Genomic DNA, 143,428 nt, shown 5'->3' with positions numbered 1-143,428 from the left:
GCTTTCTTTTATGAATTGAGGCCTTCAGTTTCTCAAAAGGGAAAAGTTGTAGTCTTATCTCCTAGAAACGGGGCAGTTTCAATATGAGGAAATAATTTTATAATATAATGTGAGTCCATGTAAAGATTAAAAGGAAATTCAGACAATCTGTTAAAAGCCTCCAAGACAGCCATCAACTCTACCTTTTGAGCAGATGTTTCTGTGGTTTCCGTAACTATTTTCTCAGAGTCTATCATAGTCACAGCTGTGCCGTTAGAAGACCCGTCTATAAACACTAGCTTAGCTGGTCCTGGTAATGGCTGCTTCAGAGTACACTTTGGAAAAATGACTGGGTATAGTTTGAGAAAATGCAATTAGGGATTATTAGGAAGATGATGTAATATATTTCCAAAAAACTCTGTTAAGGCCACTAGCCAATCATCATCATTCTCCATTAGATAGGTTAATTGTTCAACTATGTAGGGGATGATAATATTAGTAACGTCCTTTCCAAAAATTTCCTTACTCCTTCTTCCCTTCTGGATTATTGTGACCACTAAAGAAGGGTCCCCTGGAACCATCCGCTTATGTGAAATCATCCAAACTCCCAGTTAACATAGCCAAAGTAGGTCAACTTCCAGTGGCAATACACAAAATTTGTGACGGTAAAAGAGCTTCAGCCTGATCTAAATAATCACATTTCCACAACAAGAATTGCCCAGGTGTTAAACAGGACTTAGCAGTCTGAAACCAGTCATCTGGTGTTAACCAATTACTCCCTATACTCCCCACTAACTGCATAGTATAAGTTTCTTTAACAACACTTTTCAATTCTTTAAGTACTTTTAAAGGCAGTGGTTCCCATTCAGGTTCCCCTTCATCAATAGCATCTGTAATGGGGAAACACCTCAGGAAATCATCCCCTTCTCTTCGAGCCTGTTGGGCAGCTCCTAAAAACCCTGCTTTAGTGGGAACCATGTTTGGAGCAGCCTTTTCCTTTTTAGCTTCTTCCAAACACGGGGCAGTAGCTTTTACAAACAGATCCCAATCCTCATTGGGATATTTGGCTGCCTCTTCTTCTTCTACCGCAAAAATCCCCTTGTGGTTAATGGTGGGATCTAAACTTTCTTTTAAAAGACTCCATAGTGATAAAGTTTCCATGGGGAAATCATCACCCCCGTGTTCATCATCATAATTCCTTATATCATCCACAGCTTTCTGCCAGGTTTCCAGATTCAAAGTGCCTTGTTCCGGAAACCATGGGGAGGTTCTTTGAATAAATTCTAAAAAATGTTTCAAGATCTGACTTGTTACTTTCACCCCTCTTTTTTAATGTATGCTTAATAATATCTATGAAAATCCTGATCTCTCAGTGGAGATTCCTTGTCCCATGATTACTCACCCTTTCGTACTTGACCTATTCCTGTCAAGGAGCCTGCAGCGCTCAATCGGTGAGAGTCTATCCTTACCGAAAATTCATATCATCGGACTTACCTAGCAGGGTCCCTGTTCAGGCGCCAGTTGCCACTGTCCAGGCGCAGTGGGTTTGGGTCCCCGGCTAGGTGGGTCACGGCGTCAACGAGTGGGAGACATAAATCACACAACTCAAAGGTTGCGGTGACTGTTCCAATTTTATTCATGCAAAGCTTCAACTTATATATTCTTTTTCTTGGCTTAGAGCTTATGGCCTGCGATCATACATTAGGAAATTCTCAGGCCTCAAGACCATAGCAAGTTACATCAATCACATCATGATTCTTGGTTAAAAATTAGTACATCTTGAAACGAAAACTTTCTCATACAAGGGTGATAGACGTAAACCTTCTAACAATAACTGAGCACACTTCATCCAACTAGGGTGCATTGTGCTAACTATGAAATCAGTAAAGCATTAACACATTTCATTATCAAAAATTACTTGACAGGCTTTGGCTGTTCTTTCTTAGGCTGTTCCTCTAGGTCTTTCATTTCTTGTTCTTACTCTTCCACTAAGTTCCCATAAATTAAACTCCCAAAAGTCTTTCTGTACCAAGGTGTGAGTTGCCTCACAATAGGTAGCTTTGCTTCAGTGGACTTCAAAGATCAGGGAGGCCCTCTTCTTGCTAACCGTTCCATAAAACTTCAACTACTAAAAGGAACTTGCACACCTTTCTTTGTTAACTATTCTTATGTAAGAATAGTTTTCATTGTAAGTCCCTGTATGAGGTAAATCAGGGCCAGGAACTCTGTTTCTCTTTGGGTTATTTCCTGGAAGGGGATGCCGTATTCTGCCCCCTATGCGGTAACCAAGATAAGGAAAGGGGAAAACCGTGGGAAGAGGATGATACACTTTTTTAGAATCTTGCCCAAAAGCACTCCAAATAATTATGGCAAGGCCAATCAAACAAGTCCAAATACATGTCGAGAGCGGGTTTGGGCAGCCAACTCCCACCGTCCAGCTTCTTTGAAGTTGGGCCAGGCGTCGTTTGACTCTGTCTTCGAGGTCACAAGGCAGGACTGGTCCCCTCACAGTTTTATCAAGAGTGAAACATTGTGAAATCACCAGGTTTCCATTAAATTATAATGAAAATTGTATAGCACCAAGTCCAAAATCCTTGTACCAGTACAATCATACCGCCTAACTGGAATGGCTGAAGGGAAGTGGCTTTCATGAGACAACCAACTGGCAACATTCCTTTTGATCCTTTCAGAAACACTTTAAACCAAACGGTAAGAGGATTTGGGCTCAGGTTCCTGGGTTCAGAATGTGATTCAACTGTGATCACCCTAATTAAGAACTGACCCCCTGCACCGTTATTGAAGGGATTTGGGATACTTAGGATACGCCTTTCACAGCCCTTCTCCTTGATGCCTTCAAAACACCACAGCTACCAACAGCGGCTGCTGTAGCCTTGACTCTGGGTGTCACAAAGAAAATGTATGTAAAACGCACAGCCCCTGGACCATGTAATTCAAATCAGAATTGCCTGGGCCAAAGGGTGTATATTCTAAGCTATAACCATATAACCCATATGTGACCCAACAGGACAGGGTAGAACTGCCCCTGTGGGCTTCTGACACCGTAACTCTAGATGAGGACAGAAAGCCTAGGATATACAGGATGGAAAGATTCAAGTCGACGAGCCAGTGCATGTCCCAGGTATCAATGCAGGTGATGAAATTATCTGTTGAGTGTTTTCATTGATTCTGCTACTCAGAAGTAATCGTTGTGCTGTGGGAAGGTGGGCATCCCTGGAGGTACAGGCGGTTAGTTCTCTCGCTGCTAATAGAGAGGTGTAGTGTTCCAGTCCGCTCCGAGGTGCCTCGGAAGAAGGCCTGGCCCCCTGTTTCTGAAAACTCAGCCATTGAAAGATTCAGGGAGCCCAGCTTGACTTGGACTTAGACCTGGGTCCCCAGAACTGACAAATGTCTTGGTGGTGATTGGTTATGAGAACAGGAGGAGGGTGTCAGGCAGGCTGGGGCATGAAGATGGCCTCAGTTAGATGGTTCATGACTGGGGGGGGGGGTAGGCAAAGGACCAGACCATAGCAAGGCATGCTGGGGGGATTGATTGTGGATGGGATTGAAGCTTCTTGGGTGACGACAGAAGCCAAAATAAGAGTTTGCTCGAAATAAGATTTAAAAGTAAGTAACAGCAAAATTGGGAAGACTTTTGAATGCCAATATTTTTAGGTTATTATTTTTAAGTATTAATGAAAGTCATTAGTGATTTGGGAGCAGCACTGAAATACCGTAATTTTGTAGAAAAACAACCCTCCTTGCATTGTGTACCCTGGATTGGAGAGATACATATGAAAGGGCAAGACACAAGTTATGGTGAGATTTCTGACTTGAATTTACTGCTAGGTACACTAACAGTAACTGGGCTGCTAGCTGCAAGGTCAGTGGTTCAAACCCACTAGCCACTCAGAGGGATAAATAAGAGGCTATCTGCTCGCATAAAGATTTACAAATCCAGAAACCCTATATAGAGACACTATGAGTTGGAATCAACTAGCTAGCAGAGGGTTTGGTTTACCATCAGTTTGTCATTAATTTCGGCTTTGGATCTCTAAAAACAGAATATCTATTTGTGTTTTGTTTGTTGTTAATTAGGCGCCATAGCATTGGTTTGGCTTATAGTGGCCCAGTGAACAACACAAAGAAACACCACCCTGCCCTGTGCCACCTTCACAATTGTTCATATGTTGGAGCACAGTCTTCTGAATTATTTGGTTAAAATTAATTATATATTATTATCTTATTCCACTGCTTTCTTTATTAAAATGTATTATCATTAAAATGCATTCTTTATTAAAAATTAGTAAGAGTGTGGCTTAGTTTTGTTTAAGCTTGGACGATGAATATGGAAAATTGAAGCAGCACGGGTGCTTTTGAACTCTGGTGTTGGTGAAGAATGTTGGCGGTATCACAACAGCCTGAGGAACCAACAACCTGTCTGAGAAGTACAGTCAGATGCTCCTGACAAGGTCCAGTCAATAGAGGGGATCTGTTGGGCCAGTTAAATTCAAGCCAGAGAGGTCAGCTCCGAAGGGATGGCCACTGGTTTGGGGATTCTAAAGGAGTGACATTGATGGATTTTCTGGAAGGACACAGAATGATTATGAGGCCTTATTGGGAAATAGTTTTAAGAAGATGGAAAGCTGCCCTGGTGAGAAAAGGGCCAGGAAAGCTGCACTGAGGAAAACTGTTTTCCCGTCACACCAATGGCCATGCTCATTCTCTGAGGGTAGCCAGGGCTGCGCTGCAGGAGTCTCACCGGGAAACCATATCCCATGCATCCCACAGGCTTGCCCTTGCCCTTCACACTTCTCTTTCTTCCCCACACTCAAGGAACATTTTTCAAAGAACACAATTCGAGTTCTTTGGGGAGGCCCAAACTGCCAGTTGGATGTCCTCTCAACTGAATGGGGCAGAATTCTTGGGGGGGGGGGAGGTTTGAGAGATGGAAAACCACCTTCAGAAGTGTACAGACCTAGACGGAGGCTATGTCATGAGAGAATGGCAGTTTTTGTTAGATAAAGGTGTCTGGGGCTTAGTAGCAAACCTTCCTAAATTCTCATCATAGAATAGGAAATATCGAGTTAAAAAGAAACATGAAATCTGAACATGGCAAAGAAGTAAAAATGAAAAAGCAGCAGAACCCACTGAGAAGGGGAAAAATATAACATACACATGTTTTTTTCTAGTGTGTTGTCCATGGGTCCCTATTGATAGCCCCTGCTCTGGGTTCATGGAAAATGGATGATTTTTTTCACAAGTCTACCAGTGAGGGGCCTTTGGGGACTTTGAGGGGGAATGAGTGCCCTTCCATATAAAAGAAAATTACAGTCAAGTGAAATGCCTCTTTGCCAGGTCTGATAGTATTGCACCTCCCTGGTTGAGATGTATTTAAAAGTTCATTTTTTTGTGAAATCTGGGACATGACCGTGGATAAGGGCTATCAGGCTGTTTCATGAATTTCACATAACTTGGGACAGACACACTCAGCCCACTAACGTGCATGGCTAGCGGAAGCACATCGTGGAATGGGGAGAGGCTGAGGCTGATACCGCATGGCACTATGAGGATGTGCTGTTTGGAGGTGTACAGGAACTGCTTGCTGAATATTGGTGGCGGATGTGGCCATGATTAGCTATGCGCCCAGGGTGCCCAGAGGTTGTGTGCTCAGCGGCTACCCCAGAGGTCAGTAGTTTCGACTCCCCAGTCGCTCCACAGGCGGAGGCGGCGGCTGCCTGCATCGAGAAAGGTTTATAACCTTGGACGCCAGGGAAAGCATTCGGCTCTGTCTGAGAGGAATGGTCCCTATGAGTTGGAATCAATTTGTCAACAGGGATTTTTGGGCTATTTTTAATGGTGCACAATAATAAACATTACATTGTGATAATATAGCCTAAGAATGTTTCCATGGGAAAGATGGTGAAAAGCAGTTCGTTTCCTCCAGAGTCCACATTCAGAGCAAAGGGAAGAGGTAGCATAATGGTTACATAGCAGGAGGCTAACTGCAAGGTCAGCAGTTCAAAAGCACCAAGCCTTCCAAGGGAGAAAGACAGGGCTTTCTACTCCCATATAGAGTTGCAGTCTCGGAAACCCACAGAGCCAGCTCGACCTGACCGATAGGGATGCTGTGAGCCAGCGGCAACTGGATGGCATTTTGTTTGACGGTCTTTTCTTTGGGAGCCTCTGAGTTTCTAAGGATGGCAACGATGGGGGTTGGGACCCTGTGGCAATCTTATTCCATCTGAATCCCTGTTATTCCACCTTACAACCTACAGGTAATCCAAGAGGATCTGTTCCTTCCCATCAACACTCTGCAATCAAGAGTCAGAACTCCGGCGTTAGACAGGCTCGGGCTCCACAGCTGCTCTGCCACTTGCTGGCCTGGGTAGTTTGGCTCAAGCCAGCTAACCTTTCCATGCCTCTGGCTCCTCGTCTGTAAAATGGAGAGGATTATCTCTCAGAGTTGTTTTGAGAATTAAATGAGTGAATTTATGTAGAGCAGGGTTTCTCAAGCTGAACACCATTGGCATTGGGGACCAGATCCTTCTTAGCTATAGGGGGCACTTGTATGCATGGTGGACAGTTGAGATGGATCTCTGGCCTCTATCCACTTTATGTCAGTAGCAACCTTCTCCCCCACCCCCCAGTTCCAACCAAACATCCAACCCCCCTGCCATTGATGGATTCCAACTCATAGTGACCCTATAGGAATGTCCCTCTGTGAGTTTCCAAGTCGATAACCCCATCCTTCTCTCAAAGAGCAGCCGGTGCTTTCAAACTGCTCACCTTGTGGTTAGCAACCCAAGGCATAACCCACCGCACCACCAGGGCTCCAGGTCTGCCCGTCAAGAAGTTCTCCATGCAGTGCCAATATCCCCTGGTAAACAAACATGTCTGCACTCCTCACCTAATGTTATAGACCTGTTACATCATTCAAACCAAAGCAAATCCATCGCCATAGAGTTGATCCCTGTGACCTTATATATGATTTCCAAGGTTGTGTAGATACTTATGTAAGCTCGGCAAACCAAAACGCACTGCCATTGAGGCGATTCTGATTCACCATGACTATTGGACAGGGTAGAACTGGCCCTGCAGGTTAATACGTGTAACACTTCATGGAAGCAGAAAGCCTTATCGTTCTCCTGAGAAGCAACTGGCGATTTTGAACTACTGACCTTGCAGTTAGCAGCCCAACTCATAAGTCACTAGGCCACCAGGGGTTATGGGGAACAGCTGGTGGGTTTAAGCCAGCCACCGTGTGGTTAGTAGACCCATGCTTACCTGAGAGCACCCGCAGGGCTTTGGCACATCATAGACCCAAATCCCACTGCTATTAAATGGATTATGATTATAGGACAGAGTGGAACTTGCCCCGTGGGTTTCTGAGGCTCTAACTCTTTATGGGAATAAAAATCCTCATCATTCTCCTGCAGAAGCACCGGTGGTTTTGAACTATTGACCTTTCTGTTAGCATCTCAGTGTATAATCTCCTATGCCACCAGGGCTCCTTAACACCCTTAAGAGGCTGTAAATTTTTATACAAGTGTGTAGTCTCATCTTTCTACAAAGGAGCCACTGGTGGATTAGAACAGTTGACCTTGGAATTGGCAGTCCAACCCTGACCAGAGCTCCCATTGGTGCGTGATAGAGCTTAATAAATACTGAGTGGTCAAAAGGCAGGAGGTAGCAGTCCACTCAGAGATACCTTGAAAGACAGACTCATCCATTTGCTGGTAGAAACCCAGTCATTGAAAACCCTAACACAAGTGGAGTCCCTACAGAGTCAGAACTGACTGGACAGATTAACCTTCCCCCCTCTTATTTGTATTGCTATGAAGGAGCAACAGCCTTGCATTTATAGGACGTCTTTGTTTCCCTCGCCTTCCTGGGAATGCACAGAAAATGACCCCACGCAAGGAGCAGGGCAAGGGAAGGGATGAGTCACAAGCTGTATAATCAGCTCCTGACAGTTTTGTTCAATTTAGTGGGTTTGGCTTTTTTTTTTCTTTCAGTGAGAGAAAGGAGGTGACCTGATCCCTGGATCCTCCAGATACTGTCCAATTTTTACGGGAGGTTGGAAGATGCCTGATTAAAGGGATGGCAGTCCCTGTCCCAAGCCTGCTCTCCGAGACAAGGGTGGAGGAGAAGATGGTTAAATGGCACGCATGCTATTCTACAAGTTTCGCTCTGGTGAGCCAAGCCCTCCCAATGTAATTTCCGTGTATTCCGTCACCTTTCACCTCCCGCCATCGCTATTACTTAACCCACTGACCCACATGGCTGCATATTAACATTTAATCTGTGTGGACGTGTTAGTGGGCTTTGAATGAAGCACGGAAGTTTCTGATTTGCTTTTAGCTCTTTGCCCTTGAACCATTACATGAGTAATTCTTTAAAGACTCTGTGTGGCTATGGCTATAAGGGTAGGATGTATTTTCTTAACTGAAGATACAAGTTCTTGGGAAATGTTTGTCCGCCGAAGCATGCAAGCTTTCGTTCATTTCACAACTGTCGATGAACTCTTATTAAGCTGGCCATTCTGTGCTAGGGAGGTTAAGGTGAACAGGCATGCAGTCTGCTTTCCAGCAGATTGTGTTAGGGCATTGTGGGGGAGGGGGAGACTAGCAGCCACAGACAAGTCAGTGGGGAATTAGAATACAGGTGTGTCAGGGGTCAGTGTAGCACCAATGAAACTCACAACTTTCCTCTAGTTCTTAAATGCTTCCTCCCTCCAACTGTCATGATCCCAATTCTACCTTGCAAAACTGCTTAGACCAGAGGATGCACAACGGTACAGATGGGATCTAGAAACACAGGGAATCTAGGACAGATGGACCCCTCAGGACCAATGTTGAGAGTGGTGATACCGGGAGGGAAGGCGGGGGTAGAAAGGGAGAATTGATCATGGGGATCTACATATAACCTCCTCTCTGGGGAATGGGCAACAGAAAAGTGGGTGAAGGGAGACGCCGGGCAGTATAAGATAAGATAATTTATGAATTATTAAGGGTTCATGAGGGAGTGGGGAGCAAAACTACCAGGCTGGGGAGAGAAGAGGCTGTTGCTCCCATAAAGAGTTACCGTCCGGGAAACCCTCAGGGGGAGTTCTACCCTTTTCTATGGGGGGGCTTTGGGGTGAGTTTGGTTGTGAGTTTTAATGAGAAGCTCTAAGACTCAGAGTATCAGTAGGTACATGGGGCCCCCCCTTAAATAATAGGAGAACCCCAACTCCGACACTCAGGGGTTAGAAATGTTTCCTCTATTTAACATCAAATTAAAAGAGCACTAGTCCTCATGCCCCTCCACTCCCAGCATAATCATAACGACTCATTTATAAAAATAAATATATTGCTACCCTGATTGAGGAAAATCAATTTTGAACTCTTATCTTCAACTTCAATTGAAGCAGGCGCCTAAAAGTTGTGACATCTGAAGTGTGTAGTATTGATTGACACAAAACGAAAAAGCATTTGAAAAGGGGAATACTTCCTTTGGCATAAATATTGATTAATTCATGAGTTCATTCCAAAACAATTGTTTTTGATGTAGCTGTATTTGTCAAATAGCAACTTTTGGAAAAATTTCATGAATGATCAATGACCATATTTGAAGCACAGCTCAAGTAGCACAGAAACAAATAGAGGAAGAAGTGAGGCCTCTCACCTACACTCCTCTTTCCCCAAAGCTGCTCCTTGACCAGGGCTAAGCACCATTAGCATATCGAGGAACAATTGTGAGGGCGGCACACACTGGGCAGTGTCGCCTCCGATACGAATGGGGTGGCAATGGGCCAGAACAGATTCAAAGGCACTTACCAGCAACACCACAGTCTGATGTACGTCCTTTTGGATGGCTCATGGCAGAGTCACAGCACCAAAGACACTGTGGCGGACTCAGTTCCAACTCACAGTGACCCTGTAAGATGTTTGCGAGGTGGTAAAATGCATATAGGAACAGTCAGCCTCAAGCTTCTCCCAGGTGCAATGGATGAACTTGAACCCACAGGCTTTCCAGTAGCTGTCCAATGCTTAACTCACAGCACCACCAGGTCTCCTTCTATTGCTACAATAGGTGGAAATAGCAATTACGAAAAATTAAACTAGACTAGTCTATATTATTACATGACTAAACAAGTCACATTCCATTGGAATATGGACTAAGGGAGCTCAAAAAAGAAAAAAAAGAGAGAAAATTAAAAAGAAAGAACAACAACAACAAAAAGAATCCATTCAATGCATTTGAATTAGGGAGCTAGAGAAGAACATTGAGAGTACTGTGGACTGCCCGAAGAACAAACCCATCTGTCTCGGAGGAAGGACGGCAGCCAGATTGCTCTTTAAAGGCCAGCATGGTGAGACTTGACCTCCCGTACTTTCTCACATACTCAGGGGGGACTTGGAAAAGGACATCATGTTGGTAAAGCAGAGGGGCAGCAAAGGAAAAAAGAGGCAGATCCCCTGGACCCTCCATGAGATCGCTTGACTCAGTGACTGCGACAGTGGGCTCAGCGGTGGGGATGGGCTGTGTTCCTTTCGGGTTGTTAGGACAGTCACCTAACAGCAATGTATTTTTTTAAATGCTGACTTTGGGTCGAATTATCAACAGCTTTAGATAAATCAACTTACTACTTAGAATACATTGAATCATTTTACAAATATTCTTCAGTGACTTCCCCTCCCCCTTCCAAATGAACTTCACACAATCCCATAGAGATTCCTCCGAACTCTTTGACATAGCATCTAAGATGCTGATGATGGTGGGCGGGTGAAGCTCCTGGCGAAACGGTTCAGAAGAAGCAACCAGTGGAGAATCACTCCTGGTCCATGGAGGTCAGCCCGCCCAGAATGCTCAGCTCTCTCTCTAAGGGGCCCAGTGGGCGTGGGTAAAGAGTGCTTCAGAATGTAAACCAACAGCAACAACAAAAACCACCCCTGTCCTGGTATTCCTGTTGAACTGACTGCAAGCTGGCGTCATTTAGCTTGAAGCCACCAGTACTGGGTAAGCCTCTGTGCCGGGCTCCAGGCTGTCTGGGCAAGAGGCAGGCTGGCTCCAGGATGAGAAGGCTGCAGTCTGTGACTCCGAACTAAGACTTTGTGTTAACAACAAATGTTAACTTAGTTTCTGATGACTGCCAGAACCTGGGGAGTTGTCTAGTATAATTTTCATGATTGCTATTTTTCATAATAATACTCTCAGAGGGCCACTTGAGTGGATGCACAACTGGATTTATGGGCAGAAAACTTGTGTTCGAATGGCCACTCCACTGCTTTATTAGCTGACAGACTTTGGCTAGATTATTTAACCTTGTTGAGTCGCCGTTAACTTCATTAGCTACTCAAGAGAGGAAGCAAAAGATACCGACGTCGTTTATCGGGTGCTGACTAGGTATCAGGCACGGAGTGCATCACATATGTTAACTCACAGCCTTTTGGGGTCATTATGACTCGGCTGTCACCCCACTTCACAGATGAAGAAGCCGAGGTGCGGGGATGGGGTGGGGTGGGGTGTTGAAGCACGTGCGCAGGGTCACATTAGGGAGAAATGCAATGTTGAAGAGGGGTGAACAGAGAAGTAGGAGTGGCTTTAGCATTTCTCAGCCTCAAGTGCTAACCAGGTTCAAGCCCATGGCTGTGCAGTCCTTGCGTCTCATAGCGACCTTATAGAACACAGGGGTTTGACACTGGAAGTGGTTACAGGAGCAGACAACTTCATCTTTCTCGTGGAGAGCAGCTAACACACTGCACCCACTAAGATTTGGAGATTTTTAAAATTCGCTCCTCCAACTGTTGTTAGCTGCTGTCCAGTCAGCTCCTACTCATAGCGACCCAATGTACAGCAGAATGAAACTCTCCCTGTTCCAGCCTCACAATGTTGCTATGTTTGAGTCTATTGTTGCAGCCGCTGTGTCAATCCATCCAGCTCATTCAGGACCCTGCCCTTCCACTTTACCAAGATTGTTATGGCAGTTAGATTGTAGGTCAACTTGAATTTGTGTGAACGTGTAGCACCTGGGCCCAACCTGTCAATCAACTTGATGACGCCTCCTTGGAGGTGTGGCCTTTTGTATAAGAGTAAGAAACCCTGGGCCTTGCTCTCCCTCTGCCACTTCTCCGAGTTCCTCACTGGGACTCTGTGTCTGCCTCCAGGGAAGGCCCCCTGCGCGCCTACCAAGACTCTGAGAGCTCTCGGCACCCCGCCATGTTCCCACTGACCTCAGATCCACACAAATCGGCACCTCTCAGCCAACGAGCCTCCTGCATCCTGCTTCACCTTTTTGTGTCATCAGCCCCGCAGTTCTGTGAGTCTGAAGAGGGCCCCCACGTACCTTGACCCATGGACCTTAATTGGACTGGGCTGGGGTACCTTCGTGACATAAGACTACTTCTATACCAAGCTCTGTCACTGGTTATGTTTCTCTAGACAACTCAACCTAACACATATGTTGTCCTTCTCCACTAATACCACCAAATTAGGGAATCATACAATTCAAGTGTTGACTGGGACCTCAGAGACTGTTGAGGGCCAAGCTCTCGTGTGGGCAGGGGTAGACTCTGGGCCCGGTGCCTGGCACTTGAGCAAGGCTCAGGTGTGTTGGTGAGAGCACTGATTGCAGTACCTGTTTTTTTCCTTCCTTCCTTTTTCTTGATACAGTTTTATTAGCACTTTATCCACATGTCATGCAATTCAATAATTCAACCATATCAAGAAGAGTTCTACAATCGCTGTCCAATTCACTTCTAGATAATTTCCTTCCTTGTAGGCATTGTTATTCATGTACTTATGGTTTTTTCTCTAATTGTGCCAAAAATATACACAACAGAACATTTTCTAATTCCGCAACTTCTACTTGTATAACTTAGTGTCATTGATTATGCTCTTCGTGTTGTACAACCCTTATTGAGACCCTTTTCCAAATGATTCTACCACCATGGACATAAACTCAATGCCCCCTACCCAACAACCCTTTCCCCACTCACCTATGGTAACCAATGGTCGTTTGATCACACCCCCATTGTTTTTTTATATAGAATTCACAAATACTTGCATGGTTAAATTGCTTTCAAAATGAGTTGTATAATCACAATCAGTTCTAGTGCTCCCTCCATCCTCCCACCTTCATTGTTTGCTCTCCCAATCCCCTCACCCTCCCTATCTCCCACCCCTACCCCCACACCCCTATAAACCAGTGCATCAGTTATTATCTCTACACATCGACTCCGTCTGTGATTCGCAAACTGGGAAACCCAAATGAAACAATAACAAACAAAACAAAGTGGTAAGGATAAAATGATAATAATATAAAAATAAAAAATACAAATGATGAGTCAGAAATAAAAGACCACCATCAATATTTTAAAAGCCAGGGTAGAAATTTTTGTCATGGAATAAGCAAGAAATACTTGAGCCTAGAACAAATTCAGTTTGGGTCAAGAAGGAGGTCAACTGACCAAGTAACAAGTTCAGTCCAGCATAATCAAGTTTACAATGATCTCTGTCTGATAGTAAAGCTATTTGAGAGGCTTGATCTGACTAGCTATTCTGCAGGTGGTTTGGGGGCTCCCACTGTCCTCCTTGGCCTTCTACAAATGGGCATCCCAATTTTTTCTTTTTTGTGTGTGATTAATACTATGCTTTAATTATGATCAATTTGTAACAATGAAAATACATCCTGCATATCAGATATTTACTAATTCATAACAGTAGCAAAATTAGTTATGAAGTAGCAATGAAAATAATTGTATGGTTGGGGGTCACCACAACATGAGGAACTGTATTAAAGGGTCGCAGCATTAGGAAGGTTGAGAAACACTGATTTAAACCATTAGTTCTTTATATCAAGGTATAGTCTTGTCATTCATTAATTTTATTCTTACTTTGAGATTCACATTTTTTAAAAAACATTTTATTAGGAGTTCATACAACTCTTATCACAATCCATACATATACATACATCAATTTATAAAGCACATCTGTACATTCTTTGCCCTAATCATTCTCAAAGCATTTGCTCTCCATTTAAGCCTTTTGCATCAGGTCCTCTTTTTCCCCCCTCCCTGCCTGCTCCCCCCTCCCTCATGAGCCCTTGATAATTTATCGATTATTATATTGTCACATCTTGCCCTATCCGGCGTCTCCCTTCACTCCCTTTTCTGTTGTCCGTCCCCTAGGGAGGAGGTCGCTTGCAGATCCTTGTAATCGGTTCCCCATTTCCAACCCACTCACCCTTCACTCTCCCATTATCGCCATCCCATGTTTTTCATCGTACTTTGCTGTCGACTGCTGTGAGCCTTTCTCATTTGGAGACTCACTGGAGATGGGCAGGCAACAACTCCTGGCCTTTGAGTTTGCACCATCAAGCATGGGGTTGAAAGCCTGTGACTAAAAGACACATCATAAGTCATTGTGGTGCAGAGGCAAGCCACATAGTGTTAGAGACTTGCTCGTTGACTGCCTGGGTTTGAATCCTACCGCCGCCACTTCCTATTAAGGTGACTGTCACTAAATGAGTCAGCCTAGGCCTACTATTCCTCTCCTAATCTGGAGGCTGGGGCTAATGACATACCTAGCTCAAGAGTTCCTGCGAAAAAGAAATGCAATAATACATGCAAATGTTTTGACCAACACAGGAAGCAGCGTAACGATTCAAGAACATTAGTCATTACTGTTGTATCTTGACATGGTTAGGACTCATTAATAAAGATTAAAGGCACTTTTATAGTAGGAAGGTGGGAGGTTCTGACCATTTCTGCCAAGAATAATCATAATCATTATGGTAATGATGATGATGGTGGTGATTTGGGTTGGGAATGCTATTGCTACTTTGGCAGTTTTATCTGAAAAGGGGCTTGCCCTCTCTCTCTGCACTTACACTCTACCCTGAGCTGGTGTCAGAAGAACTCAGTCACCGCAGCCCCCTCTCCAAGTTCTTCCCCAAAGGACCTCTGCTCGGCCCTCACTCGAAGGACGGCAGAGCTCTGATTCCCAACTGGAGCCGGGAACAGCTGAACCTACTCGCTGATCCGCGGCTCACCATGCCTCCCGAGCTGCCCGTTGTAAGCCTTCACTCCTCTCAAAAATGTCCCAGTTTCCACTGCAAGTGTTAAGACGCCTTGCCCACACCTATCTCCCACGTGGGGTGTGTTTCAACATACAAACATGAGTACAAGAGAGTGTTCTAAAATTGATAGTGGTGAGGATTGCACAGACCCGTTTAAAATGATTGAGCAATTGTAGTGCATAATATGTGAATTATATGCCACTAAAACTGTTTAAAAACAAAACACATGCATTTTGGAATTAAGCTTCCTCTTGCCGCCTCCTCCTCCTCCTGCAAAGTAATAATAATAATACAACTCATTGCCATCTATTCATCCCCTTCGAGACCTCCCAGGGCTGAGTAGAATTGCCCACATAGAATTTCCAAGCCTGAGAGTGGACAGGAGCTGAGAGCCATCTCTTTCTGCTGAGGAGCGGCTGGTAAGTTCTAACCACCAAGCTAACCACTTAGCTGCTGAGCCAACAGGCATCCCCTGCAGATTATGTCCCTGCCCCTCTGGAGATCTGGGGATAGCTATGACCAGAGAAACTTCTGTCTTTGGAGATGGGGCTCTCTAAATTGCTATTCTTCCCACGGTGGTACTAGTTTCTACAGATCTATAGACTGAAGGGTAGGCCCTCCACCTGAGGTCAATTCGTTGCAAAATTGTAGAAGTACAATGTAAATTAAGCTAGTCTGCCCCTTCCCTTCCCACCAATCAGGAGAGCTGGGTTATCTGTACTTCCTTTGATCTTAAACAAGATTTACTCTGTATATTTATACAACCGTTTACACTGTAGTTTTAAAGTGAGTTCTGCTTACCTACTTCTGGAGCAGACATTGATGCAATGTGGTGTTTCTTGAGCAGATCAGAAGGAAAGGGGGAAAATGCCGAGTAGGACACCAGCTAGTGGTTAAAGTAGACTAGAGTTGTATCAACTTAGGATAATAATGGCGCCCTGTAGCGTAGTGGTTACTTGTTGGGTTGAGATCTGCAAGGTTGGCAGTTTGAAACCACCAGCAGCTTTGTGGAAGAATGATGAGGCTTTCTGCTCTTGGAAACAGTTAGTTACAGTCAAAAATGCACAGGGGACAGACCGGCTCAGCCTGTCCTGTAGGGTCGCTGTAAATCAGTCTTGGTTCAATGGCAGTGAGAGTGAGATTTGAGATGATGATACTGAAAGAAGCCAGCGATCTCAGTGTCCAGAGAAAGCCTAGCCAAAGAAAAACGTAGGGAAAAAGATCCCAGAAGGTTTTAATGATTCCGTTTTGTGCACACGCATTGCTTATAGGATGTGCCGTCTTACTCTAGAGCCGGCCTTTCGGTGAGATTCAGAATTGAGTTATAGTGCATCCTTCAAGGGATTTATTATTTAGTGGAGAGGCTCTGACAAGGTTACAAATAACTCTAATATGAAGAAAAGAAAGAAATATGACTTAAGAGTTGTCTGACCTGCGTGCTGTGGGGATTTATGGAACATGAATGAGACTCTGGTTTAGCATGCCTCCTCGTCCTAATTCTGGGAAGCAAACTGGAGGGAGATAAGAAGCTCCCTAGCTATTACTCCTTGCTTCCGACCTTCCCACGCAGCCTCTCCCCTCACCCGCCCAAAGCTTTGTGCAACAGCCCTGTGCTAGGAGGTCCTCAGAGAAAGTGGTTGATCATTTTGACAATGTTGACTTAGCTGGTTGAAGCCAAGCATTGGGCTGCTAAGTGCAAGGTTGGAAGTCCAAGCCCACATCTCCCGCGCACTAGCTGTTCTACGGGAGACAGCCGGGGCGCTCTGCTCCGGTAAAGACTGGAAATTCACAGCGGCAGCTCTGCTTGCACCGTGGACTTGCTAGCAGCAAAGACAGGACCCTAGCCCAGGACGTCATGATCGGTAAAGGAGAGGGGCAGTGAGAAAGAGGAAGACCCTCCCTGAGAGGGACGGACAGAGAGGCTCCAACCATGGGCTCAAACCTAAGAATGCTTCTGAGGATGACGGAGGACCAATTTTGTACATCGGTCACCGTGAGTCAGAAGGACTCAATGGCGTTTAACCACAACCCCTGACCTGCATTGCCAAGATTCCAGCGGGCTGCAATCAGCCTTACATTTTTTTGAGTCCTTTCGAGTAACACCTGAAGAGTTCCAAAAGTTCATGGGAAAACTCCTCTATCTCTTAAGTCCCCCCTTTTTTTTTCCTTTTCTTTTTTTTTAAATTTTAACAATTTATTGGGGCTCATACAATTCTTTTCACAGTTCATATATATACATACATCAATTGTATAAAGCACATCTGTACAGTCTTTGCCCTAATCATTTTTTCTCTTTTCTTCTTTTACATTTTATTAGGGACTCATACAACTCTTACCACAATCCATACATATACATACATCAATTGTATAAAGCACATCCATACATTCCCTGCCCCAATCATTCTCAAGGCATTTGCTCTCCACTTAAGCCCCTTGCATCAGGTCCTCTTTTTTTTCCCCTCCTCCCTCCCCATTCCCCCCTCCCTCATATGCCCTTGGTAATTTATACATCGTTGTTTTGTCATATCTTGCCCTATCCGGAGTCTCCCTTCCCCCCTTCTCTGCTGTCCCTCTCCCAGGGAAGAGGTCACATGTGGATCCTTGTAATCAGTTCCCCCTTTCCAACCCACTCACCCTCCACTCTCCCAGCATCGTCCCTCACACCCTTGGTCCTGAAGGTATCATCCACCCTGGATTCCCTGTACCTCCAACCCTCATATGCACCAGTGTACAGCCTCTGTCCTATCCAGCCCTGCAAGGTAGAATTCGGATCATGGTAGTTGGGGGGAGGAAGCATCCAGGATCCGGGTGAAAGCTGTGTTCTTCACCGATACTACCTCACACCGTAATTAACCCATCTCCTCTCCTAAACCCCTCTATGAGGGGATCTCCATTGGTCGACACTTGGGCCTTGGGTCTCCACTCTGCACTTCCCCCTTCCAAGGGGAGGGTATTGTTTATATCTCCACAGGGAAAGTGGGACCAGACTTCAACCCAGTGTCGCAAGGTGTGAACGCAATATCCCGGTGTGGAGGAGGGAACCGGTGGAGAGGTCTTAAGTCCCCCTTTCCTTGAATTTTTGGAAGCCCCTTCGTTTTTAAGGGCTACACAACACAGAGAGTCTAGGGACTATAAGCTGGCGAGCCCTTGACTCCGCGTACAACTCCTTCGCTTGCTAGCCTGGACCTTTTTGTTGTCTAAGGTTTATTCCTCCATCAAGGCTTTGGGTTCTATCCCCAACCTCCCACTTCCCCAACTCCCACGGGCCTGTGTCTGTCAGCCTTTGTTTCGTTCCGATCAGAAAGATCTTTCTCTCCTGGACTCCCGCCTCAGCCTCTACCTCCCCTGGATCTCTAGTCCTTATACCACCAAACCTGTTGGAAACTTATCAAGGAGTTGACTTCCTCAGGCCCACCTCTTCATTTTTCATGATCAGCTTAGACCCGCTGAGGCCGGCATGGGGGTTTCTCCAGCTCTGTGTATTTAAAGTCTCCAAAGATCTGTAGATTGTTAACTAGAGACTTGCGATGGACCGGTACTGAAGCACTCGTCTTTCAATACCATTCTGTCCCATGGCACCCTGTGGGTGTCTGAGACTGTAAGTCTTTACCGGAGCATGGCACCTCTTCTTTATCCCCAAAATTAGGTGTTTCCAACCTATGTAGACTGCCCATCCCGCTTAGCAGTTCATGCAAGTGACCACTTCCTTGTGTCTCAGCTCCGTCGCCTGTAAAACTGGGTAGAATAAGAGTATGCTGCCAGGTTGTTCGGTGCCGTGGAGTCAGTTCTGACCCAAAGCAACCCTGTGCACCACAGAACAAGACATCGCCCGGTCCTGTGTCATCCTCACCATTGTTCCTCTGCGGAAGCCCGTGGTCACAGCCACTGTGTCCTTCCATTTGGTTGAGTCCTGCCTCTTTGTTTGCTGCCCCTCTACTTTATCAAGCATGGCATCCTTCTCCAAGGACTGATCCGGGTGAAATGAAGGATGACAGACCAAGGAACATGGGGGTTGGGGTGGTGGTGGTGGTGGTGGCAGGGGAGGTTGGGGGCAGCATCCAAAGCCAAGATGGAGATAAATCTTAGACAACAAAAAGGGCAAGGCTGGTGGAAGATCAGGGACGGAGTCGAATGCAGGAGTCAAATGCTGGCCTAGAGTCTCTTTAGTATTTAATACTTCTAATATGTGGGGGCTTCAAAAAGTTTAGGGAAAGGGGAATTAATTGCAATTGTTTCTATACTTAAGCCTATTGTTGGAGCCACCATGTCAATGCATCTCACTGAGGGCTGTCCTTTCTTTCACTGCCCGTTACCTTCCCGGACATGGTGTTCTTCTCCAGGAACTGGTCTCTGCTGACAACATGTCCAAAGTATGAAAGTCAAAGGCTCATCATCCTTGTCCCTAAGGAGCACTCTGACTGTATTTCTGCCCTTTAGGGTCTGTACTCTATCCTATAGGTTCAGTATCATGGGGATCGCCTCCCTGGCAGTAGGTTTGGCTTTTCATTGGATTTAGAGTTGCTAGAGCCATGGAGGGTAGGTGAATCCCTGAAACTTTGGCCTTGAGTTAACCTTTGAATCCCAGACTGAGAATACCCACTGAAGTCTTAAAACAACCATTGTTTAGCTTAACTAGTAAAATAAAGAAGAAGAAGAAACACAAAGGCTGTCTTGAGTATTATACTCTTTGAAGAACTAGCTATATGGGATACAATCGACACCGGCAATCCGAAAGATGCAGCAGGCAGTGAGTTGTGTTAGTGAGGGAGGACCAGCTGACCCGGGAAAGGAAGCGAGAATGACTGGACAGCTCACTGAATGTCATGGATGTCACCAAATGGCATGGGTGGCAGTGGTGAGCTGGTGCATGTTTTGCTGCTGTGTATGTTCTCAACAACACTCAAAATGAATAAAATGTAGAGGGGGAAAAAACCCAAACAACCCCACGGCATCTTTCTGTCCTTCTCGTCTTCTTTCATTTTCCCGAGCGAGAAGACATCAGTGAACAGTCCCACTTTTCTATCCGTTCTCCGTACTACCTTTGGTTATCAAGCTGTCTCCCCACTCCCTTTTTAAAACTCATGGTTAAAGTGATCTATTTGGAGTACCATCTCTATGGCTTTGCCAAGGTGTGCGGACTTGTGCCTTCTGCTTCTCTTGTAATCTACTCTCTAACGGAAGGAAGTGACAGGATCCAAAACCCAGGCTTCTGCCCACTGGCTTGAGCTCCCAGTTTGAAAGCCCAGGTTTTGCGAGCTGCCCACAGGAACCTTCGAGCCAATAGGTTTAAGTCGTCATCGTCCATCTTCCAATTCTTCTCATCTTTCCTACTTCCAGGTCTTGTTGATGGGAAGCACCGGCTACTCACACCGGAAAGGGGGCCACCATCCTGGAGTCCTGTCTCCTACTCACCTTCCACAATCCAGCCAGTCCTGCGGAGTCAACCACTTTCTTATTCACCCCAGTGTTAGGCCAGGTTGTCCAGGGAAACACATGCAGTGGCATTCATATGTGTATAAGAAAGAATTACATATATCAAGAAATAATGCTTTACCAAGAAGGCATCTCAGCCTAGTGCAGCTTAAGTCCATGTGTCCAAGGTTAGCTGGAGCCCATTTCAGATGATTGTAGCTGCAGGTCGATCCTGCAGAAAGGTGACATGGGATCCAAGAAGGTCACAGGCTGGTGGAAGCCAAGCCTTGTGGATCCGAGGTCGGTAGAGAGAATGGCAGGACTCTGAGAACTTTCAGGGCCAAGTAGCAGGCACAAGGTCCCAGCAAGCAGGAAAGGTGAAAGAACAGAGTGAGAGGATGTGTCTGCAGTATCGCTCCTATGAAAACACCACGACTTCCAAGAGTCATCATCAAGCTGTGACTCGATTGATACTTTGATACAAATTCAAGTTGACATAAAATCTAATCACCACATACCCTTCTCACCATGTTCACCTCTCCAGGCTTAGCTCAGATCACCATCTCTCCTCTAGATCCCTGCATTAGGCTTTTTGCTATCTCCTTCCTGCATCTGGTTTTGTCTCCTTTCAGCCTACCGCTCCCAGAGCCCCACTACCTCCCCCAAATGCCAATGTCATCACATCAGCCCCCAGCTTGAGGTCCCTTCATGATTATATGGTTGGAAGGTGACGTCCACATTGGTTGGCATGCACACATTTGTTTATCTCTGTGGTCTCAGAGCTCACTCTCTCCAAGCCCCCTTTCCTGAACTCTGTTGCACTTCTTGTAGTTTCTTATTTCTCACGCGAGGTCATGCCTCTAGGCTGTTGCCGGGAGCCTGCCTGGCGCAGTGGTTGGGTGCATGGCTGCTGGCTGTGAGGGCCAGGGTGGAACACACCAGGCTGTCTGAGGAGAAACATGTGGCGATTTGCTTCTGTAAAGGTCACAGACTCAGAGATGTTACAGGCACGTCTATTCCACCCTGCCGGGGGCTAGGAATTAATATCCACTGGAAGGTAAGGGATTCGGCCCTTTGCTTGTGTGCTATCCACCACTTGTGCGTTCCCTTCTCGCTCTTCCCCCTTCCTTATCAAAGTCTTCAAGATCAACTCACCGTCTCTTTGGGGAAACCTCAGGAGGTCATTCCACTTATGATTTAGGTGCCTGTGCATAGTTCTGTGGAGGGATTCAGGATCATTTCATATGTTCCAACCTCCGTTTCCCTCTGTCCCTGAAGCCCTGAGAGGGCAGGGCCTGTGCCTTGTCTAACTGTGTTCCTGGCACCGAATGTAGCGCATCAGGGAATTATTCCATAAATACTGAAATGAAGAGATTTAAAGCCATTTGTTATCTCCTTTCAGCCTCACAAGCTGCATGGTGATTATTGTTAGCATAAACCAGTTGCTACTGAGTTGATTCCGACTCACGGAGACCGCCGTGTGTATCAGAGTAAAACTGTGCTCTATACAGCTTCCAATGGCATTTAGCAAACACTCTTTCTTTTGAGATGGCCTCGGACTTCCAGCCTTTTGGTTAGTAGCCCTGGGCGGTAACCTTCAGGGTCTCCATGCTTAGAGCTTCACGAAATGAGGACCATGCACTCCCCTCTCCATCTTTCTTGACAAAAGACATGGCTACTAGAACACTAAGGGCTGTCTCATGGTGTGCAACGATGCAGCCGTTATACCTCCAAAATCCGTTCTACATAAAGATCAGAGTCAGGGAATTGTCTTCACTAAGGTTTTCATCACCAAGTGATTGAGGATAGTAAAAAAAGAAAACCCGGATAAAAACAGTGAAACGATTGGTCACCCGACACCAGGACATATCCATACAACTGCCACTATAAAAATTATTGTAAATGATTGTAAGACAAATACAATGATCTGGGATAATGTCCCTGTCAAAATTAGTGGGGGGAGGGGGAACTGGATAGAAGACTGGTGAATATCATAAGATCATAATTATATAAAGAAAAAAGTTCCCATACAAAGAATAAAATAAAACAGAAACATACTAGAATGGGACTCTTTGGTGATTATACTTTGAGTGATATTTGTTTTGTTTTGTTCTTGATAATTTTTGGCATTCCCCACATGTTCTACAATAAACATCTTTGCTTTTTACAATGAGAAATGTATTGATCTTCACGTTGGAGATGTTTGCTGTGAGAATAAAGCGAACAAGGTGTTCTGTTGGGCACCGTCATCACTCCTCTTTTTTGTTCACTATAATCTCACACAGCAAACACCGCCAACGTGAAGATGACTATGTTGGAGAATGCCAAAATTATCAAGAACAAAACAAAACAAAAATCATAATTTATCCTGGAGGATACCTTGCTGCCTTATTCTTTTTTTTTACCCCCACACAATCTCATCCCCTTTTTATTATTTTCATGTTTTTAAAAATCATTTTATTAGGGGCTCATACAACTCTTATCACAATCCATACATACATCAAATGTGTAAAGTACATTTATATATTCATTGCCCTCATCGTTCTCACAACATGTGCTCTCCACCTAACACTGCCTTATTCTTAAATGGATCCTTGTGGGTGAAGTAGATCCCTGGTTCCAGGAGTAGTCATGTGACCTGAGCCTGGCTAGCCATTATAGTCCATCTCTTTGGCTTCCTTCTGAGTCTTGGCATAGTAGGTTATGTGTTGGGTGACGAACAGCAAGGTCAGCAGTTCAAAACCACCAGCGGTCTGCAAGAGAAAGATGAAGCTTTCCATTCCCATAAAGATTTACAGCCTCAGAATCCCACAGGGGGAGTTTTACTCTGTCCTGTAGGGTGACTATGAATGGGAATCAACTTGATGGCAGTGGGGTTTCTGTTGTGTTTGACTTTTAATTTTGTCTCTGGCTTTGTTAACTGGTTTCTGCTGTGCATGTTGACTTAAGCTAAGTCAAAAGATTCCGTTTCAGTCTCTACTTGAACAACAACAACAACAACAACTCACTGCCATAAGGTTGATGATGACTCATACTCTATGGGAGACTGGACCCGGTGGGTTTCTGAGACTGTAACTTTTTATGGGAGTAGAGAATCTCATCTTTTTTTACCGTGGGATGGTTGGTGGTTTCAAACTGGTAAATTTGGCGTCTGCAGCCCAATGTATAACCCACTACACCACCAGGGCTGCTCTGCCAATTTATAGGAGCTGTTTATGGGGCAGACAAACTCTGCTTCCATTTGGTGTTAATGAGCAATAAGCTTAGGGCTGCCTGAGTGCACAGGAGGCAATAAAACAGTACAGAGGAAAGTACTACTGAAAGATGGAGATAGAGAAACGTGTGTATTTACACACACACACACACACACACACGCCTCAAGTCCTGATGGCTTTAAGTCTCCAGCTCTAGAGCTGTCTAAGTGTAGCACGATACTTGGACTTTCGAGGTTTAAGAACCAGTAGACGTAAGCCCCTTTGTTTGCTTAAGTCAACTTGGGCTGGGTTTCTACCAGCTGCAATCAAATCTCCTCAGTGATACAATTGTGAAAACCATAAACTACATAAAGCAGAATTCACGAGAGGGTCTGGACCGATCCCAAAATAGAGTACAGAACTAGTTAGGGAAATAAACACCGACGGAGCTTCCTTTGTGAGATGTAGGACATTTACATCTTCACAGTCAACTGGACAGTGCTGATCGAAAAGATAGCTCATCCCTACATTGCTCATGCACAGTATCTTACACGTGTCTGACTTCAGTACGCAGTAGATTACCTTCCCCCAGCTTCTCATTCACAGCAGAACCCTGTCCGTATCCTCTCCCATTTTCTCTTACCTCCTCTTTTCCTTCTGGTGAAAGACTCTTGGTGGGAGTAGCAGAGCCTATGCGTAGAAGCGCCACATTAGATGACTGCATGCCCTGCAGGTACAGAGTGAGGAGTGGTTGGCTTATTTCTAGTTTCTTGAGAAAGTGCCATATCATCTTCCATAGTGGTTGCAACATTTGGCAGTCCTAGAACAATGGCTAAAGGTTCTAATCTCCACATCCTCACCCAGGTTCCTTTGTTGATTTTTAATTAGTGCTGTTGTAGCCCAGGGGGTGGTATCTCATTGTAGGTTTGATTTGCATGGCTCCAGTGGTTAATTGGATGTCCTCTTGGGTGGGGGCTCCATTCCCGCCATCACTTATTTTGTGATTGGGCTATTTGTCTTTTTGTTGTGTTGTAGTTTTCTCAAGATTTTAGAGATTATACCCTTATTGAATAAATCATATCTAAAGACCCTTCCCCTAATCCATAGGCTATTTCCTTTTCAATAAAGTCATTTGATGAGCTTAACTTTTTGATGGGATCCCATCTATCTACTTTGTCTTCTATTTACGAGTTTGTTGCAATGCTTGTTATCCGAGTTTTACCCAAGCCTAGGTCCATAGGTTTCTGCCAGGAGTTGTGTGGTGTGGGGTTTCACATGTTAGTTTTTGTATATGGAAGGGGGTATGGATCCTGCTTGATTTTTCTGCAAGCACATCTCCAATGTTGCCAGCACCATTTATTAGAAATGGTTTCTGTCCCACTGAGTCCATGCTGGCCCCTTGGGGAAAATCACTTGTCATAGATGGCGAGATTAAATTCTGAGTTCCCAATCTATGCCACTGTTCGATAAGTCTATCACTGAACCAAATCAAGTCTTTCATTGCAATATCTCATAAGATTTGAGACTTTCCAGGTGAGATCTAGGTGTGAGGGGACACTTTGGAAATTCTTCCCTCACCCCCAATTTTCCAACCACCAATAGAGTCAACAGATGTGCAGTGGAGCAGTACGAGCTCTGTCAGCGAATAGGATCGTTTCTTATTTTGGTTCTTTGTTTTCCCTGTTGGGCTGTGAAGTAGGTAGAAACTTTGTCTTATTAATTTTTTGACCTTGTGCTTTCCCAAGGGAGCCTTGGGGGTATAATCATTACAAGTTGGTCAGTAAGGTCAGAAGTTCAAAACTACCAGCTGTTCTCCAGGAGCAAGGTGAGGCTTTCTACTCCCATAAAGAGTTACAATCTTAAAAACCCACAGGGGCAGTGCTACCCTGTCCTTCAAGGTCGCTGAGAGTTGGAAATGACCCCCTTGCTGGGAGTCTGAGAGTGCCTTCCTGGTGCTCAAATGTTTGCTGAACAGAAAAGCACCAAAAAGAAAAAAAATGCAATTCTAGCACCGCATACTCCCCTTGTTCTTATTCTTAATTTGTAATAGAATTTTCCTTCCTAGAATTGAATTGCAATATGGTGTCTTTTCACCCACTCTCCTGAAAACTTGTTATCCTCCCCAGTATCAGATGATTGAAGGAGAAAATTGTAAATTTTCTCTCTCGGGCATAATGTTGATATTTTAACTCATAGTGACTTATTTTCTCTTATAAAACAGATTTGAGAAATCAATCAAGATCCTAGAAACTTAAGATTGCTTCGAGTGGTATCTTTGAGCTGTCATCTTCAGTGGGGGGAGGGAGGTGGTTTGCTGGGCCAGGGCATAGACAAAGACCTTTTGCATTTCCCTACTCCCACAGCTGTGTGACTGGGACCATTTTTTCAGGGACTGGGCTATGGATTCCATCCCATGACTGGAAGGACTGGGAGGCCAGGGACTACACCTGTGTCATCATTAGTGGACTCCTGGTACTTAAAAAGAGCGTTGTGACATAGTGGTGAAGACTTCCAGTAACAAGTAACCGGGCTCCATCTGAGAAAGCTGAATGAGGTATCTGACTCCATAAAGACTCACAACTTCGGAAAGCCTATGAAGTCGTTCTGCTCGGCCCTGTGGGATCACGATGAATTATTATAATCTCTATAGCATTTGGTTTGGGCTTTGCTGGACTCCTGTTATCTAGGTTTACCCTGCTTCACAGGTGCTGGTGCCAGGTGCTGTCTAGCAGGTTTTGACTCCTGGGCTGCTAACCTCAAGGTCAACAATTGGAAACCACCAGGTGGTCCTTAGGAGAAAGAGGAGGCTTTCAACTATAAAGAATTACAGTTTCAGAAACCCACAGGGACAGTTCTACCTTGTCCTATAGGGTCACCATGAGCTGGCATCAACTCATAGTTGAGTGAGCAGTAAGTTTGGTTTGGTTTGAGCTCATGTGACAGAGCAGAATTGCCCCCATAGGGTTAGGCTAAAATTTTTATGAAAGCTGATCAGAAAATCTTTTCCCAACTGAGCTACTAGGTGGATTCAAACCTCTCAGTTTTTGGATTTGCAGTTGAGTGCTTAACCGTGGAGCCACCAAGTCTTCTTTTTTGCAGTTGTATGTGTTGGGCATTTAATTGATTATGACTCATTGAGATCCTATATCGCAAACAATTGTCCATATCATTTCTTAGACTCTCTGGCTGTGCTGTTGGACAAGCATTGGACTGCTAACTGCAAGGTCAGCAGATCAAAATCACCAGTCTCTGCAGAAGAAAGATGAGGCTTTCTAATCCTGTAAAGATTTACAGTCTCAGAAATCCAAAAGGGGAAGCTCTACTCTGTCATCAACTTGAAGGCAGTGAGTTTTTGGTTTCATGTCTTTGAAGTAGTTTTGGTGAAGAAAGTGCCATCAATTGCGAAGAGAACAAACACATCGGGCATGGAAGAAATACAGTCAGTGTTCCTTAGGAGCAAGGATTGGGGAGACTTGGTCTTATGTACTTTGGACAGGTGGACCCAGTCCTTGGAGAAGGACATAGAAAACAGGAAGACTCTCAAAGAGGTGACTTGACACAATGGCTATCCCAAGGAGCTCAAACATAGGAAGGATTGTGAGGATGACACAGGACTGAGTAGTATTTTGTTGTTGTTGTTGCTGCTGTACATGGGATCCCTAATAGCACCTAACAACAAGAAGGATCTCTAGGAGCAGACTTTCAGGTCTTTTTTTCTAAGGATCCATCGGTGGGTTCAAAATGTTAACTTTTTTGGTTAGCAGCCCAGTGCTTAACCAATGATTTACCGTAATTATTGTTAGCTGTTGCTGGCCAGTTCTGACTCAATCCACCGAGCAACAGAACATTCCCCAGTCCTGCACCATCTTCACAATTGTTCTTATGTTGAGCCCATTGGGGCAGTCACTGCGTCGGTCCATCTTGGCAAGGGCCCTCCTTTTTTCCACTGCCCCTCTACTTTCCTAAGTATGACGTCCTTCTCCAGGGACTGGTCTCTCCTGATGGCATGTCCAAAATAGGTGAGACAAAGTCTCACCACCCTTGCCTCTAAGGAGCATCGGGCTGCACTTCTTCCAAGTTAGATCTATCTGTTTGATCTCTTGGCAGTGCATGGTACTTTTAAGATTCTTGCCACCCACACAACTCAAATGCATTGGTTCTTCTTCAAGCTTTCTTATTCAATATCCAACTTCCACATGCATATGAGGCCATTGAGCCAGCCCCCATTGGTTCTCAAAGTGACATCCTTGTTCTTCAGCTCTTTAAAGAGGTCTTGCTCATGCAGCAGAATTATCCAGTGCAATGTGTCCTTTCATCTGTTGACCGCTGCTTCCACTGATTGTGGATCCAAGCGAGATAAAATTCATGACAACCTCAGTTTTTTCTCAGTTTATCATGATGTTACCTATTGGTTCAGTTGGGAGGACGGTTGTTTACATAAGATCCAGACGACTGGTAATTAACTGGGTGACAGTGAGAGAGTTTGCTTTGCAGTTCCTCAAATTCACTGCCATCAACTTCCCTCCAACTCACAGGGACCCTGAAGGGGACACTTTGCAAGCCACAAAGTCAAGCTCCCTCCCGTCGGTGGTCTGATACCAACTCACAGCAACGGTGGGTTTTATTTACACAAGTGGAAAGCCTGTCTTTCCCGTGCTCTGCAAAAGACAGCAATAAATGTTTGTTGAACGGATACTCGTCCGTGAGTAACTTTAACCCCAAATCCAAGTCCATTGCCATCGAGTTGGTTCTGACCCAGAGTACCTTCAGGTAGATTTCCAAGACTGCAAATCAGTATAGAAGTAGATGGTCTTGTCTTTCTCCCTTGATGCAGCTGCTGGCTTTGAAGCAGCAACCTTGTGGCTAGCAGCCCAGTGTATAACCCACAGTGCCATGAGGGCTTCTTAAATACATTCAAAGATAGGCAATTATATATATTGGTCTTTTAATCATTAATAGTGATAACTTTTAAGCGATTAATTTAGGTAAATGGTGGTCCTGTCATTATGAAACAAGAGAGCATTCACCATCAAATGAAGTGAGGAGAATTGTAAATGAGAATATATATAGAGTGAGTCTGGGCAATTATAAATTTTGGATGCTACTTTAGAGGTGTCTGGAGGTATCTAAATTATTCTACTGCTTTTTTCCCCGTGGATAGACATCTCTCTCATTTATTTTCCATTCTTAAATGCTCTGGGAGTGGTGGGCAGGTATTTTAGAAGGCCTAGGGAAAGCCCATCACCTGGAATCTCTTTTTTAAGGTGAAGGTTCAAATCCTGGCTTCCCCCTTATTAGCTCTGGGAGTGCCGCCACTTTGGTTATTAAGAGAGTAAATACAACTAGCTATCTGCTTGAGCTACCTTATAAAGCTGTTGCATGGACTTGCTCTCAGCCTGGGAAAGACAACTCTATACAGTTACTGTTACATTTTATTCAGGAGCGCCGCCATACGCAGGTGGGTGAAGTACCTTCCGTGCTTTGGGACCCGGCTTAATAGTATCATTTTACTGTTCTTTTGAGCTTTGGCACGGCTGCAGCAGTTAGGAGGAACGCGGCGAACGCCCGCTTTTGTAACTGTCATGATTCAGAGGCTGAGAAACTGCTGGAAGGTGGGGGTGGGGTGGGGGATGGGGAAGAGGCGCCCAGAGGGCTTTGCATAACAATTGGCGCAACTAGGTTTTAAAAAACCAGGTTGCAGGAGCAAACTTCACCAGGCGCCCCTCCCCGCTCCAATGCCTTCTCTCCAGAAAAGTCTCGGCAGAGCGTTGTGGGGTGGAGGCAATGCCGACCAATAGGAATCCACCTGTGTTCGCACCCGTAACGGCGCAGGTGGAGAAACTGAGCATAAAGAATTACCTAAATCCCCCTTTAGCCTTTTACTGCGACGCCTGGCGCCATGCTGAGGGGCCCCCTCAACTAGCAGGAACGGAGATGATTGTCGGGGCCCCTTTACTAATCGCTATTCATTCCCCTGGTCCGCCCGCTACTGCTACCCCCAGCGGCGTCCGTCTGTCCGTCCTTCCACCCAGCTCCTCCAGAACGGGGCCGGTGGGGCCACCCTGTATTGTGTGCCTGGGAAACACCTGCCAGGTGGCGGACTCCGGTGCTAAAGGACGCGTGCTGGTGCCCAGCTTCACAAAGCGCACAGCCTGGCCGGGCACTGCCTCCAGGGGAGGAGCGGTGGGGACGTGGAGGGCTCCCGAGTGCAGACCTGGGCGCTGGGTGCCAGCGCGCCCCACCTCCCTGGGGTCGCAGCCCCCGGGGACTAGCCCGTCGAAAGAGCCCCGGGCAGCGACGCCAGAAGGGAGAGGGAGCCCGGCGAGGGGGCGGGAGCGGGAGGAGGGCGGCGAGGGGCGTGGCCCGCGCGCAGAGGGAGGGCCCTGGGAGGAGGGGCTGCTCGGCGGCGCTCGGACTGGGGGCTCGGCTTTGCCGCGCTCGCCGCACTTGGGCGAAAGCAGGAACGTGGAACAGAGCTCGGATCCCAGCGAGGCCAGCGCGATGAGAGGCGCTCGCGGCGCCTGGGATTTTCTCAGCGTCCTGCTCCTTCTGTGCGGCGCCCAGACAGGTGGGAGAGAGCGGCGGACGCCCCGGGCCGCGCCCCCCGGGCGCAGCGTCCGTCCTCCCCGAGGGGCTGAACACGCTGGGGTGTGTCCGGAGAGGTGGCTGCGGTCCCTTCAGGTCCCTGCGGATTCAGACTGCGGGAAGATTCGAGACGTCCCTGGGGACTCTCCTGCGCCCTGCTTCGCTCACCTGCTCGAGGAGCCAGTCCCTCGGCCGCTGGAGCTGGGGACAGCTAAGCTGGGAGGTCGCCGGGGAGCCCGGGCAGTCGGGGGCTGAGGGGGAGCGAGGCCGCAGGCTAAGGGCAGCCTTGCTGCGGGCGAATTTGGGATTTCTTTTGTGCCGAGGGGACGCGGGTGATAGTGGCGGGCGGGTCAGGGATTTGCACCGGGCGCGCTGCCTCCGCCGTCCGAGGCGCCGCTGCAGCGTCCTTTTGTTAAAAGTTGCCTGTGTGTGGCCGCTGCCCCCGAGGGCCGGACGGCAGGTTCTTCGCAAAGTTTGAGAGCCGCCTGCGCCTGCTCAGCCGCTCTTTGTGCCCAGAGATGGGGACCGACGCTCTGCCGCCTCTGCTCGCGCCGCGAGTGGCGGAGACGAGTCGCGGCCGGAGGCGCTTCCCGGCTCCCGGGTTATGCTTTTTGCAAAGGAGGCGCGCGCGGCATGCAGCCGGACCCCGGGAGCCTGGAGGTGGCGGCCCCTGGGCAACGTGGGCAGGGCGTGTGAAAAGCAGCCACTAGGTTGCAGCCTTTTTGGCTTTTGTAAATCCAGTGCCTGGGGCTTTCTGCCTAATCGGCCCCGGGCATTCCTGCCGCTCGCGGCGGAACGGCTGGAGGCTGCTCTTGCCTCCTGCTCCAGGGGGAGCCAGGGCCAGCGCGCAGGGACCCTGCGGTCCCCGACCCCGGTGAACGTGCGCGGCCGGGTCAGAGTGTCCGACCAGGCTGCGTAGAACCTTCTTGTCTCGGTGGGTGTCTTGCAACCTGCCCTCTCAGCCCCCAGTTTCCTTCGAGAATATTGAGATTCGCTATCAGCTCTTGCACGTGATACTTCTTCCCAGGGCCCCGAGTTCGGGGGCGGCAGAGGGGAGGTGGAATGCAACTTTCGGGGCATTTTTTCCACGGTTCCTAGAACGGTTATGGAAATCCAGTTATACCAGCACGGAAACTTGGATTTGGAAGTGAAGGATTTGTAGATTCCTGGACACCTTCAGCCAGACTTTGATCCTCCGTGTCGCTGGAACTAACCGCGATTGCTGGGGTTAGTGGGGTGTCTCCCGTGGCAAGTTCCTGAAAAACTGTTTTTCTCCAGGTCATACAAAATTTCAATCCTTAAGGTGACCCTTTTAAGGTGCTGTATGGAAAGAGCCAGTCTGAACTGGAATCGAAGGGCGGGGAAAGACACCTCGCAATGAACTATTGCGGCCTCTGTGGACTACCGGTCATTCCCAGTCAAGTCTGCAATCGCTGTCCCCCCTCCTGCCAGTACGGGCATTGTGGAGGTTTTCCTGCCCCGCGTGGGAGGCCTCTCGTCTGAACCCCAGTGAAGTAGGCGGGATCCTGAGCCCAGTGTCCGGATTCCTTGGGGGTTTGTTTGCCTGGCTGGAGTTATGACATGTGTGTGGTGGTCGTTATATCCCTGAGCCTTTTTTCCACCTACCCAGGGGTGTCGGGGTGGGGTTTCCTGCTCTCTCTCCAGGTAAGGTATGTGAACTAGACTCCAGTCGGATTTCAAAAAAGACCACATCGAATATTCCCCTTAAAAACAACCCCCCCCAAAAAACCACCCCAAAATGAATCCAGTATTTCCTTCTTCCTCATAATTTGCCTCCTCCATCCAATAGGGGCCAAGGGAATTTTAAAGACTGCCTCCTGGGGAGGCAGCCTGGGGGAGTGACAAAGGCTTGAACCAGCAATCTGGTTGGTTTTCTCTGCCATTCATTGGCTCCCTGCCCTTGGACAGGATTCTGAAATTCTGGGCATCCCAGATTCCTCTTCAAGTGCAGCGAGGCATCTGAATCGGAAGATATCACTTTGGTTCCAAAATTCTTCTCCACTTTCTTGGGGGTGGGGAGGCTGGTGATGACGTTTTGATCTGATACACACCTTTCCTTATAGCACCTAGGTCGTGTCCCAGGCTTTGTAAATATTTGAGGCTCCTTGACCCTGTCCCACCACCCCCTGGTGTGACTGAACCTGTCTGCTCGTGGCTAAAGCAGGCGAATGCTTCCCAGCCCAAGCCTAAGTCTCCACATATTCTCCCAGGGCTTCCCTTTGAGGGCTGGGAGAGGTACCATCCCTATCACGTGTCCCCCCCAGCCCCGCACCGGATCGGCAGGCAGGATGAACGGAGAAGGAATGGTGAATCATACCTTCCTCTTGTTTGTGCAGATGTGAGACATGTCATTCCCAGCAGCTGAGAATGCTGAGTTATTAACCTGCTGGAAACAATAGGAAGGTTTTATCAAGAGACCCCTGATAACATCTTCAACAGTGCTTACAGGTTGGGCTGCTCTCCACAAGGTCCACAGTTGGAAACTGTGAAGGCGAAGCTGAAGAAGAGGGAGGAAGATGGACATGACAGGACAAGGGAGAGCAGAAACAGACATAGCTTTATTGGGTGCTGGGGAACTCTGGATGAGGTTCCCTGACCTAGGCCAACAGGTCAGGGAAGCCTTGCTCAGCATCTGGGGGGACAAGTGTTTTAAAGGGGTGATGAGGAATGTAGGGCAATTAGCATATGGGATGTGGAAACCCAGGAGAATTGCTTGTGACTCCTTGCTGCTTTCTCTGAGCCAGTAACATCTGGTTTCACTGGTTATCTTATCTGGCGCTGGCTGCTGCTGACCTTTGGGATGCGCAGGGAAGCAAGTGCAGGGCCTGGACCTGCTTCAGCTTAGTCCAAACAAGGGCTGCCTAGTTCGGACCTGACCCAAACATTCCAAACTTCTTAATATTGGAGATTGGGCGACGTTTTCTCTCTTAACTACTTCCTGCTGAGATACAGGGCGAAGAAGGGGATCAAGAGTAAGGTTCGGGGCCGCGTCGCTCAACAGTGGACTGTAAGGGTGAAGAAGCTGATTGAAGGTCAGGTTGGAGCTATCTTTCATCCGTTCCTGCGAGATTCTAAACACACAAAGAGCTAAAAGCAAAAGTACACAGATTATTATCAGAGGCCCGGAGAGGGGCATAACCCAGGCCATGGCAGGATTTTGAAACCATGAGAAACTGGTGGTGCTCCACTGACGTTTCCTGATTTTATTGGCCATGGTGCGGAGTGCCTTCACATGTTGTTTAACTATGCCCGATTCATTAATACAATAACAAGTCTTTATTTAGAAAAATGCATGTTCCTCTTCTATCTGCTGTTCCTAAGTCTAGAGCTTCAGTGATATTGTAGGTTGACTCATGCTAAGGATATTAACTGCCTTTGGAGGGACACAAGAGTTACCAGTTTGATTTTTTTTTGCAATGGATGAGGGCTACTTTTGCTGGCGGCTGAAGAGCCTGTAAGAGATGAACTATTAAGTTACCGTTCACTATGGGGGGACCCTTTGGTAGTCAGAAAATCCCCACTCCTTCCAGAGAGTGGCATGACAGTGAGCTATAAGGAACGCATACTTAGAGTCAGAATATAGATTAGCCGTCTTTTCCTTTAGCTAGATGGAGCGTTCAAGTGAGAGCAACAAGTTTGGCTTTTTGAGAAGTAGTTTTTATTGGGAGGCATGCCGCTTTCCAGACTTGGTCAAGTGAGAGGACAGCATACGCAGCCTTCCGCCGTTGCCCTGGGCATCTGGGTTAGGATAAGGTTGACCAGAGAGTCTGGGTCGGGGCAGTGGTAGTGCCTCAACTGCCAGGCGGCAGGAGTGACCACTAAGTTCCAGCCAGTCTAGGAGCTGAGGCAAGGGGGTTTCTGGGTTTAAAGAGGGAGCCTGGCACAGGGTTATGTTAGGGTTTTCAATAAACATGCCATAGATTTTCTGCAAGTGGCTTGGAGACAGCAAAGACAGGGCTCGGTGTGAGAGGAGGTCTTGCAGCCTGTGGGGACAGACTTTTTTTGGGTTAACTTTTGGGCTCTTTGGGTGAGGGTGGCAGCTGCTGCCAGGGCCTAGAGGCAGGGTTGCCAACCCTGACTGTCATATCTAGTTGCTTAGACAGACAAGCTATAGGGGATAGAGCGGGCCCCAGGGGCTGAGCCAGGACTTCGACTGCTATACCTTGGTTTTTGCCTGTGTAGAGTAAAAAAGATTTGGCAGGTTTTGGAAGACACGGGTCGGGGTGAAGGAGGTTGTATTGGAGTTTGTTAAAGGCAGCTTTACTTAGAGTTAAACTCTGAGTGGTGGGGGTGGGGCACAGGCTTAAACAGATAGCAGCAGAATGAGATAGGTGTGTCTTGAGAGAGAGAGAAGTTAAGGGAGTTGGGCTGTGTCTGCTTTAGAACTGCTAGGAGGGGCTGCAGGTAAAGGCAAAGGAATGTTGACAAGCTGGGTTAAGGGGGATGGTGAAAAAGTATAGTGGAAGGGGGAATGTGGGATAAAAGAATATAGGAGTTGGGAGCTACAGGGTGTATGGGGATAACAGCTTCGTTAATGAGGCACAGGTCCTGGACCAAGCGATAAGTACCATTTGTTTTTTTACTGGTAAGATTGGAGTGTTGCAGGGAGAGTGGGTAGGAATAATGAGGTGGTTAGAAACATCGGGGTCTGTTGGGCCAGTTCTTCCAGGTCGGGTGAAAGAAGGAGCAGAGGTGCTGTAAGCCCAAAAGTAAGGTGTAAGGAGGTTCCTAACTAACTTAAATTGTTTCTTCCCAACAGAGGGACCGGGCACAAAGGGATTTTAAGGAGGAATGAGTAAAGGGCCAGTACACCTGGGGCAGGTAGGCTTGCCATCAATATCCATGACCGAGAATGAGGAAGGATTGCTTAGCCCAGAAAATGAGGGCAGGTCAGAAAAGATTGCTTTTCCAAGGACAGTCGGACTTCCAGCGTCCGCTTTGACTGCAAGCCGGGCAGGGTTTGGTTGGAGCTCCAGGTCTGGGGCACTTCTGTGACCAGTGCCCTTCTCTGCACTTGAAGCAGGCACCAGGTGGTGGTCGTTGTTCCACACACCCTTGCCCCACGCTGCCCTTCTGAGGCCTGGGGAGATCGCCAGCCACAGGGCTAAGGCTTGGGTTGAAAATTTACCTTCTGTCAGAACCAGGCTTCACAGGCTGACTGCCTGCTCCTCACAGCTGTTAAAACCTTAAATGCCATATTCGCTAAATCTCAGGCCAGGGCTTGAGGGCCATTCTCCTGCCTTTTTAAGCTTTTAATGTAAAGCATCAGTTAAGCAGCTTAAAAAGGTGGCTGGATTCTTGTCAGGCTTTTGAGTGATTTTAAGATTTTAAAAATTGACTCCTATATGGGAAATGGCCTGAAGCCAAGCCAGGACACACTGAAACATTTTATTACAGTGGGCATGTCTGTCCCTACCTGCTTGATTGTTAATTTGATAACTCTAACCAGGTTTTTGTTGGTTAAATGAGCTTGGGGGGGGGGGGCGGCTCTGGTTGTGGCCAGAATAGGGGGAACGGTGAGTAGGAGGGGAGGGGAGACAAGGTGTTCAGGCAGGTCTGAAAAGGCAGACACCAGAGGGGTCCAGAAGCAGAAGGAAAGGAGGAATTTTCTTTAGTCAAGAGGACTTGGGAAGGGGTGCAGGACATACAGAGAAAGGGACGGGAGCTCAGGAAAGGCAGCCTGGACGTACAGAATCTCAGACTCTTTGTGAGTTTACTGGCAGAATTGTGGAGATTTCCGAGGACATTGAAATCAAAAGTGCAGTGATAAAAGCTGTTACTTACCGGAGCTTTCTGACCCCTCCCTCTTGCCCATCTCAAGGTGGAGACCATGGATTTGTGCTTTGGTTCCCTATCTGGGAGAGGTCTGTCAGAGGCTGAGGGCATTGGCTCAGAGGAGGCTGAGCAGGGAGGGAGCCGAGAAGGGGAGAGAGGACAAGACTCCAGGGAGCTTGAGAGGTCTGGCTCTGGGGATGGGACGGATGTTGGAGGCACAGTGCCTCAGCCTTTGGGAGTTGAAGTTGAGGGGTAGCGGGGGAGGTGATGGCGAGGGGTATCCAGAATATGGAGGAAGCCTTTCCAGGGGTGCAGATTAGGAGTCAGGGGGTCCGGAGAAAGACGGAAGGGGAGTACTGTCTGGGTCTGATTGAGAGTATTTGGCTAAGAGACCTTGAGCAGGGTAACAGGTAGTAGAGAGGGGCGGGAGTGAAGAAAGAAAAAGACCTGACCATATAGGACTTCTGATTATTTGTGGGTTTGTTGACAAAAATTGCTGAGGTTGCGGAGAATGTTAAAATTGAAAATGCTATTTTCTGGCTAGCGCAACTTATTGTCCAATTGGTATTGAGGCCAAACTTGTTTACAGAAAAAGACCAGGCAATTACGGCAGAGATCAGGAGCCAAACCCAATTCAGCAAGGTTGGCAGTAGGCACCCCAAAGGACTGTCCTTAGGGGGTTGGGACAGAAGACTTCCCATTGTGTCTCAAACTGCAGGGGGTACGGACAGAGAAGGGCGTCCCCTAGTCCCCGTTGGCACCCGTGGTCCGGTAATCCTGAGTAGTGTTCCGGTCAGAGTTAGGGGCCCAGTGGGAGAGTCCTGGACTCTCCGGAACAGGAAGGTTCCCTGGCACAGACCTGCAGCTTTAACAGGCAAACAGGGACCTCGGATCAGAGAGAGACATAATGGAAGCCGAGGAGGGGGAGGGGTATCTGGCTTAATGGTAGGTAAAAATGGAGGTTGGTCAGGCCTATGTATGTTCAGGGTGAGAATAAGGGGAAGCAGATGTTTTAGAGAAAGCACTGCAGAGCTGCAAACACAAAACACACAAACAGGTAAAAAGGGCTCAGACACACCCTCTGCATTCCAGTGACTGCTCGGCCTAGTGCTAGGAGTCCTGTTACCAGCAGGAGTTCCAGGAGGTGAGCGCAGAGACAAAAGACTGGAGGCCATGTGAGTGAAGGTAGATGTCCAGAGCAACAAGACAAATGAGACAGAACAAGGATACATAGAGAGATACTGACCAGAAGTCGCTTGTTCAGACAGGCTCCAGAGGTTGGAGAGGAGGGATGGGCTGTGTCCCAGCCGAATCAGGGTCAGGACAGCACTGAGCCCATGTCCCTACCTCTCCCGGGTTTCTGCACCAATGTAAAGGCGAAACTGAGGAACAGGGAGGGAGACGGACATGCCAGGAAAAGGGAGAGCAGAAACAAAAAACTTTATTAGGTGCGTGGGGGGGCGGAGCTCCTGGATGAGGTTCCGTGACCTAGGCCAACAGGTCAGGGAAACCGTGCTCAGTAGCTAGGAGCGAGGGTTTTAAAGGGGTGAGGAGGAATGTAGGGCAATTAGCATGTGGGTGTCCTTGCTGCTTTCTTTGAGCCAGTAACACCTGGTTTCACTGGCTATCTTATCTGGTGCTGGCTGCTGCTGACCTTTGGGATGTGCAGGGAAGCAAGTGCAGGGCCCGGATCTGCTTCAGCTTAGTCCAAACGGGGGCTGCCTAGTTCAGACCGGACCCAAACAGAAACTACCAGTTGCTCCTGGGGAGAAAGATGAGGCTTTCAACTCCTGTAGAGTCCAGGGGCAGTTCCACTCTGTCCTATTGGGCCGCCATCAGTCAGAATTAACTTGATGACAGTGAGCTGGGTTTTGATATTCTTCTCTAATCATTCGCTCCATTTTTTTTTACCCCTCCTCTGAGTTTAAACCAGAGAAGGGGGCTCAAAAAAGTTGATGGGAAAATTCCATTTTCTGCAAACTTTTTAAAGCCTATTTCTGTGTGTGCCTTAAGTTTCCTAGTGTATAAAACACACAGCCATTGAGTTGATTCTGACTCAGCAATCCTAGGTGTGTCCGAAGCTTTGTAAATCTTTGTGGGAGTGTTCAGTCTCATCTTGATCTGTGAATGTTTATGGGAGCATTCAGTCTCATCTTGCTTTCTCAGAGTGGTTGATGGTTCTGAACTATTGACCTTTCTGGTTAGCAGCCCAATGCTTACCTGCCATGCCACCAGGGCTTCTTTCATATGTGGTACATCACCTCGCTGCCATCGAGTTGATGCGGACTCATGGACCTTTTAGGACCAGGTAGAACTGCTCCAGCTGGTTTCAGTGACTAACCCTTGACGGGAGTAGAATGCCTCGTCTTTGTGTCCTGGAGGTAGTGCTTTTTACTCCTCCCACCACTTTACAGTTTGAGAACCTGCCTGAGAAACGTGACCCACAGACTCTGTTCAAGCTGAGGTCCTCCATTACAGTGAGGGTTGGCCTTCACTCCAAATATGTATAGAAATAATAGGGAATAAAAGAGTGGAGAACAGGTCTGCCAAGAACTTTCCCGGTTTGGGTGCAAAAAGACTTGTCTTATTTTTGGATAGGAATCGTGGTGTCGTAGTGTCGAATTCCGCTGCTCGTCTGGAGGTTAGCAGTTTGAAACCACCGGCTGGCTGATCCTTGGTAGGGGGTGGGGGCGGAGCTTTCCCACTCCTGTAAAGAGTTCCAGTCTCAGAAATCCACAGGGGCAGTTCAAGCCTGTCCTGTAGGGCCAGTCACTTTGAGTCAGAATTGACTCGATGGCACCGAGTTTGGAAGTTTTGAGTTAGTGTTCTGTGGCACAGTCGTCTAAGCCCTTGAGTCAGCGCCCCTCCAGCTGCTCCGAGGGAGGAAGAGTTGGAGAACTGTTCAGGGCCGCCCCGCAGTCCGACTCTGGTGTCTGAGCCGGCAGCGACATGACACCGTGCCACCACGGTCAGTAGCATTCTCTGAGGGAGAATTGGTCATATTACAGCCTTTGATCCTGGAAGCATTGCACAGAGCAACTTTTCGGTGGGATTTGTTGTTCCAGTTATGGGAATGAAGATAAGCTGTCTCTAAAGTGGTCGTGTGCACATGTCTGTCACACACACACCTCCCAAACAAACAACAAAGCGGGTCTTTGCTGTGCATTCTGTGATCTCAGGAAAGAAAACCCCCGTCATAGTTACTAGACAGTCCCACCTTAGGCGATTGACACTCAAGCCCCATGAGATGAGCTACTGTGCTGGCTGCCGGCTGCCACTCAGCCTTGCTTCTCCCCAAAGCGATTCTCCTGAGAAATGCGCTAACTCTCTGTGGGCTTCCCCTGCTGTAGCCAGGGACCGTGCAGCTGCCAGCGTGGTGATGGGTTTTGCTGCTGCTGTTGACGGCTGCGCCAACTTACTCTTAGGATTGTGACTCATTTCCTCACAGCTCCTTCCAGCTGATTACGGAGGGACATGAGGAAATGAGCCAAGGTGTCCTGAGCGGAATTCTCAGAGCTGGGCTGTCTGTGGGGACCCGGTGGCCAAGGCAGCAGCCGCCTTTTCCTCATGTGAGAACTGGCCGCCACGGGAGCGGAAAGGACTTCATTTCGCAGCTCTGTCCTATGAGGTTCGGAGACAGTTGGAGGGGTGCTCATCAACAGGGTTCCTCAAGTAGCTATAATAACTTGAGTAATTTTCATGGCCACACATTTAACGTGGGAGGGCTTTCAAAGCATGCTATGCACCCAACCCAGCTTGATAGAGTTGAGTCCTGGCAATACCACGTGTCAAAAAGCAGGACCCGCCCCATAGGGTTTTCTCGACTGTAATCCCTATTAAAGCTGATTTTTAGGCCTTTCAGTGAAGGTGCTGCTGAGTGGATCTGAACTGTCCAGTGGATCCAAATTGTCCATCCTTATCGATTGGTAGCTGGTCACAAACTGCTTGTGCCACAGAGGTTCCACTGGAACGGGGCTGCTGGTGGCTCAGCTTTGATGCTAGGCAAATCCAAGGGGTATCTGCTCTTTGGGGGTGAACAGCACTTTTGAGTAAGCCTAAACCAGCTGCTGTGCTTTCTGACCTGAGAGTGTTTAGTTTGACGTTCCCAACCCTGTAGCCAGCAACTCCTAACCCCCCTAGAGGACAGAGGGAACTGCCCCCTTGGGGTTCGGAGGCTGGAAGTCTTTATGGGAGCGAGCAGGCAGTCTTGTTTTTCTCCCCAGGAGCGGCTGGTGGCTTTGAGCAACCCACTTTGTGGTTAGCCTAACTTCCAGTGCCATGGGGTCCTTTCGTTTAACTTAAGACTTAATGAATACTCCTTGTGAATTGACAAGCGTGTGGTCCTGTTAACTTGGCTCACATATTACTCAGAAACTATGGAGACAGCATTTGAAAATCTGGACAGTTTCTGTCAAGGGTGATCTTCTCTCAGAAGTACTGGCCCTTCTGTAGGAGATGTATCCTCTAGGCCCTACTGCTCCCCACTGCTAGCTTTTGAGGTGGGGACCAGGGGGGGTGCGTCGCGCAGTGGAAGAACAAGTTGAAGGACTCCAGACATCCCATCAGTCAGTTGGCTCCACAGCGAACAAGCCTGTAGCCTTGGAAGAAGTTGCGCAATCTATCTGAACTTCAGCTTCTCATCTGAGCATTGTTGATTGATAACTGTAGCTTTGGGCAAATTATTTAGCCTCTCTGTGCTGCACTGGTGGCGTAGTGGTTATGCATTGGGATGGTAATCACAAGGTCAGCAGTACGAAACCATCAGCAGCTCTGCTGGAGATAGGGCTTTCTACGCCCTTAAGGATTTACAGTCGTGGAAACCCCTGACAGGTAGTTCTACTCCCTCCTATAGGGTTGCTATGAGATGTCATAGACATGGTGACAGTGAGTGAGAGGGTGCTGCACAAAGAGGCCCTGGTGGTGTAGTGGGTTAAATGTTAGGCTGCTAACTGCAGATCAGTGGTTGGAAACCAACAGTTTCTCTGGAGGGGAGGACAGTGAGGCTTTCTGCTCTAGAAAAGAGTCTTCATCTTGGAAAACCCACAGGGGCAGTTCTACCTTGTCCTGTTAGGCCTGCTATTCGTTGGAATCGATTTGATAGGGTGAAGTTGTGTTTTTTCAAAGTTTCTTTGCTGCCCAGTAGGAGTCCTGGTGGGTAGTGGGTTATGCTGTGTGCTGTTAACCACAAGACTGGCTGTTCACATCCCCAGCAAGCACCTCCTGGGGAGAAATAGGAGGCCATCCTCTCCAGTAAAAAAAATTTACAGCCAATGGAATTCCTAGGGAGCCAGTTCCAGTCTATCCTATAGGGTCTCTGGCTTGGAATTGACTAGATGGCAGTGGGGTGGATGAGGCATAGTATGGAGCCCCTGACTATTGACCACAAGGTTGTCTGTTCTAATCCACCAGCCACTCTGAGAGAGGAAGATGATGCTGTCTGCTCCCGTAATGGAGCTCTGAGTCAGAATCCACTCTAGGGGGCTGAGTTTGTTTGGTTCGGAGTTGTTGCTGCAAAGAGGTTAAATGCTTCTGTTTACTGAAAGGTTAGTGATTTGAACCCACCATCCATTCCAGATGGTTTTCTAGCCTCGTAAAGATTCATAGTTTGGGAAACCCACAGGGCCAGTTCTGCCCTGCCCTACAGGGTCACCCTGAGTGGGCAGCCAGTAAAGTGAGACTAATGCCTACCCAGCATGCAAGCCCTGTAGTGCTTGGCACAAGGTCCGCAATGGAGTGACAGCTAAGGAATGATCTCTTTGAATAGATAGTCTTTAACTTTCCCTTCCTGTTCCTGGCACTCGAGTACCAATAAGTCCTAACTTGACAGTTTTAGAAGATGAGATCAAGTACATTTTGCATTGTGTTTTATATATAGCGTTTGATATGTTACAGTTAAGCATCAGTGGTCTTAGAGATAGAACAGATCTTGGATTTTTTTTTTCTATCCAGAGGCAGAGCTGGAAAAAAAAACTTCAACAGAACACAGGTCTCAAGAGATTTCTTCTACGAAATCATTCATGCTAACTAATTTTTCCATTCATTGTAGGCTTTCAGCCCTCATGCTTACATTTGCTCATGACACATATACTTTTGCTAGATTTGTTCAAGTACCTCCTTTTCTGACAGCTAGAGTTCCAACATTTCTGTAAAATTTAAAGTGTAAGCTCAATTCTTATTTCCAGAGCGCTGTGGCCTCCGCTAAGAACTGGGGTTTTGGAATGGGGACTCTTTTATCCCAAGCCCACCTGTTACCAGCTAAGTGATCTTGGGCAAGAGACCTCCCTGCATTGGTGAAGCTTCCTTTCCTCGTCTGTAAGGGGGTATGATGGCCCAGGTGGCTGTGAATTCATGTCCTTGGTGCATATACCGTGCTTAGCACAGTACCCTCTGTGCGCAGGAGGCTGCTTCCAAAGCAGTTTCACTTTCAGCCGGACTTATGAAAAGTTTTGAAAACCCTTCAAAACCAGATGACTGCCTTTTTAAAGTCAAATCATGTCTGGCTTTTATACGATTAACCTAGCATCTCCCTCCCATGTGTTCTCTGTGCATCGTATATATGCATGAGTTTTATTTACATGAATGTCTTATTTGCAAATAATAATGAAATTAGGAATGTAGGGTTTTCCCTCTCCTTTCTGGGCTTGGTGGTGTAGTAAGATGAAGTTTTCTGAACTGACAATTCATTTCTAGTTTTAGACCATAGCTAATGGTAAGGTGTACTTCTCCCTGTCTCATTAATCTTATTCCTTTTGCTTAGGCAATTTTTTTCTAGCAAAGTGCACTGTCACTGAGTTCATACCGACACAGAGGTCCTCTAGGACGGAGTAGAACTGCCCTTGTGGGGGTCTGAGTCTGTGCATCTTTCTGGGAGTAGAAAGCCTCATCTTTCTCCCCTGGAGTGGCTCAATGAATAAGTGTAAGTTACCTAGGGTCCATGAACCCTATTACTTTTAAAAGTCGCATTGAAAAGTCCTTGAGAGTAAGGTGGAAGGCACAATTCTTTTACTCGGGAGCCCTGATAGTGGGCTATGCATTGAGCTATTAACCTAAAGGTCAACAATTCAAAGCCACCAGCCACTTCAGGGAAGAAAGGTGAGGCTGTCTGCACCTATGCAGATTTAAAGACCTGGAAACCCAAAGGGACAGTTCTACTCTGTCCTTGAGCCAGAATTGACTCAATAGCAGTGAGTTGTAGTTCATTCTTTTTGACCAGGGGGCAGTGCAGGGCCCAAGCCCAGTCTGTCCATTGCCCTGGGCTTGGCCTTTTAGGGTGTATAGTAAATAGTGGTTTTTAATGTCTCTTCTGCCCTCCAGTATTTTATTTGCACACTGTGCTATTGAAGGTAATACCTGCTCAATTAACGCTTTTGTTTCTGTTTAACAGCCCTATTGTCTGGCTTCCTGTGGGGACTACAGATAGAGCCTGGGGGTGAGGATGAGGCCACCGCACAGTGCATTCAGAGTAGATTTTGATGTCAAAAATAGGAGAAGTGTTCTTTTTAGGTAAGATTTTATTGGGAGGGAGATAAACTCTTGGAGGGTGGATGAGTGAGATTGGTAATCAGTCAAAAAGTCCCTGTGGGAGATAGTATTGAGACTATTGGAGATTAATTTCTGCCAGAAACTTGAGGCTGTCTTAAACTAAAACGTGTCCTCTCCAGAGCCATCTAGTAGGTTGCAATCAGTTGATCAGAAGACAGTGGCTGCGAGTCTATTCAGTGGAGCCCTGGTGGTGTAATGGTTGAGCGATGGGCTTCTGCCCGCAAGGTCGGCAGTAAGAAACTACCAGCTGCTCTTCGGAAGAAAGATGAGGCTTTCAACTCCTGCAAAGACTTCCTGTCTTAGAATCCTACAGGGCAGGCAGTTCCACCTCGTCCTCGAGGGTCACTCTGAGGTGGAATCCCTTTGATGGCAGTGAGTTTTGGTTCTGTTTAACTGCAGCAGCAAGGAAGGGCTGAGGGCCTAGGTGTTGGCGCATGTGCCCTGGAAGGAAGGGAGAATTCGGACTTAGACACACAGGGAAGTGCAAGCATACTTTGTTTTATGGTGCTCTAAAGTCACTGCTTTTAGAATAATTTTTAATAATTTGCTTTTGGTTTTTTGTTTTTGTTTTTTTTTTTTTTTTTTACAAAATCAAGGTTTTTGGCAGCCCTGTCAGCCAGCTGCTTCTCCTTGGGAGCAAGATAGGGCTGTCTGCTGCTCCCATGAAGGTGAACAACCTTGAGGTCTCTTTGTAAGCCTTACAGTAGAAGGTCACTGGTAGTCAGAACCGGCAGAGTGGCAGGGTTTGGTTTTGGGTATCCCATACTTACTAACCCCAAAGCAAACTCACATCCACCAAGTCATAGTGACCCTAGAGGACAGGGTAGATCTGCCCCTGTGAGTCTCTGAGACGGGAACTCTTTACACCAGTAGACAGCCCCGTCTTTCTCCCAAGGAGCAGCTGGTGCTTTTAAACTGCTGACCTTGCAGTTAGTCCAAACCCAGTGCCATCAAGCCATTCTGACGCATAAAGGACCAAGTTGGAACCATAGGGTTGTAAGATCTCTGAGCATGTGCAGTGTGCTGCCCTTTGTTCTCGTGCTTGGCTCTCTGGGCACGCGTCAATGGACACCCCATCCCTGCCTATCTGCCTAACAGGGTCACCATGAGCGGGGATGGATTTGATGGCAGTGGGTTGGGGCTTTGGGCCTCCCTGTGTCCGCTCCTGATGAGGGGAAGGGGGAAGGGCAACAAGGGCTATGGAGGTGTAGGGAACTGGGAGGAATGGTGATAGGAAAAGCATGGAATTCACAGAAAGAAAGTTAAGTGGCCGAAGCCCATTCGAGGGAGGGAAGATGGTGTTGGACTTATTGACTGTTTACAGGCTACAGTTACTTGAAATTAAGTTTCAGAGAAAGGATGGCAGATGTTAATGACATTTCAAGGGGCCAATCTATTCAAGCCATCAAACGAAACCCCAGAGGACATGGCACCTGCTCCGATAGGCTGGTAGGACATCCGGATTCTGATGAACTCCGGTTTGCCCTCGTTTCCCGTCATCGAATGAAACACAAAGTTGGATCTGTGAGAAGTCATTTTAGCACAAAGAAGACCAAACATGAGGACCTTTTGAAGACATGTTTGGTTTTTTCGGAAAATAAAATGGACACTTTGGGGTAGCAGGCATGGGGTTGATTAAGACGTTGGGAAATAAGTCTTTTGAAGGCAGTCCAGAAAAATTGGTTGATTAAGCCTGGGGCAAGATGAGATGAGGGCATGTTTTCATGAATGATAGTCTTCAAATATTTGTAATGTGCGAGTGAAAAATGAAACAAAATGAGAATAATTTAAATTGTTCCTGAAGGAAATTGAGTATTTTGTTTTGAAACTTCTTTGACTAGGAGGCTTGGAAAGGATTTTATTTTTTTTGCATTGCCAGTTAGTTGTAGGGTCTGTGTGGAGGTCTGAGGGAAGATAGCCCGTCGTCATTTTGAAATGTTTAGGTCCTGCCCCACTCGATTGGTTTGCTGTCCCTTTAAAACCTGTCTTGACTTTTTTCCTAAGGAATCGAGTCAGGGGATGGAAAGGTAGCTGCTATGTCCTCTTCCTTTCCTGCCTGGGCTCTTGGGGAGAGTGGTTCTCATAAATGTCAGAGATTCTAACATGATCCTCCACTGTGTTCACACATTTTGGCTAGAGTGGAAACAGTCAATAAAGAAACAACAGCCTAGAAATGGATTATTGATCTGTTTGGGGTAAGGGTGGGAGTGTAGGGGTGGGGCGTAGGGGTGGGAGTTAGGGTGGATCTAGCCACAGAACAAATTGTGCCGCGTGGGCGCATAAGCTGAGTGTCAAAATAAGAAAGAACAAGCAGATTCGAGGTCCAGAAGGAAAAAAAAATCTATCATTGATTGATTAGCGCTCGTCTCTGTGATCTGTGATCACCCGATTGATGGATGATTTTGAGGTGCAGCCACCCTGCCTCTAGGCTAAAACATCTGTGGGAAAGAAGGAACGGCCACCGACGTCCTGGATAGCTCAAGGTTGTTTGTTCACCTGTGGCTTGCCCACCACCCTCCTGCCCTCCCACCTCTCCTTTCCCTGGGGCCATTCCATCCTCATGGCTCCGCGGGACCCATACATCCATGGGTTCCGAGCAGGACGAAATGGCAATGCCACAATGGCTTGGCCACTTACCTGTCATGTGTGATGATGTCCGGAGATGCGGTCTGCCCTTAAGGAGCCAAGGTTCAGTGGGAAGGTAAGACCCATTTGTGAAACGGCATTAAGACTTAGAAAACAATCTCAGTCCAGAAGCTCAGACACACACACACTCCGTACCATTGGGTTGGAAAGGCACCCTGGGGGCTTTGTGGGGTAAGCTAACGGAAGGGGTGGCCCACCAGCTACTCCAGGGGACAAAGAAGAAAAGGTCTATAATTGTGGCCACCCTGTTGAGCAATCGCATAGGGCCGCTGGGAGTAGAAATGCCTCCCCCCACCCCCCACTCCCCACCCCCTCTAGTGGGAGTCCATTCCTACCCATAGCAGCCTCGTGAACTACAAAAGGAAACAGCCTGCTAGTCCTTCACCATCCTCACAGTGGGCTCTTCTGCTGAGCCCATGGTTGCAACCCCCAGTCAGCCCCCCTCAATGAGGGCCTTCCTCTCTCACTGCCCCTCTACTTGACCAAGCAGGTTGCTTCTGGTTCTAGTGATTGCAGGAAGGAGCCCTCGTGGCATTATGGGTTACACGTTGGGCTGCGGAACCACAAGGTCAGCAGCTCGGATCCTCTAGCAGCTCCTAAGGAGAAAGATGAGGTTTTCTGCTCCCGTAAAGAACTGCAGTGGTGTAAACTCAAAGGGACAGTTTGACTTTGCCTTAGAGCAGCGGTTCTCAACCTGTGGGTCGCGACCTTGCCTGATTCATAACACTAGCAAAATTACAGTTATGAAGTGGCAACGGAAATAATGTTCTGGTTGGGGGTCACTACAACATGAACTCTGTGAAAGGGTCGCGGTGTGAGGAAGGTGGAGAAGCACTGGCCTAGGAGCTCACTGTGGATGAGCATCCGTTTGTCTTGGCTTTGGTTCCCAGGGTGCTGCGGGGCAGGCGATGGACTGGTGGGCCAGCTGCAGGGCCGGTGGTGCAGACCCACCAGCCACCCCACAGGCTGTTTGCCAGGAAGACCTAGAGGGATCGACCAGTGGTTTCCAACCATTAATCTGTAGCTACAGCACTCTTTGAAGCAACTTAAACCAAAGACCAAATATACAAACCCTGCTGCCCTTGAGTAGATTCTGACTCAGGGATACTAGAACTTCCCCTTTGGGCTTCAAAGCTGGAAATCTTTACTGAAGCAGACAGTCTTTCTTGTGGGTTTAAACTGCTGAGCTTGCAGTTGGCAGCTCTATGTCTAAGTGTGCCTTCCCATGATTCCTGCTGAAAAACCTCTCTGCCCTAAAGATACCCTAAATACCACCTAGCCATCCCCACCCCACCCACCCCACCAGGGAACACCAAAGCTCCTTTTAAGTTCTGTAGGGAGACCTAAATATTGAACTTCATATGGCCTTGCCCCAGGTGATGCAGGTTGTTTCTGTGGGGTGTTAAAACTTCAAAACAATGCCTCGGCTCCCTGTTATTTAAGTATAATAGTCTTTGTAACCCTCTATAAAGGAACTGCTTGGCAGGGTTGAAACAAAGTGTAAGGAATTATCTCAGAATCTGGGAAGTTACTTGGTGTCTCAGATTTTTTTTTCCGTTTCCTTAATTGGAATGAAGTCTTTCTAGAAAGGGATCCAGTATCAATATTAGCTTCTGAGAAAGACCCGTTGTCATTGGAAAACTACCCATGGGACCCAGCATTAGAATAAGCAGTTGGGAGTGGTTAACTGAGATGCCTAAATATTTTTCTATTTATTTTTATGTAATCTCGGTATTTGCTACCAGGGAGTATAGTAGATAAATTCCTGGTTTAATCAAAGCGCATCACTTTCATAAGAAAAGATTCCCTTCTCTCTGCTTCTAAAAATAGATCAGCATATGTAGGAGGGTTTATGAGGGTGTTTTTTTTTCTTTTTTAAAAGTAGAGTGGAATGTGTAACCTAATTTACACGCCAGCATTTTCCAGGGATGTTTATTGCAAACAATCACTGTCATTTCAGAACCACTGCCTCCTCAAGTGCGAGACTGGCGAATAGGGTGAAGGCTAGCAAGTGAGGCGTCCACAGCAGGGGGAAGGAGGGGGACACAGGCTTCCCGCCATAGGGCATATTTGGCACAAGTAGATCAGACCATGGACTAGGGTTAGCGATTATAGCTTCATTCCATTGGTCCCCTGTGGTTATTCTCCCAAGGAACTTGGCAGCGTGGTTATGCATTGGACTGCTCACTGCAAGGGCAGCAGTTCGAAACCACCAAACTGCTCCTTGAGAGAACGATGAGGCTTTCTACTCTCATCAAGAATTAGTCTTGGAAACACACAGGGCAGCTCTACCCTGTCCCTGACCCTATGGGGTTGCTCTGAGTCAGAATTGACTCAATAGCAGTGAGTTTGGTCTTGGAGAATGTGAATATTCTCTAAATTGACTATATTAGTTCCCAGGGCTGTGATAACCACGTCCCACAATCCGGGTGGCTTAAAATACCAGCCCAGCTGTCTCACAGTTGTGGATGCCACACAAACTGGGAGTCACAATTCAGGTGGTTGGCACCCAGGCCTTTTCTGAAGATTCTAAGCAGGGAATGTCCTCACTTGCCTCTTGGGAGCCTTCTGGTGGTTCCTGCCAATTCATAATAATCTGCAAGGACTCTGTTTCCAAGCAAGGTCATGTGCAAAGGTACTAGGGATTAAGTAAGAGTGAAATAGGCCTTTCCAAAAACCAACCAACCAATCAACTAACCAACCAGGACCAATAATCAGAGTGACAATACCAGGAGGGGAAGGGGAAGGTGGGGGAGAAAGGGGGAACCAATCATAATGATCAACATATAATCTCTTTCCAGGGGGATGGACAACAGAAACGTGGGTGAAGGGAGACAGCGGTCAGTGTAAGACATGAAAAAAAAATAAACAATAGTTTATACATGATCAAGGATTCATGAGTGAGGGAGGGTGGGGGACCCGGGGAAATGAGCTGATACCAAGGCCTCAAGTAGAAAGAAATGTTTTGAGGATGATGATGATGATGACATATATACAAATGTGCTTACACAATGGATGGATGTATGGATTGTGATAAGAGCTGTAAGAACCCCCAATAAAATGATTAAGAAAATAACCAACCAACAAAAATAACACCAAACTCTGCCATGGAGTTAGAATCTTACTGTCCCTGAAGGACAGAGAAGCACTATCTCATATGCTGTGCAAGGCTGAAGCTGTCTACTCTCAAAGATTTAAAGTCTAGGAACCCTAAAGGGACGGCTCTACTCTGGCTTACAGCGTCACTCTGAGTTGGCCAGTACGCAGCATCATGGTAAATGGAGTAAAGACTGATGTTGTCAAGAATTTCCTCTTGCTTGGATCCACAGTCAATGCTCATGGAAGCAGCAGTCAAGAAACCAAACAACACATCGCAGGGGGTAAATCTGCTGTACAAAATCTGTTGGCAGGCCAGGATGTTACATTGAGGACGAAAGTGCACCGTGACACCCAAGCCGTGATATTTTCAGTGGCCTCCTCTGCATGGGAAAGTCAAACATTGAAGAAGGACGACTGAAGAAGAATCAGTGCACTTGAACTACGTGCTGGAGAAGAACATGGAAAGTACCATGGACGGACAAAAGCACAGACACGTCTGTCTTGGGAGAGGTGCAGCCAGAATGCTCCTTCGAGGCCAGGATGACGAGACTTCCTCGCAAGTGCTTTGGGCTTGTTGTCCGGAGAAACCAATCCCTGGAGGAGGGCATCATGCTGGTAGAGGGACAACGAACAAGTGGAAGGCCTTCGACAGGTGGTTTCACACAGTGGTGCCATGGTGGGCTCAAAGATGAACGGTTGTGAGGCTGGTACATGACTGGGCAGTGTTTCCTTCTGCGTGCAGAGGGCTGCTATGAGTGAACCCATTTGATCGCACCCCAAAACAATCAGGCAAGCGGTTTACTGTAGACATAAGTGGCATGCAGGAGTCAAATACAATTGGATGCAACATGGATGTTTCACCAATGGCATTTTTGCACCTTCCCAAAGCACCTTTAAAACACCTTCAGTCGTCCCATGCTTCATGTTAACGCCCTAGTTAGTGTAGCGGGTCTGCGTGGGATACCAGCACACAAGTGACCGCAGAAGGGTGACATTTAGCTGACGGCGTCTGATACTTTGCATTTTACCTGTGAGGTGGTCTGACAGAGGCCCATGCAGGCTAAGAGGCTAAAGTTTCAAATCTAGAACCTCCTGCAAAGGAAAGAGTGGACACTGGAATAATCACTCAGGACTGAGCATGTCCTTCTCGCCAAGGCTTGGGCATTAGAGTAGGGCTCTTCCTGCCAATGGCCTTGCTACTTCTGACTCCCATGAAGTGCTCTGACACAGTGCTTGTCGTGACACAGTGAGTGGGGTCCTCTTGAGCTATAAGCAAGGACTTGAATGTCCTTGGTGACAGCCCGAGCTGAAGTTACAAAGGAAGAATCTTTAGTGACCATTACGAAGAAACAATCAGTGTTGTGTTTACCTGTGTGTGGGGATGACGGAAGGTTATTTTGGAGTAGTTTGCGTTAATGTGCTAACTAGATGGCTAGTGAATGGAGCATACCCAGGGGCAATTCAGAAGAAATGCCTGGTGAACCCCTGAAAAATGAAAAAAACAGCAACTCAAATTCCCTGCCATTGAGTTGACTCATAGTGACCCTCCAGGACACCGTAGAACTGACCCCGTGGCTTTCCAAAACTGCAACTCTTGATAGGAGGAGAAAGCCTCACTTTTCTCCCTCTGAGTGACTGGTTGTTTCGAACGACTGACCTTGCAGTTAGCAGCCAATCCTATTAAACAAGGTTCTGCTCTGGCACACAGATTTAACGTGCATTAGCACCTGGTTAGTGTTTCAGGTTCCAGAGAATTTTTTTTCCATGTAAACATTATGTATTAACACCTAATGTGGGTGAGAATTTCAATCGAACTAAGTTGAAATTTAAATCGAACTTGGTTGAAATGTACTATCATTTGACCCAGGAAAGGTATAAATGCAAACAAAAGTTTGTAGGGGCTGTGAACTTTTAGCCTCCCCGCTTGTCTGGTCTGAAACCCATTCAGCTGCCATTTTATTTTGAGATCGGAGAATCGAGCCGCACGTTGACTTTGAAAATAATCTCTTTGTGATGGGGACTTTTCCAGCACAGACAATCAAGCAGTGAGCTCTCGTGCACTCCTGGCCTACTTCTCAGCCATTACAACCACTGTCCATCTGGTTCCCCTGCCGATTTGAGGCAAACCTCAAGCCACCGGCATAGCCGTTCACACGTCCCTGTTTCAGGGGGTGGCTCTTCCACATAGCACTACCCTTCTGAATCAACATCATTTCATCCTGCCGTTGGCTGTCCAGCCAGCGTTTACATCTCCCCAATGAAAAGCAGTATGGGAATTTGTCCACCTATAGGCGCATCTGATGGAATCTCCTTCTCACTGGTGGATAGGTTATTTATTATCTACAGGTTCTTGCTCCTACTTTTTGTTGAGGAAGCTGGGTCTTTGCCCTGCATTCCTGCAGATTGGTGGATGTAGAGGCGTGTGTTCAGGCTTGCATGTGTGTAAACTAGACTACTTCATAAACAGTGCATTCTTCGTTATTGTACTTTTTGTTACACCTTTTGGTTTATGTGGAAAGATTGGTATTTTCGTTCTCACATTTACCTTTTTATTTTTGCCTTAATAATAATATCCTTGGGTGTAGTAATATCAGCCTCTGTTTAGGGGCTACTTTCTCTTCGTTTCTACTGTGAGCAACATTTAAATTAGCTAGTAGCGCACCCTTTCCTTTCCCTTGACCCCTCCTCCTAGCACGGCAGTTGAAGTAATCAGCAGCCAGGCAGCAATCAGCAAACGCATTCTAGTTTGCATGTATTGCGACCCCCGCCCCTCCATTTTTCTGATGACGTTACTAGAACTCATAGTGATGCTGTAGGACAGGGTAGAACTGCCCTTGTGGGTTTCCCAGACTGTAACTTTTGATGGGAGTAGAAAGCCCGGTCTTTCTCCTGAGGAGCAGCTGGTGGTTTCAAACTGCTGACCTTGGGGTTAAGCATTCCAACATGCAATTCACTATGAGTTGGAACTGACCCAATGACATTGAGTTGTTTAATTTAAAATTACAATTTTGTCCTTTGTTGTTATTGTTCTGTTATATATACATATATATCTTATATTCTGTCTTTCCTGATACCTTAGTTTTCTGGAGCTTATTCTAATAGCTGCCCCAGGAAGGTTCTCGGAAAGTATTTCTTGAACTATATGTTCACAATTGTTTGTCTGTGACGTTGAAGGGTAGATTGGCTGATATAACATCTTTGGCCCGTTTTTTCCCTTTACTTGAATATCTTTATGATTTGATTGTATTGCCTTTTAACATAAAGTGTTGTCAAAGTCTGAAGACAGTCGGATTTTCTTGGCTTCACATTTGATTTGGTCTCTTTCCCCAGATACCCAAAGGAATATTCTTTCTACTTTTTTCTTTGAAGTTCCAGAGATGGATTGCTTTGGGACGATTTCTCCAGAGACTCTGTGCGGTTTATTTATAACTTCAGCAGGTTTTTTTAGTAATGTTTTCTTGAAGTGTGTTTTTTAAACTTTGTTCTTCTCTTCTTCCTTGGCTTAAGGAATGCCTACGAAGTGCCTCGCTCCTGTGTCTGTCACTCTCTCTCACACTCTGACGCCTTTCACAGCTCATTGGAGTTTCCCTTCTTTTGAAGGCATTCCTCATTTTTATTTCCACCTGCCTGTGTTCTTTCTAACTGCCCTTTGTTACTGAAATGATGTTTTTCATTTATCTCTAATTCTTTTCATAGTTCTTTCACCTGTATTTTCCAAGTCTTCCTTTTCTGCAGTCAATTCCGAGACTTAAAAATTCTGATCACCTTTTCTTTGATAACTTCTCTCATTTACTTAATTTCTTTGAGCTCATTTTGAAATAGTAGGTTTTAGTGTGCATTTGCTTGGTCTCTGTGGAGTGATCTTATTGTCTATGTTAGGATGCTATTCGACTCCTTGTTTCTTTTTTTCTGCAATAACCCTTGGAATGCAGCCGTGATAGAGTTTCTGTTGTTTACTGTGGATTTTCCCAATACTGGCGGAATAGCCAGAATCACCTTTGTTGCCCCACAGCCTGAGGGTGGCCTTGTGTTGTTTTTATTAAGTAGTTAATATATATGGATTCTATTTTCCTTTTTCCTAAGGTCTTGCTTAAAAAAAATTCCCCACTCTCAACTGTCCTCCTTTGTGGACCTTGTCTTTGTCTCCACTGACCTTGTTTTACTCATTTTTTATTCTACCCTCAGCTCCTCCTCCCCTCCCACCGTCCGCCAGCCCAGCATATTGCACATACGTGGCTCACGACCCCCTTGGCCTTACCTCTTTGACACTGGAGCCTGCACAAAGCCCTCTCCGTTTCTGTGCCTGTCCTCAGAATACCCCCTGAGTTTTCCAGAAAGGACCTGTGGGCAATTCATGTAGCTGTTGGTGATTTGTCCCCACTTTCTTGCATCTAGGGGTAATGGGGGCACCTTGTCACCTAGCTTTATTGTAAGCTGCTTCTGCTCTTTTGTGTCTTTTTGTGGTTGGAGAGAGCTGTGTTGTGGAGTCTCAATAATTACACGGTCACTACCATCTTCCCAAAATCTTTAGTTGTTTATTTTTAAATTTTGGTTAAAAATATATGGAAAGCATTGGCCAGTTTGACTGTTCTGAAGTGTGCCATTCAGTGACAGTCATTACATCCACCACATGTGCAGCCACCTCCACTGTGGCTTCTCAAGTGCTTCCATCCCTCTAAGCAGAAACTCCGTGCCCTTTATGCCTTAGCTACCGCATTACCACCTTGACTTTTTAACTTTTTAACCTCTGGGTCTTCCAAATCTGGAGTAGCCAAAGTCTTGAACTATGAAGTCTTTGATAGTTTCTCCCTCCGACTTACTGCCGTGGAGTCAATACTGACCCGCAGGGAACCTGTGGGACAAGGTAGAACTGCCCTGGTGGGGAGGGGTTCCGAGACTGTTAACTCTTTGCTATGGGAGTGAGACAGCCTCCTCCAAGTGAAGTTTTTGGAAACATGGCTAGTGGTTGATGAGTGTAGAACCGGTCACTTCATGGCCCTACCCATCCTTAGCTTCTGAGCTGTGGTTCATAACAGAACAGCGGTAGCTGAACTCAGCTCGGCACCAGGAAGCTCATTTCTTGAGCTGTGGTTTCTAAGGAATATTTCTAGAGAGGGCACACATTATTTGTTTGGGGTAATGCTCCTTGGGTTCTGGGGGAGAAAATACTGTTGTATAGTTTTAAAAGCATGAAAGCACCTTTATACTTTTAATACCATCTAATAAAGATAACATCATGACTTAATTAGGTGCATTTTTCTCGCTCAGATTCTCCCCACCCCAGTGAAAGATTTGCATATCTCTAATTATAGTCATTTGATTAAAATACTGCCAGGGCTTGACATAATATTAATTTAGATTTCTAAAAATAAAAAATTTCCTTCCTCCAACTGGCCATTGATTTAAATTACATACTACAAGATTACAATTTTAGAATTGGCCTCCTTTGGCCCCCTGACCCCACTTCCCCTTCTTTTGGGGATGGCCTTTATTCTAAAGCCATATAAGGGAGAGTAAAACTTTCTCAATGGATATATTGGAACCTATTTTTTTTCCTTTTAATTCTGGGGGAGCGGAACAAAATCACTTTCCTATATTTCCTGTTCTCAACAAAGAGACTGGGGAAGGGATCATTTCAAACCCAGAATCATCATTAAGAGTTCTATGCAAGCGGGAAGCAGGCTTAATGTATTGTTCTAAGCGAATGTCACCCGAGAAAAGTGAACAACTCATTAAGCAAATTGACCAGCAAGCGTTGAATGTTGAATGAAATTTGAATAAACTCATTTTGTCCATTAGCGTGTGCTTTTAAACCAATGTTTTGGGCTAATTATTTTCTATTTTGTGTATTCAAATGTAGAATGGATGCAGAATTAATTGTTGCAGCAATTATCTGATTAGCAATTTAGAACATGGGGGAGTGGTATCCGAAGTCCACGCACCAAGCGACATCGGGGATTTGAGAAGGCTGCATGGGAGAGCACTTCGGCCAGGCGAAGGAGCGGCCCTGGGCGGGTGATGGTGCTCATCTGCCCCCGTGGGGCCGGGCGCTGGCACCTTGACCGCATCAGGCTTGGGCTCCAGACTGGGCTCGGGCTTTTACATACAGTGCACCAGATTGAGCATGACGTGTCGCAGAAGTTGTCTTTGCCACCCAGTGTCACTGTTGTGGAGTCCTCTAGCCGAGACTGGTGAATGCTGCCACATTTCCCACTTGTGAAGCTTAGGGACTCATGAAATCTGTACTCAACTGCCTGCCAAAGCTTGTCGGGGGGACCCAGTGCTAGGCTGACTTCTAGGTGTAAAAGCCAAGCAGATTTGCTCACTCAAGAAAATCTGTTTGGGCAGGTTTGCTTTAAGTTCCAGATCCTGGCAGCGTCTGGTTGCCCCAAGGCCCTGGGTTTCTTCCGGGCAGGGTAGGGGCCGCTCCATTTCTGGTTCTGGGTTCAGGGGTCTGTGGGTGGCACAAACAGGTAAAGTGCAGGGCTGCCAATTGAAAGGTTGGTTCAGAACCACCCAAGGGCTCCCTGGGAAGAAGCCTGGCTGTCTGTGTCTGAAAAGTCCCGCTTTGGGAACCCTGTCCCCCTGTGGAGCACAGTTCTACTCTGCGGCACCTGGCTGCCACCACCCCCCCCCCACTCCCACCCCCTCTTGGGTCTGAGTGGCCTCCAGAGCCACCGGTTCTGTTTGGGTTTGGGCCCTGGATCCGTTGCAAGGAACACTGCTATAAATGCAAACGCTTCAGCCCTTACTACTCCAGACCAATTGGGTCTGAAACTCTGAGAGCAGGACCGACACCCCCTGCCCCACTCCCGCCCCCCAAACTGTGCTTAAACCAAGCATCCAGGAGACTGATGCAGGTCCAAGTTGAAGAACCCCTGGGCCAGACTGAAAAGGATTGAACTTAGTAACACGACATGGTGTGTGATGGTTAAAAGCAAAGCCTCTGTGGCCTCTTGAATTCCCTTCACGGCAGCCTGCAGCGCAGTTCTCAGTTCTCCTTCTGTCGGACTCAGAAAGACAGATAGGAGTTTCAGTTAGTGCAGACAGGAAAACGGACCACTGCAGTACCGTGGGGCTGAGCTGCGGTGGAGGCTGCAAGGGGCGTTTGGAAGCTCAGAGAGCTTGCGTTGGACCCAGGTCAGAAGGAGATTGGCAGGCTCTTCCAGAGATGGGGTTTTTAAGTCCCCCTGTGCTGGTGTCTTCTGAGAAAACCCCTTGACTGCCCAGTGCTCTTAGAGTATTCGCCCGTGCAATACAGCTCTCTCTCCAAGCCCACTGCAGTCTCCCTGTGGTCCGTCCTTCTCTGCTCACAGCACCCCCTCATCCTTTGCACCCTGTGCATCCGCTGTCTGTTTCCTGTGCCCTGCCCCTTCCCACCAGGGTGTCTGTAGGGGTGGACCTCAGCTCTTCTCTCCGTCCTAAAACCCCACACCCCTCCCGGTGCTGCTGAGCCCACCTTGGCTAGCTCAGGTGTGTCACAGTAGATCTGGGCTCCAGAGGGCTTTTAGTGGCTCCAGTTAGGGGATTAAATCTCCAGGCCTGCTTCTGAGACACCTCTGAGTGGACTTCAGCCTTTCGATTGGCAGCTGGGTTGGTCCCACCCAGGACACCCCTTGCCCCCACCCCCTCCCCCCCCACTGCACCTCCCATAGCAACTTCTGTGTTTGCGGTGGAATTCTCTCTGACCTCCCTGGGCAGGCGAAGCCCACGCCGAGCTTGCAGTGCTCTTCATTCTCATCGCATTGTAATTATGTAATTATATAATGGCGGACCGTTCACCCTGCAGCTAAGTACGAACTCCGGGAGTGGGGAGGGAGCCTTGCCTTGCTCTCTGCTGTCCCAAGCCAAAGCACACACAAAACCCACAAACAGGCTGCCATCAAGTTGATTCCGACTCATAGCGACTCTCCAAGACAGTAGGGGTGCCTCTTAGGGGTTCTGGGGTTACCATTCATTTTCCCATGGAGTGGCTGGTGAGGTCAAATCCCTGTCTTTTGCAGGGGGGTGGGTTGGGGGTGGAGGGGTTAGCAGCCTGACATTTTAACCAGAGCTATCTACTACTGCCCAAGGATGATGAATGAGTAGGGGGCTGGGGGGGGGGCAGCCCCAGTTCATCCGTAGGTTCTATTGCTGTGGTTGTTTTAGGCGCTGTGCCCTGTATGTCCGTCTGAACTGAAAACGCTGCCTCGCACGGTGCCATTGTCTCAATGGTTCTTAGAGCCCCCTTGTAGCCACGGTGCCCATCCGTCTTTCTGAGCGCCTTCCTCTTTTTCACTGTCTTTCTGCTCTATCAAGCATGATGTCTTCTTCCAGGGACTGGTCCCTCACGATAACAAGTCCAGCGTACGGGAGGGAGACGAAGTCTCGCCGTCCTTGCTTCTCAGGAGCATGGTGGCTCTTCTTTGAAAACAGCTCTCTGCCCTGCTGGCAGCCCAGGGCTCTTTCAACATCCTTCCCGAGCACCATCCTTCCAGTGTGGCCAGTCTTCCCTATGCAGTGTCCGACTTCCACATGCCTATGAGGCCATTGAAAGTATGGCTTGGTTGGATCAGGCCCACCTCAATCCTTAGAGAGTAACCTTGTTTTTCAATACTTTAAAGAGGTTTTGGGCAGCAGATTTACCCAACGCAATGCGTCATTTAATCTCTTGACCGCTGATTCCGTGAGCATTGATTGTGGATCCAAGCAAGACGATACGCTGGATAACTTCAGTCTTTTCTCTGTTTATCCTGATGTTGTCTATTGGTCCAGTTGTGAGGATTTGGGTTTCTTTACATGAGTTGTGATCCACACTGAAGTGCATAGAGGACTGCTACTTTTGATGGGAGCCGGGGCAGTTCCGTTGACACTTTGTAACTTTGTTGGTGGCAATTATTACTAGTAGTTTTTAGATGGAGGGCTCCGTGTATGTTCATCGCTGTGATGAAAGCTCTTGTTTGGTTACAGTGAGTGTAATAAACCATGGCGCTTAAGAACAAACGTCCTAAACCATTTCTCACGTGCAGTTAGCATAGGTGGGTGGTTGGAACCCGTTTAGCGACACAATAGCAGAGAAGACTTGTACATCTGCTTCCATAAAGATCACAACCTAGTTGTGGAGTTGTGCTGTGCACACACCCAGAAGTCAGAACCAACTGTGAGGATGGGTTTTGGTTGTGGTTTGAGGACAGAGTACTTGCTGTCTGCTGGGTGGGCCAGAGGTATTGGGAGCACTAAGGATCATGACTGTGATTTCCTGCCTACATCCTTTAAGATCTGTTTGTCATTAACATATAACAATTTGAATGATAACTACAGTACACGGCCTCCCTACCCTCGCCCTCCACATATTTCAGTGTGGGCTGTTTCACAGACTCTTCCTGGTGGCGTAGTGATTCAGCATGGGGCTGCTAACCATAGGCCAGCAGTTTAAAACCACCAGCGACTCTACAGGGAAGAAGATGAGGCTTTCTAGTCCTGTAAAAAGTTACCTTCTTGGAAAACTGCAGGGGCAGTTCTACCCTGTCTGTTAGGGTCCCTATGAGTCAGAATCAATTCAATGGCAGTTATTTTGAGAGAGGGCAAAGTAACTTCTTGAACCCTCCTTCAGCTTGGGAGGGAGTCATTGCTTGTCTGGCTCCAAATCTCCCTCCCTTTCTCATTCTCTATTGATGGGACCACCTCGCCTCTGATCCTGCTAACAGACTTTCATAGAGAGCCAAGCCAAAGAAGTTTTCAAAATCCCTGTTTCTTGGTGTGGGGGGTGGTTGGCACAGAGCGTGCCTTTACCTAGATTCATTTCGCCATCTTCGCTCCATCCGTCTCTCGATGTGTCCATCTTGCTTTTTCTCTGAGCCCTTTGAGAGTTAGTTGCTAATAAGCTCACACCCTCCCCTTTTCCAAACCCTCCCCCTCCTGGTCTGAAGGAGCCCACCCAGCCATCCACTTTCTGAGAAAAGAAGACCACCCACTGAGTTCTTTCTTTTGCCCTCCTCCCAAGTACCTTCCCAAACTCCAAACCAAAGTCCATTCCAGCAGTCCCCCTTTCTCCTACAGCTGGGGGCCTGGGATGCCAGGAGGGGACACTAGGAGCTTCTTGATTGTGCCCACTACCTGAGTCCTTAAGTCCCACTTAGACCTCCACCCGCAGTCCTGAAAATTGGCCCTTTCAAGCACTGACCAGGGAGTCCCAGAGAGAGGTGCAAGCTGTTAATGCCCTTGGCTGCTAGCCGAAAGTTTGGAGCGCTACCTTGGAAGAAAGGCCTGGCAATCGATTTCTGAAAATCTGAAAAATCAGCTATGGAAAAGTCTATGGGGCACAGTTTTACTCTGACCCACAGGTGATGGATACGGACGGTGTGTTCCTGAGCGCCTAGGACATAGCAACACAAAAATACCTCAAACTGCCATCAAGTGGATTCGGCTCCTAGCGACCTCTGTGCTCCCCAAGATTGTCCTCCATGCCCTTGGAGGAGTAGCTCATGATTACAGCCCAGGGGGTCGGTAACCCACTGCGCTCCCAGAGCTCCCACACAAAACACTGCCATTGAGTTGATGCTGACTCATAGTAGCCCTGTAAGACAGGCTGGAACTAACTCTGAGTTTCTGAGAATGTAACTTTTTATGGGAGTATAAAGCCCTGTCTTTCTCCCGAGAAGCAGCTGGTGGTTTTGAACTGCTGACCTTGCAGTTAGCAGCCCAGTGTTCAACCCACTATGATACCAGGGCCCCAAAGGCAAGTATAAAGAGGCTCTCCGAATATTTTAACTGTCTGGAAAAAGTAGAGAAAGAGGATTTGCTTCCGCTTGTTTATCTAGAATTTACGGTAATCTGGTTTTTGCTCCTGCTAATTCAACTCTTGTCTGCAAGACCATTATCAATGCCTGTAACCTTTTCTCTCATGCTGCCTCAAATAAAATACCTTTAAAAAAAGAGAGAGAAAGAAAAAGAAAGCAATAATGAGAAGAAATGGATACAGTTGTTGTTACTTCTTTGGCCTAAATACCAGCCCTGTGGCTGAACAGGAGCATTTTGCAGGTGGAAACTGGACGCCACCCCCCAACCCCCACCACCCTGTCAACTCCCCAACGCCCTGCTGCCCACTGTGTGGGGGTGGAGTGGAAGGTACAGTTCCCCTATCTGTCAGGCCTATTAGAGCATGTTCACTAGGAAAGGGTATTGATCTACCCATGATGGGAAAAATTCGCTTAAAAACCTATTTAAGCCAAGTACTCTCCCTAGCACTTTTTAAAGCTAGAAAATCAGAGAGGCCTTTGTGAAATGCAAATAACAGGTGGATACAGGGTTTCCAAAAAACGTCTGTGGGCATTTGATGTATACTATTGTTGGATGCCCTTGAGTCAGTTGTGACTCACAGCGATGCTCCGCACCGCAGATCAAAACACTGCCCAGTCTTGCGCAGCCTCACCCCGGCTTCTGAGCTTGAGCACATTGCTGCAGCCACTGTCATTCCGTCCTGTCTAGGGCCTCCTCTTTGTCTCTGCCCCTCTACTTTACCAAGCAGCACGTCCTTCTCCAGGGACCGGCCTCTCCCGATACCTTGTCCAAGCTGCATGAGCTGGTCTTGCCATTCTTGCCTGTAGGGAGTATCCTGGCTGCACTTCTTCCAAGACGGACTGGTGTATTCTTTCGGCAGTCCATGCTGGCTTCAGTGTTCTTTGTATTCCAGTGTTCTCATAATTCAAATGCATCAGCTGTTCCCCTGTCTTCCTTATTTATTGTCCAGCTTTCCCATGCTTTGGAGGGGATGGAGAACACCACTCTTAGGTCCACCAAGCCCATTGCCGCCCAGTTGATTCCAGTTCATTGTGATGCTGCACTGGGTTTCTGAGACTGCACATCTGTAGAGGAGAAGACAGTCTCAGCTGCCTCTGGAGGAGCACCTGGTGGGTTTGATCCACACACGTCACACTTAGCAGCCGGATGCCCTGTCAATGGTAGCCCGCTCCCCACCCCCCTCGGTTGATTGATGTTTCATTTGAGGTGGAGGTTGGAGTCCACTCCGGGCACCTTGGGAGAAAGATCTGGCCAGCCATGGAAAACGCTGTGCAGCACCGTTCTCCTCCGGCACCCGTAAGGTTGAAGTAATCCACCTGGTGACGAATGGAGTTATCGTAAAACTGAAAAACACCACTCACTGCCATCAAGTCGACACCAACTCACAGCATCCCTAAAAGGCAAGGTACAGAACACCGTCCCTGTGACTTTCCCAGACTCTGATTCTGTACAGGAGGAGAAAGCCCCATTTTTCTCCCAAGGAGCGGCTGGTGGTCGTGAACTGCTCACCTTGCAGCTAGCAGCCCAGCTCCTAACCACCATGCCACCAGGAATAATAGTAGAATACAGAATGACAACTTGCGGCGTCCAACCCTTTATAAAATTTCACTTTAAGTTCTTTCCGTTACCATCACAACCTCATTTCTCCCTCCTGAACCTTCAGGAAGTGGCATTTTGTTGGATCCTGGGAGAACGCTGCTATGGTGACAAATTTAGGATTGGAGCCCTCTGCCACGCATGCTTAGGGACGGCGTGAACTCAATGTCAGTCCACACTGCATGGGTCCTCCCGAATGCTTTGGCCAATCCTGGCCATGCTCAGCCAGGATCTGCTTGCGGCCCAGACAGGTTCACACAGGACTCTTCCTTTGTACGTGGGATCGGCCTCCAACATCCGTCACGAAGCTGGACTTCTGCCAGTTTGGCCACAGCAGCCGACCTTTGTCATTGCTCCCAGTGACCTATTCCTTTTGACTTTGTTCTTCGGTTCTTTAGGTCGAGGAAGTGAGTGTTGAAAGAAGCCAAGAGTCCATCCGCCCCCCCCCCCATCCCAGATGGTGAGGTCCTAAGTGTGTATTGAAAAGGGCTGCTTGTGTTGCTTGTCTCTGGTTCCACTGCAGTAGCACTTTCCAGAAATGCAAACACGGAAATGTGCATATTTACAACAGCATCTGGACTGGACGGTTGGAAAAGCCCACTGGAAATGAGAAAGTTCCTCCTTTTCGCGGCAGGGATGGACCCTAATATATTGTGCTTGTCAACTCCAGACCTTATCTGACTCCCCCAAAGAGCAACTTCGTAATGACAGAGAAAGGTTTCCCCCTGCCAAACAGATCTTCCTCTGAGATCCAAAAGAGGAAGTCCTGCTTCCTTAAACATCGGGTTGGGCTGTATTTTCCTTCGGAAGAGTGAGTAGGAATCCGTACCCTTGCCCCTGAAGGCTTTGACTGCCCTTGGTTTACGGGTTGCCTAGAAGACATGCTGAAATACAGTCAGTGGAGAAGAGTCTTCGCTGTCAGTGTTAAAGATTCCATCTTCACAGCGGTCGGCAATCTGCTAAGAGGTTAGATTAGCGCAAAGGTGGAGACTCCTTGTTCAGACCTGTATTCTAATTTGTGTTCACACAGCATTTTAAGAAATAAAGTAGACGATTGATTACATTACTTTTCTCTTTAAGAGAGCTACCGCTGTTTATTCTTAAAAAAAATGTTGAAGTGGATCTTTATAACTGAACCTCTATCTACTCGATAGCGATGCACAGTGACCCTGGGGGCCAGGTCAAACTGCCCCTGTGGGTTTCTAAGACTGTCACTGTTTACTGGAGCAGACAGCCCGGCCTTTCTCTTGGCTCTTTATAAGTGAGTTCCTTTTATCTGGTTGGAGTCTCTGGGTGCTACCAACACAAAGGAAGGTTTGGAGTCCATGTAGAGGTGGGGAAGACTCGGTGATCTGTTCCCATAAAATCAGCCACTGAAGCCCAGTTCCACTCTGAAACGAGGTCAGATTAAGTTGTGACCACTGACTGCTTGCTTTTACTCATGTTGTCCTAAGTTACAGATCTTAGAAAGTTAGGGTGACTGGTTGCTTTCCATGACCCCCTGCTCCTTTTGTAAAAACCATGGTGAGGAGACAGGCCTACCAAAGATCGCAACCCAGAACATCTAATGTCTCCATCAGTGGCTTCCGCTTCACATCACTACACGAACTACACATTGGAGAACAAAAATAGATAGATACGCATTTTACCTGAAATGTACACCTGTTAACTATCTTGGCAGATACCAAGAATTGAGTAATTCCACCTGTCTTCTCCAGTTCTGAGGAGGAAGTTTTGACAGACGAGGTATCCTGGGAACTATGTTCCCTGGACGCTTAGGTGCTCTTGTGACACTGTTGGGGAAGCATTGGACTGCTGATCCCAAGGTCGGTGGTTCAAACCCATCAGCCACCCCATGATAGAAAGGTGAGGCTGTTGTCTCCTATAAAAGTTTTACAGCTTCAGCAACCTTGTATGGGGCCGTGATGAGTCAGAATCAACTCGATGGCAGTGGATTTGACTGATCATTGGTCACTGGGAGGTTGAATCTGTTGCTACCAAGTTCTCCTGGGAAGATTCCTCTCGGACAGTGGCCCTCAACCTTCCTAAACTAATGCCGCCACTCTTTAGAACAGTTCCTCATGTGATGACCGCCCCTCTCCCCAAACCATATAGTTATTTTCATTGCTGCTTCATCACTGTCACTTTGCTAGTGTTCTGAATCGGGCGACCCCTGTGAAAGGGTCATGCGACCCACAGGTGAGAACCGCTGCGTTAGAAGCACACAGTATTAGCATCTCCCTAATCTTCAGTCAAGGAGACCTGTGGCTAGTGTGGGTTCCATAATGGGCTGCTAACTACAAGGTCCGCAGTTTGAAACCACCAGCGGCTCTGCAGGAGATAGAGGAGACTTTCTGTACCTGTCAGGATTTACATGCTCCAGAACCACACCAGGGCAGTTCTACTTGGTACTGTAGGATGGCTGTGAGTTGGTATCACCCCATGGTTGTGTGTGTGATCTCCGGCAGCCCAAGGGCTTCTCTTGCCACCAGATGGCAGCTTGTGAGTCGAGAACCGGTGGGAGAAAGGGTTAGAGGTCCAACTTCCATGGAGCTTCCAGCTGGCCAATGTGGAGGAGCCTCCTTGGGGATAGATACGCCTTCTCGGAGAGCTGGAGTCTGCACTTTGCCAGGGCATCACAGTGCTGACAACTAGCAAAGCAGAAGATGCAAAGGCCGCAGGAAAGGTCTGCCGGGCCCAGGTGATTTATGGTCTGTAGGGCTGGGCTTGTCCATGTGGTTAAGGCAGAAAATAGAGGGGCCCACTCAGGGCCCAGGAGGAAACGGCTCTTGGTAGCAGAGGCAGGAAGTGCCCAAACCACAGGTGAATCCACCCGAGCTGAGAGCCCACAGAAGGTGGGCGGGCAGGGAGGTGGGGCGGATTGGGGTGGTGCAGCGCGAGCCTGCCCCTTCAGGAAGGGTCACCCCTGCTATTCGTGGTAGGACATTCCCTCTATCACCAGGCGACTTATCCTTTGACCCCTGCGGAATGTAGAACCCACGTGCAGTACCGACCTCCTTGGTGCCCTGGCTGTTTTCCTGAAGACAGGCCCGGTTAGAGATGCTGCTGTCTCGTTGCTAGGTGCCGTCGAGTTGATTCTGGCCCACGCACAACAGAAGGAAACACTGCATGGTCCTGCTCCAGCCCCACAATTGTTCCCATGCCTGAGCCATGAGTGTAGTCCCCACGCCGGTTCATCTCCTCGACGGCCTTCCTCTTTTCCACCGCCCTTCTGTCTTTACCCAGCATGATGTCCTTCTCCAGGACCTGGCCTCTCCTGACACCATGTCCAAAGTACGTGAGAAGTCTCGCCATCCTTGCCTCTAAGGAGCTCTCTGGCCCTACTACTTCCAAGACAGATCGGTTTACCCTTTCAGCAGTCGTTGCCTCTTTCATAGTTGTCTCTAGCACCACAATTCAAAAGCCTGGATTCTTCAGCCTTCCTCATTCAGTGTCCAACTTTCACATGGCTTTGAGGCAATGGAAAACACCATGGCTTGGGACATGGACACCTTAGTCCTCAAAGTAGTATCTCTGTTTTCCAGTCTTGTACAGCAGATTTACCCAGTGCACCACTAAAGCACTAAGGTTAGAAATAATGCCTGCCCCCCTCCCCCCCAATTGGGGCCTTCAAGCTCAGAAGGGGCTCTTGCATCTTTTGGGTGTAGATAGGCTCCAGCCCTGAGGTCGGTGAGCCCCAGGTGTGCCTGCTTAAGTGGCCATGACCTTGCCCTTCTGCCTTCTGCCCAGTTTGCTTTTCTTCTTATTCCCCTTGGCCAACTCTTTCTTCTGAACCATTTATGGAACCTCCGGTATCTTCATTTTACCCACTCCTCATTCAGGCACTGAGTCCCAAGAACCCTGCCCAGACAGAGGTGGGGCATCATCTGGCCGGAGTCGGCCGATCTGGTTTCCTCTCTGTCCACACCCCACTTCCATTAACCACACTAGGGACCACGCCGCACCTCTAGAGATGCTGGGTTAATTCCAGTACCATGGGCCTGAATGGGATTTTTGTTTATTTCTTTTTAATTCTTCGAATCAGTGATTAGAGTACCATGACTCTTTATCCAGTACCAGAATTAAATGCAGCCTACAAAATATGGGGTCTTCCACTCCTGTAAAATACATCCAAAGTATGTAAGATGTTGTCTTGCCGTCCTTGCGCCTAAGGAGACTCTGGCCCTGCTGCGTCTAAGACAGATTTGCTTGTCCTCTCAGCAGTCCATGGTGCTTTGAATCTTCTTCTCCAGCACCACAATTCAAATGCCTCCATTCTTTGGATTGACATACTGGCTGGGCCAAGGGGTTCTAACAAGATAATGCTGGTGAGCTCACTAGAGCTCGGGATCGGGCTGTGTTTTGTTCTGTTGTCCTCAGGGGTCACTATCTTAACCGACTAGCCTGTGCTGCACAACAAACAGCCCCAGCCCCTGCATAGTGCCCCAGCTCAGTTCTGGTAAGACCCTGCCCTGTGGTTTTGCCTGTGCTGTTTCTTTGTGTGATAATTATCTGTGTGAGACTGTCTCCCCCTCCTCCCCTCCCTGTGGAGCCTTTGCCGGGGAGGCCCTCCCAGTCTTCTTTGTATTCCTGATCCGCAGAGCTCCCCCTGCCAAAGGGTGGGGGCTCAGTTACCATGTAATCTTTGAAGGCCCACTTTTCTGTTGTCCTTGTTTTGTGACTTATCGGTTTTTGTTTGCTACTGATTACTAGTTCTCCCAGTTTTAATTTTCAGCCTTTGTGTGTAAGGAGGGGGCCCACGAAGTCAAGATCTGTTGGCTCACATTTAACTAGGTTTAAGGAGCTGCTTTTTAAACGGAAGCTCAGTGGATTTTTGTTATTTTGTGACTGTAAACTTTCATTGGCTGGGCATTTTGAAATCCTGTATTACTGTTGCTCAGAACCTTAAACTGTCAGAACTATTGGGACATCCTTAGTATAATCACTAAATATCCTGTGATTAATGTACTTTGTTTTACCTACTTTGGACATGTCAGGAGAGACTGGTGCCTGGAGAAGGACATTATGCTTGGTAAAGTGGAGGGGCAGCAAAAAAGAGACAGGCCCTCAACAAGATGGACTGACACAGTGGCTGCAACAATGGACTCAATCAAGCATGGGAACAACAGTGGGGATGGCACAGGACTGGACAGTTTTTCCTTGTGTTGCGCACAGATCACTGTGGGTCAGAACCAACTGGATGGCACCACCACCACCAACAACCACGTACAGCCAAGACCTCAGAGGCAGCACGTTTTGAAAGCTACACGGAAATTTGTATTGCACCAAGAGTCTGTCCCCCCCAGACCCTGGGACCTTGGAGTACTGTATTCTAAGACTTAAGATAGTAAGGAGGTCAGGTCAGCATGAGGTACAGAAGCCCAGGTGGTGTCGTGGGTTATGTATCTGGCTGCTAACTGCAAGGTCAGCAGTTCTAAACCACAGCCTTTCTGTGAGAGAAAGATGAGGCTTTCTACTTCCTTAACAAGCTGCAGTCTTAGAAACAGGGCCGCTCCCACCCTGTTCTATAGGGTCACTATGAGGTGGAATCGACTCAGAGGCAGCTTATTTGTCTGGTACTGAGAAAAGGATCCCCGTGGCATAATGGTTAAGTACAGAACTGCTTCACAGAAAGGTTTGGTATTTGAACCCAGAGAAGACCTGGCGATCGGTTCCCAGAAGGATTCCAAAGTCCAAACCAAACCCCTTGCCGTGGCTCCGGGCTGACACATTGCACCCGGATGAGATAGGACAGCTTCATAGGATTCCGTGCTGTGATCTCTATTGACACTGATGGCCACGTCCTTTCTCCCGAGGGGAAGCTGGTAGCTTCGAACAGCTAACTTTTTCTTCAGCAACCTCTGGGCCACCAGGCTTCCCTCTGCCTCCTGTCCGGCAAAGGAGGATCCTCATAGGAAATCGGTGGGGCAGTCCTGTTTGGTTCTATCAGGTCACTACAAGTGAGAATGGGCTCAGTGGTACACGCTCACATTCCACCCGGAAAATCGCCTCTTGATCACCCACACAAACCGAAGGAAGCCACGCCACGGAGCAGGCTCCAGGATTGTCCAGCGTTCTACCAGGTGCCATTGCTCACGATGGAGATGTTTCATCTCGCCACACAGTTGTTGCCTGGCTAGTTGTTGCTGTGAGACTGGGCGATGAGCTGGTGCCCGGAACTTACAGTGTTCCGTGGGAGACAGACTCCAGGCCCTAAAATAACGGCAGCAATCCTTTCAGAGAAAACCAGCTTCGGAATGTGTGTGGCTTCCGTTTCGGAGAGTCCGACATGTGCACGGAGCTTCGGTGCCGCTGCCTCTGTCTCCCTTTACCATGCAGCAAGGGGCATCTCACTTCCAGAGAGTCCTTTCCAGAAAGACCTGCCCCTGTGGGTTTCGGAAGCGAACTCTTTGCAGGAGCAGAAAGCCTCATTGTCTCCGAAAGAGTGGCTTTGGTTTTGAACTGCTGACCTTTCAGATAGCTGCCAGATGTGGAACTCACGACGTGACCAGGGCTCCTTCATAGAGACAGACACACTTAGACATACGGTCAATGCCTTCTTGGCTCAGCTCTCACAGCCCCTTCCCCTGGGCCCTTTTATGGTCCTAGGCAGACGAATGGCCATCACCTCTGTGTCCTATTATTTTAGGGCCTGGAGTCTGTCTCCCACGGAACACTGTAAGTTCCCCGCACCAGCTCATCGCTCAGTCTCACAGCAACAACTAGCCAGGCAACAACTGTGTGGAGCGATGAACCATCTCCATCGTGAGCAATGGCACCTGGTAGAACGCTGGACAATCCTGGAGCCTGCTCCGTGGCGTGGCTTCCTTCGGTTTGTGTGGGTGATCAAGAGGTGATATACAGCCTTGGTGACATTGGGCAAGAGCATTTTTTCACCATTTGTGCAGTTTTCCAGTGAGCTCATTTACCCTACCCCCATTTGTCTTATTCTATTTCCAGTATCATCTCCTTGTTTCTAAAGCCCCCAGGGTGTTGTGGGCAATTACTAGGATCTTTCCATCTTGATTTTCATCCAGTGTATTCCTATGGGGATGGAAAAGTATGTCAGAACCCTATGATATACAAATCTTTAGCTTCTTTATTACCAATTGTGGTTAAACAGGACGGGAACCCAAGAGCAGTGGAACTAAGCATGTGGGGACTCAACCTTCATCGTGGCTTTTCCTGCTTGACTTCCCTGGGCTGGGAACCAGGCCTCTCTCTCCCAGGGCTTTCTCTCCTGCTCTTATTTCACCTGGTTCCTTCTGCCAAGCGGGTGGAGGATGGGCTGGAGGGTGGTGCTTCAAAAACTTTGGTGGACAAGTGGAAGGAGAGGCTAAAAGAACGTAATTTTATGTGGGTACAAAGGAGAAAAGCTTGTGACTTGACTTTTTGGTATAAATCCAGTTCGAAATCTTCACAGGTTTCCGTAGTTGGGAAAGGTGTGAAGATCTCTGGATTGGCATGGTTCTGTCCCAGGGGATTGTGATTGTGCAGATTGTGCCCATGTGCCCCGTCCAGATGCTTGAGAACCTCTTCAGTGGAAGACCTAGGTCAGTAGCCTGTTATTTGACACATCATAGACAAATACCACGAAGACTGGGTCCCTGGCTGGTGCAAAGGGGGTTATGCATTTAACCACTAACAAAAAGGTTGGCCTTTCCAACCTACCCACCTGGAAGCACCTCAGAGAGCAATCCTGGCAATCTGCTTCCGCAAGGTGCCAGCCTTGGAGAACCCTCTGGAGCAGATGCCGCCATAAGTCCGAATTGTCTTTGCAGCAACTAACAGTTGGAGCATTGTACTTTTTAAAAAAGAACAAGGAAGGAAGGAAGGAAGATTTGCCTATATTTTGAGGGCCCACGTCTATTCTTTGAGTTCGGTGGAGACACAAAGAAGCCCCTCAGCGCTGGATTGAGTGGGCGCAAACACAGCACCCCCTACGCTGACGGCGGGAGACCTGACAGTACCTCATCCTGTGGCGGCCACCGGGCCTCTGAGGGTGGCCGCCTCCAGGGCCGCTGACAACAAGCAGTAGAATTCTCTGTGCAGCCCTTGTCATACACTACCCCCCAAATGCCTAACTCCGGCTTTGAGTGTCCTCTTTGTGAAACAATCTTGAATGCAGTCTTACCAAGCTTGGGGGTGCCACATTTAGGCAGCCAACAACATAAGACGAGAAGTGCCGTCCTGCTCTCAGCTTAGAAACCCTTCAGGTACCCGCGTGGGGTACTCCTTTGACCCGTGTTCCGGTGACGGAATTATTCTTCAAGACCTCATGGACTCCTAAAGCCAGTGGTTCTCCACCTTCCCAATGCCGAGACCCTTTCAAACAGTTCCTCGTGTTGTGGTGACCCTTCAACCATAAAATTATTTTCATTGCTACGTCATAACTAATTTTGCTACAGTTATGAATTAGGCAACCCCTGTGAAAGGGTCCTTCAACCCTCAAAGGGGTCACGACCCACAGGGTGAGAACCACGGTTCTAAGCCCTTAAAAAAAATATATATATATATATATATACACACACATATATATTTATACCAATAATGTAAATATATACTTAAAATTATGTGCCTTTGATCTTAAGTATATAATAAAATATAAATTTATATATGTTAATGTAAATTTTTGTACTGTATACTTAAGATCAAAGGCATACCACTTTATAATATAACAACACAGCCTTTTATGTGTTAAATATAAATTTATACATATACATAAATATTAAGTATATAGTTATATGTATCTAAAACAGTATAACTTGGAGAGCAAGGATTGTCTTCTGGGTTTAGCACCTCGCTAGGAGCCTGAGAGAAATGCACGCTCAGTCAGTGGTTCTCAGCCAGAGTTGTCCTTCATTGACCAGTTGGTCCCCAGAGGGGTGGTTTTTGCCATCAATCTTCCCCTCTCAGCTCCTTAATTAACATACATGTTCAGGGAACAGAAAATAACTTGCCATATTCGCTTTAGCCAAGCATAATTCTGCCTGCTGCCGGTCAGTAGGTCTGACTCAAAACATCCCTGTCACACACAGTGGTGGCCACACTGTTTTTGTGGCTGTAGCGTTTATAGGAGAATGGCGGGGCTGTTGGTTCTGAGTCTTAGAAGTTCTACCCTGTCCTGTGGGGTGGCTGTGAGTGCCTTCGACTTGATGGCAGTGACTGTGCTGCTCTGCTTTGGAGTGCTCGTGGAAGCAGGCTGCCATCTCTTTCTTCCACAGGGTCCCAACAGCGGATGGCCTCTAGTTACCGTTACCACTGCGTCACCAGGGCTCCTTCAAATCTAATTTCAAAAAGCACAAAACAAAACCTGACTGGGCCGGGGAGCAGATTCAAAGACCCAGGGACTCTGTACTGCAGCTTAGAACTGCTCCTGGGCGGTCGTGAAGGCCCTGCCCCAGCCTCGGCTTCCTGCAAAGCAGCTGGTGGTTTTGAACTGCTGACCTTGAGACCTACTCAGCTCTCAGGGCTCCTTTTAATCCTAATTAAGCAAAACAAAGTAAAACTGCCTGGGAGGCCGTTCTGACTCATAGCAACCCTGTTCCCAGTAAGACCGAGTAGCCCTGGTCCTGTGAGTTTCTGACAATAACTCTTCACAGAAGTAGAAACATTTCATTTTTTTCCTGGTGTTTTCAAACTGCTTGACCTTCTGGTTAGCCACCCATCCTTTAACCCACTATGATAGGGAAGCTCATTTGCTGATCCAGAAGGTTCTGATGTCCATGAAACACCAACACACACAGGTTGAGAACTTGCTATGTATCCGACACATTTTAGATTGTGTAATTTCATAACTCAGCGAACATTTGGAATACCTTTTGGAGTGTATAAGATTTTTAACATGAATCTCTACTTATTTTTATTACGAGTATTATTGTGATAAAATTATAACAAACAGTAAGGACAGTTTGGGAAAAAGAATAAACCCAGTTTCTCCCTAATGTGACGTCTGTTTTCAAGTTTTAATGAGAGTTTGAGGGTTGAACTGATAAATGATTTATTTTGAAAACCCTAAGTGCTTCTAGTGGTAGTTATTTTTTTCAGAAACTAGAGATTAAGCAAGGTTCATTCACTGCCATCCAGTTGATGCCAACTCATAGCAACCCTCTAGGGTGGGTAGCACTGCCCTTGCAGGTTTCTGAGGCTGTAACTCTTTATGGGAGTAGACAGCCTCATCTTTTTCCCATGGAGCAGCTGGTGATTTCAAACTGCTGACCTTGTGACTTAGCACAGATGCATCGTCACACCTAAGCCATCAGGAATCCCCAGCTAAAAGGTCAATGATCTCAAATTCGGAGGCACGCTTTGAGGAAGTAGCCACAGGAGTCCCCGGGTAGAGCAAACGGTTAGGCGGTAAGCACAAAAGGTTGATGGTTCAAACCCACCTAGCTCCCACTGCCATTGCCTCAATGCTTCCTCACTGTGGGTTTCTGAGACTGTGACTGTTTAGGGGGAGGAGAAAGACCAGTATTTCTCCCGAGGAGCTACTGGTGGTTTTGAAGTGCCGACCCTGCGGGTCACAGCCCGGTGCATAACTACCCCACCAAGGCTCCTAAACCCACCTTGAGAGACCACAGCCTGGAAAGCTCTCTGCAGCCATCCTGCTCTGCACACCCGGCTGCCCTGAATCAGGATGGGCCCGCAGCAGTGGACAGCAATCCCAGAGCATCTGCAGTGAATGCAGTCCACCACCCACTCTTTGTGGAGCAATCGGACACTCTTGGCGGTGCTTGGCGGATCTCCAATGTAGGATGAGTTGACTCACCGTATGGTCCGTTCACTGCCGACCACTTTCTTGAGGCTTGGGTGGTAGGACGCTGCCTTTCCTTCTATCTTTTCAGATGTTCAGGGATTGTAGGAAATGTTGCTATGCTTATTCTACGTGGAAAAAAGTACAATTGGGATTGTGTAGTCTTTGGGTTCTAAGACTACAGAGAAGGAGTCCTGGTTGCCTAAGGGACTCTAAACATCGAGCTGCTAACCCCGCCAGGTCAGTGGTTCAAGCCCACCGACAGCTACTCGGGAGAGAGATGAGACTATCTACGCCTGTAAAGATTTAAGTTTCGGAAACCCACAGGGGCAGTTACACCCCTTCCTTCAGGGTCATTAAGAGTTGAAATTGACCCTCCGGCAGTGAACGAGAAGACCCCCAGTGGGTAGGCGGTCGTAGACCAGCGCCGAACAACAACATAAGCCGAGTGAATATGTCAGAGGGACTTACTGAGCACAGGTCACTGTGACCTGGATTGGCTGGTGAACTGCTCTCATGGGAAGACTGGTTTGACGTCAGTGTGCCTGAGGACAGGGCGGTGAACTGATGTGGTTGTTGTATCTGGTGGAGCAAAGAGATGGGTTTAGTAAGGAAGGGAGAACGGGGTGGGATTCTGAGCTAGCTTGAAGGTTGGAAAGACAGGTTATGCTCAGAGGAAATAGCTGCAGATTAAACCTATGAAAGTACTTTGCCATTTTAACATTTTATTGGGAGCTCGTACAACTACCACAACCCATCCATCCATCCATTGTGTCAAACACATTTGTTGCCATCATTTTCAAAACATTTTCTTTCTACTTGAGCCCTTGGTATCAGCTCCTCAGTTTTTCACTCCCCTCCCCACTCCTTCCCTTATGAAGCCTTGATAATTTATAAATTATTATTTTTTTCCTGTCTCATACTGACTGATGTCTCCCCTCACTCACATTCATGTTGTCCACCCCCCTGGGAGGGGGTTTTATGTAGCTCATTGTGATTGGCTGCCCCCTTTCTTCCCCCACCTTCCCCTTCCCCTCCTGGCATTTCTATTCTCATTATCGGTCCTGAGGGGTTTATCTGTCATAGATTCCCAGTGTTTCCACTTCTTATCTGTACCCGTGTACATGCTCTGGTCTAGCCAGATTTGTAAGGTAGAACTGGGGTCCTGACAGTGGGAGGAGGAAGCACTACAGAACTAAAGGAGAGTTGTATGTTTCGTCGGTGCTATGCTGCACCCTGGCTGGCTCAATCCTTCCTCATGACCCTTCTGTAAGGGATGTCCAACTGTCTACAGATAGGTTTTGGGTCTCCACTCTGCATTTCCCCTAATTCACAATGATAGGATTTTTGTTCTGGGTCTTTGATGACTGGTACCTGATCCCATTGACACCACATGATCACAGACTGGGCTGTTTCTTCCATGTGGGCTTTGTTAAGACCCCAGATGCTATATCTTTTAATAGCCGGCACCATCAGTTTTCTTTACCACATTTGCTTATGCACCCATTTGTCTTCAGCGATCATGTCAGGAAGGTGAGCATCATAGAATGCCAGCTTATTATGGAAGTACTATTCGAATGGTACCCACTGGCAGTGTTAATTGCTGCCACAATGGCTGTGGTTTTTGAGGCTGGGGAAGAAAGGGCTATTAGAAGGTAGTGTTTGCGGCTGATAGACCTGATAGGGTGATGAGATGGGGTACATTGGTTGGGTGGGCAGAGAAGCAGCAGCAAGGAGGTTATGTAGGAGGGGTATTACCTTTCTCACGTGGGGGAGCAAGGTGACTGGATTGTGAGGAAGAACATAGGGCCCACCGCTGGAGGGGAAAGGCTTAAAAGGATGTGAGTTAGGGGCCCGGAAAGAAGGATTGCTGGAAACGTTGCTGGGGAGGGATACGTCAGACAAGGAACTTCACGTCCGTCGGTAGCTCAGAACTGATTCAGACGGACGGTAGAGTTTTTGTGTGTGTCATCACATCATGTGCTTTCTTCGCGCTAAGAGGAGCCTTGGTGACGTTGTGGGTGATGCATTGGGCTACTAACCTGGTGGTGGTAGTGGGTGATGCATTGGGCTACTAACCTGGTGACGTTGTGGGTGATGCATTGGGCTACTAACCTGGTGGTGGTAGTGGGTGATGTAAACATTTCCAGCATTGGAAACCCACGGGGGAGATCCACCCTTGTTTAGCATTAGTATGAGTCAGCATGGACTTGATGGCAATAGCAGCGATGACTTGATGGCTGTGGTTGGGTAGAGATGCCTCCTAAGAAAGACCTTCTGAAAGAAGCAGCCACTGCAAACCGTGTGCAGCATGATTCTCCTGTTTATAACCACTCAGACCTGGCTTGAGGTCTGATGGATAAGGAATCTGCAGGGTTTAAAAGGCTGTGACCTCTCTCTAAACAAACAAAATGTTTATAAACAATGTATTTTATAAACAACAACAATTTGTTTATTTATGTCAATATAAACAATACATATCAATAATAACAATACTTCATGTATAAATCATGACCATAATAAAATTATAAAATAAACAGTTTTATTAGTGTTAGTTTTTGTTTTATTTGTGGAATGTAACACAGGTAAGAAAACATACTGTGTGTAGTTGTGTAGCACGTTACCTCCAAGTGCTCCAGTAACACCCTGCCCGTAGGCTGCTCCTCCTCCTCCTCCTCCTCCACCACCTCCACCACCTCCACCTCTTCCACCTCCACCTCCTCCTCTTCCTCCTCCTCCTCCTCCACCACCTCCTCCTCTTTCTCCTCCTCCTCCTCCTCCACCACCACCACCTCCTCCTCCTCCTCCTCTTCCACACTCACCCCCGCCCTTGAGCTCATCATAGTTTTCAAGCCTTGTCCTTTGGTGTGAGAACCATCCCCCCATCCCCCTTGTCATCATGGTGTCATGAATTACTTATCTTCATGAGATTGGCTAATTTTCCTGAGCATAATGTCCCCCAATTTTATCCGTGCCATGAGGTGTTTGACAGACTAGTACAAGTGTATTTCATTGCCAGGGGAACGCGGCGTGATTTTCCTATCTGAAAAAGGAGGCTGTAGGCCAACTAAGTGTGGAGACCTAGGGACTCGACCATCTTCAGTCCGCCCCATCCATGGATGGACTCCCTTCCTTTTGCCTTCAAATGTGAACCAAACCAAATCCCTGTCTGTCAAGTTGATTCCAATGTGTGTTAGGGTTTTTCTTTTCTTTTTCATGTCTGTCTATATACGATAGGTAGGATAAACAATTCTGAGGAGAAAACAGTGGGACCTACGGTTCCTGGGGGGCATGGGAGAGGGGAGATGGGGGAAAGGAAAGGGGAGACAACAAACAGAGGGATACAGGAACACCAAGTGACCTAAAATGGATGGTGATGAGGGCGCACATAGGGTGCCTGGTGTGGCTTGATCAACTGGAAGGTAGCTGAGAGGAAGTACCGAGAGCTGAATGAAGGTCAAACATGATAGTGGATTGGGAGAAAAGTAAAAGGAAATCGAGGAAAGAACTAGGAGGCAAGAAATATTTATAGGAGTATAAATATAGGCATGTACTTATGTAAACATTTATAACAATAGGGATATAAGTCTGTTGTACATATTTATATGTTAAGTATTAAAGTAGCAGGTGGACATTGAGCCTCTACTTAGGTACTCCCACAATGCAAGAACTCTTTATTCTAATAGCCTGGCATTCTGTAATGCTCACCTACCTGACAGTATTGCTGAAGACAAAATGGGTGCATAAGCAAGTATGGTGACGAAAACTGATGGTGCCCAGCTATTAAAAGATAAAGTGGCTGGGGTCTTAAGGGCTTGAAGATAAATAAGTGACCATCTAGCTAATAAGCAATAAAATTCACATGGAGGAAGCACACCAGCCTGTGATCATGAGGTGTCAATGGGATCAGGTACCAGTCCATCAAAGACCCAGAACAAAAAAATCATATTGTGAATGTGGGGGAGTGCAGAGTGGAGACCCAAAGCCTATCTGTAGACAGATGGACATCCCCTTACAGAAGGGTCATGAGGAAGGATTGAGCCAGCCAGGGTGCAGCATAGCACTGATGAAACATACAACTCTCCTTTAGTTCTGTAGTGCTTCCTCCTCCCACTGTCAGGACCCCAGTTCTACCTTACAAATCCGGCTAGACAAGAGCATGTACACAGGTACAGATCAGAGCTCTCGATACATGGAATCCAGGACAGAACCCTTCGGGGACAGAATTGGGAGAAACGATACCATGAGGGTAGGGGGAAGTGGGGGGAACTGATTACAAATGTATAACACCCCTAGCCTCCCCACCGCAGGGTGACAAACAACAAATATGGGTGAAGGGAGTCAATGGATGGTTTAAGACATGAAAATTAATTTATAATTCATCAAGAATTCATGGAGCTGGAGGGCAGAGGAGGGAGGGGAAAATGAGCTGATACCAAGGGCTCAAGTAGAAAGAAAATATTGTGAGAAGGATGATGGCAACATATGTACAAATATGCTTGATACAATGGATGTATGGATTGTTACAAGAGTTGTAATAGCCCACAATTAAATGATTTATTATAATAAAATTAAAAAGAAGAGTTGAATTGGCCTCTGGCGTGTGTTTAAGGCTCAAGATTGGGTTTGAACTGCCCATCTTTGTTAATAGCCTGGCACTTAATTATTTTTGGCGCCTAGCGAATTTGTCTTTTCTTCCTTTGAACATTCAGTCCCATTTGGTCACAGTTTTACTTTTCTGCCATTTCCTGCCATTATTCTCTAAGGACAGAATCAACTCTACCAACCATTGGCTTAAGAGCCGAGGGAAATTCCCACTCCATTGAAATTGTCTTCCTGCGTGGCCATTGGACTCTCTCTCATCCAGTGCAGGACCTCTGTGTATTCCCTTGATTTTGTTGCTGAAGCATCTGCCCAGCACCCAGTCAGCCTTCTCTGAAACATTCTCATTCCTGTCTTCCTTGCCACTTCACTTCAGCCCCGCCTTCTTTCCTTCTGGGGGTGCTTTGGTCATCTCTCAATAGGGTGTCCCCCCCACTCTTGGCTTGGAAGGACCCTCTGAGATGGATTCCTTGTTCACCTCCTCCTTTTCTTCACTTCCTTTTATGCCCAACACCAGGGCTCCTCAGAAACAGCCTCAAACTCAAAGTCAATGCCTTTGACTTGATGCTGACTCATAGCAACCCTGTAGCACAGTCGAATTGCCCTAGTGGGTTTCTGAGACTAACTACAGAAGTAGAAAGCCTCATCTTTCTTTCATGGAGCGTATGGTGGATTACAACTGCTGACCATGAGATTTGCAGCCCAACTAGTCACCTCTACACCAGGGCACCAAGAGCAGCCTTACTGTGCCTTCACCATACCTGAGATAGTTAAGGTTTATTCTGCCAACCTGGCCGATAAACACATGTGGGATGAGTTGAAGGGCAGAGTTAAATGGCTCTGTGAGCCTTACCTTTCTTGTTCTCTGGTATCTTGTTTTCTCTGATTGACAGATCAGGGTGCTGCTGACTTAGCTAGTTCCCTGCTTCAGCTGGCAAGGCTCACTTCCTGTGAGGCAGCCCTGGGTGCTGGAGAAGCCGCATGGAGACCCTGGCCAGCGCTAAGATGTTTACATGTTCACTCATTCGGCTTTCCTCCTGCAGTCGGCGTCATTGTGTGTGTTTTCTGAGATTAGGAGGATTTTGTAGATTAGTGTCAGACATATGGGCTCATGTTGGATTTACGGGGTTGGATAGCACTGGGTTGGGATGCTTTCTTAATGTACACTTGCCCTTTTTATAAAACTCTCTCTCTCTCTCTCTCTCTCTCTCTCTCTCTCTCTCTCTATATATATATATATATATATATATATATATATATATATATATATATATATGAATTTGTGTGGATTTGTTTATCTTGTTTACCCAGAGTAACACAATACCCTTAGCACCATCTAGTCACCCCTCCCTCTATCCCTCCTTCCTCTTGTATCCCTGGCAACTGCTGATCTTTCCGTCTCTCAGCTTTCTGGGACCATCTTATTTCAATCACCCCTTCCTTGTATTTCGACACGAGGCTAAGTGCTGGAGCCGGTTCCACTTGCGCTGGCACTCAGGGCGGTGGCTCCTGAAACTGCTAGAATGGTTATCAGGCCGCACTTAGCGCGAAGCCCGTTGCCTTTGTATCCTGGTGGTTGGGTCCACAGATGGTTGGGTCAGTACATGTGTGGAGCGATGAACGAAGTGGCCACTGTTCATTTTCTGAGGCTCAGCTTTCGTGCTCGGCACCTCCCGTTGGCCGCTTTAAACGTGCTTCCTCATCGAGACCCGGGGGTCTGGCCATGGTGATGTGGCTGAGGGGCAGCCTGTGCTGCTGCTGCTTTGAAAGACCTCGTGGTCAGAGCTTCACGGTGGCCTCGTTTGTAAACCTTGTTGTTTGGAGATTCCCAGATCTTCTCCTAAATGGACACTGCCCCGTGAGGAGAGCAGACAGAAGTAGCAGATTCCCAGAGCTAAAAAGCTAAGGCCAAACAAAACAAACCCAAGCCGTGTCACGAGCATGCTTTGACGAGTGACAAGACCATGGGTTTGTTTTGTTCTGCCTGTTCCTTCCCATAAGGTGAGGTTTTCTTTCTGCTGTTTCTAAGCTGGGCTCCAGCATGCAGGTACCATGGCAGTGGCCCATATTCAGGGCGGAAACTTGACCCTGTTGCCCCGTTTAACCCCTTCAAAGGCCGCCACATCCACCAAGTGTTGACCTGTGCACCGAATGGGACCCGTGGGTTTGACTTACATAGAAGCAGTCCTTTACTGGGTGACGTTAAGAACGCTCTCCCCAGCCAGAAATAGTAGGACAGCTTGGTCCTATTTTTACTGCCGAGGTACCCAGACGATGGAAGTCAATATTGGAAGAAAAGCTTGGTTTCCGCCAAGGAAGAGAAGCGCTCACTCAATGCCATTCTCCCATTTCTTGGCAGGCTCTTCTCAACCATCTGCGAGTCCGGAGCTTCCGTCCCTGCCATCCATCCACCCTGCACAATCGCAGCTCACCATCAACGCAGGCGACGAGCTCCGGCTGCTGTGCACAGACCCAGCCCCGGTCCAGTGGACTTTGAAGTCCAGTGACTTCGGTCGAGTGAGTGAGAGCAAGCACAATGAGTGGGTCGTGGAGAAGGCAGCCGCCGGCAACACAGGCACCTACACGTGCACCAACGCAGGCGGCTCCAGCAGCTCCATTTATGTGTTTGTTAGAGGTAAATGCTCAGCCTCCTTTGATGGCTTCGGAGAACTCAATATCCTGTTCTTAATGCTGAGTGGCATAGAGAGGGCTGAGTCACAGGGGAGAAAAGTAATCACCAGTTGGGGACTGATGGACCTGAAACAAATTGTTCTTTGTTCCTCTTCGCCTGCTTTTGATGTACACTGGTCTGGGGTCTGACCCCTCAGCCGGAAGGTCTTGTCAGAGGGCGACCCTCTCCCTCATGCTGTTGCAGACTAGGGTTAGGCTCTGTGTCCTGGTGCTCAGAGCGAACCCTAAGAATAAGTGAAGATCCCTGGGAAAGCTGCCTTTAATGCCTCGAGGTACTCCCACTTAGTGAGAACAGTTCAGGGAACCTGGTGACTCTCTTGAGGCCTGAACGGAGCGGCACTGGGGAAGAGTTGCCTCACTCTGAGACTCCATCCCCGAAAAAGGTTGGCCAGCTGAGCAGCACATGTCCCTTGTAGGCTCTTACTAGGTTTCAGTTCATTTGTTTCGCAGATTGTGACCTGAGAGAGACAGAAGAAAAAGAAATAGGGTCTTAAAAATTTGGTGGAAAAATGGAATGAAAAGATACGAAAAGATAGTGGGATGTTCCCATGAACTTTTGGAAGCGCTTTTTATTTTGTTTTAATTGCTTTGTTTATTTTTAATAATTTCACCGACATACAATTCTCACACAGTATACATTTCAGTTGTTCAGTCACATGCCCAACAGTTGTGCAGTCACCAGTACAGTCAATTGCAGGACATTCATTCTCGCTTCTTTCTGCTCGTTGTTGCCAGCTCCCCATTTCCTGCCCGCCTCCCCAGATCGCTCCCTTTGACTCGGTTAACGCGGCAGTTGTCTCCAGCACTGCCATAGAGTCCGTTCCAACGCAGACCGGCCCCGAAGGCCAGGGGAGAGCTGCCCTCGGCAGCTTCGGAGACTGTAACTGGTGACTGGAGTAGAAAGCTCCATCTTTATCCTGAAGGGCAGCTGGTGGTTTCAAACTGCTGACCTTGAGGATCACAGCCCAATTCATAAACACCATGCCACCAGGGCTTCTGATGGTCTCTAAAAGTTCACCTAATAGGGGTTTCACATAAAATGATTTTCACCGAAAATCATGCAGATTCATGGCAGAATACAAACGACAAACAAACAGTTTAGCAACCGCGACACAATGAGACAAGCCCTCAACAGCACATGTTAAAAACCAGAGTGACTGTACATCGGGCCCACGGGAGGTCAATGGCAGGGTGTGACCTGTTGAAGCCCGCTCATGGTTTACGGTCCCTGCACTGCAGCAGGGGCCTTGATGGCCTCGTGGGCTTTAAACCGCAGGCCCGGGAGGGGAAGATGAGGTCTCCCGCTCCTGTAAAGATGTGCAGCCTCAGAAACTTGCACGAAGCTGTTTCTTTCTGCCCCGTGGGGCAGCTGCGGGTCAGCATCGACTCGATGGCAGTGAGTGTGTTGTGGTTTTTGGAGTTTTTCCTGTAATGAGTTTGTATTTGTGTATTTAATATCATTGACAAGCGTAGATACCTGGGGGTATCTTTATACTGACGACAACACCGAAGCACTCTCCGGAGCAGAAGAGCTATGCGATCAGTCCCTAAGTCTTGCTGACTGATTCCAGTTCATGCTCGTGCCTGGGTATCCCGATCAAGACTTGGGTGGGTACATGTCTCTGCGCTCGGTGGCTGGCTGCAGACACATTCTTTCAGTGTCACATGGGTCGTGGTCCCCTACAGGTGCCGCCCAAAATAGGACCAGTCCAAACACCGCTGTGGAGGGATCAGCTGGACTAATGGAGGCGGCTCAAAAGGTTACACTCCAAACTAGACTCACTGCCATCAAGTCAATTCTGTCTCATAGCGACCCAGAGGATTGAGCACAGCGGCCTCTGTGGGTTTTTGAGGCTGCGACGTTTTACGAGGCTAGAAAGCCTCATCTCTTGGGGAGCAAGTTGTGGTTTTGAACTGCTTACCTCACATTTAGCAGCCCAATGTGTAACCCAGTAACTGCCTTTTGAACGGGACTTCAGAGGCTTAGTGTCTTGATATATTTTTCTCAAAGAACACAGGATGTTCAAAGGGGCTTATTAGAAAGAAGCCTGAAGAAAATTGAAAAGTTTATTGATGAGACACAGGCCAGAAAAACCACACCAGAGGGATTTCCCCCGTCCTAAAAACAAGGTGCTGCTCGTTTTCCCAAGGTCAGTGAGGGACATCCCACAAGAATTTCACTTGGAAACTTTCCTCCGCGCACCCGGTATCCCTGCTACAACTCGTCTCTCCCATCTTTTGGTTCCCCCAACCAAGGATTATTGAACAACGTTGCCCAAACGCCACTTTTGACGCGCTCTCAGCTGAAGGGCGCAGCTTCGTCGCTTGGGGGGCGGTTGGGGCCGGAAACACTGCCTTCCCCAGCGCAGACCCGTGGAGGACATGCGGGGCGATGGTAGCTGCACATGTTGATATTTGTGTCTAATCAAGGTTTCTCTGAGCTCTTTGCTGAAATAGTCCCGGGTCTAGCCCCGGGTTGGTCCCTAGATCGGCAGGGCCTCATCACTGTTGTGGAAGAACGATGGGTAGACTAATCCGACATTGGAGATTTGCCAAGCACTCCCAAGAGTGTCAGTTTTATCACCACAACGTTTGGATAAGCTTGCCGGCCCCATTCTTGCTTTCTCTACGGTGGACAGCTGAAAAGAAATATCTGCTTTTAAGTGACAGTTGAACCTCTGGGTGTGGTTCATAATGACTGAGCCTGCCAGCTTCTCTTCATATTCAGGAAGGTGAAGGGACACTGGAATTTTCAATGGGTAATGGATTAAGTATCTGGTGGTGCTGTTGAGCAAGCAGTGGTCTGTAAATCTCAAACTCAGTGGTTCAAACCCACCAGCTGCTCAGCAAAGGAAGATGAAACTGTCTGCTCAGGCTTTCTGCTCCCATAAAGATTTACAGCCTCTGAATCCGTATCAGAGGATTGCTGTGAATTGGGAAAAATTCAGTGGCAGTGAGTTTTGTTAATGAAGTCATAGCTGCTAAGCATGAGGTCAGCAGTTCAAATCTACCAAGTGCTCCCCTAGAGAAAGATGAGACAGTCTGCTCTGGTAAAGATCTGCAGATTCAGAAACCTGCAGTGTCAGGCTCGACCAGCTGACAGTGGGCTTGGGTTTTAGGTTTTAATGAGGGATCAGGGACCCTGATGGCATAGTTCTTAAAGCACTTGTTTGCTCGCCCAAAGGTGGAGCGTTCGAACTTACCAGCCACTCTTGTGGAGAAAGACATTGACATCAGCGTCCATAAGGTGTCACAGTCTTAGAGAACCACGAGGCAGTTCTGCTCTGACCTATGTGGCTGAGATGAGATGAAATCAAGTCAAGGACAGCTGTGTTTGTTTTTTTAATACCAAGTATTTATTTTTCAAAACTGAAATATCATTAGACAGTTGAATAAATGAGGAAACCCGTGGAATGGGCAAGCTGGCCAGCACAGAACGTTCTTCCTGAGTAACTCAGAGCAACATTGACTTATGACTGATTTAAGGTGTTTAGATGCTTAAGCATTCTGGGAAACAGCAGGGGACGGAAGCAGGACTTTACCGCGGGAGCTCTACTCAGTGGGCTGAGAAAGAGTCGATGGATAAAGAACCAAGGTGGATCACAGTTCCTCCTCATCAGGAGGTAATTTATTCTCAGGATAAATTAGCCAGCCTGGGAGGTGTATAATTCATTTTAGAAACCTTTTTCAAAATCCAAGTTTCAACATCTATGTCAAGTCCATGTTTGTGGAGCATCCGATTTCCAGGCGGAAAGCCCATCACGGAAACCAGGTTTTAAGCGGACCTTTTTGGCTGAGGCCTGTACCAGTGGAACCTGTGAAAGCCGGCCCAGGGCAGAACAGCCTGGTTTTTCCAGGCCTCACAAGTTTTCCGCCTCTGACAGGGCGCAGCCTGACCACTTTTCTCTTGTTCGTTTGGCGGAGTATTGGAACTGGTTTTCCGTGTCAGGTTTGCGTTTTACGCAGGTCCTGGCTTTGTCTTGCTCGACTCTGTCTGTATTATTGTTACGCAGCGGAAGGTGGCAGCATGTGGAGTCTGCAGAGCCGTTTGGGCTCAGCTCCGGGGAGACCTCGGTCCGTGGGCAGCATTTCCAGGCCTGCCTGTTGTCCGGCCCGATTATCCATACTGCGTTTCCTTGCCACAGGATTCCTGACACGTGCAGGCTCCCTTGGGCATTTGAGATAATCCCATCTGGCAGTAGACATGCGACTGGGCGCCCACGTCTTTTGTACTTGGTGGACTCATTTCAGAAGCTGAGAGGGTCAGGAGAGTGGGCATTCTGGAAGAGGCCCTAACGGGATGGAAAGGAAAGAGACTCTTTCCCGTCTCCGAGAAAGATCACCGCATGGCTTATTATCAGTGAGACCTGCTGTAGAGAAATGATTGTTACAATAAAATATCCTCAGAGGTGTAAGAGCGCTAACTTTGTGTTTTGGGGTTGTTTTTTCTTGGATAGCCATTATTTTTCTGTTTGGGATAGTTTTAAAAGATTTTTCCTTTTTGTCACAGAAACAGGAATGTACCTCGAGAAAGACTCAACATAGGCCACCTTTTTCAACAAAAACTCACTGAGTCAGAAAGGAGGGGATATAGCATGTAGAGCTAATTGGTGCCAATCGAATAGGATTTGTTAAAATCAGACACGTCTGGAGTGTTCTTTTATAAACTATCACGTGAAGGAAAGAGGAACCTCTGGGTCTGAAAAGCCGTTTGTTCATAGAGGGTCTGACAAGCGATCACACACAGGGTTTCCTGAGACGTAAGCAAAGGCCACGGTATTTTTCTTGAAGCTTTCAGTTCAAGACTGTCCAGTCCGTAAAACAGCTGGGGATCTGAAACACATGTGAGTGCACACAGCTCGTGACACGTCTTCCTTGTCCCTTGTTTGCTTCACCTGAGTGGAGCTGAGCTCTAACTTGGCTGTCAGTCTGATCTGGGCTTGGGTCCTGCTCGGCCGTCCTCTGTCTGTATCGTGTTAGGGATGCTTGCTTTTAAAAGGAGGCTGAGTTTCTTCATCTATACTTGGGAAATAGCGTACCCATCCCATGCGACTCCACTGCCATTGAGTCAATTCTGACTCCAGCAACCCTACAGAGGGCAAAGAGCCAACTGCTCCAAGGTCCCTGCAACTGTAAGTCTTCCCGGCATCAGACGAGCCTCATCCTAACCCCTCAGAGCTCCCTTAAGTGGTTTTGAACTGCTGGAACTTGAGGTTATTAGTGCACTAGGTCATCCTCAGAACCACCAGCGTGCCTGTCTCCCACATTAGGGATGTGTTTAGGAGGAAATGAAATAAAATGTGTACTGGTTCCAATTTCACTCCCAACACATAGCTAGAGTTTAATAACAGATCAATGCTATTCAGATCCATTTTGGAGTTCAATAACAGATCAATACTATTTGAATCCGTGTTTTCCTGGCTTGCAAAGAAAAAGGCCATTGGCCATTCGGGCCAGTAGAGGTTTGTTGGCATGAGAGTCAGCATCTGACATGTGTTTTCAAGGTGAACAGCTATTCACACTAATCTCTGATCTGCTTCCAGATCCCAACAAGCTTTTCCTGGTGAACAAGCTGCTGTACGGGAAAGAAGGCACCGATGCCTTGGTCATCTGTCCTCTCACAGACCCAGAGGTGTCCAATTACTCCCTCAAGAACTGCGAGGGGAAGCCTCTCCCCAAGGACTTGGTGTTTGTCCCGGACCCCAGGTCTGGCATCACCATCAAGAGTGTGCAGCGTGCCCACCACCAACTCTGCGTGCGCTGCTCTGCCGAGCGGGAGGGCAAGACGGAACTGTCGGATAAGTTCATCCTGAAAGTGAGGGCAGGTGCGTGCGGAGGCCTATTCTCTCCTGTTGAGGAAGGGTCCCCCTCTTCAGGGAATCCCTGAATGGCCCAAACTCTTATCATCCTGGAAAAGTAATGCCGCTCGGGAAGTGCCTCCGAAGAAAGGACCGGCAGTCAACTCCCCCTCCAAAAACCCCAGCTATCCAAACCCCTGTGGAGCACAGTTGTACTCTGATACACACTTGGTTTCTCTCCACATCTGTCCCACTATCCCACATCGAGGTTTGCCCTTCCTCCAGAAATGGCCCCCTCAGCCTCACGGTCATTTCTGCTCCGAACCCCACCCCGCCTGCCCCAGGGCGGTCATCCACCTGCGGCTCACTGAGCTGGGTGCGCATGCGGGACCTCAGTGCTGGGCAGCAGTTCACTGACTGGAGGGTTCTCCAGTCTCTAAATTGCAGGGGATGTTCCTTCCATGAAAGACACCCACCCATTGGGGGGCTAAGTCCCCTGAAGAGATTAGCATGCTGATGATTGAGGTACTCCTTGGTTTGCTATTAACACCCGAGTGGACTTTCTCCCCAGCTATTGTATTGTCACGCATCTTCAAAGTGGCTGCAAATGGGCGAGGACAGTACCACGCTGACCTTGTTGTGAGAGATCATGCAACCCAACTTCGGTTGGCACTCAGCTATTAAAAGTACAGATTTTTTCTTAAAGGCTGTATGCTTCACTGAAATTAAGCAACACACGTGCGGTTTATTTAAAACCCAGCGTTTTCAGAAACGAGCAAGGCTTTATTTTTGCATGGTAGCTGATGGTTGCCTGCTAGGTTATAAGGAAGGGCAGCGTGAGTGGTCTATCACATAACCCATCGGGAATTGTCCGAGGTAAAGATGCAAGCTTGCTTCCCTAGGGCTTCGACCTCTTCTGAAAGGGCATTGTCCCGAAGCATTCTGATTCCCAAGTCCATATTCAGGCCTTTTCCATTGAGCAGCCGCCATGGCTTTACTCAACGGATGAGGTGTTTTCATGGCTGATGTCTTCAGACATGCAAGTGGTAACAGATAGGTGCTCCTGAGGCTGGCCTATTTTGCAGGCTGAGCTAAACTCACGGGCTGCAATAGAGCATGTTATGTGAGTGCCACATCTCTCTCTCGTGTAGCTATCAAAGCCGTGCCCATTGTCTCCACCTCCAAAGTCAGCCATCTTCTTCGGGAAGGAGAGGAATTTTCGGTGACATGTACGATTAAGGACGCCTCCACCTCGGTGGTCTCCATGTGGGCAAGAGAAAACAGCCTGGTGAGTCCCCCGTGTGCTACATTGGGGGTGGAGGTGGGGGCGTTTTCACTACCAGGTCCGTCTGTGCAGGGCGTCTTGGGGATGGCTCAGCTGGTGTGTCTGCCCGAGGCAGAACGATCTGGGATGTGGCGTATGATGTCTATTCCCCCCGTGGATGCTCCTTACATAACGTATTCATTATCACCAACCGATCCACGCGGTTTCGGAAATGAGCTTCGAGGAAGTTGAAGGGTGAACTTTGGACGCCTGTTACTGTTTCTTGCTGTGCCTCTGAATGTCTTCAGTATGGAAATTAAAAACCATACCCAACCCAAAGTGATTAGATGCATAAGTGATTTGATCTAAAGGCATTGCTGATGTTATTCAGGTTAGATTATAAAAAGGATAGGAAAGAGTTGCTGACTTAAGAAAAAAAATATTATTCCCCTTCCATTTTTGAAAGATGATATATGCTCTCAGGTATTAATTAGGAAGTGCTTCCCTCCCACAAAACGGCTTGTGCATTAAGCCATCTGGAGAGACTGGGCTCTTTTTTAGTATGGATCTAACATCCTCCTCGGAGGCTGACTACCTGAGGTGATGTTGCTAATGGCATATTGTTTGTTTTAATAGCTATTAATAGAAGGGGTTATCTTTGATCTGAAATGTTTTGGACAGCTTTAAGTTCTGATTCATTTAACAAATGCATATTGAAGGCCTGCTATCTACAGTGTTAGGCATATCCTATAATTAAATGAATGTTAGCCACTCTTTTTCTCGACTGTAAAAGTATTGCTAGCTGTCTTTAAAATGCCCAGTCTCACTTGGACTTTTCATTGCCTGCGTTTTCAGTACATTTCTTTCCCTTTAGTCTTTGTTTTGTTGAAGAGTTTTGGCCATCTAGTTCATTAGCTGTCATGGTGATGAGTTTTCTTCCTGATATGGGTAGGATTTTTTTTGGGGGGGGGGGCAGGGAGGAAGGAATACTATCTGTTTTTTCTTGTCCTCCCACTGCCCTCTATTCGACATTGGCAATTTCATGCCTGTTTAAAGAATTCTTTGCTAAACAAGTAACCATGGTAATTAGCATAGTGCAGAGACCCTATAATGGTATTCATGTAGACCCGTGATGGATGATACCTTACTAAGTGATGCCTGCCATCGACTGGGAGGATGGATTGCACCACAAACCCGTTGGTGCAGAGAAACAAGTTTGAGTGTTCATAGCATATAATTTAATAAAAGCAATCGCTTCTGAATGGATCGCTGGCTAATCTTACAGAACACAATCCCACATTAATTGGCTTTCTATAATCCTTGATTTCAGTGGGGAGAAAATTGAGGCGTGGTATATTGGAGGGCCTCTGTCTAACTTGAAAATTAGCCACTCTGAGAGGAGAAATTAGATTGCCCCAGGCAGTTTTGTTGAGAATCATTTTTTTTTCGGTCCCAGGAGCCCTGCATGCCATTCCCAATTAATCCACTGGCACCAGTGCATAAGCCCTCCATGTGGGAAGCTCTTTGGGGAAATCCCAGTATGCACCTCCAAGGGTTAAGCAAAACCAAATGAGGAGCGGCAGACAATATGTAATGTGTGACTCGCAGATGGGGCTCATGGCTCTACGCCAGCCGGTGCTCATCCATGAATCTTTTATGGATCTGCATGGGCCCTGTTTGGGATACTGTTCTCATGATTACCACTATCAAACTAGTATTATTAATATTTTTTAAGACCTAGAGGGCTTGACTCTGAGCATTCAGAATACATTTAACTCACAGTGAAGTTCTGGCTAAGACGGGAGCGTTGGCAGTTGTTAGCTTTGCTCCAAAGCATCTCAACACTTGTGAACACCCTTGGTTTTCTTCTCTAGTGCCTGTCAGCCCGACTGCTGGTCCGTGATTTCCACGATGCTCTAGGCGGCTCTGTAAAGAATGGTCTTTGGGTTTGGGCTTCGCAGAGCCCTGTGTCCCTGTGCAGACTCCTCTTGTGAACGCCTGGGTTCTTGTAAGAACTAGAAAGAAAACATTCTAGACATTACACACATACACCCCAATTTTTTGCGGGGTTTAAGATATAGAATTGGGGATGTTCCATGACCATGGTTGTTTTGCACGTACAGAAGGCGGGTGTGTGTGGAAGTGTGCTGGTGGGCCTGCATAGCAGCTAACATTGCCAAGCTCCCTGGCAAGCCTCTGCCAGGAGTCAGAAGACTCCCTTGGATCTCCACAGTGTCTTAATCTGGAAAGCAAAAGCTGAGACTCAAGATGACTTGCTTAAGATTTTATAGTTAGTGGACAGCGAAGCAAGTTTCTCTTCCTTTCCGTTCTGAAACATTCAACTTGGTTTCATCAGCTTTCTTCTGTGATTATTTTAATTAAAAATTCTACTTGCCGTTAACAAAAAGTCAAACAGTGTCATTGTTGTTAGGTGGCTTCAGATCCACTCTAACCCACAGCGACCCAGGGTACAGTGGAACACAGTTCTGTCCAGTTCCGTCCTCATAATTGTAACGTGTGGTCCACTTCTGCAGCCAAGGTGAAGCTGACTCTGTTTCACTAAGCATGTTGTCCCTTTTCAGGACTGGTCTCTCCTGTACACATATCCAAAGTACCTGTCATCGCCATATTTGTTTCTAAAGGGCCGAATCTGACCGTACTTCCTCCAAGACAAGTCCGTTTGTTATTCTGCCAGTCCATGGTACTTTCAATAATCTTTGCCGATCCTAAGGGGCAATTCTACTCTATCTCAGAATCCACAGAGACCCTGTATAAGGTTTCTGAAACTAAATGTTTACGGGAGCAAGTCAGCCTCATCGTTCTCCCTTGGAGCAGCAGGCGGGTTTGAACTGCTGACCTTGCCATAAGCCACCAAATGCCTAACCCACAGTGCCATGTATTATAGTTTCTTACCTGCTATAATACACGTAAGTCAGTTTTGAGTTTTCACTGCAGCAAGCATCTTCGAGCTTGTGATTTCTGTTCAAGACAGATCCTCTGAAACTGAGCAGAGGATCCGAGCATGCTGAAAGCGTGCTTCCTAGACATGCGCTCATTCAGGACCTTATCAGCACGGGCTGATAGCTTCACCGGGACCTGGTCGACCTGTCACCTTTGACCTCATTCCACATCAGGACCAGATCTTGTGTGCTTCTCTCTTCATCTCCCAAGGCAGTAGCAGTGTGCACATAAATGGGCGATGAAGAAAGCTATAGTCTTCTCTTGTCAGTCCTTCGAGGCAGCGGCTCTGTTTTATGATATGATTTGGCTGTGACATTTTAAATGCGAACACTGCTCTTACAGCAGGCAAACAACAGTGGGGCGGTGCAACCAAGAGTCGATGAACTACCTTCCCGCCTCAGCTCAGCCTGAAACAACTCGGGGTGTGGACTCACCTACTCCCACTTGGTGGAACTGACCGCCTTCGGTAACGGCTGCCATTGCACTGGGTAAAGGAACTGTAGGGAGAGCTATCGGGGGCTTGGCGCTGTCATTACGCCTCGTGCTTGTGTAAGTTGTCCTTGTCATGAAGACTCTAGGTGTGAAGCAGAACCTTGTGACAGAGGCTAGAAAAGGCTGAGGCAAAAGAGGGGGCTTCAAAATGTTTGTGGAAACGTGGGATGGAGGATGGCGGCATGTTTCCACATACTTTTTGAGGCTGTCTCATAGGAAGTGCCAGCGGTCCCCAAGTGTGCTGATTCACAGTAGAAGACATTTCCGTGCAGTGACTTTGAAGCTTAGCATTGCAGAATGACTCTGGAATTCTGTGTGCCGTGCTTATGAAGGAAGGTACTTGTACGGCTTATCCTCCCCCACTCTTTAATAAAGACTTGCTGTCACTGTAATCCTGCCTTATGACGGGTTCCAGAGACAGGCTTGGGGAGATGCTGTATTATTCTTACTTAAGTAGTATCTAATGCATGCTATAATATGGAAGAGTTAATGGCTGCTATTTTTAATTTATCTAAGAAAGATCCTGAATATAAATCATATGGTAATGTTTGATTGTTGTTGTTTTTCTTCTCCTTAACCCCCGCCCCCCACCCCCTTTCTAGAACCAGCTCAAAGCCAATGTGACAACAACAAGCCGGCATAAGGGTGACTTTGACTACGAACGCCAGGAAATGTTGACTATCAGCTCCGTGAGAGTTAATGATTCTGGAGTGTTCATGTGTTATGCCAATAATACTTTTGGATCTGCAAATGCCACAACCACCTTGAAAGTCGTAGGTAAATAGCTCTATGGGAATGTATGCATTAAAATTACTGGGTAGCTTTTCTTTAAAAAAATTTTTTTAATCTAAATGGGATGTTAAGCAGATTCTTAGAATTGTATTATCACCGAATGAATGAATGAAAATTTCTTTGTGGCCTCTTCCGATGGAAGCACTACAGTAAATGGTACCACTTAATAGAATGAAGTAGAAAGACAGAATGGGAATTGTTCTGTTTCCACCACCTCAGTCTCTCCTCTTCACCCAACAAAACATACATTGAGCTTTTTGGAAATGGATGTAGACTGGTGTATTTCTCAGTATCCTCTGGCCTTGGTTCATTTATGGCAAGGAGGACCACACGGGGCTTCCTCTCTGTTAACTCCCTCCACCTCGTGGCATCGCAGTTGCACGTTGTGCTCCTAATGTCAAGAGCAGCAGTTCAAAACCACCAGCCACTTCATGGGAGAACGATGAGGCTTTCTACTCCTGTAAAGAGTGACCCGTCTGGGAAACCCACAGGGGCAGTTCTACCCTGTCCTTCAGCGGCTCAGTGGGCAGGAGGCAAAGCCGGGGTAGTGAGCTTGGTTTGAGCTTACCTTTCTGTATCCCTTGGCCTGAAAGGTGGTAGCTTAATCCTTCAGGAAGGAAGTCGGTCCTCAGGGGCATGGGCCGGTCCTTGGTTCTACTGCACATTATTGGGACACGCTGGTGCTTTCTGCACAATATTGCACCTGATGTGGACCACTGGCTTAGCCTGGCCTTCCCTGTTCTAGAAATCTTCTCGCTGCTGTCGAGTCCATACTGACTCATAACGATCCTGTAGGCCAGGTTAGAACCACCACTTTGAGTTTCTGAGACTGTAGCTGTTTTGGAAAGTAGAGAGCCCAGTCTTTCTTCTGCTGAGCGGCTGGTGTTTTCGAACTGCTGACCTTGCAGATCACAGCCCAGTGCATTACCACAGCACCACCGGGGCTCCCTAGAAAACTTATTGAGTATGAAATTTCCATGCATCTACTAAAAGAGCAGAACATAGCGGGGCACTTGATGTTTCTGATTACCTGAAAATTGCAATCATTTTTTAAACGATGCCTGCCTTTGACACGTTTTTGCTTTTAGAGCATCCTTTGAATTTATCTATGGCCCTTACTGCTTTAAGGCAGCGTATCCTCAGTGCTTGACTTTGACGAAGTTCTTCATCACAGGGATCATAAAAAGGTGTAAGGTCTGTTTTTGTTTCTCTCCTCCCTCCCCCAAATTTCTTCAGCATCAGCCTCTGGCTATGAGGTGGCCCTGTTAGATGGCTTTGATGTATCCCATCTTCATCCCGTCCCACACAGTAAGCACCTCCCAGACCGAGCACAGAAAAGACACTCCACCGCCAGTTACAGAGTCGGCCCTCAGAAAGAGCACTGCTTGTCCCAGAACGTGACTGTGAACCATTTAGTAATATGAATAGAAGGGCTGTGCTTTTAAAATATTAAACTCCATAAGCGCTAATTTGCTAAATTGATTAGGGAGCCTGTTGATATATCAGCTCCAGCTCCAGAAAGCAATTAGTAAGGATGTTTGGAGCGTATTGTTGTATGTAATTGGAATTTAAAAATCCATTCATCAGTTTCCAAGAATATTACTGTATAACCGGAAAGACTTGTACCAGTGAGACCTGAGTCTGGTTTTGTATTGTTTTAAAGGGAGTGGGTTGGGGTGGGGCAGGAGTAGGAAGAGACTGAGAGGAAGGTCCTATTTTTTAGGGGTTAGGGACTGGTGGTAGGATTTGGAGATAGCATGGGTTGGTGGGGAGAACAAAGCTCTGAGGTTACCTTGACCCTGACCTGTTTTCAAACGGAGGCCCTGCTGCTCAGCATTCTCTTAACACATCAGACTTTAACTTTGGACTCCGTATTCTCTGCAGATCACAGCGTCTTAACTCCAATGGCATGGGAGAGGGAAAGAAGAAAAAAGACAATAGATTATATGAAAGTGCCTGGCTTAGGGTTTGCATTTTCTTCAATGTTAATGCATCACCAATTTCTTAATGCTGCAGTACTTGGGATGCGATTTTATGTTATAAAAACCCAGGTGGGGTTCTTCGATTCTAATAATTCTTTCCCTTCGTGAATTTGAAGCGCTGCAGGACATAAGACTGTCTTGGGCAAATCAGACTATAGAAAACTCAGGAGGGATTTCAGACAAGAAGTTTGGGTATGGTGACTGTGAATGAAATAAGTTCATGCCAGACTCTGCGGTCTGAAATATTCAAGTGTTTGTATTGCGCAGTGTCTATGAGACTGACCTGGAGGGACATAAACATTTCAGGTACTTTCCAAGTGAAACTTCTCAGTTAGCTTAGGTAATGGCCAGGGGAGGTGTCATTTATGATTGTGGCATTTTCCATTTTCATGACCTTCTGATCAGAAAAAATCCTTTGACTGTTCTCATGGACAAAAGATGGGAAGAGATTTTGTTTTGTTTTTTAATTCTGAGAATGCAGGGATCCAAAGAGAGCTTTACTTTATTTTACCAGATAGTAGCAAAGAAATAAACGATCATTTGACATTTTATAATTAATTTTAAACTGTGGAATAAAAAAAATAGAAGAATAATGTTAAAACGGTCCCCTAGTCGCACTAACTTGATATAACCATTTTAAGCATTTTGATATATTGCCTGTAGATGTTTGTTATGTAATGCTTTAACCTATTCTGTCTCTGTTTCTCAACAAAGAGCCTTGGTGGTATAGTGGGTTATGTGTTAGGCTGGTAACCACACAGTCAGCAGTTCGATCCCTCTAGCTGGCTCTGGGAGAGAGATGAGGCTGTTTGCTTCTGTAAAGATTTCTAGCTTCAGAAACCCAAAGGAGTGCTACTACTCTGTCCTCTAGGGTTGCTAGGTGTCAGACCGGGTGGGGCATGGCAGAAGTGGGCCAGCCCTGGTTCCTCACAGACACGTACTAGAATCTAGGCTCTGCCTAGTTGGGTGACTGCTGTGTGACTCTCTAGGCCCCGGTCATTTTCACTTCTAAATTAGGGGTTATAAGACTTACCTCTCGGTATTATCGTAATAGTAAATATTTGCTGTAATTATTTAATAAAGCAATTCATGATAAAGTGCTTAGGGCAGTTTGAGGCACAGAAAAACATTCTATGAATGGCAGGTATAAAATAATAATGGTGATTGTTTAATTACTTAAGTTTATTCTTAACTTGTTAATTATGTAAATATCTCTGAGCATTGCATGATATTACTAATTGGGTATACCACTGTTTATCTAGTCAGACCTCTATTTTCTCACTTTTCAAATGATTGCAATGGTTGGAGAACACACGTGCTTTTGCATGTCACTTAGCCACCCCATTAAGATGCGTTATCAAATGAGAATTATAAGGTTAAATTGAAAAAAATACGTAATTTTAAAAAACCTGGATGTTTTGGAAGAGTTATGCCAATTTCCAAGTTGTAATTCAGTGTTGCTGCCTTTCCTATGCTTGCAAAGCCAGGGAGTTTGTTGCATAACAGTCAGTGCTTTGCTGTTTTTGATACTAAAAAGCTATGCCTTGTTTTAATTGAATTACTAGGCTAGCTAAACGCTTCCATCTCTGTTCTCAGGCCCTCTTTCTCTGCTATTTCAATTTCAATGCACAGGTGTTAAAAACACTTATACATTTCAATGGGTCTTTTATAATTTTCCCTCGCTGCTTCTGAAACACCACTCCAGAACTGTGAGAGGCATCCTTTCTGTTGATTCCTTGAAAGTATGAGTTGATTGTTAAGCTGTCTGATTCATCTGTGATGGGAAGACTTAAGTTTAACATTCTCTACATACTAAATGGTCTCCTTTCAGCGTTTTCAGTGAACATTACGGTTTTCTCTCCTTTCAATGGATTTATGAGGACTTTTTGTCACATATACAATTATATTAGCCCCGAGTATGGGCCATTTAATCCAAAGGTTTATATGTCTAGTAAATACCAAGATTAAAAGAATTTTAGGAGAGCCCAAGACACCTTTCAGATAGTGGCTTGGGCAATTGAGCTGGGAGACGTAACTCTTCCAAATGCATGCCCTTTGTAAAGCAAAATGAAATCTAAGATGGTCAGTTAAAATTCTCAACTGATGCTGAAACTTAGTTAACTTTGTAATACAAAGGTCTGTGTGTGTGTCTTCGTTTATGGTTTGGCTCATTAACTGTATATCTTAATGACCTATATTTTAGGATAGGAATATGATCCTTCCATCCTGACCATATTTAATTTAATTTATTTTTTAAAATGGTTTTGAATCGTAAATGAGGCGATAATTTGAATTTCAGATCAACTTTCCCCTCAGCAGTCCAAATTCCTAATCCAACCCTCTAGTAGTCCTCCACCAACCCTCCCATCGTGATGTCTAAATTTTAGCTGTTTCAGTCCTCAGACTCATGACTCCACAGTTGCTGTCTGCTCTGTGGAGGAGGCTGCGTATGGCTGTCATTGACAGTGCGTGTCAATTTGGGGGCAACCATACATAGAAGTCTTTAGTAGCTTAAGCTGAAGACAAGATAGAGATTACACAGTGATTTAGGTTTCGGTTTTAGAAGGTACACATGATTTTTCTAAGGTACAATTTTTCTTCTTTCAGTCTTTACACAATTGGTTTCTTGCATATTCATGATGTAAAGATGAACACAAATAAGGAAAACTTGGGAATGATACTGGAAATTACCCCTACACAATAGAAACTGCACCAATACATGTCATAAGCAATTTGGACATCACAAAATTAGTTGTTATTTTATAGAGGGGAGAAAATGATGTTTCATCATTAAGGTCCGGTCATAACACATTTTTTCTCCCTCCAAAGAATCAGTTAATTTTCACTTTAGTTTTGGGTAGTTTCTTCCATCCACATGTTTGTAAAGTCAAAGAAAAGGAAAATGGCATATAATCTGTGTATGGGAGTGTATGGGAGTGATAGTCCCACAGGCTCCCAACAGTGCAAGAACTGAGTGTCCAAGACACGTGCTTCCATGGTCCCCAGCTAGGGGCACATTGCAGGCTGTCACGATGATCCCTTAGTAAATGCCGGGTCTGGACACTCACTCTCTCGGGTTGGGTGGAAGTTGATGGTGTGAGGTTGTGTTTCATGCTGGGTAGTCATGGCTGATGGTTTCTTTCTGTCTTAACTCTTGTTGTGATTAGACAAAGGCTTCATTAATCTCTACCCCATGATGAACACCACGGTATTTGTTAATGACGGAGACAATTTAGATTTGATTGTCGAATACGAGGCATACCCCAGACCTGAACACCAGCAGTGGGTCTACATGAACAGCACCTCTCCCGATAAGTGGGAGCATTATCAGAAACCTGAGAATGAAAGTAGTATCAGGTAAGCGAAAGGCCTTCACCCCCCTTTTCCCACTTGGCTTCACAGAGCTTTTTGGTGATCCCCGACATGTGTGTGAGGCCACCTGATATGTGGGGGGGCGCTTGGGGGCTACCTTCTGAGTTCTCATCTCATGTCCCCTCACTTTGCTGTGTGTTCCGGGCACATGCACACGTGCGCGCTCTTGTGCTTTAGTTTTCTCCAGGGTTAAATGGAGTTAATCACCACCTCAGGAAAGTTTTAAAACCATTACAAAAATCCACTTAGGAGAAGGGGGAGGGGCCTGCTCCCGGAGAGAGTTGCCGTCTGGGAAACCCAGCCAAGGGTTGCTGTGGATGTAGGATCGCAACGCTTGCCTTCAGCGAGGGGAAGGTTGATAGATTATCGAAACGGTGAGAAAACTTCAGAGTCTTTGAGCCACTTTGGGCCAGGTGGTGAATGTAAGTGGCCGCAACATTATGATTTTCAAAGCACTCTTCATGGAAACAGCAGCCAACACTTTATGTCTGCTATCTCTGTGGGGCATGGTCGCATGAACTCATGCATGGGAGTCCTCACCAGACCCGGTGAAGTGAAGCATGCTCCTTTTCTCTGTTTTGAAAGAAGGGGGAAACTGAGACACAGGGTTCAGTGCATTGACGGAGATCAAATGGCTGGTCAGGGCTGTGGTGCTTGGCTGTCATTTGTCAGTTCCCCAGTCAGGAGCCTGTTGGCTGTTGTGAGAGTGTGGGTGAGAGATGATCGTCAGGGAGGACCCAGGATGATAGAGAAGGGGAAAGAAGATGGATTTGGGAGGTGGCAGTGCTACCTCCTTAGCAAGACTTGTTGATGGAGAGCGCAGGGGAGATTCGGAGGAGCTGGAGATGCCCCATTCGTGCCCGGGCCCCTCGGGCAGGTTGGATGGTGCATGGTGGTGCCATTCCCTGAGAGGCTGAGGGCGTGGAGCAGGAGGATCAGCAGTGCTGGCCAGTGTCTGAGGGAGGAGGATGCATTTAGTTTGGGGTTTATTGAATCTGAGGTTGAGCGTGGGATCTCTAGTGGAGAGGTTGGGAGAAGAATGTGTTCTAGAGAAGGGGAGGTTGAAGACAGAGATTCACATTCCAAGATTCATCAAGGGAGTGGCCTCAGACAAGCCTGTCCTGGGGCAGGAGAAGCACGGTGGCCTTTTCAGGACAAGTCAAATTTCAATCTGCTCCTAAGGGAGTCCTGAAGCTAGTCTTCGACATGGCCCATTATCCGTCACTCACTGGCTGCAGACCTGGCTGCAGATACGATTTTCAAGCGGCTTTGTTCACCAAGGACCACCTCTGGGAGAAGGTTCCAGTGTGAGTCCTTAGCAGCCGCACTGACAGCAGGTGGGGAAAGGGGTCACCGAATAGCTTCTGTATGGGAGACTTATGACAGAATATTCTAGACTGAAGGTAAAGAAAGCACTGAGCAGACAGCAAGCAGTTCAGTGAGAGGCTGTGGCTTGCTCAGCAGCAAGAGCGAGGCCACCGCGGGCCTTTTTGGGTGTGTGGGTTGTGTAGGTCAGGAGTAGGTTGTGGGCTGTTCAGTCCAGCCATATCAGTAACCTTCCAGAGAGCGTGCAGGGCTCAGTCTACACCTCCAGATCTGAAGGCCCTGTAGGAACACGGAAGCTCAGGGGACAAAGACGGCCAAGGAGACAGAAGTGGAGGGGCTCGTGGGAGAACCAGGAGGCTGTGGTTTCAGGGAAAACAAAAGAGAAAGTGTCGAAAGAAGGAAGGCAAGGGCCCCACCCTGTGTGCTGAGCAGGCCTGAATGGGGCCAGAGGGCGTGCAGAGGTCAGAGCACAGTAGAGTTGGGAGTTCAGGCGCCTAGCAAGAGGGCAGTTGAGCCAAAGACCATCATCACAGAAGGAAGTGGCCGTGCGGGCAGCCAGGGTGGGAGGGGAGGGGGTGGCAGTTCTCGGTCAGGTTGCCTGTCTGCTTAGAATGCCTTTCCCGCCCGATCTTACACCAAGTCAGTCCTCATTCAGCTGGGCCGTTGATTGGATGGATGAATATGGCTGTAGGTGTGTGCACGTACATAAAGACACACGCGTATGTGTCTGGACTACGGAATTGCGCATGTGGATTTGCAGGAGCCCTGGTGGTCCAGTGGTTCAGTGCTCAGCTCACTGGGAGCTTAGAAGTTCAAACCCATCAGCCAGTTTTCTGGAAAAAGAAGAATCGACCTGCTTCTGTAAAGCTCAGAGCCCTGGCAACCCCCCGAGGCAGTAATCCTTGGTCCAGCAGGGCCTCAGTCGTCAGAATGCACTCAGCGGCAGTGGGTTTGGAGCAGAGGGCTGCAGGTGAATTTTCCTAAAAGCACGGGCCCTGGTTTTCCTCTCCACGCTGACGCGGGCATGTAGAGTCCGAGGCAGGCCCTCCGCGGTGACCCATTTCTTCTCTCTTCGCAGATACGTGAGTGAGTTTCATCTCACTCGGCTAAAGGGGACCGAAGGCGGCATTTACACATTTCTAGTGTCCAATTCTGACGCCAACTCCTCCGTCACCTTTAATGTTTACGTGAAGAGTAAGTACAGGGCACGGCTCCTTATCTCGGTGTGCTTTCTTATTTTGATTGTGACTGTATTTGTAACAGCTGCAGAACCTGGAGACCTTGTGTGCTGTGTAAATAGTGTCTCATGCTCATTTTGACCTTCCTCGGGGCCTCGTGGTTCGGTGGGGAGACGGGGCGTGAAAGAACACTCATTCCTCGGCCTACAGTTCCCTCACCAAATGACCTTGCCGAAGCCACTGGACTTCGGGGTGCTGGCTCCCAAAGGACGCGGTTCAAAAGAACACTGCGGTGCAGGGTCCCACTCGTTGGAGGGAAAGGGCCTGAAGACTGAGGGCCGAAATGGGGAGCTGGCGGTGGCCGTGGTGTGGGGCTTCCTCAAGGCCTGGCGTGCTTTCCTAGCGCTCGTTCTTCTTGCGGTGTGATTTTGTGTGTAGATGGTTCTTTCGCCAAAACAAACATGTTACTGATCTGGCTGCACAGAGTTGATGCATTGAACTGCAGGCCACAAGGTCAGCGGTTCGAACCCAACCCACGGGAGAGAGATAATCCTGTCTGCCCTCATAAAGATGTAAAAGTCACTAAAACCCCCAAAGGGCAGTTCTTCCCTGCGCTCGATGGGTTGGAATCGACTCGATGGCATGAGGTTAGACAAAAGGAAGTTCTGTGTTTAAGTGTTGGGCTGCTAACCATGGGACACTAGGGTGGCAGTTGGTTTGGGGTAGGACGATGGTGATAGACTAGCCTGAGTCCCGCCCCCCCTACAGCCCCTCATCTCCATTGCCCCCGGGGTTGCGGCCGAGGGAACACACTTAGCCTGGCGCACGCCTTCCTTCTGGCCATCGGCATCTGGGTCCTGATGGCATTTCCAGGGATGGACTGGCAGGTACCTGCCTCATCCCCGCAGCCAGAGGAAGAAGGTCTCCTAGACCTGGAATGCGGAGAGAATGGCCCAGTAGCTGTATACGGCCATTGGAATTAGCCCTCCTGGGTGTGTGGGGGGCGGGGACCAGCTTAGGGAGCAAGCTATGCTTGGTGCATGCGCCAGGGTGGGAGTTGGCAGGGTGGGAGTTGGCAGGCTGTGGGAGAACAAAGCCTGGATCCAACACCCTCCTCTCAAGGGGGGGACGGGCTTGTTTTATGAAATGATTTCACATGAGTCTCTGAAGCCGCCTCTGCACGCATGGCAGGCTGTGCAGGGTGAGAAGAAGCCGCAAGTGGCCCTCTGGGCAGGTGTTTGATTGCCTTTTGACCCTACCAGCATTTCCAAAATTGTGTTTCCTGGAGAGGATATTAATATTTGTTTAGATAAAGAGGGCCATGGCCTTGCAAACATGTCTCTTGATTACAGTAGATCCTCACAGAATCGTTTCATATGCTGATGTGCCTTCCACCCCCTTCCAGGGAGGGAGTGTCTGCCTGGAGCTTGGCTGACCACGGAGCTCTCTCTCCTAGGGACGCATGTTAATATGGAACCCTTTTGATTATATGGTGTCGCATTGGCTCTCAATTCAACCAGATTAATTCAGATGTTAATCAGAGGAGCTTTAGTGGATTGGACGTGAGCAAAATCAGCTGCTTTTGAGAAATCTTATCATTTAAGTAACAAGAGATAATGGTTGGTAAATCGGTATGCTTGCAAGTGTAATGAGCTTACTGCGCGTAGCGCCCACACTTCGCTGTGGGCACTCCCGGGCCTTGCTTCTCACACTACCTGCGGCTTGAAGGACTTGTTCGCTTTTCTGGTGGAGTCCGGTCACGGCAGATCAACAGTCACTGGAAGCAGTTGAGTCCGTTCTGACCCACGGCGACCCCAGGTGTGTCACGAGAGTCCAGAAACAGATTGCCTGGCTCTGTTTCAAGGCACCGCTGGGTGGGTTTGAACTGGTAACCATCGGCACTGCTCAGGAACAATAAGGCCACTGCTGCCCTGGGGATGCCGACTCATTGTACCCTATAGCGTGTCTGAGGCGCTGGAAACTAAACCTTTACCGGAGCAGAGAGCTTCCTTTTTCTCCCTCCGAGTGGCTGGTGGGTTTGAACTGCTGAACTTGGGCTCTAACACTTCCGATAAAATCCAGTCAAAGCAAGTGGCTTGGAAAACCAAGAAGGAGCCCTGGTGACAGAGAGGTTTAAGCACTGAACTGCTAACCACAAGGTCAGTGATTCGAACTCAACCCATGGGAGAGCGATGATCCTGTCTGCCCTAAAAGAGATGTAAAAGTCTCTATAAACCCTAAAGGGCAGTTCTACCCGGTGCTCGATGAGTTGGAATCGACTCGATGGCCTGAGGTCAGGAAATGGGAGTGCTGTGCTTAGAAGCTGGGCTGCGACCCGTCAGAACATCGGTGCTAACTCACCAGCCCTTCTTCAGGGGAAGAAGGAGGCTTCTGGTCCCGGAAAGATTTACAGCCTGGCAACTGCACCGGGCCAGGTCTATCCTGCCCTGTGGGGTCACAGTGGAAGTAAATTTGGTTTTCAGTGGGCAGACAGGTAGTTTGTGGGATGCGTCTTCTCTTCGCTGGCCCCCTCCAGGAGGGGATTAAGACAGCAGCAGAGGAAAGAAGCCGGGAACCGCTGTACCCGTGGCCCTGCCCTCCTTTCTGGAAAAGAAGAAAGAACGAACATCAGCCTGGATTGTGATCATTAGCGTCAGTGACGTCTTGAGTACGTTTACATCCACGTACAGATTCCACAAGCTGTTCCTCAGTTTCCTCTCTTCACGCTGGTAGAGCAAACTGTCCCAGCAAGTTATGGCCTGGCCTCCTCCCCAGACCCTCCTTGTTTGGAAAGCTGAGCTGAAGGGAATTCTGTAGCATTGGGAGCCTTGTGTCCCCCAATTGGTACAAACCATTAACGCACATGGCTGCCAACCCACAAGGCTGGAGTTTCCAGTCCTCTCAGAGACGCCTCCCAAGACAGGAGGCAATAGCCTGGCAATCGACCTCTCAGAAACCAGCCAGCCACAGAAAACCCAGTGGAGCCCAGTGCTCTGCAGACACCCAGCCTAGCATGAAGTCTACACGGCAAGCAGGCAGCAACTTTTGGCTTCCATGTGTGTGCCTAGAAGGAGCCCTGGTAGTCTGGTGGTTACTCCTCGGGTTGCTAACTGTGGGGTCAGCGGTTCGAAACCACCAGTTGCTCCGAGAAAGAAAGGCATTGTATATCCAGGGCACCAGGAGTCAGCACCAACTTGCTGGCAGTAAGCTTGGTTGAGGTTAGAGAAGCCTCTCTCTTCTCCCGGCCTCAAGACTTCAGGGGCTCTCAGATCCATCCTTCACCGCAGTCTCTGAACGCGGTGGGGCACTGTCAGAGTGGGTGATGCCAACACCTGTTTAGTTTCCGAAGAAATCGGTTATTTTTAATAAAACACCCCTGGAGTGAGTTAGAAGGGCCAGCACATTTTATGGAAGGCTAACTCGCATGTGCCGAGGCCCCGAACGAGGGAAACTGCGTTCCCATGGACCTTGTGAGCTTTCCGAGGCATTTGGTCAGAGTTGCCGTTTATACCCAATCACATAGGCAATGCTGGCGTCGGGTCACAGGGGCTCCTCCGCGCTGCGCTGGGTCTTTGTTGGTGATGCTGTGGGTGGTTTGACGGCGCTGACTTTGTCGGGCGCGCTCTGCTGCCTTAGCTACACCTGTGCCGTGGTAATTAGTCCTTGCGAGCTCATTAGTATTTGTGAACCGGTATCAATAGCGCTTTTGAAGATGAAGTAGTAATTACAGGAAAAGAAGGAGAAAAAGGAAAGTGACGAATCACGTCACAACTAATCATGTCATTCAATGTGGAAGAATTTTCTACAACAGTTCTTAGTGTTTGCCTGCAGTCTCTCCCACGGTATGGGGTAGGGATAAGTTCCAGGACCTCTGGATACCCAAACCTGTAGCTGATCCCTGAGATCAAATAACGGCACCTCATTGGCTCGTAATGTACACGCATCTTCTTTCCGGGATATTTTAATTTCTAGATGACTTCCATGCCAAACATAGGGCACGTGTCCTGTAAACTGTGCTTTATGCCCCTGACCTCCAGTCTTTGAGAGAGTGCTTTGACCACCTCATTGCTTTTGGGGTCCCCTTCCCCCCCCCACCAGTGCACGCGTTACAAGTAGGGAAAGAAAACACCATGTGGATGTCCAAGGAGGGCTGGAGTGAGACTAGGGCCTATGAGAGGTGGAGGCCATAGCAGGGTCTGACTGTCGATAGCACTGCAGGCGGCAAGTTCAAGGTTTGCCCTTTGGAACTGACATCACCAGGCGGTTCTTCCTGGGGAGGAGCTAGCAGGTTTCTCCTGAGTGATTTGCTGCCATAGCGAAGGGAGCCACTCATGCAAGACAGCGGAGCAAAGATTTAATAAGTAAAATGCACTTTAGAGTCATGATTCGGGTCCCCTTTAGATTTGAGGAAGACCTCATGTTGGGATACCACACTGAATTTTAAAGGGGCTGGGTTGTGGGACGCATTGGCTCGCCTCAGCCCCAATCCTGCTTTCCCCTCGCTCCCACCGATTGGTGTAGTCATTCAAGGCTAGTACGCCCCATTAGCACAGGAGGTAATGTTGGGATGAATCCATTGGCCGACCAGTGGAATGGCTCATGTGAGGTTGTTTGGCATGATGGGTTCATTCAGACCCCTAGGTGACCCTGACAGAACTTTCTGTATTTTTTTTTAATTAATGTTTTGATCTGTGGTTGATGGAATCTGGAACCTGCACCTACAGAGAGCTGACTGTCACTAAAGAAATACCACATTTACTAAAACAACAAGAAAGGAAAGAAATACCACATTTAAACAATTTATGTTCTATCACATAAAATTACTATGGATTCTCAGATTCCATGGACTATGCCTGGGAAAGCTGGATAACAGAGAATGAAGCCTGGAGACGAGATGACGCCATTGGGCTGCGGTGCTTGGGGAAGGATACGAGAGTTCCGTGGACCACCGGGAGAATGATGCGGAGAGCGAGGATGGCAAGACTTCGCTCCCGGTGGACTTGTTTTCAAGAGAGGCCCGTCCCTGGGAAAGGACCACCTGCGAAGGAAAGCAGAACACTGAAGCAGATGGATGGACACAGTGGCTGCAACGATGGATTGGAAGCAATGCAACAGTTGTGAGGACGGCCCGACTGAGCAGGGTTTCATTCTGTTGTACGAATAGGTTCACACATCGGAGGGTCGCCATGTGTTGGAACTGATGAACAACAAGAAGAATGCGATCCGGTCTGGTACAAGAGGAGTCTGTGGGGACTGGGGATGGGGGTGGGGGTTACTGCTCTGAGTAACACCAAACCTACTTATGATACTTCTGGTCTCTTTCATGCTTCCGTTGCCACTGTGTGGTTTGCCAATTAGACATGAGTCATCGACCTCGAAAAGTCTCAGAAATAGCCCAACTTTTCTTTGGTTGCTACCATTTTACTTACCAGTCTCACTGGTCTTCCGGTTCCTGATTCAGGGCACTGGGGCCACGGCTGAGGATAATGTAGTTCCTGATCTCACAGGGAGTCCCTAACTGGTGCAGCCAGTTAACGTGAATGGACAAACTCAAGTCTATGGAGAGGGCTTTATCGACTGAACAAATGGCCATCAAAACCTCTGGCTCTTACTCATGAGGCCCCAGGAGCCAGATCGATGACAAATGGGCTTTTTGTTTTGCCTTTTGGAGATAAGCTCTTCAGGAAGTATTTTTGTACACTGGTTGGCATCAGTCTGCTGCAAACAAAAGGGCTGCTTATCTGTGGTGGTTAGGGAGGGATTACGGCCCCAACCCAACTAGACTCCTGGGTAAAGGCAAGGGCAGAGCCCAACCTAGCAATTGGGTCAAAGCGATAACATCTACTTGGTGTCATCAGCCTTTTGTTATAAGAGGGGCAGACCGAACAGTGGACTCCTCTTTGGCCCTTGTCTTCTGCCGGAACTGGAGCTTGCATCTGGGCCCTCCCTCCATCTCCTGTTGCCGATCCCAGGAGCTGTCAGCAGACTGCCAGAGACTGCCAACAGTGGATTCATTCGATCACCTTTGGAATTCTGCATCTACCAGCCTGTGCCCCCTACTGTCTCTGCTTTGTCATCCTGCTTCCTGTTCATCAGTTTTCATGAATCAAGAGGAGCCTGACTTGACCAGCCTTACCTATTCTACAACTGTGTAGGGCATTTCTTGATATAAATATCTTTCTATATACAACACATACACGCCTCCTCAATGTTGCTTTTACAGAGAACCTAATCCAACACACCTTCCTGAAGGGTTAGCTAATGTACTGGTTTGGTTGTGGTTTTATTAGTGGTAAAACGAATTTCATTAACAAGATTATTTATGTCCAAATTTATTACCACAAGCTGAAAGAGGTTTTCAACGTTGGGGGGTTGTGTCGGTTTTGGTGCCTCAAGTCAGCGGACTCAACTACATCAACAGATTGGCAGTGAGGCTTATCCTGTATGTTAGCTTAGCCTCCAGGGCGACAAGAATCCATGCTCCTGAAGAAGCAGAATGGCTAAAAGTTGGAATGATAAAGGTATCGAGTCCGTGCGGTGTGCTTTATTTTTACTCAATGACATTGGTGCATCCGTGCTTACAGATTCCGAGGTGAGAAATGTTGGTGGAACATTCTGATTTGCCAGTGGTTAGATGTGGTGTCTGAAAAAATCCATCTGTTTTGAAAATCCCACAGTGTTGATTTATTGAGTTTAGGGAATGGCTGAGTGTATGTGCCTGAGTGCTTTTACCGCTTACGCGGCAGGCTTTTAAAACATACTGTGCTTTGACCATGTGTTGTAAGAACAATTAAATACGTGTATGCAGGGGTGGGGGAATGTTTTTTTTTTAAGCATCTCTATCTAAGCCATAGGAAGGAAGCCTGGGGTAGTTAAATGCTTGTCTGGTAACTAAAAGGTCAGTAGTTTGAAGCCACTAGACACTGTCAGGGAGAAAGATGAGATTGTGTACTTCTGCATAGATTTACAGCCTTGGAAACCCTCTGGGGAGTCTCACTCTACTCTGTGGGGTCCCTACGAAGGAGGAAAATGGACAGCAACAAGTTTGGGGCTTTTGGTTTTGTTTTTCTTTTTAACCAAGCCATGGTTTCCATGGAGTTACTCAGTTGGCTCAGACATGGAAGGTGGCTTTTAATAGACAAGAGGCATAACCTGTTGGCCATCTTTGAACAGAATTTTCAGTGAAAATCTGGTGGGAATTTCTTAATTAAGATGGATACAGAAATGAGATCTTTGATTCAAAGACCTTGAGGTCCTTTGGTGAACGTGATTTGGTCCCCTGTATGTCAAAATCGGGAGGGTGAGAAGAGCTCTTCAGAGAGCGGAGCTTGACCCCCCAGAGGGCTTTCTCAGTGTTTGTCTGCCCCAACACTCCAGGAAATTTTAGAAAAAGTGAAGTCATTAAGACTCTAGATAGCTTGGCGACTTGGTGATATAGAATAGATGATTAGAATAGATGATTTCCTCTTTCCATGTGCACTTTAATCCTAATCTGCTCAGTTTTTCTCTGTATTCATTCAGTATCTCTTGAAGAAATATCAAAGTTTCTGGTACATTTAAATGGTAATCAGTAAAGTAATCATTTTGGAAGTTTATTTTGGCTTATAATGTCAGATATCCCATGTGAATCCTAAAATGACTTGCATAATTATGAGAAGAAATTAATGATGATAAATCACCAGGATGATTTTTTAAAAATGCCAGTAGCCTTAAAACGATCTTTGGGAACATTATCTGAAAGTAGTTTTTGATTAGCATTTACTATGAATTGAAAATCTCTAATCATAGATGAGGAGACCCCATGGTGTAGTGGTTGTGCTCTGGGCTGCCAACCACAAGGTCAGCTGTTCAAAACCACTAGCCGCTCTGTGGGAAAAAGACGAGACTTTCTATTCCTGTACAGAGGTTTTGGTAACCCACAGGGGCATTTCTAGCCTGTCCTATAGATTCGTTATGAGTCAGAATTGACTTGATGGTAGTGAGTTTGGTTTTTTGGTTTGGTGATCAAAGATAGATCTCTCTCCCTAGTCATAAAGATAGACCTTTTAACGATACTCTGGCCTGTCAAAGGCTGTCTGAGGGCATGGCATCACATTCAAATCTTAGCAATGAGTTATATTCTGCACACCAACTCTCCTTTCATCCTTGGGCTAAAGTACCAGTGACTGTCAAATGATTCCCGCTCAAGGGGACCCTGATGTGTACGGAATGGATCTGTGACCCATGACCTTTTCAGTGGCCGATTTTCTGGAAGCAGATCACTAGGCTATCCTTTCTGGGCCTCTGGGTAGACCCGAACCGCCAACCTACCCCATGGCATTGGAGCTACTTAACCATTTCTACCACCAGCAGGGACTCTGCACTTACGCAGAACACATTCAGTAAGCTAAGCTACACTGAGGACTGAAGAGACTGCCCCGAATGGCACCAGATTAACTCACAAACTCACCAATTTTAGCTCTGTTTACGGCAGGGTGTTCATGGGGCTTGCGAAACAATTTAAGGAAATGCTAAATACTGCATTATTTCTGAGTCACTGCATCAGAAAATTGACATCAGGTCTGGATTAGCAATTATTCATTGACTAGACAGTATTTTGGAATCAGCCCCAAGTAATACATCACCCCGAATGAAGCCTTTTGATGAGAAATTTCCTCTGACCACCTTTGTAAAGGTGGGGTGATATTTCATGTGTTTATGGCTCCCATTAAATTTGGGTCTGGGTGGTGACAGCGATTCTAAACCAAAGTCACTATACATGCAGCCTCTTGCAAGCGAGGCCCAGGGGCGACCTTGCCTTTGCTAAAGTTGAGCGTAGGCCTGTGACTGCCTGCCAGCCTTCTGGGTCACACACCTGGCTGGGAGCCTCAGGGGTAGCTGCTACCTAGCTCTGTTTGCTGGGCTTCCTGTCCAAGACTGCTCAACTTTGGGTCTTCTTTGGACTTCTGTACCTTCAGGAAGATCTTTACAGAACAAGAGAGCAACAGTACTAGAACTTGGTCTGGATGTAAAATGGACACATCCTTCCTCATCTTAGCCTATGAGGCTTCCAATCAAACACTTGGCTGCCCAAGCGATCCTCCTCTTAGGGACTAGGAAATAAAAACAGTTAGGTGCCCTGCTTGGTGGAGGGCCGAGTTATCAGTCGGGCTGCCAGGGGCAAGCTCAACAGTTCAAATCCAGTCTCTTCTCAGGAGAAAGGCGAGGCTTTCTGTTCCCATAAAGATGGACAGCCGCAGAAACCCACAGGGCAGTCGATCCTGTCCTGGGAGGTCACTGGGAGTCAGAATCTATGACAGTGAGCTTGTCTGGTTTGGGCTAACACACGTTGGACATGTATTCAGGAGAGACCAGTCTCCAGAGGAAATCATGCTTGGTAAAGGGAAAAAGAGGAAGACGGACGGGTTGACACCGTGGCTGCAACAATGGGCTTGGGCAGAAAAAGGGCCTTGTGATGGCTGGCGTCGGACTGGGCAGTGTTTCCTTCTGTTGTAGTTATATCCCCGAATCAGGGACCAACTTGATGCCACCGAACAGTGACAGCAGCAGCACCGTGGATTGATTTTACTTGGGAGGCAGCGCCTGTTAGCGCTTTTGTTTGTTTGGTTTTTGTTTTTCCTCTCTTAGAGGTGCGCTCCTTTAAATGTGTGAAATTTCTTAACCTTTAAATAAACCTTGTGTTAAGTAGGCTTCATTTTTCATTTATTCCCTGACTTCTGAGAGCTTGCTGCTTCCAAGCCAAAACCCACTGTCATTGAGGTGATTCTGGCTCATAATGACACTATCTCTATTTACACACACACACACACACACACACACACACACACACACACACACACACACAAGGATTTCCAGCTGTAATGTTTACAGGAGCACATAGCTGTATCTTTTTCTTGTGGGGTGGCTGGTATGTTTGGACTTCCATTTTTTTTTTTTTTTTTACTCCCGGAGCTGCAGATTCAGTGCCGTCCTTTGAAATAAATTCTTCTGGGGGTGTGGGAAGGGGCAGGGTTCCACGTAGTAGTTGGGATGGGGGCCGGCACCTGCCATCCTTACTTCTTTTTTTTAAAACATTTTATTAGGGGCTCATACAACTCTTATCACAATCCATACATACATCAATTGTGTATAGCACATCTGTACATTCTTTGCCCTCATAATTTTCAAAGCATTTGCTCTCCACTTAAGCCCTTTGCATCAGGTCCTCTTTTTCCCCTCCCTCCCCGCTGCCCCCTCCCTCATGAGCCCTTGATAATTTATAAATTATTATTTTGTCATATCTTGCCCTGTCCGACATCTCACTTCACCCCCTTTTCTGCTGTCCGTCCCCCAGGGAGGAGGTCACGTGTAGATCCTTGTAATCGGTTTCCTCTTGCACATTGCGGACGGATCCCGAGTTTACTAGTGTTTCCCGCACCATCTGTTACGGACAGATCACGAGATAACTCGTGATTTCTACACGCTGTCTTCAGATGCCATCTGCTAGGACATATTTAACTGCTTCGTCTGTTTAGGTGTTTACATCAGTAGTGAATGTATCAAACTCGATTGTCCTCATGTTGTAAATAAATATGATAAAAAGTTGATGAGATATAAATCCATTTATGGTTTAATGCAAAAAAAAAACCCCACAAAAGCCCTAACAGCCGAAAAAATACACGGTCACCTGGTTAAGTTGGTTAAAAAATAATATCTGTTCTTTAATGTGTTAAGAGTCAAACTCAAAAGCGTGCCCAACAGCACCTTGCCACCCCCGTCAGCAGAATAGCAGCTGCTCTGTGCCAGGGGGCGTTGCCTCGCGGTGTTCCGATTGGCAGTGACCCTGCTGGTGCAGAGTAGCACTGCTTCACCAGCTTATTAAGGCTGAGTGACCTGTCCCCAGGCCATACTTCCCGAGCGTTCTCTGGCTGGGTTTGAGCCAGCCCTGTCTTTGGTGGTGGTGGTGGACTGACCCTGTGAGTCTCCGAGGCGGTGGTAACTCTTGGAAGAGCAGAACGTCTCCTCTGCCACAGACAGAGCAGCTGGTGAGTTAGACCCGCCGGCCTTGCAGTTAGCAGCCCGAAGCACACCCCATGATAACACTAGGTCTCCTCGCTGATTATAATTCCCCCTACATCCCTTATTGCAGCCAGTCTTCTCCACTAGTTTTTAGAATTTTGTTATCCATGGAGATGAGGCTGAGTTGCCTCGTCGCCCGGGGTTTTGGTGTTTCATCGGGCTGGACTGGCAGTCTTCTCCCACCCTCATCCAGCAGCGTTATTTATACCCCATCTCCTAGGTTCTTCCTCCTTTCTTCAGCCCTTGTTGAGAAAGGTTTGAGACACCTTGGAGTGTGAAAGCCTGTGACTCTCATGTGAAAGAAGCTCACTGGACAGTTGAAGTGTGTCATTATCTGGTCATCTCACATGAGTGACCGTCCCCCCTCGCCCAAAGACCGTGTCACAAGCCGCTTTTTCAACCTCCCGTATCCTGAACCAATAGCATACAAGGTGCTCCGTACTGGCTCTTTTAGGAGAGTTCTGAGTTAAGTGACAACTTCCCCATTGTAGTGGGGTGGTTGGGTGGACAATAGTTGCTTGTCTCTACATGGCACGGTGGGCCATGCGTTGGGCTGCCAACCACGAGACCAGGTCGGTAGTTTGAAATCGCCAAGGGAGAGAGATTTTCCTCTCTCGGAGACCCACGGGAGCAGTCCATCCTGTCCGGAGGGTCGCTGTGGTTAGAACGCACTGGGTGGCAGGGGGTCCCGCGCCCCTAGGCACCGTGTGTTCGTGCAGGGTGCTCTGGCCATGCTATAGTTAGCGGATGAGGCTGCTAATGGAAAGACCCATAGTTGGAATGATATTGAGCATCTGCTTCTGTAAAGCTGTACAGCCTCAGCGCCAATGGGGCGGTTCTGTCCGGTTGGGCTGTCTTGAGTCACCTCTGACTAGATAGCTGTGGGTTTGCTTTGGCTTCGGAGTATCTGACAGTGGTTGAACTCGGCGATGCCCACTTCTCCTGAACTCGAAATGAGTTTTGTTCTCAAACTGCTTTGGGAGCATTGTTTTTGCCATGCCACTGTAAGACCGCTTGCTGCTTTTGCAGAGGATCTCTGGGCATCTGAGGACCATCACTGAGAACCCCACTGGAAAAGAAAACTAGCATGCAACCTAATTTTGAAGTTGGGCTTGCTTGTCTTCTCATCTGAAGACATGTAAGAGCTGTCTGTGACTGCTCTAAAGAGGCACGCTGTGCCTCCCTCCAGTATAATCTCTTCTCTAACGACCTCATAGGAAAGTTTGTCCGCTGGGGCTGTGCTACTAATTTGGGCGATCTGGTGGTGTCGTGGTGAAGCATTTGGCTGCTAACCACAAGGCCAGCAGTTCACAATCACCGGCCACTCAGCTGGAGAGAGATGAGGCTTTCTGCCCCCAAGAATAGTTCCCACCTTGAAAGCCCACCAAAGCACTCCTACCCTGACTGCTAGCGTCACGACGAGCCAGAATCCACTCCATGGCAGTAAGTTTGGCTTGGGGACTTTTATTTTATGATTGTCGGGTTAGGCTGTAACCATATACACTTCTGCTTGAATTGACAGCGTACATTTCTAAAAATAGCCTTTTCTATGAGTGGAAACTTCTCTCATGGAAATTTCCTCTTCAGTCGTGCTCTGTGTTTTGTTTCAACAAATCACTGGTCGTCGATCGTTGTCCCATTGATGCCTGCCCACAGCATTACCCCGACTCCCTGGTGAGGGGTCGTCTTGCTTTCTCTGGTAAAGCTGACCGAGCGAAGGGCCTGCAGGACGGGCTCAGGGAAGGAGTATGTCTATTGCGGTTCCAGTTCATACATGCGCAAGTTCACTGCAAACAAAATATGTTCAAGATGTGTCTCAGCTTCCAAGGGCACCTGCGGTGGCCGGGTCGAGTCAGGAGGTCAGTGTACATGGCGGTTATCTTCTGGGCATCTTAAAAGTAGTCAACTTGATAGAGTTTCTCCAGGGACCAGGATGGGCGTGGGAGCTCATTAGGAAGAAGCGTTCACACCATGGAAAACAGCACTGGGGTGGAAAGCCAGGATGATCGCGCCCAGGCATTCCCGCTCCGGACAATGCACCTGCTTGTTCTGAGAGCGGAGCAAGGGCTGTCCCAGGAAAATCTCCTTGGGAAACGTTGGCCCGTGCACCCTACAGTCCGATCCTGCCCCTCTCAGACTTGGTTTTATTCCCCAAAGTCAGAAAAGTGGACCTGTCTCCCCCCCACCCCACCCCCAGGAAGCCCATACTGCCATTTGGGGTGACGTAACTCACAGAGCACAGAAGTCTTGGGGGAAGGGCTAGAGAGATGGAAACGCTGTTTTTAGAAGTGATGGATCTAGAAGGAGGATATCCCCAGAAATGGTAGCTTCTCATTTTGAGGTTTTTGTTTGAGAAAAGGTTCTGTGAGCTGGTGGCATGGTGGCTCGGAATGGGGACTGTCACGGTAAAAGTGGTAGGAACTCCAGCACACAGGAAATCTGAATGTAGCACAGGAGAGAAATGAAAAAGGAGGAGCGTAAGCCACTGAGAAGGAGAGAGCACACAGACGTGCGTGGATTTTAAAACATGTATGTTTTAATCCATGTGGAGGGTGTGTCTTTATCCATATAGAACTCAAGTGTGCGCTAGCCAGTGTGAGACATCTAGATATATACAGCCCTGCTGGCCACGTGGGGTAAGAGTTGAACCCCTGGCTGAAAGGTGGCTAGTTCAAGCCCACCAGCCCCTGTCAGGGAGCGAGATGAGGCGGTATGCCCCTGTGAGGCTTCACGAGCTTCGGAAGTCTTTCAGGGTTGCTGTACATCAGAGTCAACTGGGTGGTAAGGGCTACATATGTCACCACTGAACTGGCCTCGGGCAAACGTGATGGTCAGCCCAGACTACCATCGACAGGCCTTTGAGGGTGTAGTTTCCGCTGCCAAAGGGACCTCTCATAAAGTAACCCATGGGAAGTAGCTGGGTGTCTTTACAGGGTGGGTAAGACAGAATATCATGAGGCTTGGTGGCACTGTGGGTTAAGCTTCGCGCTGCTCACTGCGCAAGGCCAGTAGTTCAAAACCCCCAGCTGCTCCTCAGGCAAAAGACGAAACGTCTACTCCCAGCAAGGGTCATACAGTCTCAGAAACACAGAGGGACAGTTCTGTCCTGCCCTGGAGGGTCCCTCTGAGGTAGAAATGACTCGATGGCCGTGTGCCTTTTGAGTTAAGAAAAACACGTTTTTCAAACTCCTCTTGGCAATTTGGTTTCAAGTCAAGGCAGTGCTGCAGTTGCTACACAGGGTTCCTGCATCCCCATTCAATAGCGGCACAGGGAACACAGTGGAGACAGTCATCCATCTGATCCTTCTTCTTTCAGCCTCGGTTAGCTGGAGACTGAAGTCTGTGCTCTTCCGTCCTGCTGGTGTGGGTCCTCCACGGTCAAGTGGGTGGCACAGGTGCCCACCTTTTCCAGGGAGTGTGAACGTGGTGAGCAGGGAGAAGCTCTGCACTGGAACATGTACCCCTATGCTCAGAAGAAGGAACCCAAGGCTCACCTCCCACCCACTGGGGCGGGCATCTCCCCGCTTCTTCCTCCAGCCTTTGTTTCCTCTGCGGTGTGTGCTGTCCACACTTCCATCTGCTCTGACCGTCCACAGGGACCTGGAGATGGGGGAAAGGAATCTTTTCAGGATCACACGTCTGCAGGGCAAACCAGCAACTGGTTAGCATGTCTGACTGCAGAGACAGCGACTCCTCGGATTCCCGGGGCTCGGGGAGCTGGGCCCCCAGAGTGATTCCAGGCCATCCTGTGTTTGAAAGGAGCAGACCTGGCTCTTTTTATCTCCACAGGAAATACATAACGTAGACATCTCTTAGGCTTATCTCCCCCGCCAACTTGGCGAGGAATTAGGGAATTTGTCATTGGGTGGACTGCTGCTTGCAGAATGGCTGAGAAACCGCAGCTCAGGTTTAACCTGTTGAATGGCAGAGCGCTGATGGATCTTTAAAAGCAAAATGTATATTTAATGCCTGACGCCCGTGCATGGAGGCTCGTAAAAAAGGCCCATGAGCCCAGATTTTCTTTTCCTTAATTCTTTCCCCCGTACGAGTCAGATTTATACTGAGCTCATTCTCTGTGCATTACACTCTTCCACTGTGCCACTTTCCACGGGGCCGCTCAGATGGCACTGGGTGACAGCTTTTGAGAAAGCGGCTTCTTATCACCTGCATTCCAGGGTCAGGATTCAGGACTTCGGTGTAACATTTAAGGACGTGCTGACTAGCTGGGGCCAGCATTGTACTTGCAAGACTGTGAATGCAAGAGCTTCCTTAAATGTCACACTCTGTGCGTCCCTGGTGCACCGGTGGGCGCAGTGGTGAGGCTATTAAGCTGCCAAGGAGGGCGAAAGTTGTGGCAGTTGGTTTCCGTAGGGACTTCAGCTTTAGAAGCCCAAGAGCACCATTCCGCCCTCTTACAAGGTCACTGTGAGTCCAGATTACACAGTAGGTGCTATGCCTTGGGGAGCCCTTGGTTAGCCCCGAGGGCTAAGCACTTGAAAACGCCAAAAGCCAGAGTCAGTGCCCTTGAGGGCTGAAGTCTGAACTACCCCTGCAGGTTTCTGAGACTGTCACTCTGAAAGGGAGTAGAAAGCCTCATCTTTCGCCCTTGGGGCAGCTGGTGGCTTCCAACTGCTGACCTTGAGGTGAGCAGCCGCACCACACCACCAGGGCACCTGATTTAAGTACTGGGCTCCTAGCCCAGAGGTTGGCAGTTTGAGCCCACTCAGAGGGGCCTTGGCAGCTAGGCCTGGTGACCTCCCAACATCCTGTGTAGCTGCTTGACTCTGTACAAACAATGGAGTTGCCCTGAGTCAAGAGGTGACCTGATGGGAACGAACAACTATCACAACCACAAGTGCTTCTCCGGCTTCACCTTAGACCTGGCCCTGACCAGGGGTTCCTTGATTATGCTTTTAAAACAAGCAAACAAACAAACAAACAAAACCTAGATTGCTGGGTCACTTTACAGAATTTCTAGCGGGGCCGGGTCCAGGAATTTGCATTTCAGCTCTACCCATGGTGAGTCTAGAGGCCTGTGCTGGAGGCTGAGGGCCCTCTGAGTTTGGTGGCCAACCTCAGACCCACAGCGAGACAAAAGCTGCTCACCTAGCCTTAGGTGATGACCCACCTGGACAGTGGCTGAAAAAGCTTCCTCCTCATTAACCAGCACACAGAGCAAGTAGGCCAGCCAGCTTGTGCCACTCACCAGCCACGGCTGTTGTAGAGCTGCGGCCAGGTGTTGCGCTAGAAGGCTTGGCTCTTCAAGCCCTGTCACCACCTCCAAATGGAATTGATTGTGTAATTTTGAGTTGTTCCTAATTTTTAAAAAAGGTTTTATAGGGCCATTATTAAGTGTGTGTTCATTGTAAAGATTAAGAAAATCTGTAGCCCTACTATGGAGAGATGTAGCCCTACCACAGGGAGGTGTAGCCCTACTATGGGGAGATAACCATTGTTCCCAACTTAAGGTGTCTGTTCAGCCTCTTTCCTGTTGCTTCTTACTTCCACAAGGACTCCCCTCCTGCGTCATTGCGGGAGTTATGAAAGATGCATGAAGAAAGGTCAAGGCGCGGCCCTTACCTGTCCTGGCGTGAGTTCCAGGCACTGTCTGATGGGTTTTGACTTAGAGTGCTCTTACTGCACAGAGTAGAACTGCCTTTTGGAGTTTTCTGGGCTGTAATCTTTTAAGGAAATCATTTCATTGGCATATACTTCACAAATCATACAGTGTAGTCATTCAAACATCTTAAGATTTGTGCATTCATCACCGCAGCCCATTTCAGAGCAGTCTCGCCTCGTACTCCGAGCTGTTAGCTCCCCGTTTCCCTCAGTCCTCCCCTGCCACGTCCCCAGGCAATGACCAATCCAGTGACTGTCTCCATAGAGCACCGAGCCTGGTATTTCACATACACAAGAATCATACAAAACACAATCAGGAAGCCACCCAGCAAACAAACAAACAAAAACGAATGACAACGACCAGAGACAACAGAAAAGCTCCAAATCAACAGGAAGGCAGAAACTATTACAACTTTAAAACGGATCCGAAGGGAGATAAAAATGACAAGCTATGACAACTCTAACGTAATTGCATCTTGGACAGCGTCATCTGTATGGAAGCCAATCGCCGTGTCTTTCTGCCCAGGAACGGCTGGCGCATCCCAGCCTCAAGCGCTGAACCATTGTGCCACCACTTGAGTGCGATTCTTTTACCTTTGCCAGTGCGTGGACCCCTCCACTCCACCATCTCAGTATTAAGCAGGGGGGTGGGGCTCACACAGTCAGCAGTGCGTATTGTCTTCCTGTCCTGCGTTGTCAGAATGTGGCCTGACACCCCATACACCCCCCTCCCCCACAGACCACCATGAAGCAGTTCTCCCAGGTTCTTTTTCTATAGCTGCATTTTACCATTGAATTAATTCCTTTGTGATCTCAGAGAGTTTGGGGTGGTGGTGGCGGCGGGGTGTGTGTGTGTGTGTGTGTGTGTGTGTGTGTGTGTGTGTGTGTGTGTAGGAGTGGGGGGGGGCTCTTAACCATTCGGCAGCTCTTAGGTACCTGCCCTGGGTTAGGCTCTGTGCTAAGGACCAGAGGCAGGGTCAGTAAGATGTGATTCGCGTCCTTGAGAACCGACTGTCTAATGGAAGAGGCAGACCAAGATGCTGCATACAAGTGGCAGGTGCTCTTAAGTGCTGCTGGAATAGGGAGGAGAGACCCACCAACTTGGCTTGGGAGAACTGGGGATGGCTTCGAACGGGAGGTGACACCTGACGCGAAGCCAGAGACACCGCCGTATGGTGTTCCGCGGCTAAGGGTTCATTGGTTGTGTGTGTGTGGTGCCCTACTTTTCGGCCCAGTCCCCCAGTTGCCTGTGATAATTAAACGAAACGAGCCAGATGGATGCTTTCTCAAGATGCTGGCCCATCTTCCTGCTCTATTTGTGAGAGCTGGCATGGGATCCAAACTTTCAAGGATGTCCCTACCTTGAGATTGCTTTGGAGTGTTACTGTTGGGGGGTGTAGTCGCCAAATGGCCTGCCCATCAGCAGGGCCAGGTTGAGTGGCAGGTGGATGTGCCATGCATGTGGACACTCCGATCTTGCCAACCTGGTTTGCCTCCAAGGAGGGGAGGGGCTGAGAGGTTGTTCTATAAAGATATCGTTTATCCCTGTTGTCTTTCTTTGGGGGGGAAACCTCCCCCGTGTCTGCTCGTCCCTTCTGACCACTTAATTGTATTTTATTCCCTATTGCAGCGTAGTTGAGGCTCGATGCCCCGTGCATTGGGTCAGACATAAGCATAGATCCTCACCCTATCATAAAGTGATCTTCGGATCAGTGAAGAAAATCTTTACAGTGGTAAATATGGCTGAGAGTGGGTACTATGATGGAAAAAGGATGACTGGCAGGATGCATAACAATATGTGCATTTCATGTGCCTCAGTGCAAGCCACTGTGTTTTGATATTTCATAATGCATCCACACTGGGGTGTCGGGTGTACTCCATGTACCGCCGGGATGCCAGGGGTTAATAGGAGGGAGACAATGTACGTGGTGGGGAGGAGCTGCCTTTGGAATTTCTGGGTGGCACAAATGGGTTGTGCTTGACCAAAAACTTGATTCAAACCCATCCTGGGCTCGGTGGCAGAAAGGCCTCATGATCTAGTTCCATAAGGATTTCCTCCCAGGAAAACCTCTTGAATTGCCCTACTCTGTAACAGGCTCGGGGTCGTGAGAGTCGGAATCAGGAAGTATGGCTTTTCTCCCTGTGCTTCCTGAATAACTCTTGTAAAGCCTAAAAGGGGCTTAAGGGAATCCTAGTGATGCCTGAGTGAATAGATTGTTTCATCGTGCCGAGAGTTTCTTAGTTTTTCATAGGCTCCATCCATCTCTCTGGGTCCCCACAGCATCGCGCCCCGTGAGAGATGAGATGGGCGCTGTGACTGTTCAGGGGCAGCGATGCGGAAGTTTGGGAGAGGGCAAAGAGGAGGAGAGAGCTGGAGCCAGCCTCCCCGTATCCCTCCAAGGGGCCCTGGTGGCTCTGTACCTGCAGCAGCAGGGATCGCACCGCAGCGTAGCAGACTCCTTCTCAGAGAATTCTCGTTCGCAGCCTGACAGTCCGCTCCAGCTCATGAGGCGCCAGTACACACTGCCCAAGGGGGTGTCCGGGCCCTCACCTCCTTCACCGTCATTGGCAAGCTCACGTCCCCTGTGCATCTCCTGTGGGAGCCCTTTCAGCCCCAGCAGTTGCTCTTCAGCACCGCACCAGGGGGTTCTGTCACCCAGTGGACTTTGGCCACTTTTAAAAGTAGACCACCAGACTTTTCTTCCTAGTCTCAGTGCAGAGCCCTGTCCCCGTGGGTGGCCCTCATGGTAATGGAAACATCACAGCCACAGACAGGCCACCACCGTACAAGCAGTCTCCATGAATTAGAATCCTTCCGACCGCATTTCCATTTAAAACTGAACCTAAGTCAGTCTCCTTTTCCTGTTAGAAATCACTTTTGAAAAATCACAGTGCTACCAGCGGATTGATTATTCTATTTGCAGAAATCACAAATTCGAGCCTTCCTGCAGAGACTGCCCATCTCTTTGGTGATCGTCCTTAAGTCCCGGTGTCTGTACAAAGAAAACTCTTGGGCTGGTTTTTCTTTTTGAATTTTCCATCCATATTTAGCTGGTGAAAATGTAAAGCTTAAAGTCCATGGTGGGAGGTGGGGGGGGAGGGGGCACTTCAAAGAGTTTGTGGAAATGCCCCATCCTTTTTCCTCATGATACTCAAATTCCATTTTCCCATTAGCTTTCTGAAACCCCTTTCATATCTCACTCTTAGGTTCTGACTTTTAATAAAAAGAGATCCAGTTATTTTTCCCATCAGACCCAAAAGAAAATCTCTGAAAGAATAGGGGGTTTCTCGTTCCCCGAGACTGCTATTGTTATCCACTCCGGCATCTAGGACGGCCTGAAGTTCGGAGGGCAGAGACGGCAACTGGAAGCTGCCACGGCACCCATTACTTCTCACGGGACGTCCACCTTTAGCACCACTGCTGTGGGACTGCAGGGGCCTGTGTGCTGCTGGAGGCTCAGTGGTTATGCATCGGGTTAACGTTAGCCTCGAGGTCAGCAGTTCAAATTCACCAGCTGCTCCCCAGGGGGAAAATGAGGTCTTGTATGCACATAAACACTTACAGTCCCGGAAACCTCCAGGGACATTTCTCTGCTGGGCTGGCTGCATGGTCACCAAGAGTCAGAATGGACTCGATGGCAGTGGGGTTTGGGTGTATGTGTTGGGTGGGGGGTTGCTATGATATCGGAAGCTGTGTCACCTGTGATGACCAGGTCTCAGTAGCGCTTCCACATTAAGACAGAGTAAGAAGCAGAGACCTGATGCTCTACTTCTTTTAGAGGGATCCAGTGAGTGCCCTACGGATACCAGCAGGATGTGTCTTCCCTCAACATGGTGCAGGCAGGAAGGCTCTGGGAATGTGCACAGTGGCTGCAGCAGTGGGCTTAGGCACCCAAGGTCAGGAAGATGCTTCAGGACCAGGCGACCTTGTGTTCCCTGGCATGTTAAGTCACAGCAACGACTTTGACTTGGGACCCTAGAGTAGACTAGGAGACACGCTCCGATATGGTTCAGGGTAGCAGACACTGCCCGGCACCCACTGGACGCCAGGAGCCGCAGAGTGCGCGATTCTTGATCCTTGCCAAGCTGGGCAGCCCTGGCGTCGAGACCCGCCCCTAGCTCACCCCTCACCTCTGCCTCTCTGCGCTTTCCGCCCACCTGGCGCCTGTCTCTCCCCTCTGAACCAGGCTGTGCGTTGCGTCTGGGTGCGGTCTCAGCGATCTGACACGTGGCTGTGTCTCCTTTCCCACAGCAAAACCAGAAATCATCAAGTTTGACCAGCTGGAGAATGGCAACCTCCAGTGTGTGGCTGCAGGATTCCCGGAGCCCACCATCGAGTGGCTTTTCTGCTCAGGCGCCGAGCCGAGGTGAGTGGGCTCTCTGTGACATGCGCAAGGGAGAGCCAGCAATTCAGTTGAACTTCAGATGTTTTCCCAGACTTGCTTACAACAACACGTTTTTTTTTTTTACAACTTTGTTTGGGTTCTTTTCAATCTGTGTGGCTTTACAGAGGGGATAATTGCTACGCTCATCTTGCCTGACATTAATTCTGTTTAGTGGGAGGAAAAAAAAGATGACTGAATGACTTCCCTCTCCTGCTGGTTATCTTTTTGGATTTATCATGCAATTTCTAGCCTGCAGGTAGATAAAGCAATTTTCTGGGGCCAGAGTAATTAGATTTCCATTCTATACACAGGAGGTAATGTGTGTGGGAAATGTGGTTGTAGTTATCTTGAAAAGATTACCTCGGAAGTTAATTGCCAAGTTACCAAAAAGTAGTGATCAGGCAATTACAGCACGTGGCTGGCATTTGTAAGTGGCGTGCTTTCGAAAAGGTTTGCTTGATTGGGTACTCGGCCCCTGAATCGAACTCATCTGGCCAGGGGCCTTTCTCTCAAACATTGCACCCCCAGGCCTCCAGGTGTCTTTTCAGGTTACCTGAAGATAGAAATGGGGTCCGTGTGTTGTTTTCTCATCAAATGCTACCTTTCACGCTCAGGCTTTTAGAACCCGGTTTCACGCCACACCAGGAAAGGCGGGCTAATAATGGACATTTCATTTTGCATCCCGAGCCTTGGGGACTTGTTTGGGAGAGTTCCAAAGGCCATTGGGAATAACAGCTAGGTCCTCTGGAAATTTACCCGCAGTAGAAACCAACCTCCGTCATTACAATCACTCTACCAGCGAGTACTTGTGGAGGTGGCGCCCTGGCTCACGTGTTGGGCTGTTAACCAGCAAGGTCAGCAGTTTGAATCCTCCAGCAGCCACTCTGGGGGAGAAAGATGAGGCTTTCCACTCCCTTGAAGAGGTACAATCTGGGAAACGCACAGGGCAGTTTTACCCTGCCCCCTTGGGTTGCTATGCGTTAGAATGGATGCAATGGCGGTGTGGAGTCGTGAGTCAGGGTCTGCGTTGGAGTCCTGGTGGCAGAGAGGACTACTTGTTGGGCTGCTAACCCAAAGGTCCACAGTTTGAATCCACCAGTCAGCTCCAAGGGAGAGATGAGGCTTTCTGCTCCCATAAATAGGTAGTCTCAGAAATCCATAGACACAACTCTGCGCTGCCCTCTGGGATTGCTATTGAGTTGGAATGGATCTAGTGGCAGTGGGGTTTGTTTTTGGTAACTGAGCCCAGCAGGATTCTGGTGAGTAAACCCATGGGGTCCTTCCAAGGTGAGTATTACCACCCTACTTTTACAGCTCCGAGAACCAGGCTCAGAGCGTCGAAGTCACCTGTCAGAAGTCAACAGAGTAAAAGTTTGAGTCAGAATTCAAACCCACATCTAACCCCCACTAGCCTATCTCTCTAGTTCCCCTGCCCCTTCCTCTCCTCCTCCTCTTCCTCCACCCTTTCTTTACTCTTTTCACGATCGGGGCCAGAGCTGCTAACCACACGGTCTGCGGTTCCAACCCGCCAGCCTGCTCTGAGGGAATCTGTCTGCTTCCTGAAGACGCGCCGTCTCAGAAGCCCTCCGTAGGCTCACTGTGCATTGGAATCGGCCCGGCGGCAGTGGGTTTGTTTTGGCTTGTGCCACGGAAGTGCTCGCTCATCGCCAGACGAGGATGGTGGTTCATATGATGGACTTCAAATTTAGTCTGTGGACAGCAGCCAAGTTCAAGGTGTTTCCTTATTTATTTTCCCGGAGTAAGTGGGGGTTGTCATTCTCTCCCGTCAGCTGCCTCATTCCCATTGTGCCACTGACTGTGCAGACGCTGAATGCCTCCGTGTTGCCCTTTGGAAGACGCGTGGTGCAGAGCACCATAGACTACAGCGTGTACAAGCACAACGGCACCTTTGAGTGTAAGGCTTACAACCAAGTGGGCAAGAACGCCGCCCGCCTTAACTTTGCATTTAAAGGTAACAGCAAAGGTATATTTCCTTTTAATCCAATTTGAGGGGATGTTTTAAGCTCTGCCTACCATATCCATCCTGACTTTACCCCCATTCCATCCCTGGCCATGTCATCTCCCATAATACCTGCATCGCACCGCACCGTCATCTGACACCCCGCGTTCCCTGCTGCACGAGCTTAGTGATACACCGTGTACCCTTCTCAAGTTCAATTTCACCCATGCTCTTAAATGCATAGAGTTTGAGAGAGAGAAAGAGAGAGAGTGTGTGTGTGTGAGAGAGAGAGAGAGAGAGAGAGTGTGTGTGTGTGTGTGTGTGTGTGTGTGTGTGTGTGTGTGTGTGAGAGAGAGAGAGAGAGAGAGAGAGAGACAGACAGACAGACAGACGCTGTATTTCTTCCAGTGACTTATATTAAAAGGAAGAGGGGGACAGATGATACTTTTTCCTCTTATAAAGAGTTGCCGTGTCAGAAACCCACAGGGCAGTTCTTACCCTGTCCTATAGGCTACCTTGTGAGTCTGCTTCGACTTGATGGCGGTGAGGGATATTTTGGCTCTTTAATTAAAAGGAGAGAAGAAAAAAAAAAAGGAGCATAGAAAGGCGGCAAGGGAGTCGATGACGCCCAAATAAAATTAGGAGGATTTAACATTTGGACTCACTGTACCATTTCAGTTTTAGAAAATGGATGATTTTTAACACACACACACACACACACACACACACACAGTATCAAACAGCCTTTGACGAAGTCATGCCCACCAGACGTTGCTTTTAAAATCTCTAAAGTTTGACTCAGGAGTGAGTCGCTCTTCTCACGTTTGGCACAAGGACCTCGCGGGTGAATTGATGAATTGATGTTGCACCAGAGGACAAAGAAACCGGGCAACTCAAGTTTGAGGGCCCATATTTTTTGTTGTTCTCTGGAGCTGGCCGAGGATTGTGCCAAACAGCGGTGCGCTTTCAGTGTTTGAATAATGAGGGAAGAATCGTACATTGTTCTACACCATTGATTCTTTATTCAGACGGGGCAATGAGAAAGAATACTTCCAACCCCCCACCCCTCACCCCCCATCCCCCCATTGCAAATGAAATTCATGCTCGGGGAGAAAGGTGGGAAATGAAGGAAAGCTTGAGGAAGAGAGTGTGAACAAAGGGAACTTCTGAAAGTTGTCCAGATCGGGAATTAGGCTCAAGTACAAAATGCTCAGTCTCCATTGTTTTATTGTCTTTGTGTTGTAATCAAAAAGTGGCCTACAGCAATTGTGCTGGAGACATCCCGAGTCTGGCTAAAGCTGTGCTGGACCCTTGTTCCCAAATTTCTTCGGCCTCCCTCCCTCGTTCAGGAGGAGAAAAATGAAATGACTCAGCGCCTGCCAGCAATGGAAATCCTTTGTACTGCAACCTATAATCCAGGATAAAGTATAGGCATCTGCTTCCGCAGCCTCTTTGGATCAGTCCAGCACACCCCCAAGGGGCGGGGGTGGCCCACCTTGGGAAGCTTTGCTTTACGTGATTTGCTTGAATAACATGAGTAAGACACTAACCAAGGCTAGGATCTGAGACCCACAGCTTTGCATCATTCCATGCACCTAAGTAGTCAGGTGCCGGGTGAGTTGGGGGCGAGTGGTGCGTGGGGAGATCAACCCTGCTAATAGCGTGCGAATGCACCTCTCCTCTCTCCACTGTAGAACAAATCCAGCCCCACACCCTGTTCACGCCTTTGCTGATTGGTTTTGTGATCACAGCCGGGCTGATGTGTGTCATTGTGATGGTGCTCACCTACAAATATCTACAGGTAACCGTCTGCGCATGCCTCCCAGGGTGCTGCAACACCTGGAACATCCAGCACCCCACGGTCATGACACCTCTCCCTTTCTCTCTCCCCAGAAGCCCATGTACGAAGTGCAGTGGAAGGTGGTTGAGGAGATAAATGGCAACAATTATGTTTACATTGACCCAACTCAACTTCCTTATGATCACAAATGGGAGTTTCCCAGAAACAGGCTGAGTTTTGGTCAGTATGAAGCTGGGACTTTCCGTGTAACCTTTCTGTGCCCCCATAACTATTAACAATGGCCGAGGGGGACCCCGCTTGTTTCCTTTGTTGGAGTTTACCTGGAATAGGAAGTGTTTTCTGTGAAACCTCCCGGCTTTGGCGGCGAGTCCATTCGCCAGTAGAACAGAGTTGCCTTTGTTGCCTGTGAAGTAGCACAATGGCTCTGCAGTGGCATTCCTGCCTCCACCACTTACCTAGCTGTCTTCCTTGTTGAAGGGAAAACCTTGGGTGCTGGAGCCTTTGGGAAAGTCGTGGAGGCCACTGCGTACGGCTTAATTAAATCGGATGCGGCCATGACCGTGGCGGTGAAAATGCTCAAACGTAAGTTCCTGCAGGGGGAGCGTTTGACCTCAGTGGTAGTTTGCTATATCGTTTGGTTTTTGTTTGGGGATTTTTTGTCGGCTAAAATAAGATGTTTCTAATTTTAGCAAGCGCCCACCTGACAGAACGAGAAGCCCTCATGTCTGAACTCAAAGTCCTGAGTTACCTCGGTAACCACATGAATATTGTGAATCTTCTTGGAGCATGCACCGTTGGAGGTAAAGCTGTATCTAAATGATCTCTTATTATCACCCTTGTGTATTTTAAGACGATACGTTCCTTAATGGATTAGAAACACCCAGCATGATTTTTGCTCAGCTTATTGCTGTGTGACAAGGTAGGGTTTTTCATTTTTAGCAGAGGTACCTGGTGGCATAGTGAGTTACACTATGTGGGCCGCTAACTACAAGGTCAGCAGTTTGAAACCACCTGCTGCTCTTCAGGAGAAAGATGAGGCTTTCTCTTCCTGTACAAAGTTACGGTCTTGGAAACCCACAGGAGCAGTTCCACCCTGTCCTCTCGGGTCTCTGTGAGTCGAAGTGGGCTTACTGGCAGTGAGTTGCAGGGACTGTTTGGTATGGTGGTGCTGTCCAGGAAATGTTTGACTGCTGTAACTGCAAGGTTGGCGGGTCAAACCCAGCAGCCTCTCTGGGGAGAAAGATGAGGCTGTATGCTCCTGTAAAGACTTTCTACCTTGGAAACCCTAGATGGGAAGGGAGTGGAGTGTCATTATGATTTGGAATCAGCTTGATGGCAGTGGGTTGTGTGTGCGTGTGTGCATTTGCTTTGCTTGTTTTTAAGGGCTGTTCATCTGTGGGGCTTGGCCCCTGGCTTCTGTAAGGATCGCAACCATGGAGACCCCGGCAGCAGCCCTTCTCCCAGGTGGGCTCAACACGAGCCTCACCTGGCTGATGGGCAGTGCGGGGTTCTATTTAGTTTTCATGGTTCCGAAAGGTATATATTTCAGTTCAGTCATTGTAGGTGGGCCAGCCCAGGACATAACTCTAGTTACTGTCCTGTCTGCCACCATGACCACACTGACTCTGGAACCTCCCCTGGGCTGGACAGCTCTTCTTTTCATCCTGCAAACCTTCTATCCTCCTGGATCCGGCTCTGTCATCAGCTTGACGGTCATTTGCATGCCGCAGAGGGACTCGGGGCTCCCGTAGGCACCCCACAAGGCACACAGCTCCCTTCCATAGAGATGGCTTCCAATCCTGGCTGCAGTAGTTGGTTCTTCCAGAAAGCATGTGTGGTGTTTGCAGACAGCCCCGGGGCCTCAAAGGAACAGGGAGAGGCATGTGTCCAGCAGGCTGTTCCTGGAGTTCTGGAGAAGGGGCACGGGGCGAGTCGACAGCCTGAGGCTATCCCTTCAAACAGCCCCCATACGTCTTGCTTCACCGCACCATAAATTGTTCATGTGCAATTTGTACCTCAATTAACCGGCTGCCTGTTAGTTGGGGGCTGTTGCTGCCAGCCTTTGGTAACACGAAGGTGCCTGGGTACCCAGCGCACAGGTGAGGCCTTGTCATCGCAGCTTTCCACCTAATTTCCAGTCCCGTCTCCGCTGGCTGTTCCATGTGGCTGGTTTTCCCATTATGCCGCAGTTTGGGCTCTCTGTCATTTCCACAATAACTGCAGAGGAGGGTGGGAGCCACCCCTCTCCCCACCACTCTAAATGAGAGGGAATCACAGGATTCCTGTAGGAAGCTCAGTCACAGTGCAATGTCGTCTGCCAGCATGACTGCTGTCTGAAAAAGCAGCCATCAATCTGCACCCCCATCCCAATGCTGACATCACCTACAAGCCTATGTGGCAGGGGTGTCACCTGTACTCATACCTGCTTTTAGGTAAGCAGTATGCATAGACAGGATCATGGTTTATCCAGGGAAGGCTGAATTCAGATGACCATGAACACTTGGGTGTTTTTGGGGGAGACTGTGAAATGATCCATACCTTTCACCTCATTCTAACCTTGTCCTTTATGCTCGCAGGGCCCACCCTGGTCATTACAGAGTACTGTTGCTATGGTGATCTTTTGAATTTTTTGAGACGGAAACGGGACTCCTTTATTTGTGCCAAGCAGGAGGATCAGGCAGATGCAGCGCTGTACAAGAACCTCCTGCAGTCAAAGGACCCTACCTTGTGGTAAGGCTGATTAGCATATGGAGCGAGCCGTGGACAGGCCGTTCAGGGGGTCAAGAGGGTTTGCAATCAAGGCCAATTCTTTTAAAACAAAAAGAGCCTGAGATACTCTGAGGTGCGACATCAGAATTATTATTAAGTCATTTAAATGTGATTAACCAGCTTGGAATGATCGAGTCGTGTTTTTCAAGATTCGAGAATCATCTTAAACTTAACATTTTGCCGAAGGGTAGTTTTGTTTTTTTTGGGGGGGGGGTTTCTTTTAAAAGGCATGTCTAGTTTTTTTCACCCTCCACTTTGGTTCTGTTCCACGGACTGAATTCCATACCTGTGTCTCTTATCACAGAGTTGTTCTTGTGTGTCATCCCATTTTACGCCGAGGAGCTTAGTACTGAATGTCTCTTTCCAGCGAGGCAGTGTTTATAGGGAAATGCTCGAGCCTGTCAAGCCGTCACAGTAAATTCCTTTAAAGACTCTAACAGAGCTCTGAAAATACCTCCACACGGAGGTTTCTCTCCATCTACCTCTGAATTATTTCTGTAGACCGCCCCCCTCCCCCATCTACTCGTCCTGCTATAAAAAGACAGCGCTTCTTTACCACATTAAAAAAACAACCCTCCGTACCTTATTCTCATCACTGCGATCATTGATGACACTCTGAAATGGCATGATGTGTAAAGAGCTTCCAGTTCGTTCAAGGAGAATTAGGTTGACTTACAACCAGAATAAAGCTCTCTGGCAAACGTGACCTGCTCTTCCTTCCTGAAGGCTGGGAAAAGCCGCTGCTCTAAGAAGACTTCCCAGGTTAACCCCAGTCTCACAGAAATCATGGTTACTCCTTCCTTCTTGCCTGTGGAAGATGCCCTCGTGGCTTCGTGGGTTATATGTTGGCTGCTACGTACCAGGCCAGCAGCTAGAACCCAGCCGCAGCCATTCTGCCAGAGGAGGAGGAGCAGCCGTCTGCTTCCATAAAGATTCACAATCTCAGGGACTCGGCTCTGGAGGGTCACTCCAGTCATTTCATGCCTGCAGTTGGGGAAAGAGATCCCTCCTCTCTTTTTCATCCATTCTGCCTGACGATCTGAGCCCCCAAGCACTTACCACCTAGCCATCCAGGAGAACATGACGGTGGCTGGGTAAGCAGCTTCCAGGGAACCCCAATGGTGTGCTTACTGGTTAGGCGCTCGGCTGCTAACCAAAAGGTCAGTAGTTGCGGAGAAAAGACCCTGGTGAGCCAGCAGCTCCCCCTGTCACTTGGAACTGACTCCATGGCAGCCAACCAGTCACATTTTAGGAACCCTGATGTGCAAAGGCTGCAGGTTTGAGCCCTCCTCGGAGAAAGATGTGGAGATGTCTCTGGTACGATCACGGCCGAGACAGTGAGGCTATGGAGAAGTTCTGTTTGCTCTGTAGTCACCGGCTGCCCAAAAAACTGCAAACAACAAGAATCCTTTCTTTTTTTTTCTGACGCACTCATTCTATATGTACAAAGTGCAGTATTTTTTTAAAATGTTTTATTAGGGGCTCATACAACTCATCACAATCTATACATACATCAATTGTGTATAGCACATCTGTACATTCTTTGCCCTCATCATTTTCAAAGCATTTGCTCTCCACTTAAGCCCTTGGCATCAGGTCCTCTTTTTTCCCTTCCCTCCCCGCTCTTCCCTCCCTCATGAGCCCTTGATAATTTATAAATTATTATTTTGTCATATCTTGACCTGTCCAATGTCTCCCTTCACTCACTTTTCTGTTGTCTGTCCCCCAAGAAGAAGGTCACATGTAGATCCTTGTAATCGGTTCCACCTTTCCAACCCACCCTTCCTTTACCCTCCCAGTCTCGCCCCTCACACCCCTGGTCCTGAAGGGATCATCCACCCTGGATTCCCTGTGCCTGCAGCGCCTATCTGCACCAGTGTGCAACCTCTGCTCTATCCAGACTTGCAGGGTAGAATTCCTCTTACAAGGTAGAATAGAGGAAAGCTGTATTCTTCATCGGTGCTACATCCCTCCCTGACTGACTCATCTCCTCCCCTAGACCCTTCTGTGAGGGGATCTCCAGTGGCCGACAAATGGGCTTTGGGTCTCCACTCTGAACAAGAATCCTTTCTTTAAGCCATTTTCTTTTCTTCTCGTTGTTTTTTTTTTGACACGGCCTCAAGAAACATAGTTTATTTTGTGAAAATCAAGGATGGTATGCAACAGAGCTGTATTTAATCATTTATTGGGGGCTCTTAACAGCTCATCACTATCCATCTATCCATCCATCCAGGGTGTCAAGCACATTTGTACATATGGTGGCATCATCATTTTCAAAACATTTTCTTTTGACTTGAGCAGTTGATATCAGCTCCTCACTTTCCCCCTTCTTCCCTCATGAACCCTTGATAATTTATTTGTTAAAAAAATGTCCCCCATGACTTATATTGACCACCGTCTCCCTTCACTCACTCTTCTGGTGTCCGTCCCCCTTAGAAGGGGTTATATGTCAATCATTGTGACTGGTTCCCCTCCCCCCGCCTCCACCTTCCTCTTCCCCTCCTGGTCCCTCTGCTCTCATCACTGGTCCTGAGGGGTGTATCTGTCCTGGATTCCCTGTGTTGCGAGCTCCTATCTGTAGCAGTGTACATGCTCTGGTCTAGCCAGATTTGTAAGGTAGAATTGGGGTCATGATGGGGGCGGGGGAGGGCATTCCAAAACGAGGGGAAAGTTGTATGTTTTGTCAGTGCTGTACTGCACCCTGACTGCTCAAGCCATTTCCTGTAACTCTGGCTGAAGTGCGAAATCCCGGGGGAAGATTTTAAAGTTTTATATCAGTTCCTTACACTTGATTAATTTCTAGTCCTGGTAAATAGAAGTCAAGCCAACGGGAGCCTGTTCATCCAAATCATGTAGTCTTTGTAGAAAGAACTGAACCACCTAGTCTCCCCCCACCCACCCCCCCGGACCCTTGGCATCTATCTATCTAGATAACGTTTTTGAAATAATGGCTAAAATGGTTCTAGTCATGTGGTGTTCTTTGTGCTTTGGGATCCCATATGGGATTGGAACCACCAGCCTGCTCTGAAGGAGATTGTTGTCATGGTGTTTCTATGCTAATCAGAAGCAGGAAGTACTAGAAATCTTGAAGAGTCTCCAGCCAAATGTTGCAGATTCAAGAGGTCCAGATGGTTCAGAAATCGTCCAAATTATTGGTGTTTATCTGAACCAAACTTGCTTTTTTAAGCTTCTCTTCCCGCCAGTCGCTGCAAGTTAGCCAGGCTCACCTCGAGAGGACGGCCTCGCTCTTTACCTGACCTGGGAGGACGGCCTCGCTCTTTACCTGACCTGTATCGGGTCTTGCCTGCTGGGCGAACAGCGAGTTAGATCACAGTGCTGACTTTCTTTTTACCCTCTTAGGTCCATAGCATTGAGAACTGGGATGTTTCTGGCTCCCAGCCCTTCTGTTCTTGAGCGTAAAGGAGGTCATAGATAGCTAATTCCTGGGGTTGGAGCCTAACAAATATTAAAGACTCTTCTTCTCGAAACTCATATTTTCAAACTCTTCATTGACATTTGGCACACTTACTTCTGATTAAATCAGCCCACGATGGGGTGGTGCGGGGATGGCGCCTGCCTGCTGGAGCCCCTGCACCATGGTCCGTGCTATTGGTTGTGACTGGGCGGATGTTTCTTCTCTCCCCACAGTGACAGTACTAATGAGTACATGGACATGAAGCCTGGGGTTTCTTATGTTGTCCCCACCAAATCAGACAAGAGGAGATCTGCGAGGATAGGTGGGTACCAGCGGCACGTTAGGTTATACTTTGGGTTGTTAACTGCAAGGTCGGCAGTTCAGAACTACCTGCTGCTCCATGGGAGTATGGCCCAGCTGTCCACTCCATGGGCTTGGTTTTGTGTTTCGGGGACGGAAAGCTCATTCTCAGTATTGACCTCGTCCTCCTTGACGATAGACCCCAAATCAAGGTCGGGGACCATCAAGGTCGGGGACCATCAAGGGCAGCCAAGAGGTGTTTGGGGGGAAAGCCTGTGGTATTGTCTCCAAGCCTTGTACTACAGAGCTGGCATTTGGGTTTTCCTTGGAAATGACTCCTGATCTCCCGAGGACTTGGGAACCCAGCCCAGAATTGTGCCTTTGAATTTTGTGTTCTATTGGGTGGGGATCGGCCTGGAGATTCCCGTGAGATGGCTTGTTGCCCACCTTTGGTGGTGTTTTTTGCCTGGGTCTCTATGTGCCCCTCTTTAAGTTTTAAAGGAGCCCTGGTGGTGCCAGAGGAAAAGCACGGGGTTACTAGTCAGCCACAAGGTGAGCTGTTCAAATCCAGCAAGCCACTCCTCAGGAGGAAGATGAGGCTGTCAGTGCCCTAGAAGATGTCTGGGCGCAGACACTCTAAGGTCACAGTGCATTGGAATGGACTCAGTGGCAGCGTTTGGTTTGGCTTTGAAAAACCTTCTCCTCTCCAGCAGGCTCGTACATAGAGCGGGATATGACTCCCGCCACCATGGAGGACGACGAGCTGGCTCTGGACCTGGAAGACTTGCTGAGCTTCTCCTACCAGGTGGCCAAGGGCATGGCCTTTCTCGCCTCCAAGAATGTAAGTGGAAGCGCTGTGCCCGCCCCAGTGGAGCGCTTCCGAGCCGTAGTTAGAACGCAGAGCGTCATTCTGAAGTGTGGTAGCCAGCAGCAGAGGAAATCGAGTGTTTCTCATGTTCCAACTGCTGTCTCCTTGGAATTCCTGTGCTAATTTATGAGCTTTAAAGTGCAAGCCTGTCTCAATGAGCTTCATATGAATATTTATATATATATATATATATGCAATGCCTCCGTTTGAAACTGTAGGCTAGGTCTGTAGAAAACAGAGAGGTTCTCATCAATGAAAGGAGGTGCAGGGCTGGGGCCCCTATGGAGTTACTGTGCAGTGGTGGAGCAGACCTTGGGGGTGTATTTCTGTTTGATCCAAAGACGACGAGTTTGGCTTAGGGGAAATATGGGCAGCTGGGGCTCAGAGAAGACCACCTGTTGGGGAAGAAGGTGGACGTGGTGAAGTGAAGGGACCGGGTTCTGGAGGGGAGAGGGGCGTTCCCTAGGTCATGTATGGGACGCATGGGACAGGATGTGCCTTTGGCTCCCACCCGTCGCGTCACCGGTGACATTTCCACCCCATGAGCGAACTAAAGGGGAACGTAGGGTGGCTGAAGGAAGGGCTGCGTTCTTGTGTCCGGGGCGGATGTCAGACTGACGACGCATGCAGACGTTTGAAAAGCCCTATGAAAGGCCAGGCCCAGAGCTGCATGTGCCAGAGGGCGTGTCCGGTGTGAACCGCAAAAGAGCGCTTGCCAATCTACTTCCCTGCGGATGAGAGCAGTGCGGAGAAGGGGAGGGAGGGGAGGGAGGGGAGGGCGGGCATTTCCTGGGAATTAATTTTGAAAGTGACCCCAGTCATGAGGGGCCCGAGCAGGGCTGGTGGTGAATGACTCCAGGCATCCCTGTGATTGTGGGAGACACGCCGGTGCCTGGCGGAGTTGAACCCGTCACACACAAGCCATGCGACACTGCAGTGTTGCGCGCAGGCTTTGTTTTTGTGGGTGTGTCCTCCCCCCTCCATCACAAGGTAAAAATGAATGCCCACGGGTTTCTGTTTTCTCTCCCGGCTGAATAGTGCATCCACAGAGACTTGGCGGCCAGAAACATCCTTCTCACTCATGGCCGAATCACGAAAATCTGTGATTTTGGTCTAGCCAGAGACATCAAGAACGACTCGAATTACGTGGTCAAAGGCAACGTAAGTGCAGGACCCCGCCGTGGGGAGGGGTGCCCCTCTGTGGCCAGTTGCCGGCTGACCGCTTGCTTTCCTCTCATACTCATTCTTTATAAAAATCATTTTATTGGGGGCTCGTACAACTCATCACAATCCATCCATCAAGCACATTTGTACATTTGTTGCCATCATCATTCTCAAAACATTTTCTTTCTACTTGAGCCCTTGCTCCTCAATTTTTCCCCTCCTCCCTCTCCTTTCCTCCCTCCTTCCCTCACCCTTGATCATTTATAAATGATTATTTTTTCATATCTTATACTGTCTGATGTCTCCCTTCACCCACTTTTCTGTTTTCCGGTCCCCTGGGAAGGGGTTATAGGTAGATCATTGTGATCAGTTCCCCATTTTCACCCCCACCTTCTGCTTCCCCTCCTGGTATGGCTACTCTCATTAATGGTCCTGAGGGGTTTATCTGTCCTGGATGCCCTGTGTTTCCAGCTCTTATCTGTACCCATGTACATGCTCTGGTCTAGCCGGATTTGTAAGGTAGAATTAGGGTCGTGATCGTTGGGGGGAGGAAGCATTCAAGAACTAGAGGAAAGTTGTATGTTTCATCGGTGCTATACTGCACCCTGACTGGCTCGTCCCCTCCACCTCCTGCCTGGTGATGCCAGGTGATGGAGCTGCGGACAAATCAAGCGTGGACCTGGCTGACGGTGCCTGGCACATACGCGGCACATTGCTATCACTAACAGCCCAATAATAGAACCCTCGTTCTAATTGTGTAATGACGGGGCATGTGAAGGGAACAGAAATAGCCTTCCTGTTCACGCTGCCCGGGAATAGCAGCGGACTCCCATTTGCTCCAGCGTCACAAATGCAGACTTGAAGGTCACAGCAAGAGTGCGCTCCCGGAGACTGACACGCTCTGCAGAAAAGACGAACCACCTGAGGTGACAATGCCCAGAAGCCGCGGCGTTGGTGGCTGGAGCTGGTCGTCAACAGCGGCCCAGCGGCTCCTGAGTGACATCTGTCTGGGGGACACAGAGTGCTTTCTTCCGTTGCCAATGTCACTGTCTTCTCAGAGCAAGCGCTCGGTCCTGAATGCCCAGTCTTCCCATTTTAAAAGTGGGAGAAAGGAAGGCACAGTATCAATGAGCGATTCCACCCCCTGGGGCTGAGGGAGCCAGGCCAGCAAAGGCTGACTCCAGAGCAGGAGCCCGGGGTAGTGTAAAGGTGAAGCGGTTGGTCAGTTGCTAACTGAAAGGTGAGGGGTTCGCATCCGCCCGTGACTGTGGGAGAGAACACCAGTCAGTCTCCTGTAGAGATTACAGTGTAGGAAACCCTATGGGGCAGTTCGACTCCGTCTGTCTTCTAAAAGACTCACTGCCATCGAGGTTGATTCTGGCTCGTCTTGGCACAACAAAGCGGGGTAGGCGAACTGCCCCCTTTGGGTTTCTGAGACCGTACATCTAAAGGGGGGAGTAGAAAGCCTTGTTTTGTTCCCTGGAAGGACTGGTGGTTCCGAATTGCGATAAACAGGAGTGGTATAAAGCAAAATTGACAGGACGGTACCTAAAACAATCCCATTAGTCTGGGAATCCATATGGCTGTATTCATGAATTCTATATTCTTGGATATCTTTTTCCCCAGACTCGTTTCTATTTCCTCTTGAAGGTGGAATATGGCTAAGGATTTACCTGTCCTCAACTTCATATACAGAAACGCATGCACAATAAAGCAAGCCCCATGACAAAAACATAGATGTGTTATTTGAAATTTAAATGCATCAGGGCAGTGGCTGGTACGCTGACTTCTGATTGGCTTGTGATGGCTTAGGGATCTTGGTTCGAATTCACCAGGGGCGGGTGAGGTCCCACGAGAAAGAGGAGGCTTTCTCGTGCCATGAAGAGCTCCTGTCTCTGAAGCTCACAGGGGCAGTTGTACCCTGTCCTGTAGCATCTCCAAGAGTCAGCATCGACTTGATGGCAGGGAGTCTGAATTCACGAGGCTTCCAGATGGTAGCCTTCAGCTCCGTATCAGCCGTCACTTTCATGAGGCAGCTGGGTAAGGAGAGTGCAAGGGCGGGTCATTCACTGAGGCCCTTGTGTCGACCTGGTTAGAATCGCAAGTGTCCTGGCGGCAACTTCTCAGAAAGTTCTTCCCTTCCACGTGGCTTCTTACTGACTTTCGATCCACAACCCTGTTCATCGTAAGGTGAAACCAACGGACCCTTGGTTTGGATGTGGGTTTAAAGGTACAAAATGAAACATAACAATTTCCAGAGAAACCGGTTCCACTGCATTGCAGCTATCGAAATATTAGCAGTTAAATTTGTAATGTAGCAAGACATTTGCTACATGTGTAATGTAGCAAGACAGTACACAGAACAACAGGCTCTCACCCTGCTCTGGAAGCTACCGAGCTCACTGCCATGAGACATTCCCGACTCAGCAACCCGCCCTCCAGGACACAGTAGAACCACCATGTGTGTAAGGGAGTAGAAAGCCTCATCTCTCCCACCGAAGTCGGTCGCTTTTTGCATCTGCGACAATTACTTTTGAGAAGGGTGGAGGCAGAGGGAGGTTTACACAGCGTTCAGTCTCCAAAGACCCATGGGAAGGATGAGGAGGTTGGATCTTTTTAGGGTGCATTAGCGTCCAGGAATCCAGATGGTCTGTTGGAGGAATGGTCGGTAGAAACGTCCGGATGTGTGCAGTGCATTTAAAGGAAGCTGCCACTTGCCAGTGTGGTGTACTCGCCGGAGGACAAGCAGCCCTGCCTGCTGCAGGGCTCGCTCTGCAGAGATCAGTGAGGCGGCAGCACCAGGCAAGCACACGAAAGCGATTCAGCAGAGTGGCAGTGGGTTTTGTTTGATGGGAGTTACTTCCTGCAGGCGGCCTTGCCGGCGTCTGGGTAAGAAGGCCATCCTTGGCATGGGACCGCAGCACACCCATGGCCATGGAGTCTTTCTGGCGCCCGGTGCCCGCAGGTGTCCGAGGAGAACAGTGCTCCGCAGGGGTTGCAGTGACTCGTTTTTCTGGACACAGGCTGGCAAGCCTTTCCTCCAAGGAAACCCTGGGTGGATTCGAACCTCCAGTCTTGTGGTTAGCAGCTGAGCGAGCCAACCATTTGTGCTACCCCAGACTCCTTACCCAGGATAGAAACTCCAAAATAAAAGTGGGATAAATGGAAGGGTAACAGTCGGTACCTGGGTATTGCCCTCAACTGCCAAGGGGTACCTGAGCATCACCCTCATCTTCCCAGGGGTACCCAGGTGCCACCTTCATGGTGCAATATGGCCATGATGGGAGGTGGCATAGCGACAGAAGAAGGAAGCAGGAGGCCTCTGCCAGTTATGTATTTCAGAAGGTTTTCTTAAATCTGCCCTATTTTCTCTTATAATCAAGTGACCCAGACTGCAGCAGGTGGCCGTGGGGACAGGGAAGTGTCACCTCACTGTGTGTGGGTGGCCGGGTTTCTGTTACTCAGACAAAGGGCAAACTTGACACTCAGTTTCACCTGCCTCACCTCTGCTTTACTCAGCCTGTGGCAGAGCGTCAGGGTTCCAGCCCTTGTTTGTCCGTGTGTGGCGTCTGCTCTCACCGTGGTGCTGCGCCCACTGAATGGCCCTGTTGTTAAAACGGCGGTCATGGGATCATTCGTGGTCAGCCGTTGGGATTCGCTGAGGACTTACGAGATCCAAGGTCTTGTTGAGAAGCCCCCCTCCAGCAGCAGGGTAGCTCCCGGTCAGGGGGTGAGCATTCTCAATGAACACTGCCGGATCTCTCCTCTTGCCGTTACAGGCTCGACTCCCCGTGAAGTGGATGGCTCCGGAGAGCATCTTCAACTGCGTGTACACGTTTGAAAGCGATGTCTGGTCCTACGGGATTTTTCTGTGGGAGCTGTTCTCTTTAGGTAACACGGATTCTTGCCAAAGGCCCCTTGATGAGGCACCGAGTCTCGTCCTATTCCAGTTTGTCGCAGCATCTTGCTTGTGGTTCACACTGACGGACGCGTGCTCTGTTTACCCCAGGAAGCAGCCCCTACCCTGGCATGCCAGTCGATTCGAAGTTCTACAAGATGATCAAGGAGGGCTTCCGGATGTTCAGCCCTGAGCACGCACCTGCCGAAATGTAAGGGCCAAGACGCTCTCTCTGAAGAGAGCATTTCCCCATTTCTCTTCCTGTTTTTAGCCACAATGCCAGGTGTGGAGGGGGTTTGTTCCTCAGCACAGCTTGAAATATCACCTGGGCTCACGTCGTTTCTCCAGCTTCAGTTCATTAGCCGCGCCTAACCCACACGGCATCAGGGGCATCTCAGGTCTGCTAGGTCCCCAGTGCTGAGCCCTGGTGGCATAGTGGTTGAGGCGTGGGGCTGCTAACCACAAGGTCAGCTGTTCAAAGCCACCAGCCGTTCCTCGAGAGAAAGATGAGGCTTCCTGTCCCCACAAAGAGCTAACAGTCTCAGAGACCCACGGGGGCAGTTCCACCCTGCCCCATAGGGTCACACTGCATTGGAATCAACTCTGTGGCAGTAGGTTTGGAGTTTCGATTGTGGGCAATGAGGTTGCTGTGGAGTCGATTCGGACTCCCGGTCACCCCCGGTGTGTCGGACTACTGCGCTCCTTAGGGGTCCCAGTGGCCCATTTTTTCTTTAGGAAACAATCACCAGGCCTTTCTTTTGAGGTACGTCCACGTGGACTTGAATCTCCCACCTCCCTCTTAGCTGCTGTGCACATTACCTGCCTGCGCTCGGTCATTCTTGAATTGGAATGGTTCGCTACGGACCTGGATTTTTCCCTTTACGCCCATGTCCTCCCGCACGTCCAGCAGTGGGAGTGAGGTAACTCGCCTGATTCTGCAGGTACGACATCATGAAGACTTGCTGGGATGCCGACCCCCTCAAGCGGCCAACCTTCAAGCAAGTGGTTCAGCTCATTGAGAAGCAGCTCTCAGATAGCTCCAATCACGTGAGTGCGGAGCCCCGGAGGGTGGCCCCTCTTTCCACCTTTCAGGCGCCCTCCAACCCTCCCTCCAGCTCTGGCCCCGGCTTAGGTAATCAATGGCGCTTCAGGCTCCGAAAAGGAGCCGTGGAAATAAGTTCTTTCTACCCAGAGCCCCGCTGTTGTGAGCCTAGAAGGTTGGGGGATGCGGTGGGGTCAGGGTGGGGTGCTTTGCACTCAGAATGTGGAGGTAGAAGTTTCTGGAAGGATCAGCTGTTTCCTCCCCGGCCCCAAATGCTGGCCATGGCCCCATGGTGTGTCCTCTCTCTCACCTGTCAAGCCATTCACTCTGCAGGCCTGGAGTGAATAAAAGCCGAGAACCAACGGCTTGTTACTGCAGCAAAGTCAGCCTTCTGCTCAAACAGGCACCTCTGGAAAGTGGCAGAGAGTATCATGCCCATGAGCCTCAGCTAATAAAGTCGGGGAGGCTCCCTCCCCGTCGTTTTCAGGGATGGGGGTGGTGGTGACGGAGGAACGGAAAGTGGAATCCCCTGTTTCCTCTCCTGCGTTTTAGGAAGAATTGGGGAAACTCACTTGGATGTCGATTTTTGTCAAGCTGCCCTTGTGTCATGTGGTGTCAGCCTGTCCCTTCCCCCTCGCGCACCATTCCATCTCCTTTTCCTGCTGGCTTGTGGGCTGGCAGCTCACTTTTCTGGTTCTTCTAGTGACATGCCACCAATAGTCTGGGATCAAACGTGCTCTTCTGGCCAAAGCATATTTCACATTCAGCAGAGTTTTCCATTCAGAGGCTTTGATTCTCCATGCGAGGCCCCGGAGGGGGCCACCTAAGTTCTCAGCCAATGGCATCTGCTATCAGTGAGTTTGGTTTGGTTTACTGAGTGGCAGTTGGCTTTAAAGCTTATTGATAAACCCATTTAGGGAGTGATTATTTCCAGATATGTCCTGTCAGGAAGAGTGGGAAGCCTAAACATTTCTCTCTCTTTGTCTTTTTAATTGTGGTGAAAACAGACCAGCCTGTCCACCAACACAACATCTACATTTCATGTTCAAGGGTGTAGTTACATAGGCATCTGCATACGGAAGACATATTTGCATGTGCATATGGAGAGAGCCTCCCTGATGAAGTGGGTGATGTGTTGAGCTGCTAACCACAAGCAAGATCAGCAATTCCAGGAGGCTTTCTGTTCCCTGTAAGAGCCCGGCCACAAAACTCACGGCAGTTTCACTGTGTCCTATAGGGTCGGTTTGAGTCAGGATCAACTCAGTGGTAGTGAGTTTGGAGTTTATTAATACACACACACATTAAAAATATATCAGCGTCACCGAGTCGATAACGACTCATAGACCCTATAGCACAGGGTAGAACTTCCCCTGTGGATTTCTGTGACGGAAACTGTTTATGGGCCTAGAGAGCCCCGTCTTTTGCCCGCAGCGCAGCTGATGGTTTTGAACCCCTGACTTTGTGGTTAGTCGTCCAACAGATCACCAGGGGTCCTACCTACATATCGCGCACACACATCGTGTCAAATAGTTTTCCTCAGAGAGTTGGTTGCCCTGGAGGGGGTGTGTGTGGGGGGGCGGGGTTCTTGGGTGCTGATCTTTACAGAACGGATCCCCACGTCTTTTGCCTGGGGAGCTTGGGGGGAGGGGGAGGAAGGGGCTTGGGCTGGAAGCCCAGCGCTTCACCATTGTGCCACTAAGGCTCCTTTTAGGTGAGCTGTCCCCTGCTGCTTTGGTGGCTGTGTTAACAAGTGTCCACCCCTCATTAGCAGGCGGGGTCAGCCAGCTCACTGGGTGAGTGATGGCTGAAAACAGGCACCTATGTCCGCCCAGAATGGAAAGTAATGTTTCCTTCACCCGCTCCTTATGCAATCTGACCCTGGAGACAGGAGGGTGGTAAAGCCACGCTGTTTTGCTTTGGCTCCATGTTTGTGCAAAGATGCTTACCCGGTTGTTTGGGATTCAGAAACAATCCGTGTGCCCCGACCGATGTGCGCAGGCTGGGAGCCGGGTGTGCTGACTGTGTGCTTTTTTCCTCAGCTGTACTCCAATTTCGCCAACCCCAGCCCCATCCCCGCAGACCACTCGGTGCGGATCAACTCCGTGGGCAGCAGCGCCTCCTCCACCCAGCCTCTGCTTGTGCACGAAGACGTGTGAGGCCGGGAGATGCTCTGGGACGGACAGCCTCCGCCCCCAGGACCGGCCCCTGCCTGCTTCTGGATCCTCCATAGTGTTACTTCTCCGCACCCCGGCCTGCATCCCCATCCGCCTTTATGAACATGCTTCCTGAGCGGCCAGTGGTCATGGCCAGCCTCTGTCCCGTTGCCGGGGTGGGGATTGTATATATTCCCAATAGCAAGGTAGCTTAGTAAAGAGGAAATAAAAAGCACAATTTGACTGGGAAGGCGTGGGGCGGACCGGACCCCTCGGAGTCCTTTCGAGGGCTTCTCAGCGTCTTTGTGAGACGTGAGGCACAGCGCTTATTGGGGAACACTAGCCATCCTGCTGGCCCGCGGAATCCTTCACACCGAGGTGACGCCGAAACGTTAGCCCTTTATGTGGGAAATAGTTATTCACAACAAGAGGCTGCCTGGCGTCCGTGAACATCAGGTCTTCCCCAAATAGGTTCTTTATGGTGGAATGAGGCCACGGGATGGCTCCCTGGGAGCAAACAGATGCATGGCTGTGAACCACAGCCCGGCTTTCTGTGCTGCTGGCCTGGCTTTGTATAAATAGAATTTGCTTTTAAGGAGTTGACTGAGAGAGAAGGCCTCCCCAGCCAACATCTGTATCTACCAAAACACATGCTCCGACATTAGAGGTGGCGGGGAGTTGGGCGTCTACATGGTTGTGCCTAGCTCCGGCACTGGGCCCAGTGTGTGCGGGCGCAGAAAGGAGCCGGCCAGGCTGAAGGACCCCCCTTCAGGCTTCTTTTCAGATGGGAAAAGGCCTCATTGCAAGCAGAGTCTCAGCCCTTTGACCTGGTTGTTGAGCCGGCCTACCAGCTCCAGACCAGCGTCACCCTCCACAGTTGGGATGCAGTTTAGACCCAGTTACTGATTTTCCTGCCCTGATTCGGGCCGCAGGAGGGAGCTGTGCACTCCCGGTTCTGATCCGTAGGCAACAAGAAGGAACATTTAGAATCAGCCCTTTTTCTGGGCATGTCCTGGACGTTGGGCCAGTATGTATATATATATCTATAGCAGCGTGTGCATCTGAGTGTAGACAAATATTTTTTTTCGGGTCTTGTTGCTTTGAGCCCCTGAGGGTCCTTTAGTGCCCCAGCTGGAACGTGGCTTTCATTACGACTGCTCTTGTTGCTCTTCTCGAAGCTGTCTCGCGTAGCCTACCCAAAGCCGACACAAAGGAATATAGGAAGCAGGGTGCTTACGTACCCATTGAGTTGCAGTCCACCTGCCTTTAAGTCACTGTTATTTGTATTCAACATACTGTTTCCATCCCGGAGACTTTGTTAGTGCTACTGTCCCACTGAAACCTAGTTAAGTTTTACCCATGAAGCCGTTCAGAGCTATCCATTTTCATTGGTCCCTCGCCGCCCAACTGTCAGAAGTCAACAAGGTGGTGGCCAGCTCCGTGTGTTGTCTTGTAAGATGCAGGTGTGCTGCTCTCATGGTTTCCCGCTCTGTGCCCCAGACGGCCTGTAGAGGACTGAGGCCGTCCATCTGGAAATGCCCATTTGCACTGGAGTTCCATGCCCTGCACCTTCCCGAAGTGCACGGGTTTCTGGGTAGTGCTGTCACATAGAGACTGTGGCCATTTGCCTTTCTTTGTACGGGGAAAAATAATCCTTTGCATTTCTATGGTCTTTCACAGTAAAGAAAATGGTAGTTAATTATAGATGTCTAGGTATTTCAGGGGCAGATCATTCAGAGTTTGTCTTGGATATTCTGGAAAGTTTATATTTTTATAATTTGGGATTTTGTTTTTTTAACACATCAGATACTTTCTTTGCAGTGGCTTCATGTTTGAACTTAAGTTGCATTTCTTTGTTGTCTTTTTTGGTTTTTGTAAATACTGAGATGTAGCAATAATGTCTTTTGAAGATTTCCCAGCCCATGAGTCCCTGGAAATATTTTTTTTATATATATATAAATATACAGTAACTTTATGTGTAAATAAGTGAGCGGTGCAGGCTCCAAGGATGTTTGTGTTCCTTGTGTTTCATTTCTTTTTCTTCCTGCTATGTCATTCAATTGTTGAGTGTTCTGAAGACTTCTAATAAAAATGTAAATCTATAAATCAACTGATTGTTCTGATCTCAATGGGCTTCAGCTTTTAAGTGTCAACATGTGTTCATCCAGATAGCAGAAAGGTGTGCATTTTGTGCAAAGAGATAGGAAGGAGCCATTGAGTAGTGCAAATGAGTAACTTGTTCAGCTACTGACTAAAACTTTGGAAGTTTAAGATACCATCCAGAGGCACCACAGAAGAAAGGCCTGGTGATCTATTTTGAAAAATCACTCATTAAATGCGCAATCTGAAGGACACCGTGAATCCGTCTCGGTAACAGCTGGTATATATAGGGTACGCTCAAGACTGTCAGATTCTGGGATTTGTCTACTTGCAGATCAATAGACACCGAGTAAGAATTTACTCTGTCCTATTTTTCAGGAGCCCTGGTGGCATAGTGTTACACGTTATATGTTGGCCTGCTAACCCCAAGGTCAGCAACTCAACCCTCAGCTGCTCTTTGGGAGAAAATTAGGAGGCTCTCCATTCTCCTAAAGAGAGACAGTCTGGGAACTCACAGGGACAGCTCCACCCTGCCTTACCGGGTCACTATGAGTCAGAAGTGCCTTCATGGCAGTGAGTTTGGTTCTGTTGTACTCTATTTCCTCAGGAGCCCTGGTGGTACTGTCAGGTAAGTTCACCTGGCAAACTGGACTGCTAACCATAAGGTCGGCGGTTCGAACCTGCCAGCTATTGCATTGATGAAAGATGAGCCTGTGTGCTCCTATCACAGTTTACAACCTCTGGGACCCAATTAGGGTTGTTATGAGTTGGAATCAGCTCAGTGGCAGTAAGGATTCTTGTTGTTTATGTTTTCACACTATGCCTAAAGCCGGGATCTTGGTTCAAAAAGGACGCAAGGAAACATTTTGGAGATTTTACACATTGCTAGGATGATCGCTGAGAATCCCCGGTGGTTCAAGCAGTTACGTGCTTTGTTGCTTACCCAGCGATCAGCCGTCCCAGCCTACCCGCATGCTGGGTGGCCATCTGCGTCCATACACACTATAGCAGAGAAAACTCGGCGAAGTTCTACCCTGGACCCCACGTGGTCACCCTGAGTCAGAATGACAGTGGGTGTGAGGTTGGTCGTTTTTCTGTATGTAAAGTCATTGCGATTGGAAGCAACTGGCAAGGGCCTCCTATAGTTTTCAAGTCAAAAGACCACTCTCAGTCACCCTGTAGGACAGGACAGAACTGCCCCTGTAGGTTTCCAAGACTAACTCTTGACCAGAGGCGAAAGTCTCTTCTTTATGCTGAATTGTTGCTGGTGGTTTCGAACTGCTGCCCTTGCGGTTAATCCCCTTAGCTGGTCTTTTAACAGCAGCCATGATGTATTTAGCGTTTGGGTTCAAAGTGAGTTTGAATTCTAGTGCCAGTGCTGCCTCCCTCCTGCTGTGTAACAGGAACCCAAATGCCCTGAGGAGCCCTGCTGGCCTCATGGGTCTCAGATTGGGCTGGAAGCTACAGCCAGCACTTAGCACCCACCTGCCACTCTGAGGGAGAAGTAAGAGACTTCTTGTGCCTGCAAAGATTTCCAGTCTCAGAAATACCAAGTTGCAGTTCGACTCTGTCCAATGGGGTTACTGCGAGTCGGCAGCAACTCGGTGCCAGCTTGTTTGTTTTTGTTTGACCTCTCCACCTACTAATGGGAAGCTCGGAGAAGGACCTTGTTCGGGTATCTAGTACTTTACAAGCCTCTGCCACTGACGATTCCAACCCATCGCACATCTTTGTAGGGTTTCTGAGGCTTTGTAAATCTCTAACGGGGCAGAGAGCCTCCTCTTTCTCCAGGGAACAGTTGGTGGCTTCGAACCACTGACCTTTGCCGCTAGCAATCCAATGCTTCCTCAAGAGTGATAGCTTTACCTTTGGTCAACTATACCTAACAAATCCAAATCGGGTTGGGGAAAGATCACCCCTGCCTGGGCATAACCTCCTTGTCACTGCACACAGAGCTCTTGAGTCAAGAAGCGCATGTTGTTACCTCCCTAATAAA

The 143,428-nt window shown here is 48.1% G+C and overlaps 1 protein-coding gene across 1 annotated transcript; it reads left to right on the top strand.

The window, feature by feature from the left end:
* Positions 1-30,100: 30,100 nt before the first annotated feature.
* KIT (KIT proto-oncogene, receptor tyrosine kinase) lies at positions 30,101-141,404 on the top strand. Its single transcript, XM_075544967.1, has 21 exons — positions 30,101-30,214; positions 79,404-79,679; positions 85,279-85,560; positions 86,685-86,821; positions 90,853-91,027; positions 96,192-96,381; positions 98,801-98,916; positions 119,830-119,944; positions 121,753-121,934; positions 123,617-123,723; positions 123,816-123,942; positions 124,201-124,305; positions 124,413-124,523; positions 126,300-126,453; positions 130,141-130,229; positions 130,921-131,048; positions 132,114-132,236; positions 136,019-136,130; positions 136,249-136,348; positions 137,079-137,184; positions 139,219-141,404. The coding sequence occupies exons 1-21, from the start codon at positions 30,148-30,150 to the stop codon at positions 139,333-139,335; spliced, it is 2,919 nt and encodes a 972-aa protein (XP_075401082.1). The 5' UTR covers positions 30,101-30,147; the 3' UTR covers positions 139,336-141,404.
* The last annotated feature ends 2,024 nt before the right edge of the window (positions 141,405-143,428 follow it).

The sequence above is a fragment of the Tenrec ecaudatus genome, chromosome 3 (assembly GCF_050624435.1).
Source record: "Tenrec ecaudatus isolate mTenEca1 chromosome 3, mTenEca1.hap1, whole genome shotgun sequence".
NCBI classification, from domain to species: domain Eukaryota; kingdom Metazoa; phylum Chordata; class Mammalia; order Afrosoricida; family Tenrecidae; genus Tenrec; species Tenrec ecaudatus.
Note: the sequence above shows the minus strand (reverse complement) of the source record. Positions and strands in the feature narration are given on the sequence as shown.

Coding starts and splice junctions, on each gene's coding strand:
- KIT (XM_075544967.1), top strand. CDS start 30,148: ATGAGAGGCGCTCGCGGCGCCTGGGATTTTCTCAGCGTCCTGCTCCTT. Junction 121,935..123,616: donor CCTTAACTTTGCATTTAAAG/GTAACAGCAAAG, acceptor TCTCCACTGTAG/AACAAATCCAGCCCCACACC. Junction 137,185..139,218: donor TCTCAGATAGCTCCAATCAC/GTGAGTGCGGAG, acceptor TTTTTTCCTCAG/CTGTACTCCAATTTCGCCAA.